This window comes from Sus scrofa, chromosome 3 (genome assembly GCF_054392235.1).
Source record: "Sus scrofa isolate SSC_HxYL_T2T_F1_AM1 chromosome 3, Sscrofa_HxYL_maternal_Yorkshire_Landrace_v2.0, whole genome shotgun sequence".
Classification (NCBI taxonomy): domain Eukaryota; kingdom Metazoa; phylum Chordata; class Mammalia; order Artiodactyla; family Suidae; genus Sus; species Sus scrofa.
This window is the reverse complement of record NC_139385.1, coordinates 6257642-6394439: the sequence shown is the minus strand read 5'-3', so window position 1 is coordinate 6394439 and position 136798 is coordinate 6257642. Positions and strand designations below refer to the sequence as shown.

General features: G+C 52.2%; 8 protein-coding genes, 2 non-coding genes and 1 pseudogene across 76 annotated transcripts in view; 5 read left to right on the top strand and 6 right to left on the bottom strand.

Annotated features, from left to right (window-relative positions):
• The window catches only part of ZKSCAN5 (zinc finger with KRAB and SCAN domains 5), a 22326-nt gene extending 609 nt beyond the window's left edge, over window positions 1–21717 (bottom strand). Inside the window, exons 1-8 of one of the 50 annotated variants that reach the window (XM_085016472.1) lie at window positions 21651–21717; window positions 19240–19759; window positions 18952–19113; window positions 15388–15526; window positions 9005–9087; window positions 8623–8758; window positions 3988–4590; window positions 1–1825 (exon numbers count right to left, since the gene is read on the bottom strand). The exon at window positions 1–1825 is cut by the window's left edge and continues 609 nt beyond it. In XM_085016472.1, the coding sequence (XP_084872598.1) occupies window positions 711–1825; window positions 3988–4590; window positions 8623–8626 (1722 nt within the window). In that variant the 5' untranslated portion in view covers window positions 8627–8758; window positions 9005–9087; window positions 15388–15526; ... (1 more) ...; window positions 19240–19759; window positions 21651–21717 and the 3' untranslated portion in view covers window positions 1–710. Of the gene's footprint in view, window positions 1826–3983; window positions 4591–8622; window positions 8759–9004; window positions 9088–15387; window positions 15527–18951; window positions 19114–19239; window positions 19760–20662; window positions 21075–21650 lie in introns of those variants that run through there. The other 49 variants (XM_085016471.1, XM_085016475.1, XM_021086125.2 and 46 more) reach the window with 49 other exon arrangements.
• A 4744-nt stretch (window positions 21718–26461) lies between these two features.
• ZNF394 (zinc finger protein 394) lies at window positions 26462–35968 on the top strand. The gene is made up of 3 exons (XM_085016536.1): window positions 26462–27035; window positions 29770–29896; window positions 34091–35968. The coding sequence occupies exons 1-3, from the start codon at window positions 26625–26627 to the stop codon at window positions 35473–35475; spliced, it is 1923 nt and encodes a 640-aa protein (XP_084872662.1). The 5' UTR covers window positions 26462–26624; the 3' UTR covers window positions 35476–35968.
• MIR9796 (microRNA mir-9796) lies at window positions 26772–26863 on the top strand. The gene has a single exon (NR_128478.1). It is a non-coding gene; the product is annotated as a microRNA mir-9796 (primary transcript).
• A 6884-nt stretch (window positions 35969–42852) lies between the features above and the next one.
• On the bottom strand, window positions 42853–51115 carry LOC110255274 (uncharacterized; annotated as a pseudogene). The gene is made up of 4 exons (XR_014840092.1): window positions 50881–51115; window positions 49064–49154; window positions 44906–46254; window positions 42853–42878 (listed from the first exon to the last, which is right to left on the bottom strand). The product of XR_014840092.1 is annotated as an uncharacterized LOC110255274 (transcript).
• Window positions 51116–57241: 6126 nt separating this feature from the next.
• Window positions 57242–57313, bottom strand: TRNAW-CCA (transfer RNA tryptophan (anticodon CCA)). The gene has a single exon. It is a non-coding gene; the product is annotated as a tRNA-Trp (tRNA).
• Window positions 57314–68789: 11476 nt separating this feature from the next.
• ATP5MF (ATP synthase membrane subunit f) lies at window positions 68790–80948 on the top strand. Of its 2 annotated transcripts, XR_014839306.1 has the most exons (5): window positions 68790–68839; window positions 74808–74915; window positions 75471–75587; window positions 76212–76337; window positions 79333–80948. XR_014839306.1 is itself a non-coding variant. In NM_001097464.1 (4 exon segments), coding segments are annotated over 4 exon segments (267 nt in total). In that variant the 5' UTR covers window positions 68818–68826; the 3' UTR covers window positions 76241–76349.
• Window positions 77031–91330, bottom strand: CPSF4 (cleavage and polyadenylation specific factor 4). Of its 7 annotated transcripts, none has more exons than XR_014840090.1 (8): window positions 91078–91330; window positions 88307–88357; window positions 86040–86192; window positions 83690–83785; window positions 83245–83458; window positions 82137–82209; window positions 80549–80641; window positions 77031–77955 (listed from the first exon to the last, which is right to left on the bottom strand). XR_014840090.1 is itself a non-coding variant. In XM_003124302.6 (8 exons), the coding sequence occupies exons 1-8, from the start codon at window positions 91178–91180 to the stop codon at window positions 77887–77889; spliced, it is 810 nt and encodes a 269-aa protein (XP_003124350.2). In that variant the 5' UTR covers window positions 91181–91330; the 3' UTR covers window positions 77031–77886. The 7 variants fall into 7 exon arrangements, 6 of the variants coding, with proteins under 6 accessions (XP_003124350.2, XP_003354505.2, XP_005661931.2 ...); XM_003124302.6 differs by having other exon boundaries at window positions 80549–80719; window positions 83245–83338; XM_003354457.5 differs by having other exon boundaries at window positions 80549–80644; window positions 83245–83338.
• A 181-nt stretch (window positions 91331–91511) lies between these two features.
• PTCD1 (pentatricopeptide repeat domain 1) lies at window positions 91512–105333 on the top strand. 7 transcript variants are annotated; one of them, XM_085016513.1, is made up of 10 exons: window positions 91512–91592; window positions 92335–92419; window positions 94604–95090; window positions 96656–96796; window positions 97575–97793; window positions 98466–98567; window positions 100203–100910; window positions 101843–101959; window positions 102619–102801; window positions 104278–105333. In XM_085016513.1, exons 3-10 carry the CDS (start codon window positions 94626–94628, stop codon window positions 104458–104460), a joined length of 2118 nt encoding a protein of 705 aa, XP_084872639.1. In that variant the 5' UTR covers window positions 91512–91592; window positions 92335–92419; window positions 94604–94625; the 3' UTR covers window positions 104461–105333. The 7 variants fall into 7 exon arrangements, with proteins under 7 accessions (XP_084872639.1, XP_084872640.1, XP_084872643.1 ...); XM_085016514.1 differs by having other exon boundaries at window positions 91512–91638; XM_085016512.1 differs by lacking the exon at window positions 91512–91592 and adding an exon at window positions 92113–92186 and having other exon boundaries at window positions 92234–92419.
• Window positions 104906–110616, bottom strand: BUD31 (BUD31 homolog). Of its 2 annotated transcripts, none has more exons than XM_003124312.5 (6): window positions 110395–110616; window positions 109402–109510; window positions 108446–108568; window positions 106884–107006; window positions 106514–106680; window positions 104906–105148 (listed from the first exon to the last, which is right to left on the bottom strand). In XM_003124312.5, exons 3-6 carry the CDS (start codon window positions 108537–108539, stop codon window positions 105098–105100), a joined length of 435 nt encoding a protein of 144 aa, XP_003124360.1. In that variant the 5' UTR covers window positions 108540–108568; window positions 109402–109510; window positions 110395–110616; the 3' UTR covers window positions 104906–105097. The 2 variants fall into 2 exon arrangements, with proteins under 2 accessions (XP_003124360.1, XP_003124359.1); XM_003124311.5 differs by having other exon boundaries at window positions 110528–110616.
• Window positions 110617–110948: 332 nt separating this feature from the next.
• PDAP1 (PDGFA associated protein 1) lies at window positions 110949–122311 on the top strand. Its single transcript, XM_005661875.4, has 6 exons — window positions 110949–111001; window positions 115347–115438; window positions 116779–116889; window positions 119521–119642; window positions 120691–120842; window positions 121581–122311. The coding sequence occupies exons 1-6, from the start codon at window positions 110989–110991 to the stop codon at window positions 121637–121639; spliced, it is 549 nt and encodes a 182-aa protein (XP_005661932.1). The 5' UTR covers window positions 110949–110988; the 3' UTR covers window positions 121640–122311.
• A 1185-nt stretch (window positions 122312–123496) lies between these two features.
• On the bottom strand, window positions 123497–136302 carry ARPC1B (actin related protein 2/3 complex subunit 1B). 3 transcript variants are annotated; one of them, XM_021085573.2, is made up of 10 exons: window positions 136250–136302; window positions 129581–129657; window positions 128803–128907; window positions 128164–128386; window positions 127279–127386; window positions 126077–126283; window positions 125913–125988; window positions 124829–125034; window positions 124116–124206; window positions 123497–123824 (listed from the first exon to the last, which is right to left on the bottom strand). In XM_021085573.2, exons 2-10 carry the CDS (start codon window positions 129642–129644, stop codon window positions 123786–123788), a joined length of 1119 nt encoding a protein of 372 aa, XP_020941232.1. In that variant the 5' UTR covers window positions 129645–129657; window positions 136250–136302; the 3' UTR covers window positions 123497–123785.
• Window positions 136303–136798: the final 496 nt, after the last annotated feature.

Sequence of the window (136798 nt, the reverse complement as noted above, 5' to 3'; positions counted from 1 at the left end):
CCTGGGCCCGGTACTTCTGCCTGCCTCAGAGGCGGCTAAAATAAAAAAAAAAAACAACGTAGAATGTATTTCATGGAGAAGTTGGAGATTGAATAAGGCAGCAAGAATACGCACCATCCAGCCTCTGAACCTCAATTTTGCCCAAATTTTATAAATAACTTAAGTCAACTCTTTTCCAGGGGTTTAGTACTCAAGATGGGAACAACACCTGGCGCATTCCAGTGGCTGGAACTGCTGTTTCCAGAAAAGGTTCATTGCCCGGGTGTCAAGCCAAGATGCTGCTGAAGAGTTCTCGTTCTTTCACTGTGCTCCTCCCTGAATAGATAAGCTGACAACCAAGGCGGAAACGACAGATGAAGCTTATTTCTCCTGCATTCATGACTTTCTGCAGTGTCAGGGTTCTGAGACTCACAGGAAAAACGTGCCAGGCTTTTCTTCATCCACTGTATCCCTAGGTTCTCTTGTCTACATATTCTCACAGATGGAGATGCCAATGAAAGCATTTCTCAATGGGAAGAGCAGATTTTCTTTGCTGGGGCTTCTCCATTCTTCCTAAGTTCTGGCGGAAGGATTTCAACATCTCCCTAGGCTTGACGGTTAAGTGGGAGAAAATGCTTGGAGTTGTTATTGCATTTGTTACAGGAGTGGGGTGTCTCTTCAGGAAGGCTTTGCTAAAATTCTGTAAGAGCTGCGTCCTACGCCAGAATCCTCTATCCACTGAAGGCATTTATGGGGTCTGTCCTCTCGTGACTTCTCAGATGTTTAAAGAGGCTGCAGCTCCAGCTGAAACTCATGCCACATTCCTTACACTGAAAGGGTTTCTCGCCAGTGTGGATTCTCTGATGCTGATTCAGATGTGACTTCAGGGTGAAGCCTCTGCCGCATTCGGTACACTGGTGGGCCTTGAGGGTGGAGCAGCTTTTTGGGTGTGGTTTCACGTGGGAACACGGGCCCCCGCTTTCTCGGCACGTGTCACACTTGGCGGCTTTCTCTGCGGTATGAGTCCTGTAGTGCTGGATGAGGTCCGAGCTGTAACGAAAGGCTTTGCCACACACATCGCATTTGTAAGGCTGCTCTTGTAACTCGAGCTTCTTATCTTCAATCACCGTTAGGTTCCAACTGTACGCTTCCTCGCGAATGCCGTTCTGTTCATTTTTGGGGCCCATGTGGAGCACCTGGTGTTCGATGAGGCTGACGTACTGGAAGAAGATTTCTCCACATTCGTGACACTGGTGGGATTTCTCCCGAGAGTGGAGTCTCAGATGGCCCGCGAGGTGCGAACGCCTCCCAAAGCCTTTCCCGCATTCACTGCACTTAAAGGGTCTCTCCCCGCTGTGCACACTCTGATGCTGAACCAGGTGGGACCGCACTCGAAATGCTTTCCCGCACAAGGGACACGTGTAGGGCTTTTCCCCAGTGTGGACCCGCTGGTGCTGAGTTAGGTGCACCCGTTGATTGTAGCTTTTCCCACACTCGTCACACCGAAACGGTTTCTCCCCAGTGTGTATCCGCTGATGCTGAATAAGATGTGCACTCTGAATAAAGCTTTTCCCACATTCGTTACATTTGTGTGGTCTCTCTCCGGTGGAGGACTTTTTGTGGACGTAGGCGACATCACTGAAATTCATCCTCTTTGAAGAGGGCTGTCCTAGCAGCTCCTTCCTGGGGATGCCCTGCTTTCGCTCCAACGTGCCCTGGTGTTCACGGCCGTCTCCGAAATCTTGACCTTGAGAAATGCTCCTTTGGATTCTACCTTCTGCTTCCGAAAACTCCGAAATTCTCTTCTTGACATTCAATTTTGTAGTCTTACTTCTTTTATCGCTGCCTGCAAGAATAACGAGGAAACGCAAATGCCATCGGTTCTTTGACAGAAGAGAAACAAACGACCGTGAGAAAGAGGATCATCAAATGGAACTTCGATGCAGTAGGAGTAACAAGGCGGGGGTTTGTGTGTGTGCCTGATGCCGACAGATAGGAAAAGAACCTTTTGGTATCTGTCCAGTGAAAACAGGACAAGAGAGGCTTAACTTGGGGGAGGGTGGTGAGGCTGACGGAGGTCGGGCCGTCATGGGGAAAAGCCAAATGCTTCTATTACATAGGAAGCAGAGAAAGGAACTCGAAAATGGGAGCGGAAGTAGGAAACGTGGAAGGGATCATTACCCCAGCCTAAGACGGACAGAGGGGAGGAGAAAGAACAAAGACGCATGGCAGGCTGGTAAGAACTGACGAAAACGAGAAGAATGGGGAGTTCCCGTTGTGGCTCAGTGAGTTAAGAACCTGACTAGCATCCATGAGGATGCAGGTTCAATCCCTGGCCCTGCTCAGTGGGTTAAGGATCTGGTGGTGCCACGAGCTGTGGGTAGGTCATGGATCTGGCATTGCTGTGGCTGTGGCGCAGGATGGCAGCTATAGCAACAATTTGCTCCCTAGCCTGGGAACATCCATATTCGCAGGTGTGGCCCTAAAGGGGGGGGGGACAAAAAACTGGATGAATGGGAAGCAAAGGAGTAAGGAGGGGATATGGATTTGGAAGAATACCTGAATAGGAGCCAGGAAAAAAAGAAAAATGGGCCAGCAAAAAGTACTGTCTTTCCTCTGAACTTCCTGTACAGCTGACCCTTGAACACAGGTTTGAGGGTCCACTCATATGCAAATTTTTTTCAATAAACCTCTACAACAGTCCGACAGGAGCCACAGTTGGGTAAATCCAAAGATGTGGATCCCATGATACGGACGGGTGAGTATAAAGTTACTCATGGGAGTTCCCATTGTGGCTCAGCGGAAATGAATCTGACTAGTATCCATGAGGATGCAGGTTTGATCCCTGGCCTCGCTCAGTGGGTTAAGGATCTGGTGTTGCCGTGAGCAGTGGTGTAGGTCGCAGGTGAGGCTCGGATCTGGTGTTGCTGCGGCTGTGGTGTAGGCCGGCAGCTGCAGCTCTGATTGATTAGAGCCCCAGCCTGGGAACCTCCAAAGGCGGTGGGTGCGGCCCTAAAAAGACCAAAAAAAAAAAAAAAAAAAAAAAAAGGTACTCATGGATTTTGGACTGGGGGGGAGATGTCAGTGCGCCAACCCCTTTGTTCTTCAAGGGTCAGCTGTACTATTATTATTACATCAGTTTAAAGCGAAATAACTAAATTGGGGAAAGGGGAAGAAGCACGTTAAGAGGGCCAAAGCAGAAAGAGAAAGTCAATAGGTAATGTCTGCAACTGATGAGTTAAGCAACAGCTGTATTATTTTAAAACGTGGAATTATGGAGTTCCCTGGTGGCTCAGGTGGTTAAGGATCCAGTGTTGTCACTACTGTGGCCTGGGTTTTGTCCCCGGCCTGCGACCGTCTACATGCTGCAGGTACAGCCAAAAAAACAAATAAATAAAAATTTAAAATAATGAATCCATAAAATAAATTAAAAAATAACATAAGGAATTAGAAGAAATAGAGATGCCTGCTGAGAGCAGTACCCCTGAGGAAAGCGAAGTTGTGGGGTTGGTGGAGAAGGGCACAGAGTTTTTGCCAACAAATGGGACAATTACTTGAAGTCCCAGTGATGATAAAAAGACTAGAGGAGTTCCTGCTATGACTCAGCTGCAGCTTGGATTCGACCCCTAGCCGGGGAACTTCCACATGCTGCAGGTGAGACCCTGAAAAGAATTAAAAAAAAAAAAAAATCCAACTGCAGCGGTTCTGGTTATTGCAGAGGCGCAGGTGTGACCCCCAGCCCCGCAGAGTGTTAACCCAGGGCGGCCACAGCTGAGGCACAGGTCACAGATGGGGCCTGGATTCAGTCCCTGTCCCAGGAGCTTCCAGATGCCACAGGTGCAGCCATAAAAAAAAACCCAGACCATTAAAAACAACCAACCAAATAAACCAGACTGTACACTGCGGCCCCTTCCTGCTGCTGCTGCCAGAACCAGCACCGTCTGCCCCACGGAGCTGAGCGACTAGGGCCATTTGTGCCTCCACTGAAGCCCAAGGGCTCACACCTACATCTTTGGGGCTTCTCGCGGAAGTGGCGCTTGAGGTGCTCGATCAGGTGGGAGTGGCGCCCGAAGCTCTTGCCGCACTCGGGGCAGCCGTAGGGCCTCTCCCTGCTGTGCACGCTGTGATGCTGGACCAGGTGCGAGCTGACGCGGAAGGCCTTCCCGCACACCTGGCACTTGTAGGGCTTCTCGCCCGTGTGGACGCGCTGGTGCTGGGTGAGGTGCACGCGCTGGTTGTAGCTCTTCCCGCACTCCCCACACTTAAAGGGCTTCTCCCCCGTGTGGATGCGCCGGTGCTGGATGAAGTTCGAGGCTTGAAGGAAAAACTTGCCGCAGTCGTTACACCGGTGACCTCTCTCGCCACTGGTATTGGGCTTCCGGTTCCCGTCGGGGACGGGCTCTCTCTTCTGGGAAGGGTTCTGCCTTGATTTCCCCCCGGCGGGGCTCACCTGCCACCTTTCTACCACGCCCTGAAGCTCGCTCACTTCTGCAAACCCCTGACTCGGGGCAGCAGTGCTGCCAGGGCTTCCTGAGGTCATCCAGGGCGCTTCGGCTTCATCAGAAACCTGCTTGACTCTGAGTTCCACGTTGTCATTCCGGGATTCGTAATCTGAGACGACAGAAGGAAAACGGAAAAATTAGCCCATTCCCTGCCCTGAGAAAAGGAGTGAGGGATAGCGGGTAAAGGCATGAAACCCACATGCGCTAGCAAGGCCTGACTTTGTAAGGTCATCTGCAAAAGGACTTCACGCTGCAGGGCGGGGATGAAAAACGCTGAAGCAGGAAAGTGAGGCAGGTTAGGGAAGAAAGGGCCGCCAAGAATGGTCCAGGGGATGAGTGAGACTGGGAGGGCAGGCATTCTATTTAATGAGGATGACATCCTCTTGGTAAGTTTCCAGACAGTATCAGATTGTCAGTAGCTGTGCCATGGTAACTTTTTTTTTTTTTGCAGCGGCTTGATATGGGATCTCAGTTCCCAGACTAGGACTTGAACCTGGGCTGTAGCAGTGAAAGCACCGAATCATAACCACAATACCAATTCTTTTTTTTTTGCTTTTGGTCACCCTGCAGCATATGGATACATGGAGTTCCCGGGCCATCAGATCACACAAGGTCCCACTGTGCTGGGCTGGGGAACAAACCTCTGTTCTTGACTCCTTAGCACCGCAGCAACACAGGATCTGAGCCGCATCTTCGACCTACACCACAGCTCACAGCAATGCAGGATCCTTAACCCACTGAGCGAAGCCAGGGATCGAACCCGCATCCTCATGGATCTTAGTCGGGTTCGTGAACCGCTGAGCCACAAAGGGAACTCCCATGTTAACTATTCTTAATAAAATTTTATTTTAGGTGATACAACTAACCCAGTCTTCACCCACCTCTTCCTGCTTATTTACAGCCTGGAGAACAAAGAGGATCTTCTAGCTTTTTCAGTCCCCAAAGAATCTCAGTTTGGTATGAATCAGTCTAAAGGAAAAAAGGTGTTTTTTCTATACCCAGAGAAGCCTACAACTATGTAAAGCTTGCTCATCACTAACTGCTATCAATGAATAGAGATATTTAAGAGACTGCAATCAGTTCCCCATATAACTGGACCAGCAACATGTACTACACTCAAAATGCTGCCATTTAATATAACTTGCAAAGACAAAGCTTCAGTAGTTAGCAAAACACAGGGAACACTAGGAGTTCCCGTTGAGGCTCAGTGGTAACAAACCCAACTAGTAAGTATCCATGAAGATGCTGGTTTGATCCCTGGCCTCGATCAGTGGGTTAAGGATCTGGTGTTGCTGTAAGCTGTGGTGTAAGTCACAGACTCGGTGCAGATCCTGCATTGCTGTGATGGCTGTGGCCTAGGCTCGCAGCTGCAGCTATGACTTGACCCCTAGCCTGAGAACTTCCATGTGCAGCACCTGCAGCCCTAAGAAAAAAAAAGAAAGAAAGAAAGAAAGAAAGAAAGAAAGAAAGAAAGAAAGAAAGAAAGAAAGAAAGAGAGAGAGAAAGAAAAGGAATACTTTTTAAATGCTGGAGAGATAGATCATGGGCTATTGAGAACTTTCTATACAATTTTTTTGTAATGAAAGTTTGTTTTTTTCTTTTTTGGCATGTAGAAGCTCTGGGGCCAGGGACTGAACCTGCACCATAACAGTGATCCAAGCCACAACAGTGACAATGCCAGATCCTTAACCCACTAAGCCACCAGTTGTTTTCAAATGTTACATAAAAATGGTACTAAGTGGGAGGAAGGGATAAATCAGGAGTTAGGGGTTAACATATACACAATAGCATATATAAACTAGATCGTCAACAAGGACCTACTGCATAGCACAGGGAACTCTACTCAATCTTCTATAATACCTACATGGGAAAAGAATATGAAAGAGAATGGATATATGTATATGTATAATTGAGTCACTGTGCTGTACAGCTGAACCCAATACGACACTGTAAACCCACTATATTCCCATATAAAATAAAAATAAAGTAATACTAAGCACCAACCTTTACTGAGTGTATAGTGGGTACTATGGACCAGGCACTGTGCCGTCAAGTGCTTCTCAGTTTTACGGCGTTTAATCCTTACAAGGACCCTTTGAAGCAGACAGTTTCTTTTTTTAAATTCTGGCTGGGCCCACAGCATGCAGAAGGTCTCAGGCCAGGGACCAAACCCAAACCACAGCTGTGGCCCCAACCCTCTGCAGTGACAACACTGGATCCTCAACCCACTGTACCACAAGAGAACGCCTATCCTTTTTTTGACATAGTCAGAGGTTGTAACTCTTGTGCCATGGAGGCAACTTCAAATTTATTTTATAACTATTTTTACATAATTCGCTTCCTAAAAAGATAATTTAACAGTGGAAACAAACAAGCATATAAACCAAACCAGACTTTTTAAAGGTTCCTTCCTCCTCCATTCAACGAGGCAGATAATCTCAGCTATCGTAGTGTTTCTTTTTCTCTTTTATTCACATCTACTTACATCCACATTCTCTCCCATTTAGCAAGTCAAACAAGCTCAGGGCCTTTTTTTTTTTTTTTTTTCCTTGAAAAGAAAAAAATCATTCGCACTCAATGCACTTCTTTGGGGTTAATAACAAGCACCCTTTTCCAAAGAAGGTGATCAGACAGGTTGTTACACCAGTTGGCTTAGAAATTTGCTTTTTTCCTCTTTCCCCGCCTTTTCTCGGAGGAGCTTTCTGTTGATCCCTCTGATTTATCTGTATATTTGAAAGAGAACTACACTCCTTGCTCAGCTGCTGAGTAGCATTTATTCAGGGTGGGGGAAGATGGGGGAAGGGGGGAGGTTGAGAAAAAAACATCCCGAATTTGGCATTTTAGTGTATGTATTCCACCTAAAAGCTACCAGTGTATTGATATAGAATGGTGCAACCAAAAGAATTCATCCAGACGAAGCTAAAAGCCATAAGCTCCAAAACATGGGTCGCAGTGCTGAGATTTTTTTTTTTATAATTAACTCCAGGCAGCACAATCAAATGAGTTTCCAGGACCATAACTTAGAAACAGGTTCAAAATCTCATCTGAGGATGCAAAGTTCAGGAAGGGATGAGACACATAAAATGCAGATGCAAAGGCAGACATCATAAAATAGGTACCAGCGATCCAAGAAGAGCAATGGGGTGAACAACTAGCCGTCCTTGCCTGACAAGAAGGAAAAGAGTGAATGCTCCTGGGATATTGCAACAATTACCATGATAAATGGTTATTCAGCAAAGTCTGAGATGTTTCCACAAATAAGAATTATTAAGTTACTTAACTTGTCAAGGAATAGAGTTCAGTAACTGCTACAAATCTGTTAAAATCCAATCCTGTTAGGCGATTCGTTTGCTTGTTTGGGGCAGCATGTGAAAGTTCCCAGGGCCAGGGACCGAACCTGAGCCACAGCAGAGACAATGCTGGATCTTTAGCCCACTGTGCCACTAGGGAATTCTGAATCCTATTACTTTTATTTTATTTTAATAATGATTTTTATTTTTTTCATTATAGCTGGTTTACAGTCTTCTGTCAATTTCCTACATACATGTGTATACCTTATTTCTCATATTATCATGCTCCATCATATATGACTAGTGGTTGTTTTCTTTTTTAAATTTTTTGTCTTTTTAGGGCCACACCCGCGACATATGGAGGTTCCCAGGCTAAGGGTCAAATTGGAGCTACAGCTGCCGGCCTCCACCACAGCCACAGCAACATGGGATCCGAGCCACATCTGCAACCTACACTACAGCTCACCGCAACGCAAGATCCTTAACCCACTAAGCGAGGCCAGGGATCGAACCTGCGTCCTCATGGATGCTAGTTGGATTCGTTTCCGCTGTGCCCCAATAGGAATTCCCGAATCCCATTAGTTTTAAGGTAAACGTAACATTTCCTGGATTGCAAATACTATCCCCGAAGCGTTATCAGTTCTCATATTACTAGTACGATGGAAATTACCATACTAATCATTCAGAAAAAACTGAGCAAGAAAAAAAGAGGCGGATTTACTCTTTCACAGAAAAAAAAAAAAAAACAAGCAGTCGTAGCAATTAAAACACACATGCTTTTACAGGACAAAAACATTCTCTATGAAATAATAACATTAAGATGTCCATCCATGCAGACGCATCATTCTTACCCATGGAAGGAATACTCCCATAATTCTCCTTCCTGTCATCCCTACAGAGGGACTTCTGGGACGGGTCCAAATGTCCCCACTCCTCCAAGATGAAGGATACAGCCACATCAGCCACATCTTCAATTTTCACCAACTTCTGAAACACGAGATTGCCACTGAATTCCCATCCCCCTGGGACCACATGTGGAGTGAGGGGGAGGGGCTGGGAGCAATGAGAAAAGAAACGGGGTGAGGGAGCAGAAGGAAAGACATGAACGCACAGCCCGAGGTGGGCTGGTCTCTGGTTAAAGAGACAAAACCCTGTAAAGATTCAGGCTTCGGGCAGCTGCTTGTCCAAGAGCAGATGTGGGTCCTCCATGTGGGCACAGGGACTCCGGCTCACCTGGGACCCAGCTGAGAGAAGGGAGGCTGTCAGCTCCTGGCTGTCCTTCAAGGGGAGGGAGGGAACTTGGAGAGCAGGAAGGGCTGGGGGGGGAGAAAAAGAGGCGTCAGTGTTCTCTGCCCCTTTCCAACTGCCACCAAATTTCACTTTTGCTTCAGAATCCACAAGGCGCCTTGCGACACCAAGGCCAAATTCTCCTGCTTGGCCAAGACCCCCGACACTCTGGGCCCCCAACACATACCCTATACTCATCCTTCCCCCAGAAAACCAGACTCCCTGCTTTGGTCAGGCTCATCCGGATGCTGAGTTCAAATGATGCCATTCTCCCATAAAGGACGCAGTGTGTGCTGCCAAGGTCAAGTCTGGTCACCTCAAAGACTCTTCAAAGGCCTACATCTTCCTTGAAACTGAAGCACTGCCTAGAGCCCAGGACTTCTCAAGCTTCAACGTGTAAACACAGCACCTGGGGGTCTTGGTAGAGGGAAGATTCTGCCTCATTAGCTCCAGGGTGGCCCCCAAATGTGGCATTTCTAACACACTCAAAGGTGATGTTGGTACTGCTGCCCTGTGGACCACACTTTGATCAGCAAGGCCTGAGTCCACATGCCCGCCCTTCAAAGAAGGACTATGGTTGGTTTATAGTCAGCCAACTAGTTTGCAGTAAGTGTACTCTGTGTGTCACAAGAACAGGCAGATAAAGCAATTCTTGCCTTACAAAAACCTCACCTTCTCCCAAACTTCACCACCTACTGGGGAGGGCAGACATGGAAGCCTTACTTCTAGCACAGGGCAAAGACTATTATTTCCTGAAGTTCACCCAAGGTTCCGTAGGAACACAGAAGCTGGGCTAGCTACAGAGTTGAGAGCCGGAAGTGGGAGCATCCGGAAGTCTTTCCACAGGAAGTGGCTCTGGTGGCAGGGGTGCGGCGGGGCCAGAGGAGGGCGCGTTCCACAGTAGAGTGAATTGCCTGCGTGATGCCTAGAGGGTCTCATCTCTAGATACTGGTTACCATGTGACCCTCTGCTGTCAACCTCTGTTCCTACTTTGTCTAAGATTCATGATGCAGCAGGCTCTGCCTTCGTGCCCCTGACTTGGACACATCCACCTGCCGTTAACCTTTAACCTGATGATTTAGACCTTCCTATGGTGTCCTCAGTCTAGAGAAGTATGTGCAATGGAGCTTGCTTGTGTCCAAGGACTAGGAAGAGGAGAGGAGACGATGGTTAGAGATGAAAGCTGAACCCAGGAGCGTGGCTGGAGTGAAACAGGACATGAAGAAAGGGATGAACGGGAGTTCCCACTGTGGTGCAGTGGAAACGAATCCGACTAGAATCCCTGAGTTTGGAGGTTCAGTCCCTGGCCTCGCTTGGTGGGTCAGGATCTGGCGTTGGCGTGAGCTGTGGTGTAGGTCACACGTGCAGCTCAGATCCCATGTTGCTGTGGCTGTGGCTGCGTAGGCCAGCAGCTGCAGCTCTGATCCGACCCCTGGCCTGGAAAATTCTATATGCTGCAGGTGCAGCCCTAAAAAGAAACAGAAAAAAATAGAGATGAATGCAGTCTACATGTATACAGTACTTCTGAGTAAAGATTATGCTATACTTGTAAGTGGAGTAATTAGAATAATTACATTCTAAATAATTCCACTTACTTTTTTTGAAGATTTTATGAAACCTGTTCTTTAGCTTTTATTTGTTTAATTTTTGGCCATGCCCATGACATGTGGAAGTTCCCAGACCAGGGACCGAAGCTGAGTCACAGGAGAGACCCAAGCTGCTGCAGTGAAAAAGCCAGATCCTCAACCCGCTGCGTCATGAGAGAACTCCTCTAGCTTTTAAATAAATGGCTTTGCCCGTCTCGAGCTCAAATTAGTCCCAGGGACAGAAAGCCAGCCCTTGGTGCCATCAAAGGCATGAGGATGCAGCCTCTCCCGGGGGTAAAACCAACCAACCAACCCAGTCTTTTAGCTGGAATAGAGAAGCTGGCCAGGGTCTGGCTAACAGGGCAGAGAAGAGAAGCAGCGTGGATCTGATGAGACTCTGTGCACAGAGGGGAGATGACAGTGATCACAGGAGGGCAGGTTCCGAGCTGGGACAGTGTGGGGGTAAAGCAGACAGCACAGCTCAGAACAGAGCAAACGTGCAGAGTTCCAGTCGGACTGCTTGGGGTAACATCCCAGCTCCGTCATGTGCTAGCTTTGTGACCCTGAACAAATTATTTAACCTCTGGAGGCCTCAGCCTCTTACTCTTTTTTTTTTTTTTTTTTTTTTTTTTGTCTTTTTGCCTCTTCTTGAGCCTCTCCTGCGGCACATGGAGGTTCCCAGGCTAGGGGTCGAATCAGAGCTGCTGCCACTGGCCTACACCAGAGCCACAGCAACGCAGGATCTGAGCCGTGTCCACGACCTACACCACAGCTCACGGCAACGCCGGATCCTTAACCCACTGAGTGAGGCCAGGGATCGAACCCACAACCTCATGGTTCCTAGTTGGATTCATTTCCACTATGGCACGACAGGAACTCCAAGAAAAAAAAAAAAATTTTTTTTTAAGAAATGGTAGACTGGTATTCAAATCAAATTTTATTTATTTATTTATTTATTTATTTATTTATTTATTTTTGCCATTTCTTGGGCCGCTCCTGTGGCATATGGAGGTTCCCGGGCTAGGGGTCTCATCGGAGCTGTAGCTGCCAGCCTACACCAGAGCCACAGCAAAGCGGGATCCGAGCCGCGTCTGCGACCTACACCACAGTTCACGGCAACGCCAGATCCTTAACCCACTGAGCAAGCCCAGGGATGGAACCCGCAACCTCATGGTTCCTGGTCGGATTTGTTAACCACTGCGCCACGACGGGAACTCCATCAGCCTCTTACTTTCTAACATGAGAATAACAACCATACCTATTCCTCAGGGTTAGTGCGAGCATTAACCCTTGATTTGCCAGGGAGGTCTATTAGACACGATTTGGGCTGGGGGTTTCCCCTTTGGACAGTTTTAACTATTTTTTAAAGACTAAAATGATATGACTTTCAATCTTTTAGAGATCTTCTGAAGAACAAAAAGAAAATTTTTGTTTTGTTTTGTTTGTTTTTGTTTTTGTTTTTTGTCTTTTGTCTTTTTAGAGCTGCACCCACTGAATGTGGAGGTTCCCAGGCTAGGGGTCAAATCAGAGCTATGGCTGCCAGTCTACAGCACAGCCACAGCAAGGCCAGATCCAAGCCGCATCCACAACCTATACTGCAGCTCACGGCAACACCGGATCTTTAACCCATTGAGTGAGGCCAGGGATCAAACCCACAACCTCATGGTTCCTAGTCGGATTCATTTCCATTGTGCCACGACAGGAACTCCAAGAAAAGTTTAATATTAAAAAACAAAATACAACTCATTCTATCTATTTCTACATGGATCCACCGGACCTTTTTACAAATCAAAGATACATTTTGGGATCTGGGCAATCTTATGTTTCCTGTACCATGAAGCACTCCTCTAGTTCATCATCCTAGGAGTTATTTCATTTTTATTAATTATGCATTAATTATCCCCAGTGTTAGCATGAAAGACTAAAATGACAATGGGAGATACAAGTAACATTCAGAATCATGCGACAGTGAAATAAATCATCATTCTTCACTGTTCTCAAAGTGTTAAACACACTCCCCAGAGTTGTGCATCATCTTCAAAAAGGTTTAGGACTGCTGATACTTTTTGGCTTTCTTTGAGCATAGCTGAGAACTCAGAAGTTTTTATTTTCCACCACCCATACTGGCCCAGAGACGATATGCCGGGAGTTCCTGTGTGGCTCAGTGGGTTAGGGATCCAGCACTGTCACTGCAGTTTGATCCCTGGTCCAGGAACTTCTGCATTCCACAGTTGTGGCCAAAAAAAGGGGAAGGTGTGCAGTGGAAGTCGCTGGACTACGACTGGTGAATGAGAAGATGACTTAGAGACACAGAGGGGAGTATGCTACTGGTAATGACGAAACTGAAGGCATAAATCTTTTGTTCTGCTGTTTTTTTAATTTTTTTGGATGCCACACAGCAAATGGAGTTCCCAGACCAGGGATCGAACCCGAGTCCCCACCACTGCAGAGACACAGTCAATTTCACTGTGCCACAGCAAGAACTCCTAAAGGCATAAACCTTACAGATAGTCTGCAAATGACATCATCCTAGATAAATTTTCTCAAACTCAAGAATCAGGGAGTTCCCGTCATGGCTCAGTGGTTAACGAATCCGACTAGGAACCATGATGTTGCCAGTTTGATCCCTGGCCTCGCTCAATCCCTGGCCAGTGGGTTAAGGATCTGGCGTTGCCATGGGCTGTGGTGTAGGTCGCAGACTTGGCTCAGATCCCTCGTTGCTGTGGCTCCGGCATAGGCCGATGGCTACAGCTCCAATTAGACCCCTAGCCTGGGAACCTCCATATATCGGGGTAGGGCCCTAAAAAGACAAATAAATAAATAAATAAATAAAATAAAAGGACAATATTCCCCCCTTAAGGAGGCAGCACTGGGTGACGGTATTCTTTCATTTTTTAATGATTTTTATATTATCAAAATGTACTTGCAGCTCTCTTGTGGCACAGCGGGTGAAGGACCCAGTGTTGTCACTGTGGCGCGAGTTAGATCTCTGGCCCAGGAACGGCCACATGACGAGGGCGTGGACAAAAGAAAAAAAATGTACCTGATACAAAGAGGTTTAATGCTTACTACAATTTATTGAAAATTTGTTTTCACTATCCTTGATTCATCTGTAATTATCCCTAAAGCGACTGAAAAATATTTTTGGAGAAAAAGAAAGGCTCCATTGGCCCCAAATGTTAATAACAGTGAAGAGTGTGTTTTCCCAGTACAACAAAGGTCAGGTGGGTTCATACAGGGCAGCCCCCTTGGCGCTCAGAGGGTGAAGAACCAGCCTAGCATCCATGAGGATGCTCGTTCTATCCCGGGCCTCACTCAGTGGGCTGAGGATCCAGCAATGCACAAGCTGTGGTGCAGGTCGCAGATGCAGCTGATTTGACCCCTAGCCGGGGAACTTCCATGTGCCACAGGCGCGGCCCTTCAAAGAGAGAGAGAAACAAAGAGTTCATACAGGTAAAGCGGATTAGAGCAGCTCCTGACACCTCGTAAAGACCACCTAAGTCCCGGCTATTGTTGCCAGAGCGAAAGGAACGCTTACAGCCATGGGACGTGAAGTGAAAGGCCCGCCACTAAGAAGAGCTTGGCAGAAAGCCTGGGGCCAGGCAGGAAATACAGGCTCGCAATTCTTTCTCCACATTCTGAACTCCCAAAGCTCTAAACATCTAAAGTTTTTTTTTAACTTGGTCATTGGACTAATGTGACAACAAAACCTGAATGGAACTGATACGAAGCTAGATGAAATTTGTACTTACTCCACTTCCGGAAGTAAGCATACCTTTCACTGCTGAAATATTACGTTAATGTGTGTGATGGGGGGGGTCCTACCTCCATCCTGCTGGTAGTGTAATGAGAGGTGTGTCAATTATACCCTCTTACTACATCTGAAAAAGTCTAAAATACATCTGAGAGCAAGAGTTTCTGATTAGGAGTTCCCACTGTGGCGCAAAGGGATGGGCAGCTTGGGAGCGCTGGGACACAGGGTTCGACCCCTGGCTGAGCACAGTGAGTTAAGGATCTGGCATTGCCACAGCTGTGGCTTAGGTTGCAACTATGGCACAGATCTGATTCCTGGCGCAGGAACTCCATATGCCTCGGGGCAACCAAAAAAAAGAGTTTCTGATTAGAGGTGATGGCCTGGTGGACATATAGCATCGTAAGTAAGATACTCAGCTGTTTGCTTTTTGGTTTTGGCTGTGGTGTGCAGCGGCTGGATGTGGGACCTCAGTTCCCAGAGCAGGGGTTGAACCTGTGTCGCAGGGGTGCAAGCGTTGAATCCTAACCACCAGATCCCCAGGGAACTCCCTGAGCTTGCTTTACTTCCTTGATGTATTTAATACAGGATGCTGAAAGTGAGGACAGGAGGGAGGGAAGGAGAAATAAAAGAAAAAGATGCTCTAAAGGTCCTTGGGAAACACAGCTTAAAATCAGGTTTTGAGATGGATGGCTGAACGGCCAGAAGGGCAGTTCGGAAGTGGAGAGGTCTGTCCACATGGGCATTAGGACAACAAAACCTATGAGGGAGAGGTGGGAAACTACTGCAAAACGATTCGAATCCTTTTGTTAAAGACTTCTGCACGTCTCTTACAGAAGCTGTCCGTAGCTGCCTTCCAGCTCCTGGCCAGCCCGGGAGCTGACCGGGCCTCCATTCCAGCCCCCGGCCCCCCCACCCAGAGAAGCTTCTCTGTACAGACACTGCGTATGTCAGGGCGCCCGCATCCGTCCCGCGAAATCCCAGATTCTCACCTTGTTCCTCCAGAAGATGAGGCTTCTGCGGCTCCTGTTCAGGCTGCGGCTCCACAGACAGGAGCTGGTGACTGAAGGACTCGGGCTCGGCCCCGGGCAGCACTCTCTTCTGCGGAAGCCCTTCCGGACACGCCACGATCTGACAACCACAACCACAGCCATCAGCGCCTTCCAGGAAAGGCCACACGAGAATCCAGAAAATTCACGTTGCTCTTTCACTCATTCCTTGCCCAAGTATTTAACGTGCATCTATGATGAACGAGGCACTAACTACACGGTGGGTGAATGAACACAGGTCTGGTTGAAGACGAGTTCCATGAAACGTGCTAACACACAAATCGATACACGATTCCAAACTGTGTTGTATGTTAGAAAGGAGAAGAAACTGGTGCCATGAAGCAGGACAGATGAGGCCCACTTTAGACTAAGTGGCCAAGGAAGTCCGCCCTGAGGAAGAGTCACTGAACTAAACGCCTAAAGGATGCAAAAAGGCAGCCAGGGGAGAAGTTAGGGGTATCCCAGTTGGACAGAAAGACATAAGCAAACACCCTCAGGCAGAGAGTGGGACAGTCAAGGAACCGGAAGAAGGCTGGTGTGGGCCACGTTTAGTGAAGTGGGGAGAGAGTGAGAAATGAGCTTGGAAGTGTCAACACGGGACTCGGCAGGTCACACCTGCAGCCCTAGCCGACCAGGAGGTTCAAGTAGGACAGACCGACACCAAGACCAGAGCTGGCTCACGTCCCGAGAGCTACAGTCCTCTACCTTTCTGCTCTTTGGCCCTGCACAACTCGAGGCCACACAACCCGTCTCTAAAATCTGCCTCTTCTGGAAGGTGTCAGCTCAGGGGCATCCTAGCAGGTAATAAGATTCTACTTTGAGATAAAATGGCCAACCCCGCCTCCCCCCACTTACGTTTCAAAGCGCTCTAATTGTTAACTCCCCCCCCACCAAGTGCTGGCAAGATGTGGTACAAGAGTTACATCGGGAGGCGGCTGCAACAGAGTTGTGGCAAATATGACTCTGCGTGGAAGTTTGTGCAGAGTTAAGATGATGCCAAGTAGGCCGAAGAACCCCTGGGCACCGAAGAAACAAAGCAGCCCTTGAGGTGCTCGGAGACTAGGACAGAGAAACCAGCGCGGAGGGGTAGTAGGGGATAAAGCCTGGGGACAGGCTTGCCAGAGTTAAGAACTACCTGGAGAGCAAGCTGAGGACCAAGAGCAGGGGTACAGAAGGCAGGCAGGGAGAGAGGCAGACACGGCGAGCTATGGAGGCCCAGGGAAACCCCTCCCATGGCCTCGAATCCCTGACAACCACCAAGAAACCATCTTTCTCTGTGCTCCTTCCACAGAGGGGGCACCTACCAGTGACAGAGGTAAATGTGTAATATCAGCTATAAACCTGCTTTTTAAAAAATGCTTTTTGTCGGAGTTTTCTGGTGGCTCAGCGGGTTAAGGATACGGCTTTGGGAGTTCCCGTCGTGGCTCAATGGCTAACAAATCCGACTAGGAACCATGAGGTTGCGGGTTCGATCCCTGCCCTTGCTCAGTGGGTTAAGGATCCAGCGTTGCCATGAGCTGTGGTGTGGGTCGCAGACGCGGCTCAGATCCAGCATTGCTGTGGCTCTGGTGTAGGCAGGTGGCTACAGCTCCAATTAGACCCCTAGCCTGGGAAGGTCCATATGCTGCGGGAGCAGCTCAAGAAAAGGCAAAAAGACAAAAAAAAAAAAAAAAAAAAAAAGGGATACGGCTTTGCCACTTCTGCAGTGCAAGTTCGATCCTCGGCCTCCAGGCCGAGGGCGCAGACAAAAAAATTTTTTCTTAATGCTTTTTGTTTTAAACTATGCTATTGAATATGTGCTACTATTTTTGGGTTTTTTTTGTTTTTTTTGTCTTTTTGCTATTTCTTGGGCTGCTCCCGCGGCATATGGAGGTTCCCAGGCTAGGGGTCGAATCAGAGCTGTAGCCGCTGGCCTACGCCAGAGCCACAGCAACGCGGGATCCGAGCCGCGTCTGTAACCTACACCACAGCTCACGGCAATGCCGGATCCTTAACCCACTGAGCAAGGGCAGGGACCAAACCCGCAACCTCATGGTTCCTAGTTGGATTCGTTGACTATTGAGCCACGACGGGAACTCTTTTTTTTTTTTTTTTTTAATTAATTAATTAATTAATTTTTTGTTTGTTTGTTTTAAAAGTCAGGAGTTCCTGTGGTAGCTCAGCGGAAATGAATCTGACTAATATCCATGAGGATGGAGGTTCGATCCCTGGCCTTGCTCAGTGGGTTAAGGATCCAGCGTTGCCACAAGCTGTGGCACAGTTGTAGATACGGATCAGAGCTGGCATTGCTGTGGCTGTGGCATGGGCCTGCAGCTGCAGCTCCAACTAGACCCCAAATACATGGTAAAATCTGGAATGTAATAGATGGCATTTTAATCAGAGAAGAAGAAAGTGATTACAAGTTTCGGGGGCAACTGGATAGACATCTAGAAAAAAAAAACTCAAGCTACAACCACACCATATACCCTACACCAAAAGGAATTCCAGATGGATCAATCATTTCAAAGGATAAAACAAACAACAACAACAATAATGAGAAAAAAACAATGGAGAAGAAATAATGAGAAAAGTTTCTTATACTACTGTGGTGGAGAGGGCCTTTCTAAATATGGCACAGAACCCAGAAACCATGAATTAAGATTTAAACTGACTGTATAAAAATTAAAAAAAAAAAAACCTGCAAAGCAGCTGTCCAAATTATAAATGCACACGGCCTCTGAGCCAACAATTTGACTTTTAAGCTTTTTTTTGGCCATGCCCTCGGCCATGCAAAAGTTCCCAGGCCAGGGACTGAACCAAGCCACAGGAGTGACCCAAGCCACAGCAGTGACAATGCTGGATCTTTAACCCATTGGGCCACCAGATAACTCATGACTTCTAAGCTTTGAGTCTGCAATTAATGATGCATGTAAAGGATACTCACTGCAGCAAAGTTTGTTACAGTAAAGACTCAGAAATGATCTAAAGGAATAACTTCAACAGCCTTTAATACGACGTCAATTATGGTCCCTCCATACACTGGAATACGACGCACTTGCAATGAGTGAAGCAACTCTATTGGGACCAACATGGTACAAGCCGGGATATAAGACATAAAAGCAAAAGGCAGAAGTGCACAGTGATGTAAAAACATTTGTGTTTTTTTAAAACACGTCACAGGAGTTCCCACGGTGGCTCAGCGGTAACGAACCCAACTAGTATCCAGGAGGATGCGGGCTCGATCCCTGGCTTCGCTCAGTGGCTTAATGATCCCACGTTGCTGTGGCTGTGGCACAGGCCGGCTCTGATTCAACCCCTTAGCCTGAGAACTTCCATGTGCCTCAGGTGTGGCCCTTAAAAAAAAAAAAAAAAAAAAAAAAAAGCAAAAGAAAACACACCGTACACACATCCCATAACATATACAGAAGACAGTGCATCCCTGTAAGGCTGTACAAATACCACGTGACCGTGGCTGCCTCTGATGAGAACTCAGGCAGCTGGGGAATTAGGGGTGGGAGGGACACTTACTTTTCATTACAATCTTATGGGCCTTTTGAATTTTCTACCATGTCATTCAAAAAATAAACCAGTAATTTAAAACATAAATAAAATCGCAGCTTGTCTTCTCCAGGTTAACACACTGGATACTGCTTCTCTTTGCTGGAGTGGCAGGAAATCTCCACAGTGGACCTAATCCCAGGAGAACAAAAGAATATGAATGAAGCGGCAGGGCGCCCAGGGTCTCACCCCTGCTCAGCAGCTCCTAACACTCCTCCTCTCCTTCCTCATCGCTCCGAGGTCCCCTCTCTCACTTACCTGTTGTCTTCGTTCCTCTAGTTCTCTCTGTATACTTTCCACCACGGCCACAGCCTCTTCTCCACTTTCTGGGTGATGCTCTCTCACCCAGGTCTGGAACTCTTCCGGCAGGATGGTCAGGAACTGCTCCAGCACCAGCAGCTCCAGGATCTGCTCCTTGGTGTGCAGCTCAGGCCTCAGCCATTCACAGCAGAGCACCCGGAGCTGGCTGAGGGCCTCGCGGGGGCCTGAGGCCTCGTGGTACTGGAAGTGCTTGAAGCGCTGGTAAAAAGTCTCAAACGCTGGTGGGTTGTACTCCTGCATCCAGGTGCAGTCTTCTTCCTCCACCTTCACTATGAGAAGGTCCTCCTGCTCCTGTGACGTCTCAGCTGGAGGGTCTAAGTCTATAACTTCCCCAGATTCTGTCATTATCATTCCAACTCAGAGGCAGAGCTCTCCAGGTAAGCAGGGGGGCACGGATCAACTTTGTTCTCTGCTCCTTGAGATCTTCTGAAGGACACGTTCATTAGCTTGCAACCTACTGGTACATTGGGAACCATTATTAGCAAAGAGAGGACACAAATGACCACTCAGCAACTCAACAACTAATGATATACGGAAACGACACTTAAAAATGTGGACTACAGGAGTTCCCGTCATGGCTCAGCAGTTAATGAACCTGACTAGCATCCGTGAGGATGCGCTCGCTCAACGGGTTAAGGATCTGGCATTGCCATGAGCTGTGGTGTAGGTGGCAGAGGAGGCTTGGAGCCCACATTGCTGTGGTTGTGGTGTAGGCCGACAGCTGCAGCTCTGATTTGACCCATAGCCTGGGAACCTGCATATGCTGAGGGTGTGACCCTAAAAAGACAAAAAAAAAAAAAAAAAATGTGGGCTATAGGGAGTTCCCCTTGTGATTCAACAGGAACAAACCCAACTAGTATCCATAAGGATGCAGGTTCAATCCCTGGCCTTGGCCGGGGGTTAAGGATCTGGTGTTGCCCTGAGCTGACGTGTAGGTCCAAGATGTTCAGATTCTGCGTGGTTGTGGTGTAGGCCGACAGCTGCAGCCCCAATTGGACCCATAGCCTGGGAACCTCCATATGCTGAGGGTGTGACCCTAAAAAAAAAAAAAAAAGTGTACTACAAAACAGCCATCCCTCCACCCACAAAATAATGACCAACACTGAAAAAGTGTAAAGGAGGGAGTTCTCTTCTGGCTCAGAGGATTAAGGACCTGGTGTCACTACAGAGGCTGGGGCAGCTGTGGTGGCTGGAGTTCTATCCCCGGCTCATTAATTTCCACATGGCCCAGGTGCGGACAAAATAAATTAAGAAAAAGGGTAAAGGACAGCAATAAAAATTTGACATCGAGCCTAATCAAATACAATTTTAGTGCTTAAGAGCATTAAATCTCATATAAAAAAAACAGGACAAAACTTACTAACTAGTCCAGACGCAGCCGCTCCTTCTCTACCACAAGCCAACTTAAGTCAGAACAGAGGTCAAAAACAGTACAACGGTCAAAACTGGCCCTGTCCTTCTCAAGCCACAAGAGCTTGACAGGCCAACGGGAGACTTCATGGGTCCCGAAGAGAACCAGGGTTTTAAGTACCGATTTTGCACCTGGATTCCTCACAATCGCCCCTGACCCCGAGCCACGGAAACCGGCCCGGTCAAGGTTAGGGACAGGACCATGGTCTGGACACAGAGGCCTGTCCTCAAGGCCCCAGTCCCGGGGAGCTCTGCTGGAAGACCAGGCTCCTGCGGCCAAGGCTGGGAAGACGGGTTTCTTCTCACAAACGAAGAGAAAGCCGAACCCGACACTTCCCAACACTTCCTCGCCGGAAGTAAGCAAGTCCAAGCTGTCCCTGACCAACGGTGTAGAGCCATAAACCCCACCCCCGAGAGTACTTCCGAGTCCTCTCTAGGAATCCCGGAGGCCCTCTCCTCGCAGCGGGCGGGAAGTGCTCGCCCCAGGCTCCGCCCTAACCCCCGCCCCCGAGGGGCTGTGGGCCAATCAGCGGGGAGATAGGGCGCCGGCCCAGGATGCCCGTCCAACCTCCAGAAACACAGCCGTTCCCCGCCCACCGATCCGCAGGTCCAGCGTTGCTAGGGCCGGAGAGAAAACCGACCCGCCTTCGTCCTCACTCAACCCCAAAACCATTTAAACGGCCCGAGCCCGCCCCTTTATCTGGATTGGGGGCAGAGGACGGGGCCTTAGATGTCCCGAGGGCTTGCTAAGGCAACAGTTGCTACTGTCTGGTTGGCCGTGGGACTTGCGCTCCCTCAGCCCCACCGCTCTGAGCCCCAGTTCCAAGTAGGTCCGTAGCTCTCGGCGAGCCCGCACCCTTACTTCTCTTTAATGGACCGTTTGGTTTCTTCATCTGAAACCTCGCCACTCCCCGCACCCTGCCTCCAGACACACCCACCTCTTTACCACAGCCGTCAGCTCAGGTGCTGAAACCTCCGACGTCAGACCCGCGAGCCCCTGGAGCCAGCGGCCCCAGGGACTACACCTCCCAGAAAGCGCCGCGCGGGCCACGTCCTTCAGCCAATAGGGCCACGGCTCTCTTCGCAGCCTCGGTCTCGCGAGCCTATCAAAATGTGAGATTGGGAGGCGTTTCTTCCGCGCCTGCATTGGAAGGCTGAGTGCGTCGGCATAGGGTCTACTACGGGCTGCGGAGGGTGGGGGCGGAAGTACCGCATCCTTTCAAAGAAGAGCCGTCTATTCAGGGCTTCTCTGGGATCCAAGGGGGTCCCATCTTTAATAAGCCCTCGTTTTGTTATCCGTTTACAAAGCTGTTCGACAGGCAGAACGAGAGTCACCGTATTACGAGTCTCGAAGATGAATGAGGCCAACCGACACTGAATCAGAAGGCATACATCCTTGGATACTCCAGGACAGTTTTGTTTGTTTTAATGTCTATTGTGAATTTTCACTCAAATCAGGAATGGGGTTTTGAGAACGCCTTGCTAGCGCCATGGTCCAGCTTATGGGAATGAAGAACTGCAGAAAGTCACCTATCTCCGCTGGAGACGCTTAAATTGACACTGCGGTATGTTTGGTCAATGTAGTATTTGTATGCTTTCACTTTTGACATTTAAAATTGTTAAAAGTTCAGACAAAACAAACACCAGAAGTAAAAGCAATACATCAATGAAGTAATAATTAGTAAAAGTTTATTGTGCACACGTCAAAAAGCTTACAAACCGGTAGCATTCAAAACATGGAAAGAAACTTTATGTTATAAAGCATCTTCTATCGTGTGGAGACGGTGACTGTTTATTCTTCACAGTGATTGGTTACAGTATTAAGAATTTTTTTTAGAGGGAATTGGTTAGTAGTTACTTCATATCGAGTTGGGGGAACAATGTAAGTCTTGCTGAGGATTTTCAGAGGCATAAGCAAGAAATACCCAGGTCAGTTAGCCTGGCTTGTCTTGCAAAATGAGCTAAATGAAACTTTGCTCTTATGACTAAACTGGTTTTGTCTGCTCAAGAAATTTTCAAGTCTGGTCTACCTTTGTTTTTTATTTTAACAGAACATTGCATAGTGTCACTTTTAAACAGTGGATCTTTGATCCATTAATAAGTATCTTGGTGTACGAGAGGAAGTATAAATCTAACTTTCTCTTTTCCTGAATCATTAGTCGGTTGTCTCAACATTTACAAGAAATTCTATCTTTATTCCTCATTGATTTGTGATGCTGCCTTTATCACAAGTTAATTTTGCATGTGTTTTGAGATTTGTTTCTAAATTTTCTATACTGTTCCATTCGTCTGTTTGTCTACACGTGGGATAATATCATGTTGTGTTCATTTACTGAGGTTAATCATTGGTTTTAATATCTCTAAGAGTGAGTGCCCCCCAATTTTGTTTCCTTTTCAGAGTATCCTAGTTCCTTTGATATTCTCCAAGTTAAGATTCAGTTTTTCTGGTTCGGGAAGAATTCTGTATTAAAATCATTCGTGATTTATACTGACTTAGAGAGAACTGACATCTGTACAAAGGTGATTTTCCTATCCGGGAAAATGGTATGTCTTTCCCTTGTGGAAAAAGCCCTACTTTTGGATCCTTAAAGTTTTCTTCATATAGGAATTGATAAAAGAAGATGCGATGTGTGTAAATATGAATGAATGATAATGGAATATTACTCAGCTATAAAAAGAATGATATCTTGCCATTTGTGACAACATGGATGGATCTAGAGGGCATTATGCTAAGTGAAATGTCAGACAGAGGAAGACAAATACCATACAATTTCACTTATATGTGGAATCTAAAAGCAGGAAGGTTCCCTGGTGGCACAGTGGGTTAAGGACCCCGGCATTGCCATAATCATGGCACAGGTCGCAACTGCAATGCAGGTTCGATCCTGGCCCAGGAACTTCTACATGCTGCAGGCGCAGCCAACCCACATACCTCCCCCCAAAACAAATAAACATAACAAAACAGAAACAGACTCATACATACAGAGAACAAATAAGTGGTTGCCAGAGGGGAGGGGAGTGAGGGAATGAAAAGTTTAAAAAATTGTAACCCATGTGAGGCAATGAATCCTATTTAACTTGATTGTGATCTTATCACAGTGTAGATTTATATGAAATGCATTGTACACCTTAAATATATACATATTTGTCAAGTATACCTCCAAGATGAAAAAAAATTTTAATAAAGTTTTCTTCCTATAGGTGTGTTACCTATCGTGTGTTTATTCCCAAGTATTCTGTTATATTGCAAATCGAGTTGGTCTGGGTTTTTTTTGTTTTTGTTTTTGTTTTGTCTTTTTGCTATTTCTTTGGGCTGCTCCCGCAGCATATGGAGGTTCCCAGGCTAGGGGTCCAATCGGAGCTGTAGCCACCGGCCTACGCCAGAGCCACAGCAACGCGGGATCCGAGCCGCGTCTGCAACCTACACCACAGCTCACGGCAACGCCGGATCGTTAACCCACTGAGCAAGGGCAGGGATCGAACCCGCAACCTCATGGTTCCTAGTCAGATTCGTTAACCACTGTGCCACGACGGGAACTCCCTTTCTTTTTTTTTTTTTTTTGGTCTGGTTTTTAAAGAGTATTATCTGGTAGCTTGTGTTGTATAACAAATGATCCCCAATCTTTAGTGACCTAAAAAAGAAACCATTTATTTATCGAGGGGCTCTGTGGGCTGGCAGTTTGGCCTGGGCTCATGCGGATGGCTCTTTGCCTCTTCTGCCTCTGGTCCCTGCCAGTGAGGTAGGCAGTTGGTCATCAGCAGCTCCAGGGACTACATCTCCCAAGAAGCCTCGCGCCAATCATGCTCTCTAGCCAACGGGGACTTTGTGGCCATTTTTGCATTATACCACAATGAAACATACCATCTGAAAAGGAGAGAAAAGGGTGATGGTCAAGGCAGTGCTGGGAATGGACTTTTCACATAACCATCAGCCCACATGCACAGTAAAAGGGTCGGCAAAGTGCTGCTCTAGGCACTTTGTATTTTCTCCTTATCTTAAACCCGACCCTAAGAGAGCTGAATACTTGAACTGCATTCTTTTCTTCCTTAGCCGAATCAGGCTGTTTGAATTTTGATAGTTGTGAACTCTGTTTTCCAGTATGCAAGAGTTTACAGTAGGCAGTTTTTTTGTAATCCCATCTTTTCCCTGATTCCATCTTGTTTATCCCTGCCCTATTTTTGTTTTCTCACTTAATTTTTTTTTTAAGGATGAAGCAGCTAGCATTCTTCAATGCATTTCTGTGAACAAAGCACCATAAAAAGCATTGGGAACACAGAAATGTATCATTCAGTGATATCAGTGGGAGCAGATAAAAGCACTTAATATTCTGCAGATGAAGGCAAAAGTTACAGGAGAAAGGGAAATAAGAGCTAAGCGAATCACTATATCATGATCAGAGTCCATAGTCATACAACCCAGAAACAGGAATTGATGGAGCCGGACTGCTAATCAGATGGTAAGTTGAGAGAACATGCATCTCCTCTCACCGGGAGGAGATAAAAAAATGCTTGTGCTACCCTCATAGTACTTAATAGTCTCTTCTGTATTCTGTAATTACTTATATAGGTGGATATTTACTGGAGCTAGATTTGCCTGTACTGTAAACGGTTCTCTTAATTGTGAATTTGCATTCTGCCCTAATTCCCTTGCCATCCTTGGCCACCTGATCCTAGTCAAAGTGCAGTGCCAGGAAAAGAACTTTCAACTCCCTGCCAGATTGTGATAGTGTTCCCACAAAGATGAATAAGTACACTTTGTGCAAAGCTTCTGACCTCCAAGGACTTTCCAACCACATGGGGAGATCAGATGTAAATATGGGTCAAGTTATGTCGTCACATTGTTACATCTTGCTCCAAAATTTGTAGAATGACATATATGGGCTTTGAGAGTTGTGAATTTTTTTTCTTGGTAAGATGATTTGATGTAAAAACCAATCCACAAATATCTGCTTTTGCCTGTTTCATGTCCTGTTAATGTCTAGACAAAACAGATTACAACAGGCTAGTACAACCACTTAGCTGCTAGATCCTAAAGTAGGGATTGACTACCTGTGCTTTTGCACAAAGTTTGGATAAATCATGAGTTTACAATTTAAACTTTAGGCTATAGATATGTCCTATGGAATATCGACCCTGCTTGGAAATTTGCATTCATAAATCGGGACATTTGTATATTCACTTAAATAAAGTACAAACCTTTATTCCCAGATAATGTGTTAAAGAATGACATTCACTTTTTTTTTGTTTTTTTTTTGCTTTTTAGGGCCCCACCTACAGCATATGGAAGTTTCCAGGCTGGGGTCTAACTGGAGCCACAGAAACGCCAAATCCAAGCTTCATCTGCGACCTACACCACAGCTCAGGGCAACGCGGGATCCTTAACCCACTGAGCAAGGCCAGGGATTGAACGCGCAACCTCATGGTTCCTGGTTGGATTCGTTTCCCCTGCGCCACGAGGGGAACCCCCGAATGGCATTCACTTTTAAAGGAAGACTATCCTTTAGTTCTGTAACCTGAAGGACTATATAAGCTCCACACTGCTAGGTAAGCCTGTAGAGTACCTGGGCAAGGGGTGAGATCAGCAAACTACCGAGATGTGCCTCACTCCTCCCGGAGGCCTAGAGAGGCCCCGGAAATGCCCGGGAGGGTGGGCCCCCGGAGGGAATCTGGTGACGCATTTCCGGTACAAGCCGGTAGTTTTTTTGTTACCGGATGTAGTGGCTTTTGGGTGGGGTAGCTGTGGGTAGGAGGAGTCTCAGAGGGGGTTGGGCAAGGTGGGCACCTGTTTGGGATCCGTCAGTCAGTAGGCTCTGCTTTGGGAAGGTCCGATGAGTCCCTTGGCTTTTTGCTGGGTTTTCTGTCTTCTCACCTGAAGGCAGAAGCCCGGGAAGGTCCGCACGTGGGGGAGAAAGATGAGCAAGAACTTGACCGCTAGTCAAGGCAGCGTCTCAGCCCCGCCCATGCGTGATGGACCTTGGATAGTGAAAGTGGAGGGAGACTCAGCCGGAGGTCGGGAGTCCAACCCAACCGGGGACTGTCAGGATCCCGAAATTTCTCGAGGGCATTTTAGGCGGTTCCGTTATGAGGAAGTGGCCGGACCCGAAGAGGCGCTGAGCCGGCTCAGGGAACTTTGTCGTCGGTGGCTGAGGCCCGAAATGCACTCGAAAGAGCAGATCCTGGAGCTGCTGGTGCTGGAGCAGTTCCTGACCATCCTGCCCCAGGAACTCCAGGCCTGGGTGCGGAAGCACTGCCCAAAGAGCGGGGAGGAGGCTGCCGCCGTGGTGCGCGCTCTTCAGAGAGCGCCTGGTGGGACCTCACTCCAGGTGAGGAGTGAGAAGTATTCTGGGAGTGGGGGAGTGAGGGATGCTATGGCTTTCTCAAGTTCTTTACTTCTTTATTACACTCTGTGTGAATTTTAAGGTGTGCATGAAACATCCCTTTCCGCAGGCAGGTGACACATCTATCCGGGGAATGGTCCTTGAGTTGTAGACCCGGCAGCAGAAAACCAGCACGGGAGTATTGTTTACACATTGTAAGACACCCTCTTGTCTACCTTGGGTATTTGGGAAAGAAGGACGTCAGGATGGAAAGTGTCGTTAATGCTGTAACAGCAGTTCTCTACCTCTTAGAACGTGAGCTTCCCTTTTTACTTTTTAGCGGTTTGGTGAAACCTCTCCTCTTGCAATTGCTAATGGTCCTCCAGAAGGGGAAGAGAGCAGGAAATCGAGTTAATAATTGATCATGCCTACGTGCTGAAGCCTCCATAAATCACAGTAGCTTGGGGTTCAGAGACCTTTGGGCTGGTAAACACAGTCACTTCACAGGAGGGTGACACAGCCCAGCCCCAGGGAGACAGAAGCTTCTGAGCTCAGGACCCTCCTGGATCTTGCCCTATGCCTCTCTCCCATCTGGCTGTTCCTGACATACCCTTTTATAAGAAACTGGTAATCTAGGAGCTCCTGTTGTGGCTCAGTGGTAACAAACCCAACTAGTATCCATGAGGATGTGGGTTCAATCCCCCGCCGTGCTCAGTGGGTTAAGGATCCAGCATTGCTGTGAGCTGTGGTACAGGTCGCAGACGTGGCTCAGATCCTGCATTGCTGTGGCTGTGGTGTAGGCCGACAGCTGCAGCTCTGATTTGACCCCTAGCCTGGGAACTTCCATATGCTGCACATGGGGCCCTAAAAAAATAAGCAAAAAAAGAGAAAAGAAACTGGTAATCTAGTATGTAAACTGTTCTCCTGAGTTCTGCTGAGTTCTGGAGCCACTCTAGCAAATTAATTCAACTCAAAGAATGGTCATGGAAATCTCTGATCTATAGCCAGCTGGTTGGAAGCAGGTCCGCAGGTGACAGCATGGGCTCAGAATTGATATATGAAGTCAGGGAGGGGTGGTCTTGTAAGACTGAGCCCTTAACCTGTGGGCTCTGACACCATCTCCAGGTAGGTAGGGTCAGAGTTGGGAAACTGCAGGACACCCAGCTGGTGCCACAGAATTGCTTGACCTGTGGAAACGCTCACGTCTGGTGCCCAAAGTGAAGTGTTGTAGTGAAGTGCTAGGAATATTGAGAGTAGAGGAGACACACAGAAGTGTGGTTTTCCTTTATGAGGAGAGGTGAGGTTCAGGAAATAAAATTTTATCACACTCAGGTCCTAGAAACCGAAGGCCCCGCATGCCACACACACAGAGCCTCGTGGGAGAGACGCCTGGGTGATCAGGACCAGATGGCGGAAGCAAAGGAAAGGTTAGGGCAGAGCTTATACTGGGATTTCAGAAGGAAAGGCAAGACAGGGCAGGAGTAAAAGTTTAGGATGGGCTGGTTTGAGTAATTCAGTGGGCTCTAAAGTGTAGGGGTAGTCCCCAGTTGCCTGGTACCTGGCCTTGGGGTGTTTAAAGCCGAGGAGTGTTGCCTCCTGGAGTGCATGGGCCAGAGAGAGGAGATGTGGCTCTGGATTAACTAGTCTTGGCTGAGCACTTTACTCTTAAGAATTGGCTGTCTCGGGAGTTCCTGTCGTGGCTCAGCAGTTAGCAAATCTGACTAGCATCCATGAGGATGCAGGTTCGATCCCTGGCTTTGCTCAGTGGGTCAAGGATCCGGCGTTGCCGTGAGCTGTGGTGTAGGTCACAGGCAAGGCTGGGATCCTGGCATTGCTGTGGCTGAGGTGTAGGCCAGCAGCTATGGTTCCAATTAGACCCCTAGCCTGGGAACCTCCATATGCTGTGAGTGTGGCCCTAAAAAGCAAAGAAAAAAAAAAAGGCAGTCTCCCCAGCCAGAAAGGGTTTTTGTTTTTGTTTTCATGACAGCAAGACAAAACAAAATATAAAATTATATTCCACTTAAATTGGTCAGCCACTATGGAAAACAGTATGGAGATTCCTTAAAAACTTAAAATAGTTCCCATTGTGGCTCATTGGGTTAAGAATCTGACTAGTATCCATGAGGATTCGGATTTGATCCCTGGCCTCACTCAGTGGGCTAAGGGTTAAGGATCCAGTGTTGCTACAAGCTGCAGTGTAGGTGGCACACATCACTCGGATTGTACATCAATGTGGCTGCGGCTGCAGCTGTGGTGTAGGCTGCACCTGCAGTTCTGATTCGACCCCTAGTCTAGGAACTTCCATATGCCAAAGATGCAGCCCTGAAAAACATAGAGGTGTGTGTGTGTGTGTTTTCCTCTTCCTTGTCATTGAGTGAGAGGTCTGTGGCGTCAGTCTGTGACCCATAACTGGAAGCTGGACAACACCTCCCTGCTGTTTCAGAACTTTCCCTTTTTAAGAACTTTGCTTTACCTTCTGTGATGGTCAACCTGCATTTCAATGACCATCTCAAAAGATCATCTCATTGGATAATTACCTTGTGGAACAGTCAAGGGACGGGAAGGCACTTATTACTGGCGAGGTACCGTACAAGGCTCACCCACAAAGACTCCATGGCGCAGCTGTGACTCGCTTCTCAGAGTTTGCAGGCTTCTCTTTGGAGTCCAGCCTCGCCCTGACACTCCTGCTAACATCATGCAGGGACAGCAGGCGCTGAGGGGAGGTCTCGTGTTGTTTCAGGGGTTGGAGACAGTCCAGGAGGTGGCTGCATCTCTCACCTGGGAGGAGTGGGAGCGTCTGGACGCAGCACAGAGGACCGGCTGCAGGAAGAGTGCGCCCAAGGGTTATGGCCACACGGGCTTGCCAGGTAAGGGCTGTGCCGCTGCTGGTTCCCAGCTGGGTGGCACTCACAAAGGGCTTGCTTCAGTGAGTCCCAGGGCCAGGCCTCCAGTCACAGACATGGGTTAGCAGCCTTCGGCTCTCTTTTGTGGCCCAAGCAAGACCATTCTGTTCTGTATTGTCAGGTGATAGATTCTGCTTTTCATTTTGGTTCATTTCTAATAAAACCCCTGTAGAAAGTATAAAAAGGTATAATGAGCACCTGTGTATCTACCATTCAGAATTATCAAATTTTAATTCTGGCCGAACTGGATTTTTTTTCAAAGAAATAATATATCAGGAGTTCCCATCGTGGCGCAGTGGTTAACGAATCCGACTAGGAACCATGAGGTTGCGGGTTCGGTCCCTGTCCTTGCTCAGTGGGTTAACGATCCGGCGTTGCCGTGAGCTGTGGTGTATGTTGCAGACGCGGCTCGGATCCTGCGTTGCTGTGCCTCTGGCGTAGGCCGGTGGCTACAGCTCCGATTCAACCCCTAGCCTGGGAACCTCCATATGCCGCCCTCCATATGCCGCGGGAGCGGCCCAAGAAATAGCAACAACAACAACAAAAGACAAAAAAAAAAAAAAAAAAAGAAATAATATATCACATGATGATTTTACAACTATAAATATAATAAAATTCATTGAAGAAAAAAAAAAAAAAAAAAAAAAAGAGGAGTAGCTCACTGGTTAATGAACCTGACTAGGAACCATGAGGTTGTGGGTTCGATCCCTGGCCTCATTCAGTGGGTTAAGGATCAGGCATTGCCATGAGCTGGGGTGTAGGTCGCAGATGAGGCTTGGATCCCACGTTGCTGTGGCTGTGGTGTAGGCCGGCAGCTGTAGCTCCAATTGGACCCCTAGACTGGGAACCTCCATATGCTGTGGGTGCGGCCCTGAAAAAAAAATAATCTTTTAACTCCTCCCAGTGGTATTTATTTACAGTTTTCAAAATAAGATGCATAGTCTGCTATTTTGTCTCAATTTCAGTTTTTATCTCTTGCTGCCTACTGAGGAAGACAAAGGTTCTATCTCTCCAACACACATTTAGCAGTCTAATCCTCACATTATCCTTAAATCAGTCCTTTAGGTTACTGAAAGGTTTTAATATCATGCCTATATAAATATTATCTGTATTTGCCCACATAATACATATGATTGTATGTCTTTTCCCTGGAATTAATGATGCCCTATTTCTCATGTGCCTCCTTGTCGAACCACTGAGCACTCGTTCACCCACAAGTTTTCTGTGAAAAGTGCCAACCCTTCTGCTTCATGTTCCCCTTGGAATATTCCTCCTGAAGCTTCCTCTGCTCCGGGGGGACAGGCTTATTCTCCAGGCTGGTTACACAGCTGCCATCCTGGAATGAAAGTGCGTGTTCCTTCAGTCTCACCCTGGGGATTCCTTCTCCTTTTCCTGGATCCCACACCATTTTCTTCCTTGGTGGACCCCCTTGGTTTGGGGTAGGACATCTTCCAGTATGTTCCAGGGACATATACGTGGAAGCTCAGTTTTTGTAACGTTGCATGTCCAAAAACATCCTTATTTCTCTCTCACATTCAGATCGTGGTCTGGCTGGATATAGCATATTCTATATCAGAAATGATTTTTACCTTTGGATTTTTTTTGGCTCGCCTCTGCAGCATGCCGAAGTCCCTGGGCCAGGGATCAAACCTGCGCTACCGCTGTCCCCAGAGCCATCGCAGTGACACCACCAGATCCTTAACCCACTGAGCCACCAGGAACTCCTACTTTTGAATTTTGAAGGCAGTGGATATTGTAGCTGTACTGTCATGTTGCAACGGAGAAAGCAGATGCCACTGTGACGCTTTATCCTCGGTGTGTGATCTGTGCTGTGTAGAAGCCTTAGAGGCTTTTCTTCATTCCTGCTGGTGGGAAATTTCCCCGTGGATATGGCTGGGGGCGAGGTCTCTTTCTTCATTCGTTGTCCCGAGGAGTCCGTGGGCTGTGATAATATAGATAGCCACGTCTTTGAGTTGTGAGAATTTCTTGGGGTGCGCTTCTATTTATCTGTTCATTTTTCTCTCATTTTTCTTCTGTTTTCTGGGGTGTCTTCCAGTTGGGGTTCCCCACCTCCTTCCCATTTCCTTATCTTCTATTTCCTTTTCTAGGAGATCTCTTGGCTTTATTTTCCAACTCATTTGCTGAAATGTTTCTGTTCTCATTAATATTTTCAAGGGCTTTTTCTTGCTCTTTATTCCTTTTCTTATAGGCTCCTCGTTTCCTGGGTGCAATAGCATGTCTTACTTATCTGCGACTAGGAGTTCCCACCATGGTACAGTGTGTTAAGAATGTGACGACAGGAGTTCCCGTCATGCTGCAGCAGAAACGAATCTGACTAGGAACTATGAGGTTGCGGGTTCGATCCCTGGCCTCGCTCGGTGGGTTAAGGATCAGGCGTTGCCATGAGCTGCGGCGTAGGTCCCAGACGTGGCTCAGACCAGGCATTGCTGTGGCTGTGGTGTAGGCCAACAGCTGTAGCTCTGATTGGACCCCTAGCCTGGGAACTTCCACATGCTGCAAATGCAGCCCTAAAAAGCAAAAAAAAAAAAAAAAAAAAAAAAAAAAAAGAATCTGACTACAGTGGCTTGGGTCCAGCAGAGGTGCACGTTTGACCCCTGGCCGGTGCAGTGGGTTAAAGGATCCAGCTTTGCCACCACTGTGAATGCAGCCATAAAAAAAAAAAAACAAAAAAAAACAAAAAACCAAGAAAAGAATATTAAGTATAGGTTATTCATTTTTTTCTCGTTTCATGCATTGCATGTTTCATTGGCATTTATTTTTTCTTCCTTTCTTTTTTTTCTTTTTCTTTTTTGGCCACCCTTGGGCACATTGAGTTCCCCAGCCAGGGATCAGATCCAAGCCACCGTTGCCACATACGCCTCAGCCGTGGCGAGACCAGATCCTTTAACCCACTGTGCAAGGCTGAGGATCAAACCTGCATCCTGGCACTACAGAGATGCTGCTGATTCTGTTGTGCCACAGCAGGAACTCCTCATTGGCCTTTCTATGAGTGGTTATCCTGAAATGCTGGTAACCTTCACTTTCTGTTTATATGTGATAGTTCAACGTAGGAACTGAGCCGGGACACTGCTGGGAAGGTTTAGCCAGCTGGTGATCTGCAGCGGAGGGCCAGTCATCAGGTGCTGTCCTGGTGGGGGATTCCCGTCTGTCCGTGTCTCTGGGCCACTAAGTTTTAACCAGGGAGAGATTCGTCAACAGTTATTTTATTGAGTGTCTTCCAGTAAGTCAGATGCAGTTCTGGGTGGGGAGAGGGGAGGACCCAAAACCTCAGAAATCCCTGCCCTTTCTGCCTGGAGGACGTGAGCCTGGGCACCAACAGTTTAAGCCTGAACGGAGCACAGTGCATTGAAGGTCTGCCCACCAGATCAGCAGGTTTGACTTGATTCTCCTGATGGAAAAGGGCCCCCTGTCCCCTGTGCTCAGCGGGTCCTCAGGCCCCCAGTCCAGGATTTATCTGGTTCAGGCTTCCTGGAGAGTAACCTGCCAGGATTCTGGCCAGGGGGGCGGCATCATGTACAGACTTACACCCAGTTTAGATGTGTCACCTCCCCAGGAGGCACCTGGTGGGTCTGGGACTGAAACTCTCCACGTGAATAGGGTTCTTCTTGCTAAAGCATCCTGCGTGCGTGGGCTCACGCTCTACCGTCTCTCCTGACACCCCTTCCAGGTTCGCCCTCGGTGCTGGAGTGGCTCATACGCCAGTGGAGTGGGGCGGGGGGAGAGACGGGCTGGGGGGTCGAGGCACAAGTGTAGAAGGGAAAGAAACAAGGTTTGCACAGGCAAGTGTGAGCACCTCTGACAGGTTAATGAAAATAACTTATCTTCAGGGTTCCCGCTGTGGTACATCTCTGCAGCATCAGGATGCAGGTTCAATCCCCAGCCCAGCTCAACAGGTTAAAGATCCAGCATTGCCACAGATCACAGCTGCGGCCTGGATCTGATCCCTGGCCTGGCAACTCCATATGCCATGGGGCAGCCAAAAATTTTTTTGAATTTAAAAAATTAAAATAATTACACAAATGACTTCATGGAGAAACTTAAAAGGGTTTGGGGGCAGGGCATGCTTTTCTGCCAGCAGTTTCTTTTTCACTGAAGCACAGGGATGACATACCAGTAGTTTGTATTTTAATGTTTCAGGTTCAGAGACTGGACCCGAGAACAAAGAGTTGATTCCAAAGCAAGAAATTCTAGGAGCGGAGCCCCGTGGGTGGCTGCACGGGTCCCAGGAGAAGGCTCCCCTGTCTTCCGAGTGGGGTGACGCCCACAGGGACAGGGTAGAAAAGCCCTCAGGAAACCTCTCCTCCCTGAAACTTGAAGATTCTCCCGAGGAGCAGGGAGTCTCCAGCATCTGCGATCTTAAGACAAGTCCCGGAGAAGAAGAGGACCCCAAAAATAACGAATCAGGGACCAGTGCCAGAAGCTCGCACTTTGCTCTCTGTCAGCACGTCCAGAGGCCTGTGACTGGTGATGACCACGGGAACAGGTGTAGACACACTTTAGAGACGGTGAAACCCCACAAATCCCGGGACAGCGAGGGACGCTGCCAGCGGTCAGGCCTTGTCGAGATGCAGAGGCGGCTCCAGGAAGAAAGGCCTTACGAATGCGGTAACTGTCGGAAGAGTTTCAAACAGCGCTCCGACCTGTCCAAGCACCAGAGGACCCACACCGGGGAGAAGCCCTACGAGTGCCCGGCGTGCGGGAAGGCCTTCAGCCAGAGCGCCACCCTCGTCAAACACCAGAGGACACACACCGGCGAGAAGCCGTACGCCTGTGCCAAGTGCGGGGACCGCTTCAGGCAGAGCTCCAACCTCATCCGGCATCAGAGGATCCACCAGGGAGAGACACACTTCACGTGTGACGAATGTGGGGAAACCTGCCGTGTCTCCCACCGGGCGAGACATGAGCGGACACACAAGGGGGAGAGGCCCTTCGTGTGCGACGCGTGTGCCAAGAGCTTCAAACGCTGCTCCGACCTCTCCAAGCACCAGAGGACCCACACCGGGGAGAAGCCCTACGGGTGCCCGGCGTGCGGGAAGGCCTTCAGCCAGAGTGCCACCCTGGTCAAACACCAGAGGACACACACCGGCGAGAAGCCGTACACCTGTCCCAAGTGCGGGGACCGCTTCAGGCAGAGCTCACACCTCAGTCGGCATCAGAGGATCCACCAGGGAGAGAGCAACTACACGTGTGACGAATGTGGGGAAACCTGCCGTGTCGCCAGTCGGCTTAGACACCAGAGGACACACAAGGGCGAGAGGCCCTACGTGTGTGACGCGTGTGCGAAGAGCTTCAAACGGTGCTCCGACCTGTCCAAGCACCAGAGGACCCACACCGGGGAGAAGCCCTACGGGTGCTTCGTCTGTGGGAGGCGCTTCAGCCAGAGCGCCACCCTCGTCAAACACCAGAGGACTCACACTGGCGAGAAACCTTACAGATGCCTTGAGTGTGGGGACAGCTTTAGGCAGAGCTCACACCTTCTCCGACACCAAAGGACCCACAGAAATAAAGTCCCATCATTCTGACATGCTTCTGCCTGAGCCGTTTTGTTTCCCTCCCTCCCTCTCTTTCCAGGAACCGCATCCTTTGGCTTTTGCGCCATTTCCGTGATCATGGATCGTGTCACCTTGGGCCTCACGCCCAGGACAGACGGAGTCCAGCTGGTGTCTCAGGATGGGCTTTGATCACGTATTGCCCCAAAGGAGGACTGCGTGAGGTGGGATCCCTGCCTGAAGAGACTTCTGGAAGAGTGAGGGCTGACGTGTGACAGTTCTGTCCTTGTCTCCACTCCTCTGGAACTTCTGCTTTGGGGCCCCCTCTTGCCCACTCCAGTTACTTCCCCGAGCATGTATCCACTCGCTTAGATGGTAAATATTTCATAACCCAAAGTTAAGTACCTAGAAGAGACATTCTATATTCTTGACCTTTTAAACAATTAAATTTGCAGGGTCCCTCTTTCTTTCCTGTTTTTTTCCTTATCGGCTTAAATACAACTAAGAATTTGTATTAGGGCCTAAATCTGTCTTACTGTCTTTCTAATGCTACACACTGATAACATGTATCACACCCAAATTCTTTTTGAACTTATTTCTTTTGGGGGGGGCTGCACCCACAGCATGTGGAAGTTTCCGGGCCAGGGATCAAACTCGCACCACAGCAGCAACCCAAGCCCCCCACAGTGACAACACTGGATCTTTAACCTACTGCGCCACAAGAGAACTCCCCGAACCTTTTTTTTTTAAATGGAATGCAAGTATGTTATTGGATGTTTGGGAAAACAATAGGAGAAAAAATTACCCATAATCCCAATACCATGATCTATGAGCTACTGGCACTTTGGTGTATTTCATTTTGATTTTTATCTGCATATTTTTATATAACAAAAATCACAATGTTTATATCTTTAGCATTATGTCTTAAGGTTTATACACTGTTTTCCTAACCTTTATGCTTAATAGCTGCTCATTTTCCATCAAGTGGATGTAACAATTCCTTTTGCTGGACATTTCAGCTATGTCTCATTTTTTATTGTTGCCAGCAATGCTGTAGTGAATAGCAAAGTAAGTTTAGGATTTGGATTATTCTTTAGAATCTAAGGCTACATTCCCAGAAGTATAATTCCTTGATCATTGTGTGAGCTATTATATGGCTTTTAATACACCCAATTTCTTCCCCCAAAACAAGTGCCAAATTACACTCTATTATGAGAGTGTGCCCAGAAAGAAGAAAAACAAATTTGGTTGTTTGCTACCAGAAAAAGAAACTGGTAGCAATCTCCAGCAAGGCTCAAAAAGCCCTAAAACAACAATACCTTTAACTTAGGAAAAGAAGGTAATGGGAATTACAGCCCATGAAAATGCTTCTTAGGGACCCAAGAGGCATGTTGACATGTTGTTTTGAAAAAGCCCCAAAATGGAGTTCCCACTGTGAGGCAGTGGATTAAGAATCCAACTGCAGTGGCTTGGGTCGCCGCAGAGGCACAGGTTCAAGCTCCAGACTGGCACAGTGGGTTAAAGGATCCAGCGTTGCTGCAGCTGCGGCTCAGATTCAACCCCTGGCCCAGGAACTTCCATATGCACAGGTGCGGGTATAAAGAAAGAAAAAAAGCCCCCAAATGAACACATCCTGAAAACCCATCAACAAAAGAAGAGATTCATAAATTGTGCTGTATTCCTGCAACGGGACACTCGGTGTCAGTGTAGGTGACTGAACCACAGCTACAGAGAAATATGTGTGAGTCTCAAAATACACCTGCAGGGCAAGAACCAGAGGATGATCCCATGTGTGTAAAGTTCCAGAAAAGCAAAACTAGGTCCAGACATAAATAAATAGGTGCTACATCTACATAATACAGGGGAATGATTAAGCTTTGGTGAAGAGGGAGATGAGATTGGAGAGAATATAAGGGGCTTTCATGACTCCGAAGATACTCTACTCCTTACCAGGGTGAGGGTGCATGGGTATTATTACTTAGTCCTGTTTAATCCATACGTCTTCAAGGATATAAACAAAGGATAACGATATAAGTAAAACAAAATATACTGTGAAGGGAGTTCTCGTCGTGGCTCAGTGGTTAACAAACCCGACTAGTATCCGTGAGGATGCGGGTTCGACCCCTGGCCTCGATCAGTGGATGAAGGATCCGGCGTTGCCGTGAGCTGTGGTGTAGCGCACAGACTCGGTTTGAATCCCGCTTTGCTGTGGCTGTGAGTAGGCTGGCAGCTGTAGCTCCAATTCGACCCCTAGCCCAGGAAGCTCCATATGCCAGGGGTACGGCCCTAAAAAGACGAAAGACATATATATATATATATATATATATATATATATATATATTATATACACGAATCCCATCCCCCATCTTCAAGCGGACTCGTTACCCAAGGAGACCATGTTTCTGTAATTGGCCAGCATCACTTCTCTGTAGACGCCCTTCTGAGCCCAGCCCAGCGTGTCCCACTCCTCCCTGGTGAAGTACAGGGCCACATCCTCGAAGGTCAGCATCTCCTGAAAACACAGGGACTGATTAGAGCTGCCGTTCTCAGCGCACCTCTGGGAGCTCTCGTCATTATTCTACAGGGGAGGCTGGAGGAGCCGCCGTGGCCGGGGAAGCTCATTGAGTCATGAGCAGATTCAGCGCTCAAGTCCTCAGACCCTCGGGCCCCACGTTCCTTCTTCTACATTTAGCGTCCACAAGCGTTTTCTCTAGAGGGACAGACGGCAAATAGCTCAGGCTGCTCTGGCCACTCAGTCTCTGCTGCAACCAGTCAACCCGGCACCTGGGGCACAGGTGCAGCCACAGACCTCGGGAGAGCGATGGGCGTGGCTGTGACCCAGAAAACTGCCCCCAGGTCCAGGCCAGCTTGCCAGCCCTGCTCCGGACAGTCCTACCTTCACACGGAACACACTTCTTCTGCCCAGTTCTCTCAGGAAAGAGAAGGTGCAGGCAGATGAGGTCCCTGAGGACAGGTTGGCGTGTGGACTCTTCACAAAGGAAAGGACAGGCTAACCGGGCCAGCGAGGCAGCCCTCACTCACTAGGTCTGAAGGGGATTAAAACGGAGGGGCTTGGGGGACCCAGGAAGTTCTTGGAGGAGCCAGACTGGAGCCAGGGCCTCAGAGGAGGCAGCGCTTCACCCAGCAGCCCGGCAGGGAGGGACTGGGGGGTGAACACCTGCAGCGATGCCCTCCAGGGCTCTGGTCCCGACCCTCCATCCCGCTGCCAGAAGCCCACCTGAAGCAAGAGCCAGGGAGCCGCTGACACAGCAAGGTCAGCGCCCAGGGCCCAGCCGGAGCCGGAGGGTGGGGAGGAGCTCAAGGGGCCAGGCAGAGGCTGCTCAGCACAAGGCAAGGGCGGCCGCTTCCAGGGGCAACTGGGCGCTCACCTCCTGTGGGCCGAGAAGGGAGGGTGCCCCACACCCACCCTTGCGCCCCGGAGAGGCCCGCCTCTGCCCCCCACGGCCCCTTCTCCCCCAGGCCCGTGTGGGATCTGGCTTCAAAGCCCTCGACGCCACCCCATCGTCCCCCGTCGCCCAGAGCTGCCCGCAGGTCTCCTCAGCCGACGCCCGGCCGGCCGCCTTCTCCGCACCCGCGCCGGGGTCCCCAGGGCCGGGGTGACGGGGTTCAGACGCGCCCGGAGCCGTCTGGCTGCTCCGCAGTTCTCGCCTCGCGTTCCCTGCGCCTCAGCACCTCCAGCCCCCAGGAGACCCTGCGTCCGGAGAAGTCGCCGCCTCCAGTAAGTGCCCGAAATAGAAAAGCAGAGAGGGAGCAGCTCCGCAGGCTGTGAATGCGCCACCCTCGGGGACACGGTCACGTCGCAGCGGGGAGAACGGGGCCCAGAGCGGCTCCGTGTGCAACCTGTGCCACCCTCAGAGCCGGACCCTGCTTCAGGGAGGGAGGGGGCCAGTGGGGACACGGGAGAAGCTCACGGGACGCTCCGGGGTCCACACGCCATGGGGGTGGGGGCTGTGAGGACATGGGACTCCGCCCGCGCACCCCCCTCAAGAAGGCGCTGCCAGTCACACTCCCTAGTAGCCCAGAGGCTGGTGGCCCCCAGCTCCTCCCCCGCCCCCTCCTCCCCCCCCCCCCCGCCTCCCCACCTGCTCCTTCCACTCCCCACCCCCTGCCTCCCATTCCCACTCCCTCCTTCCCCTACTCCCCCACTTCCTTCCCTAACCCCCCACTTCCTTTCCTAACCCCCCTCCTTCCCCTACCCCCCTCCTTCCCCAACCCCCCCACCTCCTCCTCCCACCCCAGTGCCTCCCTAGACTTTCCCATGCGGGTTCTCCCCACCTCCCCTTTCCTCCCTCAGAGGAAGGGGCTGTTCCTAGTAACCCCTCTCCCTCTGCCCCAGCCCATCTCCTGTCTCCCCCAGGCTCTTACTCCAATGACCATGACTCTTCCTTTTCCATCTTTGCCCTCTTCCGCCTGTGAGCTTGCCATTTAAATAGGAAACATACATTTGGTCGTCCTGCCTGTTCCTGGCACAGAATTCCTAAAACACTTGGAATTTCCTAAGAGATAAGGACAAAGGAGCATCCTTTAATATCTGAGCTTTTGTCATCGGTTTCTGAAGCAGCTCCACAGCCATCAAGGTGAGAGGAATGTCTGGTCACACCTGAGCTGATGTAAATGAGACTTCAGGAAACTCCTACTGGTGGGTTGCCCTGGAACCCCCACCACCTGAGGCGGTGAGGAGAGGACTGGGGGGGGTGTCCTTCAGTCACCAAAGGCCAGTGATTCGACCATCACACCTATGTAAGGAACCCCCATAAACATGCAGCGATGGGCTGTGAACTGGTGGAGGTGCTGGGGACACGGAGCCTGGAGAGGGCTGGAAGCGCTGCACCTGCTCACACTCATCCGGCCCCACCTCCTTCCATCTGGCTGGTCCAGAGTTGGAGCCTTTTACAAGGAACCGGTGGTCTGGTAAGTAAACTGCTTTCTGAGTTCTCTGAGCGGCTCTGGCAGATCAATGGGACCCTTGGAGTGGGTCATGGGAACTCCGATTTGTAGCACAGATGACAACCCGGACTTGCGACTGGGGTATGAAGTCGGGGAGGGGATCTTGCGGGACTGAGGCCTTAATCTGTAGGGTCCGATGCCAACACCAGGAGGACAGCTTCAGAGCTGAGTTAAATTATAGGCTGCCCAGGAGCTCCCATCATGGCTCAGCAGGTTAAGAATCTGACTAGCTTCCATGAGCACGTGGGCTCGATCCTTGGCCTCACTCAGTGGGTTAAGGATCCGGCGTTGCCGTGAGCTGTGGTGTAGGTTGCAGACGCGGCTCGGATCTGGCATTGCTGTGGCTGTGGCGTAGGCCGGCAGCTGTAGCTCCAATTCGACCCCTAGCCTGGGATCTTCCATATGCCATGGGTGTGGCCCTAAAAAGCAGGAAAAAAAAAAAAAATATATATATATATAGGGCACCTGGCTGGGTGTCACAGATGTGTAGAGACATCCCGAGTATCTGATGTCAGGGGTGAAGTGCAGGAGAAAGAAGGGAGCAGCGGGGTTCTTTCCCAGGCACTCCCTCCTCCCAGGCTCCTTCCCTCCTGCCAGCACCAGTGCTGAAATCTCTCCTGCCTTTAAGATGCTCCTTGTGCCTTCTTTCCTCTGGTTTCCAAGCTCTCTCCTCTCTTCCTGGACCAGTCACCCCACAACCCATCCTCTGGCTTAAGCCTTCCCAGCTCCCCTAGACTTGTTCCCCTAAGTCCCACCACCCGGCCACCCACATGGGAACACAGGGAAGAGGAATGCCGTAAATTAACTAGGACGTCAGAGAGATGTCACAGAGAAGGTGATTTCTGAGCTGAGTCTTAACGTACAAAGAGGTGAGTTTGTCTGTGGATAGAGAGAACAGGATGCACATAGGGATGGGGGGACAGAAGGATGCTCACATCCCTGTGGGGGGGCTCTCTGGCTGCCCAGGAAGGCTGGAGATGACCAGAAAGGCAGGCAGAGTTTTAGGGTCCCTCAGCAAATCCGGAACCTCTGTTTTTTTTTTTGGCCGCCCCCAGGCATATGGAGTTCCCGGGCCAGGGATCAGACTGGAGCCGCAGTTGCAACCTAAACTGCAGCTGCAGCAACGCCAGATGCTTAACCAACTGTGCCAGGCTGGGGATCGAACCTGCATCCTAGCAACCCCAAGATGCAGCCCACCCCAGTTGCAGGCTGCATCACAGTGGGAACTCCAAGGTTTGGAATTTTAATGCCATCTAGGTTCACACGCTTTCAGATGACTCAGTTCAGAGTTGGAGTTTTCATGCCATCCATGTCTTTCTGTGATTCTGTGGGACAAGTTGGAAAGGTTTCTCTGGCTAGTTTTCCTTTCCTCTGACCTTTTTTTTTTTAAGGGGTGCATCCACGACATATGGAGGTTCCCCGGGCAGGGGTCTAATCGGAGCTACAGCTGCCGGCCTACACCACAGCCACAGCAACGCAGGATCCGAGCCCTGTCTTCAACCTACACCACAGCTCACGGCCACGCCAGATCCTTAACCCACTGAGCGAGACCAGGAATGGAACCCACAACCTCATGGTTCCTAGTCGGATTCGTTTCCACAGCGCCACAACGGGAACTCCCCCCTGATCCTCTTATCTACAACTGTGATTGGCAAGAACCATCCCCAGTCCCACCCACTTCACATTGGCAAAAAAAATCTTATATTCTTAGTAACTTTAGAAGGGAATGGTGGTGGAAAAGTGCAAGATCAGGAGTTCTTGTCATGGTGCAACGGAAACGAATCCGACTAGGAACCATGAGGTTGCAGGTTCGATCCCTGGCCTCACTCAGTGGGTTAAAGATCCAGCATAGCCTTGAGCTGTGGTGTAGGTCACAGGCGGGGCTCGGATCCTGCGTGGCTGTGGCTGTGGTGTAGGCCGGCAGCTGTAGCTCCGATTAGACCCCTGGCCTGGGAACCTCCATATGCCGTGGGTGCGGCCCTAAAAAGGCAAAAAAAAAAAAAAAGAAAGAAAAAAAAGAAAAGTGCAAGATCAATGCCAGTTGGATATTTAACAATCATTAGCACAATAAGTGTGTTTGTTAAATCAGAATGAATGCCTGAGGGGCTGCTTTCTCTAAGAAGAGAAAGAACTCTTTCAGTTGAAGCTGCAAAGACTTGGGTTGGGAGGTAAGGGGTGACAAGAAATGGGAATGGGCTTCCGAGTCACTCACCTGGGGATATTTACAGTCCAGAGCAACCTGGCCATGTGGCTAGACAGCGCTGAGTCCTACAAGGAGAAGAGGGTGAGCCTGGCAGCTGGAACTGGGTACTGGGTTCTTGGACCTCATCAGAAGGTTCATGGTTCCCCGAGGATGAAGCTTCTAGCGTCGAGAATGGAAAAATCCTAGAGGGACACTGGGTAACAAAACAGATGGCTCTGTTGAGAAGATGAAGACCCAAATGGCCCAGTAACTCTAGGGTGTAATTCTGAGTAAAAACAGAGTACAGATGAAGTATTAGAATTTCTTTAAATATACCAATAACATTCTTAAAATCTTTTTTTTGTTCTTCCAGTTTTGAGATATAATTGACATACAGCACGGTATCAGTTTAAGGTGTAGGACACAATGATTTGACTTACATCATGAAATGATTATCAAAATTTTAGTGAACATCCATCATCCCATATAGATACGCAATTTTAAAAATAGGAGTTCCCGCTGCGACACAGAAGGTTAAGGATCTGGTGTTGTCGCTGCAGTGGCATGGGTTTGATCTCTGGCCCAGCGCAGTGGGGTAAGGATCCATTGTTGCCACAGCTGTGGTGTAGGTCACAGCTGTGGCTTGGATTTGATCCCTGGCTGGGGCACTTCCATAGGCCATGAGCACTGCCAAAAAAAAAAAAAAGAGAGAGAAAGAAATAGGAAAATAAAAAGTATTTTTCCTTGTGATGGGAACTATTTAGGATTTACCTTCCTAACAGCTTTCATATATAATGTACAGCAGTGTTAATTATATTTATTAAGTTGTACATTACTACCTATAGTACTTATTTATCTTATTAATGGAAGTTTGTACCTTTTGACTACCTGTATCCAGTCGCCCCTCCCACCTCTTACCTCTGGTAACCACAAATCTTCTCTTTTTCCATGAGTTTGCTCATTTGTTTGCTTTTAGGCTATAACTGACCTACAACACTGTATTAGTTCCTGGTACACAGGAGTGACTTGATATTTCCATATATTTCAAAAAAATCACCATGATAAATCCAGTTTCCATCTGTCACCATACAAAGCTACCCATTCTAGGAGTTCCCGTCGTGGCACAGTGGTTAACAAATTTGACTAGGAACCATGAGGTTGTGGGTTCGATCCCTGGGCTTGCTCAGTGGGTTAAGGATCTGGCGTTGCCGTGAGCTGTGGTGTAGGGCACAGACGCGGCTGGGATCCCATGTTGCTATGGCTCTGGTGTAGGCCAGTGGCTACAGGTCTGATTAGACCCCTAGCCTGGGAACCTCCACATGCCCTAGAAAAAGCAAAAAGACAAAACAAAACAAAAAACAAAACAAAACAAACAAACAAAAAAAAACCCTACCCATTCTACGTAATAATAAAGTTAGGTGTGGTTCATCCACTGTCATTTCACCATTATTCTATCTAATAAGTGATATGCAACAGTGAACAACAGCAGTGAACAACATGGACTATTCTTTGCCTTTACAGAACCCATATCATTAGAATGACTTTCAACAAGTAATTATAATTAAGTATTCACTTATATCAAGCAAAAAAATATCAAACAAGTAATAATAATAAGGTGTGATGATGTCAGGAGAACTAAAGGGGTTATAAGAACACAAAATTAGGAGCTCCCATTGTGGTGCAGCAGGTTAACAACCCAGCATAGTGCCCATGAGGATATGCGTTCGATCCCTGGCCTTGCTCAGTGAGTTAAAGATCCGGCGTTGCAAAGGAAATTCCCATATCCTTTTAAGGTCTACAGAACCCACACTGATTTTACACCCATCTTCTCTTCTAACATAAGCCTTTAAAGCTATACATTTCCCCCTAATCACACCCTTAGCTGCATCCTGCAATGATGCATCTCCCCGTCAGAACATGTTTTGAACCAAATGTAAATTCCCTATCAGTCAATTTAAAATACTGGTTTAAATGTTGGTAAATGTACAAGGGAACAGGTGGAGTACAGGGAAAAGGATTTTCTGGGATAAGATTTTCTTCTTTTTAATTCCCTAGAGAAACTTCCTGGTAATTTTCCTTAGGGATCCTGATCCTCCTCCACTTTGCCTTCAGGTTGAAACTACTATTTAGAGAGCCATCAGCTCAAACAATGTGTAGTCTGATCCTGTTTTTCAACTGATATTAGATGCTCTGCTTCTTACTCTGTTTCTCTGACTAGACTTTCTCATTCTCTGCATCCCTATAAATTCTCTATGCTGCTTCAGCCATTTGGTTTTGTAACAGATATTCACATATACCTCTTGCCTTCCATACCTAATAGCATTTCAAGGAACAGAGCCAATTTTTGTGTGACACAGCCTCACATTTTTATAATATGCCCCATAATACTTAGAGCAGGTCTATACAATCAGGAGAGCATATATAATTATTTCATGAGTTTGCTGCATTCTATTCATCATGAATTTCTTTATGTTGATGCAAGAAGGCTGAATGCACACTGAAGGTTTTTTTCATATTTCTTATATTTGTAAGGTTTTTCTCCTGTGTGAGTTATTTTTGGTGCTGAATAAGAGATGAACTCTGCCTGAAGGCTTTGTCACAATCAGTGCATTTATATGGTTTCTCTCCAGTATGAGTTCTCAGAAGCTTTGTCAGGGATGAGCTTTGGCTGAAGGCTTTCTCACATTCTTTACATTTGTAAGGTTTCTCTCCAGTATGAATTCTCTGATGTCATACAAGAGCTGAGCAGCCACTGAAGGCTTTCCCACAGTCATTACATTTGTAAGATTTCTCCCCGCTGTGTGTTCCTTGATGTTGAATAAGAGCTGAACAGTAACTGAGAGCTTACCCACATTCACTACATTCATACGGCCTTTCCCCTGTGTGAATTCTCTGATGCTGAGTAAGGCCTGACCTGTCGCTAAAGGCTTTCCCACACTCTTTACATCTATAAGGTTTTTCTCCAGTATGAACTCTTTGATGTTTAATTAGGGATGTGGTGTCACTGAAGTCTTTCCCACACTCCTTGCATTGATAGGGTTTCTCTCCAGTGTGTATTCTGTGATGCTGGATAAGGTACGTGCTTTGGTTGAAGGCCTTCCCACATTCATTACACTCACAGGGCTTTTCTCCAGTATGAATGATATGATGTTGAATAAGGGATGAACGATGACTGAAAGCTTTCCCACATTCATTACACTCATAGGTTTTTCTCAGGTGTGAATTCTCTGATGCTGAATAAGTGATGAGCTCCAGCTGAAGGCCCTTCCACATTCATTACATACAAGGGCTTTTGCCATTCATACAAATGAATCCTCTGATGGAGGATAAAGTCTGAGTAGCAACTGAAAACTTGCCACACTCACTGCATTTCCAAGGCTTTTTCACTGAATAAACTTGTTGATGTTTTGAACTTTCTCCGATTTCATTACAATTCTCCATAAGGTTTTTCTTATGTTTAATTATGGTTTGCCTCAAATCTTTCTTCTGATTTCCTTGCTGCCTTTCTACTGTGCTTTCACATTCCCAGGCTTTTATCAATCCAGAGTCCCAGAAGTCATCCTTCTTAAGTCTTTCTATTATCAGCTCCCTTTCAGATGATATTTCTTCACAAACTTCCTGCTTTGGAAGCAACATTATAGTTTCAGGTATAGATTCAGAATCTGAAATAAAAAGCACAAATGTTTGTATGCTCCATGCTGAAAGAAATAAAACTGCCAAACTGGCAAGAAGTTAAAGAAAGTTAAAATAATGCCTATTTAAAATGTTTATCAGAAGTTCCCCTGTGGCGTAGTGGGTTAAGTATCCAGCGTTGTTGCTGCAGCAGTGTGGGTTGCTGTTGTGGCATGGGTTTGGCCCCTGGTCCGGGAACTTCTGCATAACTTGGGCATGGCCAAAAAAATTGTGTATTTGAATGTTCTCAGAAGCAGCCTCATAGCAATGGCAAATGACAAGGCTCCAATGAATAACAGAGATGGGAGAATAACTAATATGAGGCACAATAAAAGGTCAGACAATGAAGATGCTCCACCTGAGAAAGTGGAAAACTGAACAAACTAGCCAAGAAAGAGGGTAAGTCAGATGGGATGAGAATAAACGTTAAAATAAAATAACTGAGCAAGAGTTCCCAGTAACAAACCCGAATAGTATCCATGAGGTTGAGTGTTCAATCCCTGGCCGAACTTGGTAGGCTAAGGATCCAGTGCTGCCATGAGCTGTGGTATAGGTTGCAGATGAGGCTCAGTGAAGCACTGCTGTGGCTGTGGCATAAGCCAACAGCTGTAGCTCTGATTCAACTCCTAACCCGGGAAACTTCCATATGCTGGGGGTGTGCCCTAAAAAATTAATTCATTAACTGAGGAAGTGGGTGGGGGATGAAAACAAGGGTTGAGATTGGGCAGTTCTGAAAAAATATTGGACAAAAAATCACTTTCACATGAAGACTCTCTAATAACCTATATGGGAGAAGAATATGAAAAAGAATGGATATACATATATGCAAACTGATTCGCTTTGCTGTACACGTGAAATTAACACAACATTGTAAGTCAACTATATGCCAATAAAATCTAAAACTAATAATAATGAAAAATAAAATCTTGGGGAATTCCTGTTGTGGCACAGTGGAAATGGATCCGACTAGTAACCATGAAGTTGTGGGTTTGAGCCCTGGCCTCACTCAGTGGGTTAAGAATCTGGTGTTGCCATGAGCTGTGGTGTAGGTCACAGATGTGGCTTGGATCCTGCATTGCCGTGGCAGTGGTATAGTCTGGCAGCTACATCTCCAATTCAACACCTAGCCTGGGAGCCTCCATATGCCAAGGGTGCAGCCATAAAAAAATAAAATAAAAATAAAATCTTGGAGTTCCTGTCCCGGCTCAGTGGTAACGAACCCAACTAGTATCCATGAGGATGAGGGTTTGATCCCTGGCCTTACTCAGTGGGTTAAAAATTTGGCATTGGAGTTCATGTCATGGCGAAGTGGTTAACGAATCCGACTAGGAACCATGAGGTTGCGGGTTCGGTCCCTGCCCTTGCTCAGTGGGTTAAGGATCCGGCGTTGCTGTGAGCTGTGGTGTAGGTTGCAGACGCGGCTCAGATCCCGCGTTGCTGTGGCTCTGGCGTAGGCCAGTGGCTACAGCTCCGATTCAACCCCTAGCCTGGGAACCTCCATATGCCACGGGAGCGGCCCAAGAAATAGCAACAACAACAACAACAACAACAACAACAACAACAAAAAGACAAAAGACCAAAAAAAAAAAAAAATTGGCATTGCCATGAGCTGTGGTGTAGGTTGCAGAGGTGGCTCAGATTTGGTGTTGCTGTGGCTGTGGGGTAGGCCAACAGCTACAGCTCCAATTCAACCCCTGACCTGGGAACTTCCATATGCTGTGGGTGCAGCCCTAAAAAGACCATAAAATAAATAAATAAAAATAAATTAAATCTTAGAGATCCCATTCTGACTCAGGAGGTTAAGAACCCGACTAGTGGAGGACACAGGTTCAATCCCTGGCTTCACTCAGTGGGTTAAGGATCCACAGTTGCCATAAGCTACAATGTAGGTAACAGATGCAGCTTGAATCCTGAGTTGCTGTGGCTGTGGCACAGGCCCTGCAGCTGCAGGTCCAATTCGACCCCTAGCCTGGGAACTTCTATATTCCACAAGTGTGGCCCTAAAACACAAAATAGGAAGAAAGAATATCATCCATTCCATGGCTTTAACTGCCTTTTTCTTAATTTTATTTTTGTCTTTTTGCCATTTCTTGGGCTGCTCCAGCGGCACATGGAGGTTCCCAGGCTAGGGGTCTAATCAGAGCTGTAGCCACCGGCCTACGCCAGAGCCACAGCAACGCTGGATCTGAGCCGCGTCTGCAACCTACACCACAGCTCACGGCAATGCTGGATCCTTAACCCACTGAGCAAGGCCAGGAATCAAACCTGCAACCTCATGGTTCCTAGTCAGATTCGCTAACCACTAAGCCACGACAGTAACTCCCTAACTGCCTTTTTAAATTGAAATATATTTGACATATTACATTTTGTAAGTTTAAGGTATAGGACACAGTGGACTTGACAGATTTATTTATTGTAATGTGATTGCCATTGTAGCAATAGTTAGCATTCTGTTGTGTCACAATTATCATTTCTTTTTTTGTGTTAAAGTTCTTCCAGGCAAAATATAGCATTTTAGGAGTTCCCACTATGGTGCAGCAGGTTAAGGACCTGGAGTTGTCACTGTGGCAGCACAGGTTTGAACTCTGGCCCAGCGAGGTGGGTCAAGGATCTGGTGTTGCCACAGCTGTGGCGTGGGTCGCAGCTAGGGCTTGGATACCATCCCTGGCCTAGGAGTTTCCATATGCCGCAGGTGCAAGTGAAAAAGAAAAAACACCGAAAAAATTACAGCATTTTAGATGCCATTAATTACAGAAGATGTCTCAGCAAGTAGTATGCACTGAAAAATAACTTCCTTACCCCAAAACACCAGGCTCCCATAATTCTCCACCTTCCACTCCATGCTTCCTCCTCGACATGGGTGAAGTCCATTTCCTCAGCCTTGACTGTCCTCAGAATAAGCTTTTTTTTTTTTTTTTTTTTTTGTCTTTTGTCTTTTTGCCTTTTCTAGGGCTGCACCCACGACATGCGGAGGTTCCCAGGCTTGGAGTCTAATTGGAGCTGTAACCACCAGCCTACACCACAGACACAGCAACGCAGGATCCAAGCCACATCTACGATCTACACCACAGCTCACGGCAATGCCAGATCCTTAACCCACTGAGCAAGGCCAGGGATCGAACCGGCAACCTCATGGTTACTAGGCAGATTCATTAACCACTGAGCCACGATGGGAACTCCAAGAATAAGCATTCTTATAGGACTTGGTGATCCTTGAGGGAAGAAAACAACCTAGAATAGGAAGTAGTTGGGTTTGGGTTTTTTTTGTTTTTGTTTTTGTTTTTTGCTTTTTAGGGCTGCACTCAGGGCATATGGCAGTTCCCAGGCTAGGGGTCAAATTGGAGCTATAGCTGCAGGCCTTCTCCATAGTCACAGCAATGAGGGATCTAAGCCACATCTGCAACCTATACCACAGCTCACGGCAGCGCCAGATCCCCAAACCACTGAGCAAGGCCACGGATCAAACCCACATCCTCATGGATATGAGTCGGCTTTGTTTCCGCTCTGCCACAATGGGAACTCCAGGAAGTAGTTTTTAATATGAAGGTTAAACTTTTACTTAAACCATTGGAATGGAATAGTCTCAATTTTCTGAGTACTAGTGTGTTAGGGGAAATAATAATAGCTAACATTTATAATGTATTTGATGTATACTAAGTCGTTTGAACTACTTTTTGTGGTGATAACTATATTGGGTAAGCACTATCATTAACGCTATTTACAGATGTAAGGATCAGATCAAAGATTTTGCCCAGACAATCGGACTCCAAAGCTATACTTTTTTAATTCATTTTTTATTGTTTATATAATTTTTAAAGGTTACTTTCCATTTACAGTTATCACAAAATACTGGCTATATTCCCTGTGTTGGACATGACAATCATCCTTGAGCCTATCTTAGCCAGCAGGTCACTCCTCCACTCCCCCACCCCGACCCCCACCCCATATCACCCCCTCAACTGCTAACCACTAGTTTATTCTCTCTATCTGTTAGTCTGCAAAGCTATACTCTTTCTTTTTTTCTTCTCCATCTTTTTAGGGCCACACCTGCATCCTACAGACGTTCCCAGGCTAGGGGCTGAATCAGAGCTGCAGTTGCCGGCTACAGCAATGCAGGATCCAAGCCCCATCTATGACTTACACCACAGCTCACGGCAACGCCGGATCCTTAACCCACTGAGCTAGGCCGGGGATCAAACCTGCATCCTTATGGTTACGAGGTGGGTTTGTAACCCCCTGAGCCACAGGGGAAATGCCCGTTCTCCACTCTTTGAAACTCCTTCTTCAGTTGGTTATGAAGATGCCACACTTTTAGCCTCCCCCTGCCTCACAGGCTACATCTTCTCAGTCTCCTTGGCTGGTTCCTCTTCATCTCCCTGACTTGGAAGTGTTTGAAGCTATAGGATTCAGTAATAAGATCTCAGCTCTCTTCTGTCTACGCTTATTTCCTCGGTGATCAGTTTCCTAGAAGTACCATGCACAAAGATTACACCCAAATTTAAAGCTCCAGCCTGAGCTCTCCCCCAAAGCTTCGAGTCTTCAAGGAAAAATTACTTGGGCTCGGTTCTCTAGAAGGGATTTCCGTGGACCTCCAAACAAGACAAAACACTGTGCACACCAAGCTGAGACTTCACGGGAGCAAAATTAAACTTGCCTGGAACTCAGGAAGAAGCGCTACAGTAGACTCCATTTCCACGGTGCTCTGTCTTGGGGGCAGGAAAGCATCCTCAGGGGTCACAGCTGGAAAGAGTAGAAAAAAAGCCATGAAGAAGGTAAACTCTACCCTCCCACTTCCAAATTCAATAGGACAAAGCTATCACAGGCAAGGCGAAAGATATACATAAGGCCTATTCTACTTAACTCGAAAAGCTCAGGGGATTCCTTTGTGGCACAGCCGGTTGAGGGTCCAGTGTTGTCACTGCAGCTGCTCAGGTTGCTGCTGTGGCGAGGGTTTGATCCCTGGCCTGGGAACTTCCACATGCTGCAGGCAAGACCAAAAAAAAAAGTTAAAACCAAAACAAAAAACTCAGAGAGGACAGAGTAAGACAAAAACGTGAAAGTGCTTTGACCAAAAAGTTAAACTCACAGACCCATCATATGTCAAGGGTGACTTTTTCTTTTGTCTTTTTAGGGCCACACCTGCGGCACATGGAGGTTCCCAGGCTTGGGGTCCATTCAGAGCTGTAGCTGCCAGCCTACACCCACAGCCACAGTCACTCGAGATCCGAGCCGCCTCTTCGACCTACACCCCAGCTCACGGCAACACCGGATCTTTAACCCGCTGAGCAAGGCCAGGGATCAAACCCGAGTCCTCATGGATACTAGTCAGGTTTGTTAACCACTGAGCCACGATGGGGACTCCTGTAAAGCTTTTGGAACACTCTAACATGGGTGGAAATGTGTGAGCTGCCCTTTATCACAAAGGTAAGCACCACGGAAGCTTCTCCTTCCATGGCCAGAAGGAAGGGGATGCGGATTAGCACAGAACTGCTGAAAGAGGAAGATGGGACCCGGAAATGTATTACAAGGAGCCTAGTTAGTGATTTCCAAACAGGGGAGCTCACTGAGTTTCTCTACTCGGGGCCTCTTCCTGACACGAGTTTCCTTCCTTTTCTGTCATGTGGGGGCACCTAAGCTTACTTTCACATCAAGGGTATTTCCTCCACTTGTTCCCACTTTCTTTTTCTTTTCTTTTGCTTTTTAGGGCCACCTGCAGCATATAGAAGTTCCCAGACTAGGGAATGAATCAGAGCTGCAGCTGCCGGCCTAAGCAATAGCCACAGCCATGGCAATGCCAGAACCCAGCTGCATCGGCGACCTACACCACAGCTCATGGCAATGCCGGATCCTTAACCCACTGATCGAGGCCAGGGATCAAATCCACATCTTCATAGATACCAATCGGGTTCGTTACCACTGCGCCATGACGGTGACCCGGCACTTGTCCCCACTTTCAACTCCACATATATTTCTGTAATTCTTACCTTTTCCCTCAACTTCAATGGTCAGATAATCCATGACCAGCTTCTCTTCGTTGTCGTGTTACTGCTATGACCTCCTCCTTATTCACTGTTTCAGATAACATGGACTTTTCAGCCATGTATAATCTGCTTCTTTGTGTATCTTTCAATGCTAGCCCTTCTCTGGAATTGACTGCCTTCTCCGGGGCATCTCTCCCACTGTTCCTAGGAAGCTTATTCCTATGCATTTAAGTCCTAATGGCCGCAGTTATTCTACTTTGGTTGGAACCTTTATTATTTAGCTTCAAGTAAGGTCATCCTCTTACATTCCACACCAGGGCAAAAACAGGAGAGAACCGGGGCAGCGAACTCTGAGCCTCAGTCACACACCTGGTTCCAGACGGTGCACAAACCCTCCTTAGACCTAAAGCGCAGAAGTGGCCGGTGATTAACGTAGCAGTAACAAAAGCAGGGCTCTCATAGCAGCTTACTCCTTACCATTCATAAGCACAAGCAGCTGACAGCTGGGGCCCGTATACGTCGTACCCGTTACTCTCTAAGACCCTGAAAATACACAGCGCATGATTCCCTTGCCCTTTCAGAGCTGAACCCCCAACACTGACCTCAAATATAGCCAGGCTCCAAAACTCTGATAGAGCAAAGCAGAGAAGGGGAAGGAGTAGGGCACAGACCCCAATATTTGGTTTATGTCCCCAAGGTTCAGAGACTTAAAGCTCTTGATAGAGAAACAAAAATCTAATGCCGCCAACAGCACGAGCCGCTCCCGCCCACCACACTCCCCTTCCCAGAATCCCCCGCTCTGCCACGCCCTCCTCATGCCCCCACCAAGGACTCCATTTCCCGAAATGCTCAGCGCAACCTCGCTTCCGGGACGCTCCTTCGCTTAGAACAAAGCTGGGTACCCGGCCGGAAATAGCCGGGAGAAGCGCCGGGGAGGGGGGTCGAGGTGCAGGTAGGGTCCCGCCCTTCCTCCACCGAGGCCGGAACCTGAGAGCCCCGCCCGCGCTGCTGTGGGAGGCGTTAGAGTCGCACGGCCGACGGATGGGTTGTGGAGCCCCACGCCTCAAACCGGCTTTCTCTTACCCCCGGGGCGCTCTATGGACCCGGCTCCCGCCCCGAGGCTGGATCCCTGCGGGACTGCGCTCCGGAGGGGCGGACACAGTCGCCTTCCGGACCCACGGAATTGCGAGGAGACAAAAGGCTCGAGCCCGAGGCTCGGTCTGGAGTCGCATCTGCGCACTCGGAGGCGACAGCGCCAGGTCGGGGGGTCCGGGCGGAAGGACTCCACTTCCCAGAGGGCTCGGGGACACCGCTGCCTGTCCTGGGGGCGTCTGCAGAGCGAGGAGAGAGACTTGTGCCTTCAGTGTCGGTCTTAAAATGGAACTAATTACCCACCGATAGGTCTCTTTTCTGAATAACCTGAGCAGCTGTCGTTTAAAAGTTCGGAGTGATATTAGCGTCTGGCTGTTAGTTGGCGGTGGGTGATGGGGACACGTGACACAAAATAATTTTCTTAGTATTTCTCAGTCGTTCTTACCATAAAGGCTCAAGTCTGGAAACGGAGTGCTAGAGCGGATTTTGTTGAAAGCATCCTGGCTCGTTTGAAAAGCATTGGCGGGGGTGAGAAGTCACTCTCCCTATGGAGAAATATAAAAGCAGCAGCATGATTAGGAGTAAGATCACAAGGAAGCGTTAGCCGTAAGAAAGAAGCCAGGAAGGGAGGATGGCGCGGACTTGGATGGGCCCTTCCCTGGAGCCAAAGATCAGTCGAAGCAAAAGGTACTTTCTTCAAAGTCAGAAACGCTTGCGGCTGCAGCTCTGTTCGTGGAAATCCGGAGAAACCCATTGTATCTCAATTGCCATTCTAGTCCACATTACCGTACTCACCTGAACCGTCTCCACATCTAATCTTCCTCAGTTCATTCCCTCAGTCCGTGGTGTTTGAAGCAGCAGAGAGGAACGTTTAAAAGTTAAATCTGTTTATGTCACTCTTCTCAGAACACTTCAGTGGTTTCTTCTGCCCTGGAGTAGTATGTAAAGTGAACACAGTTTATAAAGCCCTGCTTAATCTGGCTCTGCCTATCCTGAATTGGGGAGTCATCTTCCTATCTTTCCATATACTCAGATCACATGGGCTTTTTATAGCATCTCACACACCCCAAACCCTTTGCCTCTCTTAGTCTGCATGTTCTGCTTAGAACATGTCCCTCTAGCCAGTCTCCAGATTTCAGTTCAAATGTCACCTCTTCAGAGAAGCCTTCCCTTCCCCTTCCTTCCCTTTAACTGAAATAATTCTCTTGCAGAACCCTGTTCTTTCTCTCCATAGATTTACACAATTTAGACTTTTTTCCCCTGTTAATGTATAACAGGCATGCCAGAATGGGTGTTAACAGCTTGGAAGAAAATCCCACCCCCCAGAAAAAAAGAAAAAGAAAATCCCAAAGACAATAGTGGAACCTACTTAAGAATTGGTTTATTCCAGGAGTTCCCATTGTGGCTCAGAGGAAACAAATAGGACTAGTATCCATGAGGATGCGGTTCGATCCCTGGCCTCACTCAGTGGGTTAAGGATCTGGCTTTGTCATGAGCTGTGGTATAGGTCGAAGACGTGGCTTGGATCTTCTGTTGCTGCACCTGTGGCGTAGGCTGACAGCTGTAGCTTGGATTCTACCCCTCGCCTGGGAACGTCCTGCCCTCCATATGCTGCAGGTGCAGCCCTAAAAAGAAAACAAACAAAAACACCTAGTAGTTTCCTGCTATATAACCTAGTAGTTATATTATTCAAAATAAACACTTTTCCTCAGAGGTGTGACTCGAGAAGTCTTGGGTGAAGGGCTGGAGGAAGAGGGTCCATCTGCCCACGTTTCTTCTTCCTAGCTTGGTCTATTCTGTTCTGTGGTCCATCCCCAGCTCAGCACATCATGTTATCCTATTATGATTATGCAACTGTTGGGGAAATAAATTAGGAGAACTGCCCTCAGAGTTGCCGCGTTTTACTTGTTTATCTCCTAGTTGAGACACACATCTGGCTTGAGGAATCTAAGTTCCCAGACCAGAGATCAAACCTGGGTCACAGTTGTGAAAGCGTGAAATCTTAACTACTGGTCCATCAGGGAACTCCTCAAAGTCATTCTACAGAGGAGGGAAGCTTCAGAAGCGAGGCCTGCGATACTGACAGTGGAGGCCCCCCCCACCCCTATTCCTCTTTGTAGAAGACCTGGCTCAGCCAGCGCTGCAGGGCAGTTTCAGGCATTTGAAGGGACAGAAGGGAGGCAGATGACATGGGCAGTCAGTCCACGGCAGTCCATGGGCAAGTCCCTTCCAGGAATATGAACATAGGGAGGTAGAAGACAGGTCTGGTCCCCAAGCCACCTTTGTGTCCTCACAGTAGGACCCACTCTAGCTAAGGACCCAGGATGCTCCATCGTCCCAAATGAAGACAACTGACGTCAGCGTTTCCTTCCACGTTCCTCCCTCTCATTTTCCCCGGGTGGGTCGAATTTTCCCCTGGCATCTGCTGATCCTTAGCATGCTCCTGAGTCAAGAGCATCTCTGGCCCCACCTCATATTCCTCTGGCTTTGTGGCTTCTGGAAACCCGGTCCCAGAGAAGGGGCGGGGCCAGCAGTGCTGTTTCCAAGGATGGCGGGAACCTCAAAAGCCCCAGGGACCACGGGCTGGTTTTTGGAGGCGACGTCGAGCTCCTTCCCCTAACCCTGTCTGCCTCTACTTTTTCCACATTTTCATCAAAGAACAGGAAACCCAGGGCAGGAATCCCAAACCATCTGGACGGAGGATAGCAAACACCGAATTCTGCAACTGAGAAGCAAGGAAGTTGGCATGCGATAAAACATATAGAACAGATGAGCATCCATGGCCTCGTGGCGAAACAGTAGCACACCTGATTCTAGATCAGAAGATGGAGAGGTCAAACTACTCTGGCTTCAAAACAGGCTTTGGATTCTGAGAGTTTGCTCATCATCAGCCTTTAAAAAACCACACTTGGGAAATTTCTCTTGTGGTCTAGTGGTTGAGGCTGGGCACTCTAACTGCTGCAGCTCCGGTTCAATTCCCCACGTCAGCTAACTGAGTACCTCTGCATTTAAACATCAATAAATAACCTTTAGGAGGCCCATTGATGTGCTTATTTGTTAAACTCGGCAAAAGTCTATCACTTTTGAACTGAAGGGGGATTGAGGCTGGTTTAACAAATTAACTGAAAGCTTAATCCTGATTAAGTCATGAGTTTATTTGTCACTCAAGTCAAGAGAACTGGCTTGTGCCTGGAACTTGATCGTTTTGTACCCTTGTGCTGGTGGTGGAGATACATTTGAATGAATCTTAAGTAAAAGAGTGCTAAATTCCAGAGTCACTTTCTGTTCCCAGAAATCTCAAAGTTTATGGTCAACATCATAAACTTTGAATCCACATCACAGCATTTTCTCTTGAACCGCAACGTTCAGGGATTTTGACAGAGGGAGCTCAAACCATCCAATGTATGTGGTGGTGGCTGGGGTGGGAGTGGGGACAGGGAAACTGACTGCATCAAGAGGACACAAATATCAACCTCCAGAGACTGTGCCAGACGGTCTGGGAAAGCATCAAACCTACATTCACACCGGAGTGAGTTCATTAACCGAGTCTCCTCACGCCCTGTTTTAATGTCCTCTCTGAAGTCATGTGGTGTCTCTCTGCAGCTTAATCCTGATAAGGAAAAAAATGGAAGGACTTAAATCTCGGCTCACCTGGATTTTCCTTTCCCTCCAGCTCATCCTCACCCTTCAGCTTATCTATGTGCCTGTCTCTGGGTTGTGCCCAAAAAAGTCTCTCTCTGGGTTGTGCCCAAAAAAGTCTCTCTGGACTAAAGATAAGGTAGGAGAAAGTCCACAGCTGGGAGCCCTCAGAGCCTCGTTTCGTTTTGCTTACGACCGACCGAACTAACTGATCCTGGTGGGCAAGAGAAAAAAAAAAAAAAAAAAAAAAAAGCACAGGCTTGATTGACCCCGACGTGATTTGAACACGCAACCTTCTGATCTGGAGTCAGACGCGCTACCGTTGCGCCACGAGGTCCTCGGGGTGAGCTGCTTTTTTCATACCCTAGAGAGACAGTTTCAGCGGTTGTCAGGGGCAGCGTCCACCAGTTTTTTTCTGCTGTTGTTCTTGTTACGGCTGGGGCTTGACTGCGAGGTCTTTGTTCCGTTTATAAGGAGGCTGTTCAAAGCGCGAGGTGAGTGTAAACCAAGCAGCTGGAAACAGAGAGCTCGGGGGACACCTGCCCTCAACCCCACCTCCCCCACAGAGGCTTTTAGGGAGCGACGTTTGGGGAGAGACCGTGGCAAATGAGAAACACAGCTCCCAGGGAAGGTGGAGTGGGGCGATTGGCGCCCCGGGTTCTCTTTTCCCAGCCCCTCTGCACGGGGAGCCGTACAAGGATTTGCACGCGAGTCCCACCTTCGGAGGAACAGTATTTCCCTTTACCAAAAAGAGCACTTGTGCAAAGTAGAACCACCAAGCCTACTCTGCAGCACAGGGAACTATACTCCATATTTTGTATTCACCTATAAGGGAAGAGAATTTGAAATAGTATATCTATTACTAGAATATAGATAGACTATTATACAAGTATATATATATGTATACTTTTTCAGAATATATATACTTTTTTAGTATACACGGATACATATTTATACTGAATCGCTGTGGGATACACCTAAAACAAACACAAATTTTAAAAAATAACAAAAGGGTGGATAAGCAGGGAGATCCTGCTGTGTAGCACTGGGAACTATGGCTAGACACTTATGATGGAGCATGACAATGTGAGAAAAAAGAGTGTATACAGGTATGTGTAATTGGGTCACCTTGCTGTGCAGTAGAAAATTGACAGAACACTGTAAACCAGCTATAATTGGAAAAAATAAAAATCATTATAAATTGTTTCTAAAAAAATAACAAAAGGGCACTTAAGAGTTTCTTTTCTTTCCTTTTTTCTTTCTTTCTTTCTTTTTTCTTTTTGGCTGTGGGGGGCAGCAGATTGATGTGAGATCTCAGTTCCCAAAGCAGGGCTCTAACCGCTCCCTTTGCAGGGGTGAAACCACCCCCACATCCTAACCACTAGACCACCAGGGAATTCCCTAGGAGTTTCTCTTGTTTTCTCTTTTTTCTTTAAAAAATAACACATTGGAGTTCTCTTGTGGTGAAGCGGGTTAAGGATCCAGCGTTGTCACCGCAGCGGCTGGGGTTTGATCCCTGGCCTGGGAATTTCCACAACCAAGGGGGGCAGCAAAAAACAAAAAGAAAAACAAACAAACAAAAATTGGCCGTAGAGATCTCATTGGATACAAAGCAAAACAAAACCCTCTACAATAAGGATCACTGAACACCTGCAGACACCCAGGTCTGTACATCCTGCTTGATGCGGTCCTTCACGTTAGAGGAAGGGGGAGGAGAAGGGAGTGGGATGAATGGGGAGTTTGGGATTAGTAGATGCAATTATTACATTTAGAATGAATAAGCAATGATGTCCTACTGTACACACAGGGAACTATATCCAATCTCTAGAGGTAGACCATGATGGAAGATAATATGAGAAAAGGAATGTATGTATATGCACGACTGGGTCACTTTGCTGTATAGCAGAAATTGGCACAACATTGTAAATCAATGATACTTTCATTTTAAAATGTAAAAAAAATTCTAAACTTTGGTTAATGTCAATAAAATACACACCTGCATTTAAAAAAAAAAAAGAAGAGAAAATAAGAACAAAAACAAATAGGACCTAATCAAACTCACAAGCTTTTGCACAGCAAAGGAAACCACATAAAAGAAAAAGACATCCTACAGGATGGGAAAAAATAGTTGCAAATGAAGCAACCATCAAAGGCTTAATCTCCAAAATATACAAACAACTGATACAACTCAAGAGCAAAAAAAGAAACAACCCAGTTGAAAAGTGGGCAGAAGACCTGAATAGGCATTTCTCCAAGGAAGACATACAGATGGCCAACAGGCACATGAAAAAAATGCTCAGTGTCACTAATTATTAGAGAAATGCAAATTGAAACTACAACGAGGTACCACTTCACACCAGGCAGAATGGCCATCATTAATAATTCTACAAATAAATGCTGGAGAGAGCGTGGAGAAAAGGGAACCCTCCTACACTGTTGGTGGGAATGTAAATTGGTGCAACCACTAGGGAAAACAGTATGGGAGTTCCCATTGTGGCTCAGCGGTAACGTATCTGACTAATAGCCATGAGGATGTGGGTTTGAGCCCTGGCCTCATGGTGTAGGCTGGCAGCTGCATGCTTCAGGTGTGGCCCTAAAAAAAAAGAAAGAAAGGAAAGAAAACACTATCAAGCTAACTCAGAAAACTATATGTAGTTTTGATCCATATGATCAAAGCAATTCCACCATATGATCCAGCAATTCCACTCCTAGGCATATATCTGGACAAAACTTTCATTCAAAAAGATCCATGCAACCCTATGTTCATTGCAGCTCTATCCACAATAGCCAAGACATGGAAACAACCTAAATATCCATTGACAGATGAATGGATTAAGAAAATTTTTACATATACACAATGGGATATTACTCAGCCATAAAAAAAGAACAAAATAGGAGTTCCTGTGATGGCTCAGGGTAACAAATGGAACTAGTATCCATGAGCCCCACTCAGTGGGTTAAGGATCCGGTGTTGCTGTGAGCTGTGGTGTAGGTCACAGATGCAGCTCAGATTCCACATTGCTGTGACTGTGGCATAAGCTGGCAGCTGCAGCTCTGATTTGACCCCTAGCCTGGGAACTTTCATACGCTGTGGGTGTGGCCCTAAAAAAAAAAAAGGAACAAAATAATGCCATTTGCAGCAACATGGATGCAACTAGAGATTCTCATACTAAGTGAAGTAAGTCAGAAAGAGAAAGACAAATACCATATGATTTCACATATCTGGAATCTAATATATAGGCACAAACAAACCTATCTACAGAAAAGAAACAAATTCATGGACGTGGAGAACAGACTTGTGGTTGCCGAGGGGGAGGGAGGGAGATGGACTGGGTGTTTGGGGTTGGTAGATGCAATCCACAGCATTTGGAGTGGATAAGCAATGAGATCCTGCTATATAGCACAGGGAACTGTATCCAATCATTTGTGATAGAACATGATGGAGGATAATGTGAGAAAAAGAACGTATATATATGTGTAATCCATCATTCTGCTGTACAGCAGAAATTGACAGAACATTGCAAATCAACTATAATAAAATTTTTTTAAAAAAGAGAGAGAGAGAGGAGTTCCCATTGTGGTGCAGCGGAAACAAATCTGACTAGGACCCCTGAAGTTGTGGGTTTGATCTTTGGCCCTGCTCAGCGGGTCAAGGATCTGGCATTGCCGTGAGCTGTGGTGTAGGTCACAGATACAGCTCGGATCTGGCGTTGCTGTGCCTGTGGCCGGCAGCCATAGCTCCGATTGGACCCCTAGCCTGGGAACTTCCATATGCCATGGGTGCTCCCTAAAAAGGGGGGAAAAAAAGAGAGAGAGAGAGAGGTTGGGGAGGGGAAATCAATGTTTTGTGGTTGGGGTGCTGAGCTTGCCCACAAATGAAATACCAGTAGCACTTGTTCACTGCTCAGAGATTCTGGACACCGGAGTCGTGTCACAGCCAGGTGTCTCCAAAACAGAATGATGGTTTTTGAGTTGGGTGCAAGGAATAGTTTAGATGTTCCTCATTTTTGCGTCACAGCCTCACACAGTCAGACTAGTCTGGTAAGGGCTGCTTTAGGCTGGGGAATGAGGGCCTCTGGTTCTATGCTGGGTACCATGGGGGGCATCACTATTTTTTTCCCCCACATCCAGGGCTCTTGAAACACTTTTAGTAGGGCCAGTCATTTACTTTAAAAACACCCCTAGCAAGGCTTCCCCTGTACATCTGTCCTACAGTGAATTTGGCACAGTGGCTAAAGAAGATTTCATGTATACATCTAAGGATAACCTGACCCCCTTGCTGTACAGTGGGGAAAAAAAAAAAAAAAACAAGAAGCAGATTTCACAGTGCCCTGCATTTCTCAGAGCTTGGACCCAACCAGTTAAAATTACAACAGGGAGTTCCCTGGTGGCCTAGTGTTGTCATGGCTGTGGCGAGGGTTCAATCCCTGAATTTCCACATACCACAGGCATGGCCAAAAAAACCCAAAAAACCAAAACTTTACAACATGAAGACAAGTACTTTTTTGTTATTACGACTCTGTATTTTATTTTCAAATTATAGCAAGTGATACTAGTTACCCCTTATATGGGAAATATAGATTCCTGGATATAAAGAATCTCTAGATGGATCTTCTACTAAGACATTATAATCTCAAGATGGGGAGTTCCCATCGTGGCGCAGTGGTTAACGAATCCGACGAGGAACCATGAGGTTGCAGGTTCGGTCCCTGCCCTTGCTTAGTGGGTTAACGATCTGGCGTTGCCGTGAGCTTGCAGAGCTGTGGCTCTGGCGTAGGCCAGTGGCTACAGCTCTGATTTGACCCCTAGCCTGGGAACCTGCATATGCCGAGGGAGCAGCCCAAGAAATAGCAAAAAGACAAAAAAAAAAAATATATATATATATATATAATCTCAAGATGGATCTTCTACTGAGAGATCATTCTTTTTAATGAAATAGATTAAAATAACAGAACAGAAAAGTAAGCACCTCCAGGACACAGAACAGACTTGGAGATCGTTTCCCCTAAGAATGCTCCCCAAACTCCAGCCGAGGTGTGTGGAGAGGCCTGAAGAACTGTCAGATTTCTATTTCCCCAGGAAGAGCCCTAGCCCAGATGCGCTCGCAGGTGGGATCAGCTGAGAGAGGTTTGGGGGTCAAGGGCTGCGCACCCACCTTGACCGCTCTTGGAGGCCGCAGAAGGTTTGAGGTTCTGGGTGGTGGAGAGGGGCCTTTTTTTTTTTTTTTTTCTCCCTCAAGCAGCCCGACTTTAAAAGGAAAAAGAAAATACACATGTTGAAACAAGAAACTTTCATCACCAATCACACTGTCACAATGGAAAACTGCCATACTTGATGTCTCAAAAACTGCATTTTTATTTAAACAAGACTACAAGGGTTTCCTAGGTGCGTCCCGGTTGGAGAGGCTGGACTGGCTTTTCTCCAAGCAGCTCCGCGCCTGCAACATGGGGAAGTTTTCAGTGAATTATTAGGCAAGATTATCAGGTGAAAGAAGGGAGACTAGTGGCTCGAAGAACACAGACAAGACTGGTTATAGATTTCGGGGTTTCAGGGAAAATAATTTTATTAGAGAAATATTAATTGATTTCCAGTGAGCAAGTGACACCTCGTGCTCCCATCCCAGCCTCCGGCGCGGGAAGGCAGGAGCTGGGGGGATCCTGGGACCTGGCAGAGCAAAGATTGTCACCTTTGGGCCCAAGTGGCAGTTGCTGGGAGTAGGGCGTAGTTGGGCGGGGGTATCTCCTCCGCATCTGGTTGGTCTTGAAAAGCCGAAAGGTGCGCGAATGCCGCGGAGGAGCAGCCAAGGTAAAGGCGGAATCCCGGGGCCCTTCCCGGCCGCGGGGGGCGCACCGCTGCCCGCATAGCCCGCAGCGTCCGGGAGGTGGTGCAGAAGCGCCCGGGGTTAGGACTGCAGAGGGGATCGGCTCCGTGGAGGTCACAAGCGCCCCTGAAGTGCAAACTGGCCGTCACGCATTGCTGCGGGGGCTAAGGAGGAACTGAACCGTCTAAGAGCCTTCGCGCCAGCAGGAGATCTACACCGTTGTCTCCGATAAAGCTAATGATTTCGAGATCTCGGGGCCCAAAGGATCTCAAGTTACCCGGAGACTTTAGATGGGCTAAGAAGCAGCCCGGTGGATGCGAGTGAGGAGGGGGACGGCTTTGGCTAAACCAGAAGGCCGAGCGAAGGCGTGGGATGCTGACGCCCGGCGAGGTCCAGAAACCGTGTTCTTCCCACCCAGCACAGTAACAATAGAAGTGAGATCGCTAAGAGGGCGGCTAAGTAAGGGGATTTGCAAATGCGCTTAGACTCTAGGTCTAACCCGCCATGGGTGGCTGGTAGTTGCCAGAGAGATAAGGCAGCAGGCAGCGGACACTAGCGGGCCCAAGTGGCTGCCCTTCTGCCCGCGGGGGAAGTCAGGTGGTCCCAAATCACAACCAATGGATAGGGTGGAATCAAGAAAGGTGAGTTGAACTTGACTGAGGTCTGGCCAGGTGAAGAGATACCAGTGAGGTGTTCCCTGTTGCTGTCTTTTATTTGCTGACTCAAGAGCAGGCGAGGCTGGGAGTTCCCGCTCAGTGGAAAAGAACTCAACTAGGAACCATGACAACTCGGTTCGAACCCTGGCCCACCTCAGTGGGTAAGAATCTGGAGTTTCGGTGAGCTGTGGTGTAGGTCGCATATGCGCTTGTATCCCCAGTTGCTGTGGCTGTGGTGTAGGCCAGCAGCTGCAGCTCCAATTGGACCGCTAGCCTAGCCTGGGAACTTCCATATGCTGCAAGTGGCCCGAAAAAGAAAAAGAAAAAAAAAGAAAAAAAAAAAAAAAAAAAAAGAGAGAGAGCCAGAGGGACATTCCCTTCTTCCCCATCTCTGGGCAGCAGTGTCCCAGCTCCACCCACTGGCGACAGAGTGCCAAGAGGGGAGTTGGGCTGGGGAGGGACACGTGTGGAGGGGCAACGCAGGTGTCCCAAGACCTCTCAGGGCGGATGGAAACTTCCCCTGAAGCAGAAAAGGACAAGGTTGCTTGGTCTCAGCATCTGAATAAAGACGGTGAAACCCCGAGCCTCGCGGTCTTTCCGACTTGGGGATTTTGGAAAAGGAAACGCATTAAAGGATGCTACGTGTTCAGCATGGCTTTCCTTATCGCCTCTTGCAGACCCCAGAACCCCTCGATGGTGCTCCCCAGGGCCCTCATTTGTCCCAAGGCTCTACCTACATTTTCCTCTGCCTGGTGCCCCCGGCGATGAGCACCTGTTATGACTCAGCCTCTTCAAGGTTCACCCAGCACCCGCCCACCTGACCTCTCCCATCTCCTCTGAGATGGGCTGAGGTCTCCAGCTTTTTCAACCTTGAGAAATACCTGGCCTCTGTCCCTCCTGGGGCTCTCTTTTTCACTGTGGTGCCCTGCAAACAGGTTTTACTGCCCACCGCCACTTTCACACCCTTGTTTGTCTTTCCCTTGCCAGCCAGAGTTCCTGAAGCTTTCGAAGATTTTCCTGCAGGGGAGGGTCACTGAGCGCCAGGTGCTGGTCATTCTCGTGGTGCCCTTCCTGGTGTCACCACCCCACCAGTATCGGAATGTCGGTATTTCCTTCTGAACCCAACGGGGCTCAGCTCTGTGTTTCTCTGCTTTTTTCTTTAGCTTCCTCAAGGGGATTGGAGGTAGACATGGGTCAGAAGTGAGAGACCATGGAGTTCCCGTCGTGGCGCAGTGGTTAACAAATCTGACTAGGAACCATGAGGTTGCAGGTTTGATCCCTGGCCACACTTAGCGGGATAAGAATCTGGCATTGCCGTGAGCTGTGGTGTAGGCCAGCAGCTATAGCTCTGATTAGACCCCCCTAGCCTGGGAACCTCCATATGCTGTAGGTGTGTCCCTAGGAAAGACCAAAAAAAAAAAAGTGAGAGAACGTAGTCTATGCCTGAGACTCAGAAGACGAGTCTGAGTGGTCAACTAGGTAGAGACATCTTTAAAGTGCCCCTGGGGGAGTTCCCATCGTGGCTCAGTGGTTAACAAATCCAACTAGGAACCATGAGGTTGCGGGTTCGGTCCCTGCCCTTGCTCAGCGGGTTAAGGATCCGGCATTGCCGTGGGCTGTGGTGTAGTTCGCAGACACAGCTCACATCTGGCCTTGCTGTGGCTGTGGCGAAGGCTGGGAACATCCACACGCTGCAGGTGAGGCCCTAAAAAGATAAAATAAAATGAAATAAAAGAGCTCCTGGAAGGAAGGAGCCAGGAAAGGGAGCAGGAGCTAGGGCCTCCTCTGGGCCCCAAGACTCTATCCAGTACTGGCCCCGCTGCCCAGGCTTTTATACTGACCCGGCCAATCCCCACTGAGGCTCAAGGTGTGTCACCTATCCATCCCCCCATCCATCAGCACATCTTATTTGTATCTACTTCAAAGAAAATCCTTAAATAATTCAGAATGCATATTAACTAGGATCCAGCACTGTTAGGTATTCATTTTATTTAAAAATTGCTTACCATAAAGTACACATCTTTTTTCCCCTGCATTTCTTTTTATTTGACAGAAAAAGTTGCTTGATGTACAGATCAATAAAGTACACATCTTTTTTATGAATGATTTAATACATACATAGTACTTTATTTAATTTTATGGCCCCACCCACAGCAAATGGAAGTTCCCAAGCCAGGAACTGAATCCAAGCTATAGCTGCAGCAACACTGGATCCTTTTACCCACTTCGGTGGGCCAGGGATTGAACCAGCCACAATGACCAGAGCTGCTGCAGTTGGATTCCTAACCCACTTCTCCATGGCAGGAACTCCAAGTACACTTATCTTAGGTGATGTTTTAACAAATGCAACACCTTTGTAACACAAGCCCATCTGGGGTTAGAGAATATTAACCCTTACCACACAAAATTCTCTCATGGTCCTTTCTTATCAGTTCCTGCTTCTAGGCCCACAAAAACAAACCCCCCCTTGCTTTTTTTCCAATGCAGATATGTTTGGCCTTGTGAATATCACATTCGGTTTAATCGTCAATGGCCAATGATTTCGTCAATCACGCCTATGTAACGAAGCTTCTGTGAAAATCCAAAAGGATGGGTTTGGAGAGATGCTGGGTTGGTGACTCCCTTTCCCCATACCTTGTGCTGTGCATCTCTTCTGACTGGCTGCTCCTGAGTTACATTCTTTGATAATAAACCAATAATCTGGTAAGTACGATATTTCTCTGAGTTCTGTGAGCCACTCTAGCAAAGTAATTGAGCCTGAGGACGGGGTTGTTGGAACCTCTATAGCCACTGGCCAGACCCCTGGGTGGTAACATTTGATAGCACCTGAAATTGTCTGGAGGGAGGGGCAGTCTTGCAGGAAAGAGTCCTTAACCTCTCGAGTCCAACACTACCTCCTGGTAGATAATGTCAGAATTGAACTGAGCTGAACTGTATGACACAGCAGGAGCACACACGTCACGCTTTTTTTTTTTTTTTTTTTGCTTTTTAGGGCCGCACCTGCTGCATATGGAAATTCCCAGGCTAGGGGTCGAAATAGAGCTGCAGCTGCCGGCCTAAACCACAGCTCAGGGCAAAGCTGGATTCTTAACCCACTGAGCAAGGCCAGGGATCAAACCCAAGTCCTCATGGATACTAGTCAGGTTCATTAGTGCTGAGCCACAATGGGAACTCATACTTTAAATGATGTGAAAGTATAATTTGACTTCAAAGTAAACATTCAACAGTGAAACAGCCCTTTCTGATGACCCCCCCCAAGGCCTCAGACCCCGTGACCCTGTTCATTGCAAGAATTTTCAGGCCGCTGCCCTTCCTGGGCAGCCCCCTACTCCTTTCTAGGAATATGGAGATCCTGCTCAGCACTAGGCCCTGGCACCTTCCCAGCTCTGTTGTGTGGTGCCACATGTACATCTGGGCTCCATCTGCACTTCTGGCTTGAGTCCAACTCCTGGTTCTCCCAGGAGCTGTTGCCCATTTCTGGTGTCTGTAGTCCCACCCAAAAGAGGCCCAGGCCTTGGTGCCCTGAACCCCAGGCTGCCCATCTAAGAGCCTCACACCCCTTGGGCTCCCTTTCTCAAGGATCTATATTTTATTGTAAAATTTACCTCTCCCTCACTAAGGAGTTCATACTCATCTGTCTACTCAGCTGTCTGGAATGCAGAGACCATGTTTGAATGATTTCTATGCCTGTAGTGCCCAGTACATAGCAATGTGCATTTGGTGAATGAATAAGTGACTGACAAAAAGAAATGAGTTTGGGGAGTTCCCTTGTGGTGCAGCAGGTTAAGGTTCAGGCCTGGTCACTGCAGCGGATTGGGTCACTGCCGTGGGGTGGGTTCTTCCCAAGAACTTCCATATGCTGTAGGTACAGCCGACAAAAATGAATTTGAGGAGTTCCCGTCGTGGCGCAGTGGTTAACGAATCCGACTAGGAACCATGAGGTTGCGGGTTCCATCCCTGGCCTTGCTCAGTGGGTTAACGATCCGGCGTTGCCGTGAGCTGTGGTGGAGGTTGCAGACGCGGCTCGGATCCTGCGTTGCTGTGGCTCTGGCGTAGGCCGGTGGCTACAGCTCCGATTCAACCCCTAGCCTGGGAACCTCCATATGCCGCGGGAGCGGCCCAAGAAATAGCAACAACAACAACAACAAAAAAGACAAAAAAAAAAAATGAATTTGATAATTAAGTCCCCCAAGTCACTTTCGTGAGGAAGGCATCAGTTCACTGGTCCAATTCCTACTATCCACTCAGCTCTTAATCCTTTATTTTGACACACCTTGTTTCATTTGTTTCCTACAACAAGGATGCCAGGCAAGTGTTACATGCCTATTTTACAGAGAAGAAAACTGAGATTCAAGAGATCAAAGCATCTCACCCAAGTCAGAATTGCTTAACCAGGAGTAGTTATTGTGGCCTTTGCATCACTGTGCTGGAAAAGAAGTGGCAGAAAGGACTGGAGCTGTGGACACCTTCTGTCCTTAGCATTCCCAGAGCCTGGACATGGACAGGTACTCTTTACCCCAGAGCTTTTAACCCACTGCACCAATCAAACAGTGGGGATCAAACTTGAACTAGAACCTCCATAGCGACCCCAGCCACTGCCGAAGGATTTCCTTTCTCTCTTCTCCACCTCCCCCCTCCCCCTTTTTAGGGCTGCACATTGCGGCATGTGGAAGTTCTCAGGCTAGGGGTTGAATTGGAGCTGCAGCTGCCAGCTTATGCCCCAGCCACAGGAATGCCAGATCTGAGCCACATCTGCGACCTACACTACAGCTTGCAGTAGCCATGGATTCCCAACCCACCGAGCAAGGCCAGGGGTCAAACGCGAATCCTTGTGGATAGGATGAGGGTTCTTAACCAGCTGAGCCACAGTGGGAACTCCCTGCAGTGGGATTCTTAAACCACTAAACCACAGAGGGAACGCCTGCAGGTACTCTTGAATCAAACCCATTTAGAGCCTAACTCTGGACACCGGCTTTTCCTGGTGACTGGGGATCCCCTGAGAGTCAGAGTTTAAGTCCCATCAAACACAGCTGAGAGGAAGGGTCCTAATGCGCCCTCGTCATGTTTCACAACAAATTTAAGGTGATAGAGAGTTAGGATGCTCTTTCCTCACTTTCCTCTCTGGGGGTCCTACCAGCCTCCTTCCTCCTAACTACCATCCCCACCTCCTCACCCCGCCGGTCCCTAAAAGCTGGACCCAGGTCTTTGCCCTTAAGGGACTTAAGCCCTTTTTCCCAGGGTGGACTTGCAGCCCCAGCTTCGTCCCAGTCGCGACCTGCCTCCCGTGAGCCTCTGCTCCGGGGTCCCAGGGCGCATGCTCCCTACCCGGCAGCCCTAGCGCGACACGGCCAAGCGGACAGCCAGGACTCCAAGATGGCGTCAGTTGGTGAGTCTCCGGTTCTGGCTCTGGTTAGGGCCCTCAGGTTGAAGGCAGGAGTCGGGGTCTAGGGTTCAGTGCTCAGAGCCGCACCGGGAGGGGAAGGACCGAGTGCCGGAGCGGCCTGCCTTTCCCTCAGAGCCTTCTCCGCGCCCTCACTGGAGGCGCACGAGAGCTTTGCCCAGGTCCTGCGCCGCCCGACCCTTCGCTGCTCGCCCCGCCGCGCCTCCGGCCTGCCCAGGGACCGCGCCACTCGGCTGCGGCAGGGAAAGTGACGGCAGCCCAGAGACGCGCTTTGGGGCTTGGGAATAAGCGGCTTAGAGCCACCCTCCCTCACCCCGCTGAGGAATAGCGGCGCTCATCTCCGCTTTGCACCTGAGCTCAACCCCTGGCGCTTTGTAGCTGAGCTCTCGGCGCAAAGCTGAAGTTCAGCTTCTAGGAGGAGCTGTTACCTAGGGCGGTGGGCACCTGGCACCACGTAAGGCTCAACGCGTGTATTTGTTGAGTAGGCTTAGCGAGGTGAGGTGACCTATTCAAGGTCACAACTAGTGAGTGAGTGGGCTGAGCTGGGATTCCAACCTAGGCTTCTGCGTCTCCGTGGTAAACTGAGCTTTAATCACAAGAATGACTTTATGGCCAGCAGGCTTTTCGGTGATCTGCGTGTGTAAATCTACACTCGTCAGACTGTCCACATTGATTTTTAAAAAAATATGGAAACCACCATGTTTTAGCCCCGGATCCTGATGGTAGCCTTGTCAGGAAGTCGTTGCCAGGAACGTTGATCCCATTTTAAGGATGGGGGAAATAACAGTCAGAAATGTGTGGCTTGCCTGCGGTCACACCGCATGATAGTGAGAGTTTTGTCTAATCCTGTATCTTATCCCCAGGTTTCTATATCTTAATCAGCCTGGAGAAATGAAAAGGGGATCAAAAAGGAAGAGGGGAGTTCCCATCGTGGCTCAGCGGTAGCAAACCCGACTAGTATCCATGAGGACTCGGGTTCAGTCCCTGGCCTTGCTCTGGATTAATGATCCACGGTCACCTTGAGCTGTGGTGTAGGTTGCAGACAGTGGCTTGGATCTGTCGTTGCTGTGGCTGTGGTATGGACTGGCAGCTACAGCTCTGATTAGACCCCTAGTCTGGGAACTTACATATGCCACGGGTGTGGCCTTAAGAAGACAAAAAAAAAAAAAAAAAAAAAAAGAAGATGCTACTTATTTCCCATTTGTAAAAATGGGCATTAGAACATTTATCCAGGGTAGCCGTGTTGTTTAAACAGGACATGTGAAAAGGAAGCCTCGAGGCCTGGCATCTGATTTAAGCAGAGGATCGCAGTGGAGAGCACTGTGAACCAAAGGTTAAACAGTGTGTGTGAGGTGCTTGCAGCACTGCTTGGTCCACAGTTGGGTGCTAGTCATCTAGCTGTCCCTCTGTGACTTTTGGGCATCACCCAGGTGAAGGAATTGGTGTCCAGATACTGATGGTGTTTATTTTATTTATTTTCCTTTTTTGGGCTGCACTTGTGGCATATGGAAGTTCCCTGGCTAGGGCTCAAATTAGAGGTATAGCTGCAGGCCTTTGCCACAGCCTCAGCGGCAACAACAGATCGAGCCGAATCAGCATGTCAGTGCTGGATCCTTAGCCCACCAAGGGAGGCCAGGGATCAAACGTGCGTCCTCACGGAGGCTATGTCAGGTTCTTAACCTGCTGAGCCACAATGGGAACTCCTGGTGATCTTTTAGATGGAGTCTTTTGTCAGAATATAAAGCCAGTAGTTCATTAGCAAATAAATAACAGTAACAGAGGAGGTTGAGATCAGCAAAGTATTGCCAATGGGCTGGATTTACTGTGCCCTGTTTTTGTATGGCCTGTGAACTAAAGAATTTTATTTTATTTTTTTGTTTTTCTAGGGCTGAATCTATGGCATATGGAGGTTCCCAGGCTAGGATCGAATTGGAGCTCTAGCCGCTGGCCTTTGCCACAGCCACAGCAACACCATATCAGGGCCTTGAGCTCATCTGGGACCTACACCACAGCTCACAGCAATGCCAGATCATTAACCCACCTGAGCAAGGCAAGGGATTGGATTTGCACCCTCATGGATAGTAGTTAGATTTGTTTCTGCTGAGGCACGACGGGAACTCCTCTTATATTTTTTAAAAAATTTGTTTAAGGAGTTCCCATTGTGGTTTAGTAGGTGAAGGACTCGACCTTGTTTCTGGGAGAATGCAGTTCTGATCCCTGGCCTTGCTCATTGGGTTAAGGATCTGGCGTTGTGCTCACTGTGGCATAGGTTGTAGTTGCAGCTTGGATTTGATATTGCTGTAGCTGTGGTGTAGGCTGGCAGCTGCAGCTCCCATTCAACCCCTGGCCCAGAAACTTATATATGCTGCAGGTACGGCCCTAAAAAGAAAAAAGAAATTTGTTTAAGGAGTTCTCTTGTGGTGCAGCAGGTTGAGAATCTGGCATTGTCACTGCAGCAGTCCTGGTTGCTGCTGTGGCATGGGTTCAGTGCCTTATCTGGGAAGTTTTGCATGCTGTGGGTACAGCCAAAAAAAATTGTTTAAAAAGAAAAAAAAAGACTATGTTACAGAGACTTTGTGTGGCCTGTAAAACCTAAAACTCTTTATTCTCTGGCCAGCCCCAGGGTTGGATTTAGCACCCAGAAGACACTTGGCATTTCCATGCCTCTCCATATAGGTGCAGAGTTTGCTTCTTGAAGTCATAAAAATCAAGCCAAGTAGTCACCTGTCTTCCCAAGAACCTGTGGTCCTTTCTCAGCCTTCGTTGAAATTCTGTCATGACCAGGAACTGTATATGGCTAACTCTTGCCTTCACATAGCGAGCTCACGTAGTACCCAGAGATAAGTACCCTGGTGGGTACTATTCTTACCTTATTTTACAAGGGAGGAAACTGAGGCACAGAGAGGGCAGTTATTGCCCAAGGGCACACAACCTCACAGTGGCACTAAGCCCAGAATACTTGCTGCTAGAGTCCGTTCTGTTCGCCGTGCTCTGCTGGTATGAACCAGCCACTGCAGAGGAGTGTTGGGGAGGTTTCCAGTGCAGCTGCCAAGGACCAAGGGTTTTTTTTTTTTTTTTTTTTGTCTTTTCTAAGGCCGCACCTACAGCATGTGGAGGTTCCCAGGCTAGGGGTCTAATTGGAGCTGTAGCTGCTGGCCTACACCTCAGCCACACCAACACCAGATCTGAGCCATGTCTGCGACCTACACCACAACTTAGGGCAATGCCTGATCCTTAACTCACTGAGCAAGGTCAGGGATTGAACCAGCATCCTCATGGATACTAGCGGGGTTCACTACCACTGAGCCACGATGGGCACTCACAGCCAGTTGGTTTTATTTTATTTTATTTATTTATTTATTTTTTTGTCTTTTTTTTGTCTTTTTTTTTTTTGCTATTTCTTTGGGCCGCTCCCGCGGCATATGGAGGTTCCCAGGCTAGGGGTTGAATCAGAGCTGTAGCCACTGGCCTACGCCAGAGCCACAGCAACGCAGGATCCGAGCCGCGTCTGCAACCTACACCACAGCTCACGACAACGCCGGATCGTTAACCCACTGAGCAAGGGCAGGGACCGAACCCACAACCTCATGGTTCCTAGTCGGATTCGTTAACCACTGCGCCACGACAGGAACTCCAGCCAGTTGGTTTTAGAATGACGTTTGTACTGCTCACTGTATGCAGGAAGTCTTGGAGAGTGTAGCAGAGTTATTGACTGTGTTCTTCCTCAAGAAGCAACGTGGTATAGTTGGAGTTCCCTAGTGGCCCAGAAGGTTAAGGATCTGGCACTGTCACTGCTGTGGCGTGAGTTTAATCCTTGGCCAGGGAACTTCTACATGCTGCCAGTTTGGGTATAGGGTGTCATTCTCAGATGACATTGTTACTTGGTGTCGAGCTCAATATCACTGGTGCTAAGGTCCAACAGAGATTTGGAACATATCCTGAGATTCATTTGAGACTATCTCACGTTTCAAAACTACCACCAAACTAATCACAGTTTTCCGTTTGTAAAGAACTAAAGGGTGCGAGTAATCCTGGAAGCCCTGCATGCTTAAAATGTCCTGCAGTTCGCTTATATGCCCTTTTTTTCTCTACCCTTCCTCCTGCTTTTTTCCTGGATGTTTCTTATAGGCCTTAATGAGATTTCAACAGTAATAATTACTGTTTACAGTTCTGAGCACTCTTCCAAATGCTTTTATATAGATTCTCATTCAGTCTTTGGCATAAGCCATTTCACAGACAGGAAACTGGAGCTCAGAGGTCCTATAGGAAGGACGCGCTGGCGCTAGGGATGAGGCAGGCGGGGAAGGCGGCCTTTTAGGAGATGACATTTAAGTTGAGATAGCCCTGTAAGGATCCAGGGGCACCGCAAGTACAAAGGCACAAAAGAAGATAATCCTGTCGTGTGAGAGGCTCAGAAACAGGAGGGGCTGAGGTGTGGGCCGAGCGTGGGAGCCCCGGGCGTGAGTGCGCGGGGGATGGTTGTTCCTCGGTAGAACATCCCCCTGAGAACAAGCCTCTCTGCAGTCACTGCTGTGTCCACAGTGCTAGCACGCTGCCTGGCATACAGTAGGTGCTCCATATGTGTTGGATAAGTCTAATTTTTATTATTTATTTATTTATTTTTGCTTTTTAGGGCCACACCTGCGGCACATGTAGGTTCCCAGGGGTCCAATCAGATCCACAGCTGCCGACCTACAGCACAGCCACAGCTAAAGGGATCCGAGCCGCATCTGCGACCTGCACCACAGCTCATGGCAATGTCAGATCCTTAACCCACTAAGCAAGGCCAGGAATCGAATCCAAAACCTCCTGGTTCCTAGTCGGGTTGTTTCTGCTGTGCCATGACAGGAACCCCAGCTGGATAAGTCTAGATGGAGGGCTGGGGCCAGTTTCTTTGGGACGGGCAGTCGGAATCATGACCCTAAAGCAAGTATGCCTCTACCTGTCACTTGTGGCCTTTTGACAAGCAGTCAGTCTGGTTCGTCAAGGCCAAATGTCTGGTTCTTCAGACAGCCCGTGGCAGGTTAGAAGCTGCTGTTAAGGCGGCCAGCCCTTGGCCTTGTGAAGGGCTGGGAATGTCCGGAGAGCTGTGGGAGTCCCCTCAGTGGACTCTCAAGGCTGGTCCTTCAGGAGCCTGAGCCCTTAGGTCCTTAAAATGGAAAGAAACCTTGGAGTGGTTTAGTCTGGTTCCTCCTGTGGTTGGTTGTCTTTACGAAGGGGCAGTAGATCTTGACCCCTCGTTCTGAAGAAGACATCTGCCAAGCAGCGCTTTCAAGCTGGTCTCCGAGGAGAGGACGGGGAAGGAAGGTCATTCCTCCTCAAGGAGCATCAGGATGTTCCCGGGTCCAACCCCTCCCTGGCCCCCTTCCTGTTTTACTCTCCATCTCAGAGATGAATACACTGTGGACTCAGCCAGGAGTCCTTCCCGTCCCCAGATTCTCATTGGAAAAATGGTCTGGGGCCCGTTGGGTCTTCGGAGTGGTTTTTATTTGACATCCGTAGGCTGAGGAAGGTGCTTGAGATAGAAACCAGACTGGCTGCAGGAGCAGGGGGGCCAGACCTGAGGTTGAATCCTGCCCCCACCACCCATGTGCTCAGTGCCTTTGCTCAGGCTTTGCCTCCTCTCTCTGAGGCAGTCTCCCCGACCCCTACTTATAAAATAAAGGCTCTGTCCTCCGCTTGCTTTCTTCCTCATGACTCTTCCTTCTCTTTTTACAGTTATGCCCAGCAGGCTGTTCGTTAGTAAAACCGAACGCTGCAGCCCTTCTGCCATTATACACACTGGCTTAAAACAGTGTATTTGGTGTGACATCTTAATCCCTAAGAATACTTACTGCAGCTTCTATTTGGTGATGTTATTGAGTAATCGCCTTTATTGAGTGGTTGAAATAAGTGATGATGTTTGTGTCACTGGGAGCTCGTTCAGTGTGTGCTTTTTGCTCTTCCTCCTCAGTACCGCTGAAGGACAGGAGGCTGCTGGAGGTCAAATTAGGGGAGCTGCCAAGCTGGATACTGATGCGGGATTTCACCCCTTCGGGCATTGCCGGAGCATTTCAAAGAGGTCAGCGCCTTCTGGGCGTGGGTGAATACAAGCGAGTGTCTGGTCTTCACGTCTCTTTTTGCCCTGAATGAATTTGGCTAGTAGAAGCCTTGTCTCAGGCCAGTAAGTTACACGGTAGAGAAGAGGACGGCGGGGGGCGGGGGGGGGGTGTTAGCCCTTGAATGTCCGTGTTTGCTGGGTCCCAGCAATGCTGGCCCTGAGATTTTTCAGACAAGGAAATGTTTTCTGTTGCTTGGAATCTGTCACAAGACTTGAGGGAAAAGAGTTTGAAGCTTATCCGTCTGAGTCTAGTGCTCATCTCCCTGCCTGGCAGCACTTGAACTGGTCTGTCCTCAGGCCTGTTCATTTTCAAGTGCAGGACGAGTCAGAGCAGTCCTCTGCCCTGGGGGTGCCGGCCTCCTCAGCGCCCCCGCCCCGCCTTCTGCGCGGTGATGGGTTTGGCCTCCCGAGGCTGTCTTGCGTGTTCCCTCCTGGCCTGAGGCCTTTCCTCGGGGTGGCCCTCAGAGCGGACCGTGCGGACGGCGCCCTCAGCAGCGGCCTCCTCTCCGCTTGCAGGTTACTACCGCTATTACAACAAGTACGTCAACGTGAAGAAAGGCAGCGTCGCCGGGCTGTCTATGGTGCTGGCAGCTTACGTGGTTTTCAACTACTGCCGTTCTTACAAGGAGCTCAGTGAGTCTCTTCTGGGTCACTTTGCCTTCGGTGAGGTTGCCCAGACAGGATGGTATTGGTTCTCGAATTTAGAAGTCTTATCATCTACCGACAGCTGAAGAATTGGAGGAACGTTTCAGAATATAGCATGTTTTAAGTGAGAGAATTGGGGCAAAGAGAAAGACAGGAAAAAGAAGCTGAAGCTGGGGCAAAGGTCATACTTAGGCAGCAGTCTGTAAGCTACTGCAGGGCTTTTCCAAAGGTGGGGGAAATATTTGGCTTTATCTTCCAAGCAGCCGGTGTGAAGAGGGCTTTCGTGTCAGCATAGCGCTCTGGGGAAGCGTGGCCTCTCCTTGGAGCAGTTTGTCTGGTGGGAGATGCTGGGAGCTGTTTCGGTGGTGGCCACTGACTGGGTTTTGTGAGCCATTTCTGGTGGCATCCAGAGCAAGGTTGGCCTTAAAGCCTGGGCTCTTTGGGACTGGTTTTCAGAGAGGGTCTTCCTTCTGGCCAGGCGGCAGATTAGCTCCTAACTGCTTGAGCTGAAAGGCAGTCTCGGGATGGCTTCACATAGCCTTAGCCTGCGGTCACCCTGTGCTGTCACTGTAGCTTTGAAGAAACTCACTGTTTTTGTCTTTGTAACTTCAGAACATGAGCGGCTGCGCAAATACCACTGAAGATGGCGCCCTCTGCATTCCTGACCGGGACCTTTGCCTGGCACCCTGAATCCTTTCTTATCCTAACGGAGCGTTAACACCCAATAAAAGATGATTGGTACGTGGACTGCCTTACTGGCTCAGCCATTCCCCTGCACACCCTCGGGTGGGGTGGTTCCATAGCTCCCAGAGGGGACTGTCAGATGGCCCAGAGCTTTGAACCATAGAGCCTCCACAATTTGTCCCAGCCCACTGGGGGGCTTTCCTGTCAGTGCCCGGGTGGTTTCCTACTGGGCCTCACTTTCGGCCGTTTGTCAGCTGACACTTACATAGTATAAAGCAGAAGCCCTGTATTCCCAAGAAAAAAATCCCCTTCCCCATCTTTCTGCACCTTCCTGGGAATTACTGGGAAGTGTGGGCCCTCCTGGTCCTCTACAGGAAGCTCAGTGGGGTGAGGGAGGTGGGTAAGGGGGAGCATAAGAGCCCCCAACTGCCCATGTATCCCGCACCCTCTTTCTCAGCTTCTCTCAGAGGCCTTCAGAGAAGTGAGTCAGAATCAGATCCTTAAGGGGTATGGGGCAAGCTTACGTACAGCAGAATGTGAGGGGTGAGATGCTGTGGCCAGTTATCTCCTGGGAGGTGTGATTTGAACGAACAAGTATCCAGCATCTGAAGTGATGTCTGCCAGCATCAAAGCCCTGGCAGCATCGCTTCCTGTCCTGAGATTCACATTTACTGAAAGGGGAGAAGTGAGTACCAGTACCACGGCTTGGTGCCAGGCAGCGAATGCAGCCCAGTAACAAGACACAGCTTAAAAAACAAGCTTTAATCAACTTCATAAAAATTGTTCTTGTAATTGAACTTGGATAGGCCCACTTGCCCAGCAGGTTGCAGGTGCCAACTTCACATTTCTAGGCTCAGAGGCAGGGGCCTCTCCTCCAGGCCAGTACAGATGCTCGATGGGGCAGGAGGTAGGTGCACAGAGGGACCACATCATCTGTGTCAATGGGGCCTGCAGCTCCAGCTTAAGGTAGACCTTATGTGCTGCCAAGAGGATACCCCAGAAAATAAGCCCAGAGGACAAAGACCTTCACACTTGAGAGCCCTGCACCCTTCTCAACCGCTGCCACGTGGAGCAGGACCTGCTGAGGCAACAAGCGCACTTGAGTTTGCCCTGAAGGGCTGCCTCATCCAAATCACAGGGACAGGCACAGCCTGACTCGGCAGGAGTGGGAAGGAGCGGGCATGACCTGGCTGCAGCTTTAAATGACCCACCAGCCCCTTGTGTTTAATGAGGCCCGAGGAGAAGGGCCAAATTCCATACTGACCTGCTGAGCACAAGCCCTTCCCGACAACCTCCTCCCTCCCCAGAGCCTGGTGTACAGGGAGTCCCAGGGGGCGCTGATACCTAGACAAACGTCATGCCAACCTGAGGGACCGAACCGGAGCATGTGTCCCCCTTAAGAAACAAAAGATTACAGCAAAGTTATAGGGAAACTGACAGACAAAGCCCCTCAGAGAAAAGCCCAGCATGCCTGCCTGCTAGCTCCAGCTAGAGCTGTGCTAACACTGGCATGAAACAGTTAAATGCACACTCCCAAAGGTGGCCCAGAGTGGTCCCCAACAGTGGGGCCCTTCCGGCGGCTCTGAGCTGGCTCCAGCTGCTGTCACTGTCCACTGAGAAAGGCCAAGTGCCCTTTGGTGCATCTGTTGGCATAGTGTCCTTTTTCACCACACTGGGAACAGCAGGAGGGGAAGGAAGAAATAAAAGAAAAACACTGTTTCAAAGGCAATTTACAATGAAGACAGCACCCACCAAATACCAGGTTGGGGACAGGGACTCTGAAATTCTCAGTGGTGGTGATTTTCATTCAAACGCAAGGGAGAGGAAGCTCCAGAAGGTACAGCAGCGCAGAACCGCAGCCAGTGATTCGGCAGACGGCGCCTGCAGGGCCAGATGATCAGAGAGCACACGGCCCTTGCGGACACAGGAGGGGCTCGTGGTGGGGCAGGGCTCTCGCACCTGCCCAGTCACTTACCTGAGACACAATTCTGGGACTTCCTGCAGACAGGAGAAGCCTCCAGGCTCCTCCCTCAACTTAGGGATCCACTGCACAGACAGAGGGTGGGCTGCACCCACAGGGTTTTCCCTCCTGGCTCCTGTGTACTTTGCCTAAGCTACCCTTGGGGACAGGTTTTGGTCGCGGGATCGGACACGGGATGATCAGACTTGGGTAGACTCACCTCTCCGAAATCTAGCCTTGACCCTGACTTGTCCCAGCTGTTCATCCAGGCCCTGCCTTTGCCTCTCTACCCTCAAACCTGCTATCCCTCAAAACGGAGAAGGGAACCGCAAGAAAGGCAACGGCCGCCTCGAGCACTGAGCAAGCAGTGAGGGGACAGGTGGGGGCACCCAACCCATACTAACCCTGTCCTCCCGACCCTACAGTCCCCAGGTTTTCAAGTTTCATCTGTCGGGGTGACTTGTGTGGACAAGCAGCCTGTGTAGCTGCCACTTAGTCCTCTGGCAGATGTGATCACCAGAGGAGGGACGTGGCAGCCCCACTTCGTAGCGCTTGGTGTCCACGGCTGATCCAGGGAATCCAGGATCCCCACGAGGTGTCTTTAGTACCACCTGTGCCCGTGGGAGGAAGAGGCTGTTAGGTCCCCCTCGCCACCCCCGCCCCACCTTTCTAAGGTTCCAGGAGAGCTTGCATCACAGAGGCCCTGCTGACCAGTCTGCGACAAGATACGTCTCCTCACTATACTCGAGACCTGCCTGCCCCCAACTCGCCTGCCCACCTTCCAACGCCCCCTGCCCATACCCTCCTTACCTGGGAGGGCTGGGCCTCAGAAGCCTCTGCGGGGCCTTCCCTAGATGCATGTGCACTTTTAACTCTGGTGTCTGTCTGGGCACCTGCCTCCCCGCCTCAGAACACGGACCCCTCCCGGGAAGGAGCAACTACAGTGGGCTCGCTCTGCAGAGCCAGTCCTGAGAAGGTGCTCCTGGGTGTCTGATGGCCATGGAAGTGGCCAGTGGCTCAGCTTTGCCAAAGGGAAGTTCTAGGAACAATGCAAGCTTATGCTTTCTGACCCCAGCCTTCTGCTTGCAGGCCTGGATGCTGCAGACACCACAAGAGCTCAAAGGCGTCTGTCAGATTCAGCACTGCTTTCAGCAGCAGAGACCGAATCCTTGTTTACCAACAGAGAACTGGTGCAGTTATGCAGCCACTGAAGTACATGAGAGATACACATACTGACACGGAGAGACCCTGACTGTTCTAAGAAAAAAGATTATATAGGGCATTGTACATAGTAGGGCCCTAAGATACATAGGGTCTTGTGCTTATGTGAATAAAAGTTTGGAAGAGTGGAGTCCCCTTAGGAGTTTTGGTGTAAAGGGAGCTAAAAACAGAACATGCGAGAACAAAGCAACTGAGTACAGGGGCTGTTTCAGGAAAGGGGGCACTCAAAAGCACAGCGCTCACTCAGTGCCCTGAACGCTCTGTATCACCTCAGAGTTCTTACAGGAAGCATGTACGAACTTGGTATCTCGTCCAAGAGTCCCCACGTCTGAAACCTTTGTGAGTCTGGTTCTACTACTGGTTGTGTCTGCGGACTCAATCAGTGTTGCTCATTTCCTTCTGCATTTCGTTATTTTAACTACGAGCTCACTCTTCAGAGCCCTAGTCGTGGGGATGCTGTGTGGCCTGGGTGGAGAATAAATTTCTCCAAGCCAGGCGCCTACCCCTCTGGGCCGTTTTAGGTTCAAAAACTCAGTCTGGCTTTTCAGCCCATGCCAAGGACGTGAACCCAGGCCCAAACTCCAGGAAGGGCTGGCCAGTGACGACAAACCCTGAAGGGACTTTTCTCCTCCCCTTTCGTCCAGAGCTAGGAGTGAGGTGGACAGGTTCTTAGTAGGCTTTTTTAAGTTTACCCTTCCCCTGAATGTCCTGCCGTGTGGGTGGGGGTTCGAATCCTATTTCTTCCCACGTAGGCTCAGAGCGCTGTCCCTTTCCCTGGTGTGTGCCCACGTGGGACGCTTCAGGGCTCGCTCTGTTCTGTTCGTGCGCCCGTTTGTCCTGGCCTCTGGAAGAGCCCCGTCCCTCTTGCCAGCCCAGTTCTTTCATTCACCCATGTGTTGAACTGTCGCCTGGCCTTGCTGTGCTGGGAGGGAAGTCGGAGGGTCTCGAGCTCACCCGTGGCTCAGTGCTCATTAACGATGCAAAGACGCTCTCACTGTCCAAGATTAGCTAGCTCTCTGCTCGGAGGGAAGGCCACTGACTGTGAGGAGCCTGCCCGAAGCCTCCCCCTCCCCGGGGGACTCACCTTGTAACAGGTGACCTGCTCCAGCGGCCGGGGTCCTCGGTTGCCTGCGCTGCTGTTTTGACTCTGCATGACCCCAATGACCTGCGGGGCTCTCTGCTGATTGGGAGAAGAGTTCTGAGTCGTTAACTGGATCAAGGAGGACGACCTTTGTAATGGCGGATTGTTACTTTGCTGGAAAGAGTTACACAACACGGTTTTACTGCGGAAAACACGTGCACGCGGACTACCAATGGGGACAGGAAAAAAGAGGGCGGGACTGGTCCCGCGTGTGACCGGCAGGAAGAAGGGCTTCCGCGGTGGCCCTGCTCGGCGGAGCAGGCGAAAAAGAAAGATCTGGTGATGATGGCAGGAGCCGCTGCCCGAAAAACACCATGCAGACACACAAAAACGAAAAATAAAAGTGGAAAACAAAACACCAAAGAGACGAGGCGGCCTCTGGGGCGGCAGGGCGAGGGCATGAGCAGGCCTTACTTTTGTTTGTGAGGTTCTAGCTTCAGGTCAGGATGAACGCTTGGTTCAGCCAGGTGTTTAGCAGCCTACACGGCGAGCAACAGTCACGGAAAAACAGTTGGAGGCTGACACGCTGACCTGCGGTCTAGGGGCTGAGAGGGCCCTCCGCTAGGGAGTCGTGTGAGCAGGGGGTCAGGGCTCCTGGGGTGGGGCTGCTGGGCAGCAAGGCTACCTCCCAACCGAGTGGCTTCCTGGCTCTGGCCCCGAAAGTACAGGAGCCCTGGGCTACAAAGCCCAGGCTGTCACGGCCGCCCCCACAGGCAGGAGTGCCGGCTCTGCCGGAGAACAGTTGTTGGGTTCACCCCACACCCCCCAAGGGTGGGCTCAGGGCGGCCACATTCCCGGCGGCTCGGCCTCTAGCGTGAGCGGGGCCAGGCCGGGCTTCGGCAACAGGCGGAGTCCAGCCAGGTAAGAGTGAGGCCTCAGGATCGGTGGGCTGTTGACGCAACCTGCTGAGACCCCGCCTAGGACACCTGGCCCGCCTCGGTCTGGGCCCCCACCCACCCATCCCGTAACCAAACTCACGGTGCCCTTGGTCTGGGGGCACTGCTGCAGATTCTCTGTCTACGGCACTTCCCTCCCTCATGCTCGGGGGGACCAGCCCACTGCTGGGTCGTGGGACCCTCGCTTGGGAGACTGGAGCCAAATGGTCCCTCGCCCCGTTCCCAGCATCCTCCCTGCAGTTGGGAGGCTCCACGCGGAGCAGTTAACCGCTCAACCTCGGCCTCAGGCCCGCTCCGGGTCTGCTCCCACCCAGCAGGGCCCCTCAGGTGAGTCCCGCTGGCAGAGGGAAGGGTCGGAACCGGAGGCCCCACGCCGCCCTGCACTCCACTCCCGGGCGCTGGCAGGCGGGAAGGGAGACGCACGTGGGACCTGGCTCAGGCAGACGGCCCTCTACCCCCAGAGGAGGGTGCCAGCTGCTCTGCTGCCTGGATTTTCTGCTGGGTCTAGGGGGACCCCTGCCCCGCACACGGTCTCCAGCCAGGTCCAGAGCAGCCCCGCACTGAGGCGGGCACTGAGTTTTCTGCTGCAAGGGCACTGCCAGGGCCGGCAGCACCACGGGGCGAGGGCACGGTACCTTTGCCGGAGGCTGCGTCTGCTGCGGCAGTGGGGGCTGCTCCGTGGTTCCCATTGGCAGTTCAAATCGAGGGCTGGTCACCCGGCAGCAGGAGGGGACGGGAACGAGAGGAGGAGGAGAGGATGAGAGAGGAGGTCGGCCAGGTGGGGGTCTCAAGCTCTGGCCTCGGGAAGACCACAGCCAGTCTCGAGCCAAGCACAGGGCCACCCAAAGCACCTGGGCACGGGGTGGGTGCTGGCGCTCAGTTCCACCCAAGGCCTCGGGATGGTGGGGAAGACAGATTTGCTGTGCCTGGCCTTGGACCCAGCTCTGTCTACACTAGGTGTGAGCCCAGCAAGCGCTGCTCAGAGAAGGGAAACAAATAGCTGGCGTACACGAAGGCCCTCCCGACACACACCCTGCCTTTCCCGCAGGGCAACTGAGTGTCAGAACTGATAGCAGGCTCCCCGGCCACCTACCCAGGGAGAGGAGCCCTGTCAGCAGCACCCGCCACCTGCCCACCATGTGGCAGCAGCCAGGATATGCTGCTTCCGTGCCGGTGTCAGCAGCAAGGACAGATGCGGTGCTGCCCCATGACCACCCAAAGTGACAGCCGGGCACAGAGGCCCAGGAGACGAGCAATGCGCCCTCCTGAGCAAGGAGGACCGGGCTTTAGAGGCCACACAGCTGCCTTTGACCAGGTGCTACCACCTGTGCCACATGACCCTGGCCTCAGGTGTGAGATGGGGACCCTCTTGCACACATGAGGGTTCTAGGAACCAGTGTACACGGAACACCAAGCTCAGCGTCTCCACAGGGAGGCCCTGAAACCGAAATCCTCTCCCTGAGGGCACAGGCTCTTCACCTGAGGCCCCTAAGTGATGAGCAAGATTACACGTGCACAAGGGTTTTGGGAGCCTGGGGCCCACAGCTTCCACCTGAGTCCTGGATGACCTATGACCCCACAAAGGCTAGAGGCTGGTTCAGGCAGAGCCACCTCTGGACTCAGGAGGCAGCAGGGGTCTCTCCCCACCTCCCACCCCTGCCCAGACCCTGTGCTGACACCACCCAGTGACCACAGCCCAGACGGCCCAGGAAAGACACAGGGCAGCAGGGCCCAGCTACTCACTGCATGAATTTGCACGAGGGCCCCTCCGGGCAGAATCCCACGAGGTAATTCACACAGATGACTCTCCGCGTGTGCCGGTGCCTGCACAGGGGGCCTGTGGAGCCAAGTGTCAGGGGCACTGGGGGGGCGCCCTTGTGCCCCTCCTCTGCCGGTCAGAGCCCTGCCACACTGCTGCCTGGGGTGCGGAGAGCGAGGCCAGGGCTGGCTCTGCCTCCTGTTGAGAAGGGACAGTGGGCAGGCACACATCCTCTCAAACACTAGTTTCTTCATCAAAAGGACAGGTGAGCACGTGGCCTGCAGGGGAGCCTAGGGAGACTCAGGTGACCTGAGGGTGTGGCAAAGCCTCACTAGCCCCTGGTGACTAACACCAGGTTCTGCAGGAAGAGGCGGGACAGGCAGAGGGTCATGTGGGCAGAGGGCGAGAGGACTGGCCTCCGACACCTACCGTGCTTGCAGAAGCCGCGGTCGTACCATGGACAGTCTTTGATCTTGGACTCGGGGTCGATGTGCAGGAAGGGGCACTCCTTGTTGCTGCACTCCCCTGCAGGGACACCGGACACGCGGCCCCTGCGACAGCTGGCCCCCACCCGCCTCCGCCCCCGCCCCCCCAAGGCTGGGCCGCCGTCCAGCAGAGGGGCCCAGGGGGGGGGCTGTGGTGTCCGGCCCCGGCCCGAGACCCAGGGCTCAGGGTCTCAAGAGCCTCAGTTTCCTGACCTGTACGTGGGCTGGGATGGCCCTCCCCTCAGAGGTGACACTGACAGAGGCGGGCACAGGGTCCACACACATCAAATAACTCACGGCTCCACCTCTGGCCCAAGGAGGTGTCCTGGGCAGCGTGGGGCCCAGACAGACAGACACACCAGTGGAGACCAGCAGGAGTTCCCGTTTCCGAGGAGAGCCCCCGCGAGCTCTCTTTGTCTATGCTGCGGCAGGGAAAGGCCTGAGGAGGCTCGTTTTTAGGACAGCCTGGGAACTCACGGCTGGGTCCCTGTGGTAGACGGTGCTGAAGCCTTTGTGACAGCTCCTCTCGGGAGCAACGGGCCCAGCTGGCCACCAGCCTCTCTCGGCCGAGTACAGGCACTGCCACCCCGGGCGGCCACACCCCCTTCAAGCTTGCCCGCTCCAGTCCTTGTCCACATGAAAGGCCCTGTGGGGTCTCACCCACCCCCTCTCCAGCCTCACTGGCCTCCCAGCCGGTCCAAGAAGAGTCCTCTGCCCTGAGTGGTCCCGTCTTAGCCTTCGGATCCCAACCCAGGCCCCCCTCCTCCGAGGCCCTCTGACCACGCTGTCTCGAGGGCACTTCTTTAAGTGGTCCCACAGCACGCCCTAGGTTCCCAGGCCAGGGATCAACCATGCACCACAGTGGTGAGCCAAGCCGCAGCACTGACAATGCTGGTCCTTAACCTGCTGAGCCACCAGGGAATTCCAACAATTCTCTTCTTTGTCTCACAGGGGGACTGGCCACCTCTTTCCCTGGGGCACTGGAGCAAAAGCGCCACAGGGCCATGACGGGCCTGTCCTCTTTGCTGCTGCCCCTTCAGTGCCTGGCGCAGGTGACAGGAGCTACAGACGGTGTGTCTGCACTGGGACGGGACAGGCTCTCGTCGCAGGTCTGGGAGACAGAGGGCCCAGGCCCATCTGCAGGGAAGCTGGGAACCCAAGCCAGTGGCAGAGGCGCCCTCAGGAGTCTGCCCAGGGGAGTGGCTCCTGCCTTTGGGGACGATGTCTCCAGATGGGAGAGGCTCCCATGGAGAAGCTGCTGTTGCGCTCTTCCAGGGCTGCTTCCCACGCTGCTGTGGGTGGGAGGGAGGGAGTGGGGGGCTGGGAAGCCCGGGTCCTGTTTTCTACCTGTGCTCTAACCTCTCAACTTATGTTGCCTCTAAAGAAAAAGCCACAAGTGTCATTAAGAGGCCAGCAGGCCAAGCCTGTTGCACTGCTGAAATAATTAATGTCTCTGACAACGGGGCTTTGAGGGCACGCAGCACCCCCGGCGTTCCTCAGCCCACCTCAAAGCGTAGAGCAGGCTCCCAGCCTGCTGCCAGCCCCTGCGTGGGGCTGAGGCTGGCAGTCCTGGGGCCAGAGCCCACCCTCATCGTGACCAGCAGGGCTGCTTCCTGGGCAACGTGGCCCAGGGCAGAGGCAGGGGATTCTGGTTCCTTCAGGGAGCACATGGGCTCCACTGGGCCCTGGGCCAGCCCCACCACCCCAGCCCGTCCCTGCTTCTCCACAGCTCACTCAGGTCTGCTGAGGCCACGTGCCCCCAGAGCAGAGACAAAGGAAGTCTTTGGGTTTCAAGGCGAAGAGCAGCCCCGTAGACCTGCCATCCCTGAGGACTGTTTAGGACAGACAAGCTACCACCCCGGATCACGCTCGCAGACAGAAGGAACCAAATCAGGCCCAGGGGGCAGGGGCCACACCGCAAGCAGCAGCTGATTAAGGGAGAAGGTCCGCGGGAGCAGAGGCGAGGCCTCCAGCCTGCACTGCCCACGCACCCACTGAGAAAGCTGGCTTAGTCTCGGCTCCCCAAAGTACCTGCGAGTGCTCAAAACACCAAAGCACTACAGGGATGTACCGGTTATTAGAGAATGACCCTAACTACCCATAGCTCAAGGGCCAGCTGAGGTCAGCAGGCACCTATGGTTCTCATCTGAAGCTGGAAAGGTGGGAGCTGGCAGGGAGCGTGGGCGCAGCTGCTTAACCCCTCTGGGTCTGGGTGCCTGATGGAGCCTCTGGGGGCTCCTGGCCCGGGGGTTCTGGGTGGAGTGGGGCTTGGGGGTTCCTGCCACGGGCCTCACCGAACTTGGAGTAGAAGTAGCACTCGGGCATCTTGGTCATGTCGTACTCGTGCAGGAACTCGCACTGGTCGCCCTTCTTGCACAGCCCCCGCAGCCAGTGTTTGCACACGACTGTCTTCTCGCCGCTGATGTGGCGGAACGGGCACATGCCCCCTGCCCAGGAAGACGCTGTGAGGAGGCCGGCCTACGCCCAAGGCACCTTCAGCCACACCTCCCCAAAGCCCCCCAAACAGCATGTCCTGGAAGGTGGGGGTGCCCCCGCAGAAGGCAGTGTGACTTTAGGCAGCACGGGAGCGTCTGAAGTTTTAATAGCTGTGGATTTTCTTTTACTGGGTCTTGGAAAAAGCTAACTAAAACATCAGATCACAACATCACAGGCATTTCTGTAAGATGGAGACTTCACAAGCCGAAGGGTGGTAGAGGGAAGGGGGCAGTGATTTTCCTAATTTAATTAAAGAATAGCTCCAGAGATGGGCAAAACTTGCAGGAGGTAGTAAAAGACTGGGGCCTAGGAAACACAGCCCTAAAAACGTAAAGAGGACCACCAGCAGAGGCCTGGACTGCAGGGGGGCTCCATCTCTTCAACGTGCCACTTAGCCTCCAAGAATTAAGAAAGAAATCAACGTCGGAACTGAAGAAATGTGTTGTCTATCAACTGAGGGACGTCTGCCTTCTGTAGAAATCATTGCCCAAATAGGACGGAACCATACCTGGCAAAGTCGCCTTTTATTTTTTTTGTCTTTTTGCCTTTTCTTGAGCCGCTCTCATGGCATATGGAGGTTCCCAGGCTAGGGGTCGAATCGGAGCTGTAGCCACCAGCCTACGCCAGAGCCACAGCAACACGGGATCCGAGCCGTGTCTGCAACCTACACCACAGCTCATGGCAACACTGGATCCTTAACCCACTGAGCGAGGCCAGGGATCGAACCCGCAACCTCATGGTTCCTAGTCAGATTCGTTAACCACTGCGCCACGACGGGAACTCCAAAGTCGCCTTTCTAACTAGGGCCCTGGCGGGACTACTGAAAGGCCGACTGGAATGAGGTGGTCAGTGGAAAAGATAGCCAGGGAGACCAGCCCTGCCCATGGGAACTTTCTGCCGAGGGGGGACAGTGCTCTATGCTGTCTAGCATGGTGGCCACACGTGGCTACTACATGACCGAAATATGATGAGTGTGACTGAAGAATGTTTTTATTTTACTTAATCTTAATTAAATCTGAATAGCCAGCGTGCTGCCCGTGCTAAGGATGGCTGTGCTAACAGGAGGTGGGTCAGAAAGGCAGGATTACAGAGCAAAGGCAGGGATGAGGCCCAGCAGGGGAATGACATTCTGACCCTGGAGAGTCTGAGGTCAACCCGGCTGACCTACCTGGCAGGGTAAGTGGCTTGAATCTTAGAACCACAACTTGCCCACATCATCCACTAAAACCATCCCCTTGCTCTAATTCTGTGCTCCCTATTCAAGCTTCTGATTAAAATTTAGTTGCCAAAGACATGTGGGTCCGGAAAAATGCCCAGCCCTATACAGGACCTGTGAGGGCCCCCCCGGTGATCCGCCTTCTGAACCAGCAGACGGGCTGGCTTGTGTCACCTCTGCTGGGACCAGGTTAGTATGAACGAAGCCACAAGACACTAAAGCAGAGTTTTTGAGGAAAGGACACAGAGCCCATGAGCTCATGAAGACTGCAGAATGGGAGTTCCTGTCGTGGCGTAGTGGTTAATGAATCCGACTAGGAACCATGAGGTTGCGGGTTCGGTCCCTGCCCTCGCTCAGTGGGTTAAGGATCCAGTGTTGCCGTGAGCTGTGGTGTAGGCCGCAGATGCGGCTCAGATCCCGAGTTGCTGTGGTTCTGGTTTAGGCCGGTGGCTACAGCTCCGATTGGACCCCTAGCCTGGGAACCTCCACATGCCGCGAGAGCGGCCCAAGAAATAGCAAAAAGACAAAAAGACAAAAAGACAAAAAAAAAAAAAAAAAAAGACTGCAGAACAGAGCGGCCTGGGCTCAGCTACGCATTAACCCTATGACTTTGAGAAAAAGCTCCCGGACACCTCGGTGCTCGTGACCGCAGGGAAAACGAGGCAGGAAGGCAAACTCGGGCAGAACATCCCACCGTGTCCTTGGCCTGTCCAGACCACAGTGGCATCTGGGGACACCCGGAGTCGGCAGAAAGCCGGGCGAGCAGAGACCCGAGAGCCTGCGTGTCTGCTGGGCATGGGGAGGTGGAGGGCTGCCCAGGGGGAATGTCGGGAGCCAGGGGTCTCTTACCTTTGCCACAGGCAGCTTTCAGAAAGAATTCACAGACAGCAGCCCCCGACTCTGCAGAGAGAAGGAGAGGTGTCAAACAAAGCAAGCTATCACCGCTATTGGTGACGTCTGAAGATGCGGAGGGAACCCTTCTGGCCTTTAACCCCCAGAGGATTCAAGGTACAGGAAATAGAGTGGGAAGAAAATGCAAAGCTCGAGCAAGGAAAATGCTCTTTCTTTCAGCCATTCCTGGCAGAATGAGGCATATATACTGAGACCAGTCATTACTCAGGGCTTTCGGAGAACCTCCTACAAGCCAGATGCTTTCAAGGAGTTAGGAGTGGTTGGGGGCAGGAAGGATGGAGCCCAAGTGACAGAAATTAATTTCTCCCTGCTCAGACTGTGCAGAGGGTGAATTCAGGGGCACTTGAACCTGAGGCAGGGGGAGGGAATGATCCCACAGGAAGCACAAACAAGCAAACGGGGACCCCGAGGAGGAAGAGGTGGGCGCTCAGAGACCCTCCTGGAGGGAAGAGCATAACTGATGACGCAGGAGCGTGACTGCTCTTAATAAGCGGCAGCAACACACAATTCAATGTTCCACAGATGCAGCTGGTTCACGGGAGGGGAGCAGGAGAAGGAAGGCCAAGCACAGAGAAGTCAGTGGGGTGCAGGGCTGTAATAAGGAGCCCAGGAATTCACCCGCCATGGCCACCAGGAGAAAGCATCTGTGGCTTCAGTTTTCTCTATCAGTGGGCATTTTAGAAATGCTCAAAACCCACCACGAGCATCTCTTACGTGTCTTCCCCTGCAAACTTTCAAGAGCTCTACTGGCTTCTTAGAAGCAGGTCTATTTTGCTAGGACAGATTTAAGGTTACAGAAGTGGGCGTCAGAGGTGTGCATTTCAGAAAAGTCCGAGAAGTCTTACATTAAAAAATCTTTTAAGGAGTTCCCCTCGTGGCTCAGCGGAAATGAATCTGACTAGGAACCATGAGGCTGCTGGTTCAATCCCTGGCCTCCCCCAGTGGGTCAAGGATCTGGCATTGCCGTGGCTGTGGCACAGGACAGCAGCTATAGCTATGATTCAAACCCTAGCCTGGGAATCTCCATATGCCTCGGGTGCAGCCCTAAAAAGAAAAAAGAAAAGAAAAAAAAAAAAAAGTTATCATTTAAGAGTACTTTGAGCCTTCGTTCTTTTCAGAGGTTTAAGGTTGTTTTATTCCTTAAATGCCAAAGTCCACAGTGCTGGGGACGGGGTCTGAGGCGGACATGATAAAGAAATGTGCCTTCAGGACAGAACCCATAGATCCTTCTTGTATTAAGACAGAAATCAAGTGCAAGGACGAGGGGGAGGAAGGGCTGTGGCCTCCCTGGGCTCTGACACACTGACCGTGATCTCGGGCAGGCGGTGAGTGCTGAGGCCCTGGGCTGGGGCAGTACCTGTGGCTAGGCAGGTCCTGGACCCTCTCTAAGCACATATCTGAGAGCCCCTCACCGCTGCGCCTGCCCTCCCGGGCTCAGGTATCTGTGGTTCCAGGCTGGAGGGCGGAGGGAGAAAGAGCTGCCCAGTATGGATGGTTCCTTGGTCTCGAGCTAGTGCCATCAGCAGAGGAAGAGGCCACGGGTGTGAGGGTAGATGTCTGTGTATAAGCATGAAGTGATCACCTGCACTGACCGGTTTAAGGGTCTGGGCAGCGGCTTGTAAGCCGTATGCAGTGGAGACAGCGTTTGTATGTGTATAGAAAGTAACTGCTGCTAAAGGTACGTCTCTTGTGTACATGCATTATCTTATACAGAAACGTCAGCGTAAGAGGGACAACTCAGAGGTCACACGTGCATGAGAAGTGTGGCCACTTGAGGGGAATGAGGCCGCAGGGAGGCTCCGCTAGTCCAGGGACAGGTAGGAGAATGTGGCACTGTGGTCCATGTCCTCTGGCAGTTAGGGGGACGGCACAGGGAGCCACAGATAGAAGGGTCAAGAAGCCTGGCGAGCTCATCTGGCTCCATCAGGCGCTGAGCAGTCTTTGGCCAGTCCCTTCCCCAGCCCAGGGCTCAGGTGCTTCATCTGTGGCTTGAACTCAATGACTGACCCCTAAGAGCCCTCTGAGCTTTAACTTACAGCATTAAATTTCAAGTATCTCTGAGAAAGAAAGAGGAAAAGATAACTGCCGCCACGTGAAGAGGGAGAGTGAAGGACACTTGGGCGGCTGCCTGGGTGTGAGGAATGACCCAGAGGTGGGGTCCAGAGAAACAGTGAGGAATGGGCTCCCAGGAGCGCGAGTCCTAGGAGAAAAACGGAGCTTGAGCGCCTCATTGGGGGTCTCCTACAGAGTAAGGGAGTGGGTCCTTCCCTCTGCAAGACTCTCCCAACGGCCCGGTTTTGATGAAAGCAAGAAGAGACCGCCCAAAGTGGGGGGCTGGAAATGGGGAAAGGGGATATCTTGGTACTTTTCTGTAGTTGGGGAGCGTGTTCGAGTGGGGGCAGTATTTCCAATACACGATACCCGCTTTCATTCAAGAATTATTTGATGGGCGGGACGTGGTCCTACCCTAGCCTTAGGCTAGCTCTCAGGGGTCGAAGATCGGGGAAGAGGGGCTCCTTAGTCCAAATGACGGGAGAAGGTGGGGTGGGGGTCCCAGGATTTGGGGAAAGCAGTCCCAGGACCGAGGGGGAGGAGCTCCCGAACTGAGGGGCAGGGCGTCCTGGAACTACAGCGGGCGGGGGTGGTGTGGGGGGGTCCCGGAGCCAAGTCCATCGCGCCCTCGCCCTCCTCCCGGACCCTGCGCTCACTGTCCATGCCGGGGAAGGGCAGCGGCTGCGCTCCGAGCTGCTGCTCCACTGCGATCTCCAAGTCGAACTTGATATGGTCCACGCTGGCGATGATTTCCTGCATGGCGGCGGCGGCGGCCACACCGGCCCGGCTCCCGCTCAGGTTCCTCGTCTCCCTCACACCTCTACCCGCCGCAGACCCGCCGCACACTGTCCTCCGCCGCCTCGCCGCTGCCGCCAACACCGGCGCCACCGCCGCCGCCGCCCAAGGGATGCCGGGAGCACCCAGAGCCCGCGCCAGCCCTTTCGCTCCAGACCGGGCCAATCAAGCGCAGAGTACAGGCGGCTCTGCTAGGCCCGGCTAGCCGCTCGCCGAACTCTCACCTCTCCTCGCCGCTGCCGGCGACCAAGAAACCTAGCGCGCCAGGAGTTCGCGACGGAGACTGCGCCTGCGCGAGGTCGGCCGAGGCGCTCCTCTGGGAAGGCGGTGGGGACGGTGAGCCGGGGTTCGAGGCGCGGCTGGGATGGCGCTAGGGGTGACGCGGGACGGGCGCGGGGCAGGGGGCGCGGGCGGAGACCGAGGTGGGCCGCGTTCACTGGGCCGCAGTCCTGGGGCGAGTGCCTGTTTGACTCTCACAGGAGCCCGGGCCCCGGGTCGGGACGGGCCAGAGGGTCAGCGAGGGTCGCAGCCAGGGTCGGAGCCGTTGGGTCGGCTGAGGAAACAGAGGATCGAGGGGAGCCTCTGGAGGGGAGCCTGGGAGAGGGGTCAGCTTGAGGGTCTCCGGGCGTCTGGGGAGCGGCGGGGCCCCGTGTCTGCGATACGGTTTGTTAATCTGGGCAGGTGGGGAGAACGAAATTGCCCCTTTCACGACTGACCGAGGGGCGTTCGCTGTGCCCAAGAGGATGTCGTGGTTTCAAGTAGGGATGAGTGTAATGATGGTTGGAGACAGGGTCTTTGCAGCTACTACAGACTTTTTTTATTTTATTTTAATTAAAAAAATTTTTTTTAATTACTTTTTTTTTTTTTTTTTTTTTTTTTGTCCTTTGCTCTTTTAGGGCCGCACCTGCGGCCTATGGAGGATCCCAGGTGAGGGGTCTAATCGGAGCTGTTGCTGCCGGCCTACACCACAGCCACAGCAACGCCAGATCCGAACCACATCTTGGACCTACACCACAGCTCACGGCAACGCGGGGTCCCCAACCCATTGAGCGAGGCCAGGGATCGAACCCGCAACCTTATGGTTCCCAGTCTGATTCGTTTCCTCTGTGCCACAACAGAAACTCCTGCTACAAACTTTTATACTGTTTTAAGATGACGATCCGACGTTGTTATTTAATGGTTGAAAAAGAAGCATCTATTCGAGTAAGGCATGTTTAAAAAACATGGGGGCAGGAGTTCCCGTCGTGGCGCAGTGGTTAACGAATCCGACTAGGAACCATGAGGTTGCGGGTTCGATCCCTGGCCTCGCTCAGTGGGTTAAGGATCCGGCGTTGCCGTGAGCTGTGGTGGAGGTTGCAGACGTGGCTCGGATCCCGCGTTGCTGTGGCTCTGGCGTAGGCCGGTGGCTACAGCTCCGATTCGACCCCTAGCCTGTGAACCTTCATATGCCGCGGGAGCGGCCCAAGAAATAGCAACAACAACAACAAAAGACAAAACAAACAAACAAAACAAAACAAAAAAACATGGGGGCACCTATTTCAATATCGGTAATTAAAATTCTGTGTTTTAATTCATGTATGTAAACACTTTCTTTACTGTGGGTACTTGAAAATTTTAAGTTACGTACGTGCTCACATTACATTTCTGGTGGAGCCTCACCAGGTGCAGAATGTAAAGGGCTTTTGCACTAGTGTCACTAGGGTGCTGGTCAAGAGAGGCTGTCTGATACCATCCATGGACCTGGGTTCAAAGCCAGCCCCTTCCAGAGCTAGCCAGTCTCACCCACTGCACGTTTTCAGGGCGAATGTCATTCCCCTCCTTGGTTCTCAGTTATTGACCTGTCGAATTTACTGTCACCTCTGAGGTCTTCTCATTGGTAACTTTAATATAACCCGACCTTAAAACGTGTTCATGCTTTTTATTTTAATATATATATATATATTTTTGTCTTTTTGCCATTTCTTGGGCCGCTCCTGCGGCGTATGGAGGTTCCCAGGCTAGGGGTCTAATCGGAGCCGTAGCCACCAGCCTACACCACAGCTCACGGCAACGCCGGATCCTCAACCCATTGATCAAGGCCAGGGATCGAACCCGCAACCTCATGGTTCCTAGTCGGATTCGTTAGCCACTGCGCCACGACGGGAACTCCTATTCTAATATTTTTTATTAAAGGGTTTTGAGTATGCAGACCAGGATCTCTGGCCTAGCACTGTGTGGTAGAAATATAATGTGAGCACATAATGCAATTTAAAATTTTTAAGTAGTCACGTTAAAGTTTAAAGATTGTGAAATTAGGGGATCCCATTGTGGCTCAATGGTGACAAACCCAACCAGGATACATGAGGATGCAGTTTCGATCCCTGGCTTCACTCAGTGGGTTAAGGATCCAGCATTGCTGTGAGCTGTGGTGTAGCTCACAGATGTGGCTCGGATCACACATTGCTGTGGCGGTGGTGCAGGCCAGCGGCTATAGCTCCTTTTTGACCCCTAGCCTGGGAACTTCCATATGCCTCAGGTGTGGCCCTAAACAACAAAAACAGAGAAATGCTTAAGTTATTGCTTTCTTGTGTAGAGGCCCAGAATGCCAATTTCTTTTCCTAAAAAATGATAATAGTACACTTTTAAAAATACCTGTTAAACCCCTATGCTAAAAACATCTCCTTTAATCCTTATGGCATCGCAGTTAAATGAGTAGGATTCTCCTCATCTTACAGCTGAAGAAGTTGAGGCACAGGAAGGTCAGGTACAGGCCCAGTTGCACAGCTCTGGCCAGGGCTTGGTCAGCTGTGACTTCAGCACCCAGTCACTTAGATCGAGACTTGATGGTACAGATCAATAGTTGAGGTCTGTCGGGTGTTCACTGCGCTGCACCTGCACACTGACACCTGAGGTTCAGCCATTGCTTCAGTGCTGTGTGTGTGATGTTAGCATTAACCCCAGTTTACAGGGAAGGAGGCTGAGGCCAGAGCAGCTAGTGCCCAGGGACACAGGGATAGTTTTTGAGCAGAGCTGAAATCTGAGCCTAGGCTTTCTGACCTCAGAGCTCCTTTTTTTTTTTTTTTTTTTTTTTCCCGGTCTTTTTAGAGCTGCCCTCGAGCTGTATGGAGGTTTCCAGGCTAGAGGTCAAATTGGAGCTATAGCTGCCGGCTATGCCACAGCCATAGCAGTGCACCTATACCACGGCTCACGGCAACACTGGATCCTTAATCCACTGAGCAAGACCAGGGGTCAAACCTGCGTCCTCATGGGTGTTAGTCAGATTCGTTTCTGGTGAACCATGACGGGAACTCCTGACCTCAGAGCTCTTACTTGTATTTGCTTCTCAGTCTTTTTTCTGCCTTCTGTGACTTTGAACTCGAATTGACTTTCATTATCTTGCTATGCCAGGCCCTGGAGGAAAACGCCAGTGATGGACCTTGTGAGAGTTGCCCGGCTCTTCTCCAGCCCCCGCCCAGTGGGACTGTCCATCCTGCACCGCCTTGACCCTCTCGGAGCCAGGTGGGCAGGAGGCAGGAAGGGGCCTGCATGGCTGATTCGGCCAGCGCCAGCAGCCTCCAGCAGCTCCCTCTCTCAGCGGCCCCTCGGCCAAGGGAGCCAGAAGAACACAGGCAGCCTCAGCCCTGACCTGAGCCAGCCCAGCCCAGCAGCCGCCCAGGGGGAAGAGGAGGAGGAGAGCTTTGGGACTCTGTCTGACAAGTACTCCTCCCGGAGAATGTTCCACAAATCCACGGCCCAGCTGTATAACCTGCGGCTCAAGGAACAGAGTATCGGAGAAGATGAGGAGGGGGAACTGGAGGCAAAATCATGGCAGGGACCGAGAAACACCGCTTACTGGTACTTCTTTCAGTGCAAACGGCTCATCAAGGAAGGAAAGGTAGGGAACCTTTGGCTCCTGTGCCTCAGTGGTTTGTGAGGGGCCACCCCGATAATCGCTGAATGGCGGGATGCCCAGGGCTCCTGTCTCCTCTCTGTCTTGGCTCATCCCTGGTGACCCGCCAGCTTGCTCGATGCAGTTCTCACCTTCCCGATCGATCACAGCCCGGCCACCCCGTGGACTCCCGATCTGTACATCCAGCTGCCTCCTCACCATCGCCCTTCCCCTTCCCCACGGTGGCCTGAAGTTTTGTTCCCCACCTTGAATTCCCTACACTCTCTCTGTCTCACTAAACGGTGACCTCATTATTCCATCTGTCCGATCCAGATGCCTTCAGGTCACCCCTGAGTCTTCTCTCACCAGCTCTAGCTCCAACATGTTGCCAGTCCCAACTTCGCACAACCCTGCCCCTGACTGCCCAGGCCCAGCCTTCTCATTGCCCCTCTCAGCGCTTATGACACTTGTCACTGTGCTCCCCACGGTGCCCGCCACCCTCGCCCGTCCTGTTAAACAGAGAGCAGGTGGCGTCACTCCTCTGTCCAGCACGCCCAGTGTATTCCAGTCATTGATGGCAATCGCTTCCTTAAATCCTGACCATGACAGCCCGTGTATGATTAAAAATCTCTTGGAGGTGTGTGTGGAAGGTTTTGTGAATGAAATGATAAAATGTTTTGAGGAGTTCCCGTCCTGGTGCAGTGGATCCAACTAGGAACCGTGAGGTTGCGGGTTCGATCCCTGGCCCCGCTCAGTGGGTTAAGGATCTGGAGTTGCCACGCGCCGTGGTGTAGGTCACAGACGCAGCTCACATCCCTAGTCGCTGTGCTGTAGGCTGGCAGCTGCCGCTCTGATTGGACCCCTAGCCTGGAAACCTCCATATGCTGTGGGTATGGTCCTGAAAAGCCAAAAAAAAAGAAAAAAAGTTTTGAATTTGCCTTAAAAATTCAGTTTGGAGGAGAGGTGCAGAGTATACACGAAACAAGATTAGCCAAATATTAGTGGTCATTGTAGTAGCGCTGTTTTCTCTACTTTTGTGTGTATTTGAAATTTCCCATAATGAAAGTTTGAGGAATAAACAAAGTCCTCACAGTGGAGCCTGCCAGACCTGCCACCACCTCCCCACTCCCGCCTAACCTCCCTGCCCGCATCTCCCCCTCCACTTCTGCTGCAGCCTCAGCCTCCCCTCTGCTCCCCCAGCTCCCAGGCACACTCCTGCTTCAGGGCCTCTGCACTGGCTGTTCCCTCAGGCAGCCATGTGGCGCCTTCCTCTCCTCCTTCAGATCTGCTTTCCCCTGGGCATTGGCCGTGTCCTCAGGGAGTTCCCCCGTGGCAGTGGGGCCGAGAGCTCTCATAGGTGGTAGGAGTCTGGTGGGCTTTCCTTCCCAGCCACCATGAAGTCCCTTTGCTACGGAGGCTGGTGGCCGGGGCCCTGGGTGGGTGTTGGGCTCCTGGGCGGGCCTGGGCTGGGGCTCGGGGAGGGTCCCTCAGCCTCGTCTCTGCTGCTCTGCTGAGGGCCTCTGAGGCCATCCTGACCCCTCGTGTCCTCCCTCCCCCCGCCTCTTCCCCAGCTGGTCGAGGCCCTGGACCTGTTTGAGAGGCAAATGCTGAAGGAGGAGCGACTCCAGCCCCTCGAGTGCAACTACACGGTGCTGATCGGGGGCTGCGGGCGGACCGGCTACCTGAAGAAGGCCTTCAGGCTGTACAACGACGTGAGCACGGGGCAGGGGGCAGGCTCCAAGAACGTGGGCTTCGGGCCCCTGAAAGAGCTGGGTATAGATCCTGCCCTTGTCACCTGCTAGTGCGTTACCCTGGGCGGGCAATTTAACCTCTGCCCGACCTTGAGGTTGGCATCACCCTCTTCGATTTTCAAATGAGAACACTGTGGCCTGGAGGGATGAGGGCCGTGTCTAAGGTTACCCCTATCGAGAGTGCTAGAGTTGGGGTCTGAGCCCCAGCGGCCTGAACGCAGGGTTCTGTGTACTCTGCAGCAGGTGGCGGCCTGCCCTGGTCAGGTGGTGCATCTGGGGAATGACGAGTGTTTGGCTTTCCCAGGAGCTTCTCATACTCAGTCTCCTGGAGGGCTTGATAGCACAGGGTCGGCTTGCGGCCCCATGGGGTTTGTGACTCAGCACAGGTTGGGGGTGCTCCCCCTCCACACTCTCTCTTGCAACAGCCTTTCAGGGTGAGCGTATCACCCCCGTTTTTCCAGTGGCAGCTAACTTGCCCACGACCCCTCAGTAAGCACTGGAGCTGGGTTTGACTGCCCCCTCCCGCCCTTTCCCAGACCAGATCCACCCCGTGGCTCTTAACAGTCAGGGCAGCCTGGTTGGCCAGAGCGGGAGCGGCGGGAAGAGCCTGCTGCGAGAGCATCTCAGCCCGGGCCCCCCCAGGCCTGCTCGGTGCGGTAGCAGAGTCCTCTAGCTTCCTCTCAGGGTGGCTGTCGCCTGTGCGTCCAGCGCATCCTGGGGTTTCTCCCCATCTCTGCAGATGAAGAAGCGGGACTTGGAGCCCTCAGACGCCACCTACACAGCCCTGTTCAACGTCTGCGCCGAGTCCCCCTGGAAGGACTCTGCTCTGCAGAGCGCCCTGAAGCTACGGCAGCAGCTTCAGGCCAGAAACTTCCAGCTCAACTTGAAAACGTACCACGCCCTGCTGAAGATGGCTGCCAGGTGCGCAGACCTCAGGATGTGCCTGGATGTGTTTAAGGTGGGACGTCCCTTCCCTCCTGCTCCCCGCTCGGAGGGAGTCCGGCCTGGCAGGAGTGAGGCTGTGCCCTCTGTGTTCCTCATGCGGGAAAGTTCAGGGGCGGTGAGACAGGCCCCGTGCTGGGCTCAAGGGATCACTGATGGATCCCATGGGACCCTGCTCTTGGAGGCCTGGATCTGGCCGATGGGCCCCCAGCCCTGTGAGGGTGCCAGGGGGAGGGTGGGCTTCACAGTGCTGAAGATGAGTCAGTGCCCACAGGAGGTGGTTCCAAAGGTTCCAGAATGCAGGTTCTGTAACCCCACTCCACAGATGAGGAAACTCAGACTAGGGAGCCTAGCGCCTGCCTGTGCTCCCACAGCTGGCCACCGGTGCAGCTTGGACCCGAAGCCTGTTCTCTGCAATTCCAGAGCCTCGTGTACAGGCACTAAAAGTGGCTGCTAGGGCAGTCTTCGCAGAGGGGCTGCACAGAGGTGACAGGAGCAGAGCCAGGGAGAGGCCTGGGAAGGAGAAGAGGAGGAAGTGCAGGCCGCCGTCAGGCAGCCCAGAGCCGGATTCACGCCCCACCCTTTCAAGAATCACAGTCCCGGGCCTGCCCTGGGGGGTGCCCTGCCTGAGCCAGACCTGTCGGGCCTGGGCCTTGACTCAACGCGGCCCTTCTCGTTCCCTCCCCAGGAGATCATCCAGAAGGGACACGCGGTCACGGAGGAGACCTTCAGTTACCTGCTCATGGGCTGCATCCAGGACAAGAAGACGGGTTTCCGACACGCCCTGCAGGTCTGTCCCTTCTGGCTCTGCTTTCTGCCCCTCTTGCTGGCCCTTTGTGCCTGAATTGGGTGCGAATGATGATCCTGTGTTTCTTGAGCACCTGCTACTGCCCTGTGCTGGGTGTGTTTATATCGGCCCTCCCAGAGCACACTGCTCCCCGCATTTTATAGATGGCCAGGGGAGGGTCGCGGCTGCCCTCGACTGAGGACGCTGGCAGCCCAGACACCCTGAGCTTACGGTCCCTGCAGGCCTGTTCGCCCATCCCCCACTCGGCATCTCTGCCTTTCGTCCTGAGAGACACAAATGGAAGTTGAGACAGGCTGCTCTAATTAACCCCTTGGGGTAGCCCCCTCTTCAAGGGGGGAGGCAGGCCTAGCAGTGGCACCACAGCTGCTTTCCTAGCTGCTCGGCAGTGGGAGGCACCTGGAGCCCTCCGAAAGCTCTGACTTAAGGTGGGTCCACAGACCCACAGCAGCAGCCTCCCCGGGGCCTGGTGCGTCCAGATCGGCATTTCAGCAAGATCCCCAGGCAGTGGGTCCCCACAGTTTTACAGCCCCAGTTATCTGGGACAGCTCTGGACCACGTGCCTCCCCTCTGCAGACCCCCTGGATACAGTGGCTTCTGGCCATCCTCTGGGTGCTTTCGAATGAAAACCAGACAAGATCTTGTTCCTCCCTATCCTTGAGCTGGATCTGTCCTAGTTAGAGATTGTCTTTAATGCCCACAGTCGGTTTGTGTCACGTACTTGTTAAGATGCTCAGCTGGGCACCGTTAGCTCCGTTGTACAGACAGGAGGCTGAGGCTCACAGCCCCTAAGAGCAGAGCTGGGATTTGAACCAAGAATCCCTGTTGCCACAGGATAGCATCTCTGTCCCTGATAAACCTCAGTTCTGTCCACGTTCCACATGGGAGTGGCTGCCAAGATCCGTGCCCTCCTCAGGACCCTGCCTAGTGGGCAGCGGTCCTCTTGCACGCTGCGCCCACCTGGGCCTGGCCAGCCCCCACCTGCACACTCACATGTGTGCTCGCCTTGCATCAAGCCCGCAGACAGAGGAGCCAATGAGGCCCCTGAGCCTTGGGTGGCCTCCTGGTGCTGGAGTGACCCACATGCTATCACAGTGCCCCCCAAGGAGAACACGCAAATGTACCAGACACCGTGCTGTGGGATGGATCCAGGGATGCCCAGGATGGACCCACAGCTGCCTGGCCCACAGCTTGGGAGATGCTCTTCCTGGCTGAGGCCCCCCTCGGCCCGCCCCGCCCTGTCTTCCCAAGGAAGCTGAGGAGGCTGAGCAGGGCGGCGCCCAGTAGGTGCTCAGGAGGTGCGGCTGAATCCAGTCCTTAGGTCGGCCTGGGCTCTTCCCTCCCCAGGGCAGCACAGGGAAGGCAGCAGAGACCCAGGGCGAAGCCTGTCCCCGGTCCAGGCCCTACGCAGGCAGGGGGTGCAGCCGCGACACTAGTTTTGGGTGAGCCAGAGTGAGGGGACACGCAGTGCCCCACACAGGCTCCCAGAGCGCCCAGGTGCTGGGGGTCTTAGTTGCCCAGAGCCTTGCGTCTTTCCCATGCCCTCTGTTTGCTGACTGCTTGTGGCCTTGAGGCCCATCAGGGAGGGAACTCGGGGCTGAGACTTGTCTCTCTTGGCAGGTGTGGAGGCAGATGCTGAGTCTGGGGCTCCAGCCGAGCCGGCATGGCTACAACCTGCTGTTGGGGGCAGCTCGGGACTGCGGCCTGGGGGACCCAGAGGTGGCTTCGGCAGTGCTCCTGAGACCCAGGGAGGAACTGGTCCTGCTCCAGCCCCCAGCAGGTGGGCGGCGGGCAAGGCAGAGAGCTGGAGCCGAGGTGGACCACAGCATGTCAGCTAGGCTGCACGTGGAGGCCCTGGAGAGACAGCTATTTCTGGAACCTTCTCAGGCCTTTGAGGGGCCGCCGGAGCCTCAGGAGGCCAGATCCGCCAGCAAGGCCCAGCCTGGGGTGGAAACCAAGGCAGAGCCTGAGCACACAGTGGCCCTCAGCTCTGTGGCCCCGCAGCCACCTCTCCAGGGGCTGGAGGCCAACCTCCTGGCTCCAGGGGCCGTCTCCTCAGCTGTGGTCTCCTTTGGGACTGTGACTACCCCAGCAGACAGGCTGGCCCTGATGGGGGGCTTGGAGGGTTTCCTGGGCAAGATGGCAGAGCACGGGCTTCAGCCTGACATCAAAACCCTCACGCTGCTGGCTGAGCTGGTGGAGCCCGGCAGCCCCGCCGAGTCCTCGCTGCTGACCCTCCTGGACACGCACCAGGTGGAGGCCGACCTGACCTTCTTCCACACGCTGATGAGGAAGAAGAGCAAGCTGGGCGACCTGGAGGGGGCGAAGGTGAGGGGCTCGGGGGCGGCACAGGGCTCCCTGGGGCCCCTCCTCCGGCCCTCCCCGCCCGGTGAGCCGTCCACTCCTGCAGTGGGTGCCCAGAGTGTCCCAGCGCCTGTGTGGGCCTGGGCCTGGGTGAGAAAGTCAGAATCGAGTAGTGCACAGCCACCCTCCCCAGGCGCTCCCAGTGGTGAGACGCAGACACAGATGTGTCCTCGTGTCCTCGTACTGATGAGGCATACGGTGGGGCGGGGTCGGGGGACACGTAGCCTGAGAGGCTGGTGGCTCCTGAGCACCCCCTCCTCGGACCTCACATGTTCATTCACTCTTTACTTGACCACAGGAGGCGCTGCTGGTCTGTGGCTTTCCCCGTTTCACAGGTGGGGACCCCAGGGCCTGCACGGGATCTTGTCCATTCATGCGTGTTTCTGAGGCCCTTTCTGCCAGAGGCGCTGACCTGGGTTCTTCTGAGCATCAACAACGACAGGGACAGCGTCTGCCCTCGGGCCCGCAGTGCAGAGCTCGCCTTTCTCTAGAGCCCTTGCCTGGGACCCGGCCTGATCTCTTCTTCCCTCCCTCAGCCCATGCTTCCCACATTGTCCTTGGCTCTGTCTCCCCGCCACATGTCAGGACGCCACCATGCAGGGATGGCTGTTGGCCAGAGAGGAGCCGAGGGGCGCAGGGCTGTGAAGGGCATCCAGAGAAGGGATGGGCTGTTGGAGACAGGTTGGAAGCAGGGCACACTTGCAGAGCAGAATTCTGGGGAGCAGGGCCCTGGGAGCTGGCTGGGCAGGACACCAGGCCAGGCCCAGTGTGGTCAGCAGAGGGGCCACGAGGCCTGGGAGCAGAGCCGCGCCCTGGGATCTCTAGTGTCCAGCCAGAAGGCTCTTGCCACGGCTGGTCAGTTACAGCTTACTGTGATGCCACGTCTGTCCCCACAGGCACTGCTGCCAGTCCTGGCAAAGAGGGGACTCGTCCCCAACATGCAGACATTCTGCAACCTGGCCATCGGGTGCCGCAGGCCAGGGGATGGTCTGCAGCTGCTTGCAGACATGAAGGTGAGCAGGCGCAGCTTGGGCGGGCCCCGTGGTGCTGAGGAAGAAAGCTGGGTGGGGGGACGTGAGGGCCTCCCTGAAACCCCAAGGCCTGGGCACTCGGGGTGGACTAGGGGGAGGGCTGGGAGAGTGGGGTGCTCTAGCCTCAAGTGGAGAGTGGTCACGGGCCCCACTGGGAGAAGGGAGACCTTGGCGAGGCGCTGTGAGGATGGGTGTGGAGAGCCAGGGTGTTGCTGTCTTCACGGTGGTGGCACTGGGGTGAGATCGAGGGCGGGGGGACAGGTCCGGCCGCAGCCCTCTAGAGTGATGGAGCGTGTGGTGGGAGCTGAGTGTACCAGAATTCTTGGGGGCCAGGGTGCAGTAAACCCACGCCCACAGGTTACCGGGTGGGTCCCCGATCTACTTCCTCGCCAAGGTTCTCAGGGCTGGGCTGGGGTCCGAGGCCGGCTGGGATGGACCCCCGGAGCAGGGCACACGTGCTTTCCTTTTGGAGGGGGGAGTAGAGCCCGTTGTCGCTCTGAGGTTCTGCCCTTCCTGTCCCCGGAGGCTGGTCTGCAGAGCAGGCCTGACGGGCAGGGCAGCTCCCCAAGCCCAGCGTGCCACAGCTGGCTGCTTTCTCCCACCTGCCGCTGTCCTCTGACCGATCGTGCGTGACCTTCCAGAAAGCCGGGACGACCCCCAACACCCACATCTACAGCGCCCTCATCAGCGCGGCCGTCAAGAGGCTGGACTACTCCTATCTCATCGACGTCCTCAGGGACATGAGGCGGAGCGGCGTCCCGGCGAACGAGGTGGTCATCCGCCAGCTGGAGTTCGCGGCCCAGTACCCTCCCGCCTTTGACCGGGTATGCGCCCCCTGCTCCGACCAGGCCCTCGCCTCCCTGCCCAGCGCGCCCCTCCCCTCCCCTCCCGTTGCTTTCAGTGGTCAGCGGCTTCCCTCGGGGCAAACCCCAGGCTCCTCAGACCGCAGCCTGTGCGTCCCTGTCCTCCTGGCTCATTCCATCTCGGCCGCCCCCTGGGTTCACTGTCAGTCCCACAGCCTTTGGCCATTTCTGGGTAACCGCAGCCACTTCCCTCCACCTTGAACAGACTCCCTTGCTGGTTCCTCCTCGTTCTGTAGGTCTCGGCTTAGATGGCTCTTTTCTCAGAGGGGCCCTGCTGGCTGCCTCCATACACCTTTCCTTTTCACCACGTTTCGCAGCCCCTACCTCCACCTGCACCTGTGTGACACTCACTCTGGGGAACTTGGAACCCTTAGAGGTGGAGGCTGTCCGCCTATTGTCTGGTCTGCCAGGCAGAGGGCATAGCTGGGCATTTGAATTGCTGATGGTCTTTTCGATTCCTCAGAGTTCTCTATGTATTCTGCACACTAGTCTTTTGTTGGTTCCTTGTTGCAAGTATCTTGTAGTTAATGGGTTGTCTCTTGACTGTGTAGGGCCCACTAGGTTTAATCAGTCACCCGACCACCAGAGCCTGAAGCAAACTGTGTGCATCACACGTTCATCCTCCCGCAAGTGGACTGACTTGTGTTTATGACTGGCACTTTTTTGCTTCATGTACTTTTAGCTGTGTCAGGTACAAGTTTAGAATTGTTAATTTTTTTTTTTTTTCTTTTATAGGGCCTCACCCACAGCATATGGAGATTCCCAGGCTAGGGATCGAATTGGAGCTGTAGACGCCAGCCTACACCACAGCCACAGCAACGCAGGATCCAAGCCACACCTGTGACCTACACCACAGCTCACGGCAACGCCGGATCCTTAACCCATCCTTACCCACTGAGCGAGGCCAGGGATCGAACCTGCGTCCTCATGGATGCTAGTCAGATTCGTTTCTACTGAGCTGCAACAGGAACTTGTAGATGCTTGAAATTTTTTGAATCAACCCTTTTATCAGGTGGTAAAGTCTGAGTCTTTATCTCATACTCTTTTGTCCCTTTTCTGTGTTCCGCTACCAGCTTTCTCCTGGTATCTGCCTGGCACATCTTGTTTCCTTCTTTTCTTGCCACCTCTCCAGAGGCCCTACAGCAGTGCTGAGAAGATACTCAGCAGACGCTGGAGGCAGAGTTGGTGGCTTTGGAGGGCTGGGGCGCCATCCCTGGGTGTAGGGCACAGAGCACAGGTTTAGGAAGGATTGTTAGCAGGTGGGCACCTGGGTCTGCCGTCTGCTGTCCACTCCTCGGCATTGAACAGCTTTCTGCCCCCCACCTCAACCACCTGAAGCCTGAGCCAGCTGCCGTAGTATGGGGTTTGCTGGAGGCACATGCAATGCGTTACCATGGCCCCTCTGAACCCTGGAACCCCACGCTTTCCCAATTGCAGTACAAAGGGAAAAACACCTACTTGGAGAAGATCGATGGCTTCCGAGCTTATTACAAGCAGTGGCTGAAAGTGATGCCAGCCGAGGAAACCCCCCACCCGTGGCAGAAGTTTCGGACCAAACCAAAGGGAGACCAAGACACCGTCACTATGGCTGATGTGCACAGAGGCCTTGGGGACAGGTGATGGGGAGACCCTGGGGGACCTCCAGCAGAGTCGGAACAAGTGCGCGGCCTTCACGGTGCTCTGTGGGAGCCCCAGGAGTCCCCTTTGCTTTAAAGACATGTGAAGGTACTGGTATAGCTGCAAGCATGAGGGGAAGGTCTGGGCCAGAGTAAGAGCTGCAGCATTTGGGAGGCACTGTTCTGAGGACAGACCCTGGGCCCAGGGTGCCCAGGTTCATGGCAAGTCCAAGAACAGCCTGGGCCACCTTGGCACATTATCTCAGGCCATCCACGCCTGAGAGGTGGTCACCCCCATCACTGACAAGGACAGTGAATTTGCTCAGGATCCCTCAGCACCTGTGAAGTGGAGTCAGGATTGAGTCCTAAGGCATCTGGTCTCCAGGGCCTGGCCCTCTCCCCCTGGGCTCCGCACACTGCTGGCTCTGAAAGAAGCAATGCAGGGCCCAAAAGGTTTAAAAGTTTTTATTTCTATAAATCACCGCAGATGCACAGCAAAGCTGTCACACAGAGACTGTGCTCCTCCTCGGGCCTGGGTAGCGCTCTGCAGGAGGAGTTGCTCCCAGGCAACGGGTGGCGTGACAGGCAGAAACCTGCACAGTCCGCGGTCCAGCGCAGAGAAGGGTCAGGGTCCGAGGGCTTCAGCCAGAGCAGCCCCGGCAGCCGCAGTGTGTGCACTCAATGATCCGGCCCTGCGGAGAGAGGACGGCTGAGACACCAGGCCTGCCACATGCCACATGCAGGAACCCTCCTGGCAAGGGTGGCCCTGGGACCTTCACTCCCCGCAGGACACCTCTCAGAATCCCTCTGTGACAGTTCTGGATGGAGAAAATCCAGTTCCCTCACGAAGATGGAAATAGCTGCTGTTGACACTAAAGTTATATCTCTGTGTGTTTCATTTATGCAAATTCAATATATATACATGCTCCCCAAAAAGGGAGGAAAAAATCTGCATGAGTGATTCTTGTTATTCTGGGAAGCAAACAAGATACACCCCACATTGAGCTGGAGGCGGGTCTGCTGCTGCTCAGGGGGCTCAGTGGGGGCCTCAAGGCCTCCTCTGAGCTGGGGAACTTTCCAGTGGGAGTGTGGGGAGAAGGGTGTGTACCCGAATGTGTATGGCAGCAGAATGGTCTTGTCCCCAAGACCAGGTGTGTCCAGGGACCTGCCCGCAGACGGAAGGCCCCAGTGCAATGGTGCTTATTTTCCTTTTTCCTCTTTTTTGGAGAAGCAAGACCTTCTAAGCAACTAAATCTGAAGGAGGTTCTGTGCTGGCCATGGGTCGGGGGGGTAGCTGGATGTCCCCGTGCCCTGCCCCCTGACCGGCTCGCCACTGCTCAGCACGCCCATCCATGAGCTTCCAGATGATTCAGGGAGACAGAGCTCCCTGCTGAGCTAAAGCCCCTAGCCCAGAGCCAAAGCTCTACAAACTCCAACTAGCACTGCAGCACGAAGGACCCTGCAAAAGACGGCATCTGGCCTGTACTCCCAGCAGGGCCACTGCGGGCAGCCAAGGGGCCGCACCCAAGGGCCACAGCGCAGAAACCCTTCTCTGCCTCCTGCGGCTCCACTGGGCGGAGCTCAGTGGCACATTCCGAGCCAGCCAGCTGGTTTTGGAACAGAAAGTTCTGAGGAGAAATGCAGCGATGGTAACAGTTAAGTGTCACTGGGAGGAAAAAGAGGCCTGGAAAAAGGGCAGCTAAAAGGAAGCACTGAAGGGAAAGGGCCATCTCCCCTGACCGGCCCGCCCTCCCAGGCCCTTGGGAGGCTACCCATCACCCCCATTCCGCAAGTGGGGAAAGGGATCCGATAACTTGCCCAAAGGGAGGAGTTGAGACGGCTGAGGAGCTGACCCCAGACCTGAGATAATTACTGCAAACTGGCTGGCAAATTCCTCAACAGAGGCACTCGCTCCCAGGGGATGGTCAGCAAGACACCTGGCCGCAGAACTAATCCGGCCCAGCAAAGTATAACCCCCCGGGGTCAAGCAGGGCAGAATCCTGAACTGAAAGGACCCTCAACTCGCTTGTCACACGTGATGGGGGTGGAGACATTACCACTTCCAGCTTGCTTTTGGGGACCCGGCAAATGCAGTTCGTCCCAAAATTGGTGTCCCGTGTCTGGATGCACCGCAGGCAGCAGAGGTTCTCATATCCCTGCTTTTTCCATTTTGCGATCAGGTTTTTGTCTGCGTAGCCTTCTTTAATACAGTACTCATACAGTTCTGTCAGAGGGACGGGGAAAGGGCGTCAGACGGTGGCGTGACAGCTCTCCCGCCCTAGCCGTCACTAGGCTTCCTGAAAAAGAGCACTTAACCAATACTGGCCCCTTCCCTTTTAGGGGTGGCGAGACAAAGTTTCAAGAATTACTTAAATAAATCTGAAAGCCACTAAGTTGGGCAGGCGGAGAGAGAATTTGGCCAACTACCTCTGCTTATGGCTTTCCGCTTATAGAAGAGGTCAAAGATATAGCGGGTTTTCTGGTGGTGGATCCTGAAGATGGGCCACAGAGATTCCACTTTCCTCTTTCCCTCGTGAGGTTCTGTTTCAGCTGGAGAGAAAACACGTATGTTCATTGTTGGGGGTAGGGTTAGTCTGCATAGGATATAGTTTTGGTTTTTTTTTAATAAGTAGGGGTAAAGAATAAATCCTTAGGAGTTCCTGCTGTGGTGCAATGGGATCGGTGGTATCTCTGCAGTGCTGGGATGCAGGGTGTGGCCAAAAACAAACAAAAAAACAAGAGAAAGAACATCACGTTTGTCTACATGTTCTCACTCCAAAAAGTCATCTCTTGAAAAAGGAAGTAAATTTATTTTCAAGGACTCATATAATCTCCTTTATTATAGCAATTTCCAAGTTATTCTATTTTGAAAAAAGATCTTTTGGGGGGAAGAAATTTCTCCGTCCAAGGTGACCTTGCAAGTTCTGGATAGTTAACAGGACTTACCTGATACAGTCAACTTTGAAAAAAGGAAGCAAAGTAATTTTTTTCACTCTTTTTTTATGGCCACACTGGCATATGAAGTTCCCAGCCGGGGACTGAATATGAGTCGCATCTGAGACCTACACTGCAGCTGTAGCAATCCTGGATCCTTTTAACCCACTGCACCGACTAAGGATTGAACCTGCACCTCTGCAGCACCCTGAGCTGCTGCACTCAGATTCTTAACCCACTGTGCCACAGTGGGAACTCCAGAAGCAAAGTAATTTAACACCCACTTAGTAACCACTGCTGGAGGTAAGACTTCATAACAAGGGTTAGATTAGTTACCAAAAACCTGAAATAAAAAAATCGCTTTAAAAGTAATTCACTAAGTGATGATACTGTGATAGGGCCAACAGATGTGGCTTCAGATCACATTTCCCAAAAGTGCACACTGCAGTGATTCACCAGGTGCAGGATCACGCAACATTCAGATGAAAGTGAAGGTGATACGTTCTGGAAAACTGGCAGAGGATGCAAAAACAAAGTGACGATGAAAACAGACCCATGAGAAAAATCCAAATAAAAATGTTTTCCCAAACAGATATATTTTGTACAATTTTAGATAAACACCCAACTAATATAGTAAGTAATTATAGGTAGATTATTTGATCTATATTTCCTAGAGCTGTTTTTTTTTGGGGGGGGGGCACCCACAGCATATGGAAGTTCCCAGGCCATGGATCAAATCTGAGTCACAGCTACGGCAACACCAGATCCTTAACCCACTGCACCACAGAGGGGACACCCTATATCTCCTATATATATAAAGCTTTTATATTCAAGTTGGCCCCCAAATTTTTTGAGGCCCTTTTCTCTAGTATTATCTTACTTTCTGGCATTGATAGCATTCCTGTGAATTAATAAGCAAACAAAATAGCATCAAGAGGCCACAGTGGTGCAGCCTGTCTCTTCCCATTTATACCTGGGTTTATGCCTGGCCCCACAGGCATCAAAGCCTGTGGCCCTTGGACAGAGCCCATCCAGACAGGAACTCCCCCACTTACCTTCTCTCATCTTTTGATCTAATTCATCCAGTGTTGGCTCAATCAACTCCCAGCCATCTGGGGGAGCTTTCCGGCTTCTTTTGACTTTAGGCATTTTTTCTCCAGAAGATAATTTGCAAAGATCTATGGGGGGAAAATATTAAATGTATTGGTTTCTGAGCCTCAGATCCCCAAGGGACTTCACAAGCCACAACTTTGGTGCACATTCATGTTCCTAAATCTGTTTCCTCGTGTGCAAATAGGGGATAACAGAATCTACTTTATAGGGCCTTTGTGAAGACATAATTATAGGTACCATGCCTGGCATTTAACGTGTGCTTCAGACGTTTTGACTGTTAGCATTAACTGATATCAACTATGAACAGCTCTCTGTACTGGGAAACACGGAACAAAGAATAAGATGCACACACTGTCCCTGAGAAGGTGATAGTCTAGCAAGGACATAAAAAGTGAAAAAGGAGCAGTTCCCTGGTGGTGTCACTGCTGTGGCACAGGTCGCTGCTGTGCTGTGGGTTCAATCCCTAGCCTGGGAACTTACACAGGAAATGTCTATCCCTGGCCAAAAAAAGAGTTAAAAGGGGAATTACAACACAGTGTGAGGAAGACTATGATTGAGAGAGTAAGGAACGTAAGTGTTTAAAAAGGAAAAAGTGAGGAGTTCCTGTCGAGGTGCAGTGGTTAACGAATCCGACTAGGAACCATGAGGTTTCGAGTTCGATCCCTGCCCTTGCTCAGTGGGTTAACGATCTGGCGTTGCCGTGAGCTGTGGTGTAGGTTGCAGATGCGGCTCAGATCCCACGTTGCTGTGGCTCTGGCATAGGCTGGCAGCTACAGCTCCGATTCGACCCCTAGCCTGGGAATCTCCAAATGCTGCGGGAGTGGCCCAAGAAACGGCAAAAAGACAAAAAATTAAAAAAAATAAAAAATAAAAGGAAAAAGTGTAAAACCAAAGTTACCTTAGGGTCTCTTTCCCAAGATCTCTGGCCTCTTCAGTTACAGGCTTAGGTTCTTGACCAGCTGTGACTTTGGGGTAGGTTACATTCCCTTTCTGGCACTTCCTCTTGTCTGTAAAACGAGGGAGGTGTATCATCGGGATTGCCAAGGTCTCTTTTGAACCCAACAAGCATACTACAGAAAGGCAAGTCATGTAAAGCCCATACAATGGACCACTCCAAATCTTACATAGGAAATCATTATCAAACCACATAGCATCTCTTGGCTGGCAAAGAAAACTCAGGTTAGTTATCTTTTATTTTTAAGCATACCAGACTCCCCTCTCCCAAATTCGTTCAGTTACTTGTAGGCCTGACAAGTTCACAAAGCCCCGCCCCCCGTCCTTTCAAGAATTCTCAGAAACAACCTTACAGATGAGGACCGATTAACAAGAGGAAAACTCAGGATCGCACAGGCCTGAGAACTAGCAGAGTCTGACTCTGTCAGGGGCTCCTGACTCTCAGATCAGAGGTCTCTGTACTGGTCTCCCCCGCTCGGAAGCTAGAGATGGATGGAATCTGGTCCGTGTCCCAACGCGCACCGGCTGGGAGGACAAACACAGAGGAATGACCGCTTTGCTGTGACCCAGGAGATTTGAGGGCCTGGTCCAGCCTGGGAGTCAGAGGAGGCCTCCCAGGGGAGGCAACAAATAAGAGGTAACTAGAGCAAGAAGCAGCAGGTGTGGGGCGGTAAAGAGGTGGTAGCGCTCGGGAGAGGCGACGAGCGGAAAGGCGTTCAGAGGAAGGGAGGAAGACCTTACAGCCCGGGTAGTTAAGAAAGGCTCAGAAAGACGACAGCTTCTGAATCGGGCTTACAAAAATAAGCAATATTTAAAAAAAAAACGTTCTCGGCGGAAAGCATGGGGAAAAAAAGGGAAAAAAGCCTAAAAGAGAACCCCCAAACCTCCCATCCTTCCGGCCAAACCAGCAAGGAGCCGCCTCTTCTCGGGAACTCACGTCGACCGCTTGGTCCAGAGGCCCGAACCCATCCCAGTTCAGCTGTTTAGATCGCTCTCTGGGCCAACGCAGACCTCCGATCCCCGGCCCCAGCCGCTACCAAGACACCCGAGAACAGAGTAAAAACACACACCAAAACCTCCGTCGCCGTCGGCTACCCCTTCTTTAACCAACGCCTCGGCTTCCCAGGCGATCACTTCAGGATGAGGTCCTCGCAGAGCCCCGCCCCAACAGGCGTGGAGATTGCGCTGTTTTCTTAGGTGTCCGCATCTCTGCCTGTATAGAATTCCAGAGCCGCTCTTTCCTTTTGCCCTCGCTTCCCGGGGGGTGACTGGCAGGCTCACGCGCCTCCCCTGGCCGGGGGTAGAGGGACTACGAGCTCTGTTGCCCGGCAGCGGGCGGGCGAGCCCCGGCTCAGGCGGCGCGTGGGACAGTCTGGCCTCCCTGAGGTCCCCGGTCCTCGCGGCGGCGGCGGGGCGTGAAGGGAGGGCGGGGTGGGGAGGGAAAACTGGCCGGGCGGAAGAAGTCGAGCCCGAGGCATTTCCGGTTCCGGTGTCAGTTCGAGGCGCCGCCGCCGCAGCCGCCGGAGCCGAGATGCCTAAAGGAGGTGAGGGGCGGGCGCGCGTGGCCGGAGGGCCTAGTGGAGCTGCCCGAGTCAGGCTCCCGCTGTCCACTCAGCCCGCGGGCCTCTCGGCCAGCGGCGCAGAGAGAGGACGTCCGCGCCGACTGAGGGCCAGGCCTGGGCCTCGACGCCCAATTGTCCCACTGGGGAAACTGAGGACTGTGGGGGCCTCGAGCCACTCCCTCGGGGGTCCGAGGGAACTTGGAGGCTCTGGGTCCTCGCCGACGCGGAAGGCCGATCTAGAGCGCTCTTCTGGCCTGGGGGGTCTGGAGGTCCTCCCGCTTTCAGGCTCGCCGGAGACTGAGTCACCGCGTCCCGCGCCGGTGCCGGGCCCGCCTGCCTCGCGCATAAAACGTGGGCTCCGGGCTAGCCAGGCCTGCCTACTGCGACCTAACTTGATGTTCTTAAGCCTGCGAGACCTAGTTTTGACTGCTCTGTTCGGCAGCGGCTCGATGTGTGCCTTAGAGCCAGTTGGTTAACCTAACCGTGTCTTAGTATTGTCCCTTGGAGGTAGTGGTTAGGAGTGTACCTACCTCATAATACTGATGGGAGACTTAAACTAGGTTAGGTAACCCACGTGGAGGGTGCAGTACGGTGCAGGACAGTCTTTAAGTGCCCCGTTAGCATTAACTATTGTTATTTGTAAGACTTTGCCAGTTCTTCGGCCAAGAAGGTAAAGCATCCCTGGCTTCCCAGTCCATTGTAGACGGTCCTCCATCCTCTTCCCCGTAAGAGTCAACAGCTCTTGACTTGAAGCCCAGCTGTGTTACTATCTAATCTTGTGGCCTTGAACAAGTTATTTAACTTTTTCCAGCCTGTTTTCCCCATCTGGAACACCTGTCTAATAATTCTTAGCTTGGAGAATTGGGGCCGGGGTCATAAAACTATAGAGCACGCATGGTGCCTGGCCACCTTCTGCATGGAACAGATGTTCAGTTAATATTGGTCGCTTGTGTGTCATGTTGATTAAGATGCATCAGCCCACAGGAAGATCTGCTTGGAGTCTTTTCAAACCTAAATGATTTCCTGATTCTCTACTCCCAGAGATAATTGGGGTTTACAGTGCTGAATCCCTTTAAACCTAGCTCTCTACTGGTTTATTCCATGGTAGGAAAAAGCCATGTCTCTTGTGTTCCTCAGTCTCCTGCAAAAGGAGGGTACTCCATGAGCTCTTCCAGCTCCAGAGTTCTGGTTTTAAGAGTCTTACTAGATAGATAATTTGCGTTAAGGTGGGGCGGTCACAGTTAGGAAACCCTAAATATGGGAGTTCCCAACCTGGCTCAGTGGTTAACGAATCTGACTGGGAACCATGAGGTTGCGGGTTCGACCCTTGGCTTTGCTCAGTGGGTTAAGGATCCGGCGTTGCCATGAGCTGTGGTGTAGGTTGCAGACTCGGCTCGGATCCCACCTTGCTGTGGCTGTGGTGTAGGCCGGCAGGTACAGCTCTGATTAGACCCCTAGCCTGGGAACCTCCATATGCCGAGGGAAGCGGCCCTAGAAAAGACAAAAAAAAAAAAAAGTAAATCCTAAATACGGATTCTTGTTTAAATAACTTGGCCTTTGGGCTTGTGAAAGCTTTATGGGCGAAGTTTACATTTCTTGCTTGTGGTAATTTGCTTGAAAACCAAAAGAAAGCTCGAAGATGTTCAAAAAAAAAAAAAAAAAGTATAAAATTCTCCCAGGGCAAAGAACCAGTTCTTGTTGCTGATAAGTAACTGTGAAGCATTCTTAAAGGCACGGAGAGCTTCTGATTAACAGGTGCCGTAGACCAAGCTAAGAGCATTCCATAGCTAAGCAGGTGGGATGAGAGCCTGTAGTAAATTTCTAGTTGTTTATATTACTTAGAATATTAAGAGGGCAAGACAAGATGGGCTTTTTGATGGCAAGCTTGATTTCTCACAATAGGACTTTTATTTTTTATTTTATTTTATTTTTTCACTGCCCTGGGGCATATGGAGTTCCCAGGCCAGGGATCAGATGAACTAAGCCCCAGTTTCAGCAATGCCAGATCCCCAACCCACTGTGCGGGACCGGGGATTGAATCTGCATCCCAGCACTCCCAAGATAACCGCCAATCCCGTTGCAGCACAGCAGGAACTGCTCACAATGGGACTTTTTTTTTTTTTTTTTTTTTTAATTTTACCGGAGGAATTCCTGTCATGGCTCAGCGGAAATGAATCTGACTAGCATCCCTGAAGACGCACGTTCGATCCCTGTCCTCACTCAGTGGGTTAAGGATCTGGTGTTGCTATGAGCTATGGTGTAGGTCCCAGGTGCGGCTCATCCTGCGTTGCTGTGGCTGTGGTGTAGGCCAGCGGCTACAGCTCTGATTTGACCCCTTGACTGGGAACCTCCATGTGTCGTGGGTACAGCTCTAAAAAGACAAACAAAAAATTTTACTGGGGTATAGCCGATTTATAGTCTTGTATTAATTTCAGCAAAGTGCAGTTATACTAGACCCATTTTTCCCTATATAGGTTATTATAGAACAAGTCGACTTCCCTGTGCTGTACACTAGGTCCTTGTTATCTATTTTATATCTAGTACTGTGTATGTGTAATTCCATCCTCCCAGCTTATCCCTCTCCCATCACAATAGGACTTTGATGAGCATAGCCTGAGACACCCCTGGGAACCCAGGGTAGTCATTAAAAATGGGTGGTGTGGTCTGTAGCAGCCCAATTATAACTCTGCAGCTGCTGTCCAGGAAATCAGGGGAGGCCAGTATCTCTGCTACTGTCTGTGGAGGCTGGCACAGCTCTGGCTGTCTAATTACAGCTTCTCTGCTCTCAGTGAGAGACCCAGCAGAAGTCAGGTGGGCTGCAGCTCCCAGAAGAGGTGGAAATGGCTGCTAGGCACAGCCACCCTAGCTAGCATCCTCCAGAACCAGCTGAGGGGGTGTCACCCTCCTATAAAACTGGCTGATGGCTTTAGCAGGGGTCAGTCTAATATCTTGACTCAAGAGAGTCAGACATAAAACTGATTCTCTGTGATAAACTTTTTTTTTTTTTTTTTTTGGCCATTTCTAGGGCCGCTCCCGCGGCGTATGGAGGTTCCCAGGCTAGGGGTCAAATTGGAGCTACAGCTGCCGGCCTACGCCAGAGCCACAGCAACATCAGATCCTTAACCCACTGAGCAAGGCCAGGGATCGAACCCGCAACCTCATGGTTCCTAGTCAGATTCGTTAACCACTGAGCCATGAGGGGAACTCCTCTCTGTGATAAACTTTAATTGCTAGTCACATTTTTAACTTTTAGATGGTAGTCTCTTTTCAACTTTAACTTTGCCAGTTGTATTTCTAAGCCCAAGAAAGTTTTCTCTTGTAGGTTCTAAGTTTTCTCTAGCATACCACTTAGGAGAACGTGAAGTAACTTAATTCTGTTCCCTGACACCTGTAGTAAATTGCTGATGTGGATCAGTGGCTTTGTGGTTTTTCCCCACTATTTTGGAAGAGTAACAATCATAGCAAACATTTTTGTAGAGCTTGTCCAGTGCCAGGCGCTGTCCCAGCATCTGTACACGTGTTAAATCCAGCTTCATGACAACCCTGTGTGGTAGGGACACAGGTGAAGAAACTGACTCTGAGAGCTTAAATACCTGCCCAGAGTCACAAAGCTAGTGAGTGGTAGAGCTGAGATTTGAACTCAGCATTTGTGCTCATTCCTCCTTTGCTTTAGTCTCACGTTTTCTTGTCTGTAAAATCGGACCAGCTGTGATGAGGCACCACAGGTTTAATCTAGGGATCAAATGAGCCCATGGCTGTGAAAGAACGTTGCAAGTAAAAAGCACTGCAGTGGAGTTCAGCGGTAAGGAACCCAGCTAGTATCCAGGGGGTTTGAGCCCTGACCTCGCTCAGTGGATTAAGGGTCTGGCATTGTTGTGGCTGTGGCGTAGGCCGGCAGCTGCAGCTCCTTTTCGACCCCCTAGCCTGGGAATTTCCATATACCGCAGGTGCAGCCCTAAAAAGACCAAAAAAAAAAAAAAAAAAAAGCATAGGTGTCACACATTCTCAGGAGTGCATCTGGGTCACTGCATTCAATTCTAAGGGACCAGGGGCTTAGCTGGTCACTCCATGCCATGTGCCCTCCCCCCAAACCTCCTCTTGGGTCTCACAGTTTGGTGCTGCATCAGGTGGTCAAGTGTTGCCTCTTTCGTCCTTTTGAACACATGATGGTGGGGAAAGTATAGGTTTTGGGTGGTGCTTGGTGAGGGGCAGGTGAGGTCTCTGCAGCCTCTGATAAGAGCACCTCAAACAGGACACAGCCTGGGGCTCAGGGCAATCACAGAATCTGTCTCCCTCCCACTTTCCTAAGCTGCCAATCCTTGTGCAGGGAGAAAGGGAGGCCACAAAGGCCGGGCGAGGCAGTACACGAGCCCCGAGGAGATCGACGCACAGCTCCAGGCTGAAAAGCAGAAGGCCCGGGTGAGTACGTGCCTGTCCAGGCCACGCCAGTGGCCCAGGGTGTCGCCCTGCCTTTGGCACCCAGGGAGGCCGGGCAAGGACCACCCATCCTTAGGAAGAAGCCAACATCTAGGCCTTGGTTGGGGGGTGGCCGGGCAGCAGGAAGCAGCATGTGGGAGTCCTAGAACAACCAGTGGCAGTCAAGGGGAGCCACCCTGCCTGGATCCGGTAGAACGTGGTTCCCTCAGCAGCGGTTGCCTTGACGGGTCTCCGTTCTTGGTCCTCTTCCTGCTTTGTGGGGCTCTCCCTTCGCCAGCCTCTGCCCATCCGCACCTCGGGCCCTCAGCACCCCTGCTTGTGTGCTCCAGTCACGCAGGACTGCTGTCAACCCCAGTGTGGCAGGATGCCCTGTTCCCGCATCCCAGTGCGGCAGAGCGAGTCGTCCCTGCAGACCTTGCTCTGCGTCCCTCCCCTGTGACTCTCACGGCTGCCACTCACCCTTCCTCCTCCGCCTCAGCTCAGGCGGTCCCGCTGCTCTGCTCCCGCGGTGCTTTGCCAGCCCGATGTCAGGAAACAGCGTGTTCCCGTCGTTGGTGTCCGAGTCCCTCCCGCAGTTAGATCCTCACTGGTTGAGGGCACAGAGAGCTCGGTCAGGTTGGACACGTGGCGGGGCTGCGAAGCGCTGGGGAGAAGGAAAAGGCCACATGTAACGAGGGGAGGGGGAGGAGGGCCTGGTCGGGGAGCTGGCGGCTGCACAGGACCTTGGAGAGAGGGTGTGGGCAGCCGCTACGGGGGGGAGTATGAGCAGCTTCTGTAAGGGCTGTTCTGGTGGGAGGAAGCGGCCTGCCAGGGTGGTATGTGGGAAGCCACACAGCAGGGCCTCTGTGTGGGCAGCAGGCTGGAGGGACTGGCCCGCCAGTGACGGTGGGCGTGGAAAGCAGAGGAGGACTTGCCCAGGAAAACAAGTGCAGTCTGGCAGCTGCACATGGCAGCGGGGAGAGCAGGAGGGAAGCTGGGCAGGACGAGGGCTTCCAGTCCCATAGCCAAGTCCTTTGGACCCCGGGAGACAGCTGCTCACCCAGGCTGTCCGAGGTGCCTGGGCCGAGAGGAGCCAGGCCTGTTCGGGCTGTAGGGGGGTGCTGGACTGAGAAGGGCTGCTGGACTGTGGAGCTGGTGGATGGGCCGCCTCTGGCCCAGGTCACCCACCGGCAGCCCGCGTCATAGACGTGGGCTCTTGTTATGTTTGGGCCCAGCTGTCTGGGGGTTTCTTGTCTCGAAGTCCACAGGGTGGGTGTTGGGGATCGTAGTCTTGGGGTCTGTTTCGTACTTTTGATTCCTCAGGTTGCCCGTTTCTGAAACAGGAAGAAGAGGAGCAAGGAGAAGAAGGTGGAGATGGGGCTGCAGGTGACCCCAAAAAGGAGAAGAAATCCTTAGATTCAGATGAGAGTGAGGATGAAGAAGATGATTACCAGGTACTGGGTCTGATGAGGGCCTGGGACCTCGATGCACCTAGTTAACCAGCGCTCATCAGCTGATGACCAGTCCCGGTGACACATGCAGACAGAGCACCTGCTTTTTGTTTAATTTCCTTCCTTCCTCTCTTTCTTTCTCTTTTTCGGGCCACACCTGCGGCAAATGGAAATTCCCAGGCTAGGGGTCAAATCGCAGCTGCAGCTGCCAGTCTGCACCACAACCACAGCAATGCTGGATCCAAGCCATGTCTGCAACCTACACCCATAGCTCATGGCAACGCCAGATCCTTAACCCACGGAGGCCAGGGATCGAACCTTCATCCTCATGGATCCTAGTCACATTGGTTGCTGCTGAGCCACGACGGGAACTCCAGAGTCCTTGCTCTGGTTTTACGTTGTAATAGGGAGATACAGACAATAGGGACATAAATGACAGTAAGGTTTCAGGTAGTGAGAAGTGTTATGAGTAGAATGGACTGTGGCCGAGGACACTTGGAGTAGTGTGTGGTGAGGAGATGACTCTTCAACTGGAATCTGAAAAACAAGGTGGAGCCAGCCTGGCGAAGATTGTGCAGAGCAGTGGAGGCAGTCAGGTTAGTAAGTGCAAAGGCCCTGGGGTGGCAACGACCTGGGCACATTCAAGGAACGGAGAGGCTAGTGGGCTGTGACTTGGTGGGTAAGAAGTGGAGTGGTTAGGAATGAGGAGGGGGAGTTCCCGTCGTGGCACAACAGAAACAAATCTGACTAGGAACCATGAGGTTGCAGGTTCAACCCCTGGCCTTGCTCAGTGGGTTAAGGATCCAGTGTTGCTGTGAGCTGTGGCGTAGGTCACAGATGCAGCTCAGATCTGGTGTTGCTGTAGCTGTGGTGTAGGCCAGCAGCTGTAGCTCTGCTTAGACCCCTAGCCTGGGAACCTCCATATGCCACGGGGTGTGGCCCTAAAATGACAAAAGACCAAAAAAAAAAAAAAAATGAGAGGTTGGCAAGGGCTGCCCTTGTACGCTTGTTGAAGGGCTTTTGGTTTTGCTGGGGTAGGTAGTAGGCAGCTGTTAGAAACCTTGAAGTAGGAGAGAGATGACCAGAACTGCTCATAGAAGATGGTTTTGGCTCCTGTGCAAAGAGGGTATTGAGGGAGGTGGCAGGGAGGTGTCAGCAGGAATCCAGACGAGTTGCATTAGGGTAGTGGTCCTGGCAGTGGAGAAGGGGGTCAGGTGCAAGCCATATTTTAGATACACTCACTGGGGTTTGCTGAGGGCTGGGAGAGAGGGCTGAGTGAAGGAAACAGGCTGTGTTTAGGATTGTGGGGAGGCATGGGGTGCATAAGGGGTGAGTCTTGGGTTCTGTTTCAGACAAGTTACATTTCCGACGTCAGGTATTCAAGTGGAGGCGTGTACATGTAGTGTCTGGAGCTCTGTCCAGTGGTCAGATTACCTGTCGCTTGGAAGCGGTCTCCCTGGCCTCTTAGAGAGGCTAGGGAGCTCCCGTTGTGGTGGAGCAGAAACGAATCCGACTAGTTCCATGAGGATGCAGGTTCGATCCCTGGCCTCGCTCAGTGGGTTGGGGATCTGGCATTGCCTTGAGCTGTGGTGTAGGCCAGCAGCCACAGCTTGGATTTGACCCCTCGCCTGGCAACTTCCGTATGCCAGGGGTGTGGCCCTAAAAAGACAAAAATGAATGAATGAGTAAATAGAAAAGCTGGATTGGCAGTCAAACCTCTGACCTCGAAAACGTGCTCTCATTTCTTTCTGAACCTCCCCAGGGCAGGTGGCAGGTGCAAGCTCCAGGTTCTTGTGCCAGCTCCCCAAACCTGTAGACTATGTGGCTCATTCCCAAGTCACATTTCCCTCCGTTCACCTGGATGGCCAGGATCTGGAATGAGTCCTGAGAGCATCCTTGGCCCATCCTGCTCTGGGGACCCAGCATTGCTTGTTGCAGTCAGGTGTGAAATTCCCTGGAAAACTGCTGTCAAGGGCTGAGCTGGAAGTGAGGGAGTCACTGCGCCGAGTCGGGCTTGGTCACATCTTTTTTTTTTTTGTTTTGTTTTGTTTTGTTTTGTTTTCTACGGCCGCTTCCTACTGCATGTGGCAGTTCCCAGGCTAGGGGTCTAATCGGAGCTGTAGACGCTGGCCTACACCACAGCCACAGCAACGCAGGATCCGAGCCACGTCTGCAACCTACATCACAGCTCAAGGCAACACCGGGTCTTTAACCCACTGAGCAAGGCCAGGTATCGAACCCGCAACCTCATGGTTCCTAGTTGGATTCATTAACCACTGCGCCACGACAGGAACTCCAGGCTTGGTCGCATCTTATCTGTCTGCTTCCCAGTCCCTTAGGCAACCTATTTTACCCTTGTGATCCCCCCGCCCCCTCCCCACCACTTCTGAAAGTGGGATAGCGCTCCCTGGTGGCCAGGCGGGGCATAGGTTGGGATGTGGACACAAGCACTGGCTCTCCTCATGCCTCCCAGGCTGTGAAGACGCTCCTAGTGCTGTTCTGCCATGAGGCACAGGCTGAGCTGCACACAAACTGGGGGGCGGGGGGAGCAGCAGTTTGTCCTTGTGCGGGTGGAGTGGCCCTCGGGCTCTGGGACCAGACTTCTCCAACGGCCAGCTTCTTGTCCTGTCTTAGCAAAAGCGCAAGGGCGTGGAAGGGCTCATCGACATTGAGAACCCCAACCGGGTGGCACAGACAACCAAAAAGGTCACACAGCTGGACCTGGACGGGCCCAAGGAACTTTCCCGGAGAGAAAGGTAACCTCTGCTGCTGGGCCTCATGACATGGGCTGGGGGCTGAGGCACCAGCTCCTCTGCCCTCGCTTCCTGGACTCTGAGGTCCCCAGTGGCTGGGAGGCAGCTGCAGCCCAAAGGCCCTATAGAAGCTTCTCCAAAAAATAAACAAAATAATTTTTTTCACCAGTGGGAACACAGCAGGGTAGAACAGCAGGTGTTCCCTTGGGGTGCAGCACGTTAGGGATCCAACCTTGTCACTGCAGTGGCTCGGGTTCGATCCCTGGCCTGGGAACGTCTGCATGCTGGGGGCTTGGCTGAAGAAGCAGGAAAGACAATAGAACAGCAGATGAAGACCTGAGCACTGCACTTAAATAATCCTCAGGGATATGGGCATTTAGGCTCCAGTCCCTTCCTCCAGGATGTCCCGTTCCAGGGACACTTCCCTCGTCCTGCTCTGACCTGCATCCAGCCCTAAGGTCACAGCCGTGGGGACAGGGAGGAGATTTGGGGCCTCTGCTGTCCAGCGCAGTGCAGAGAGGCCCACCAGCCGCCCCACGTGGAAATGGACCTGCAGAGAGCTCCCTCATAGGCTGAGAGAGGATGGCAACCAGCTACTAAAGTGCCCTGCACACTGGGGTCTTGAACAAGTCATTCCCTGCGTTTTCGTGGCCAGCAGGTGACGTCAGGGCCCTTGCAGGAGGTGAGGGTCACGGGGGAGAGCTGCGCTGGTTTCTCTCCTGCCTGGGCTGCTGGATTACAGTCCATGCTGTGCTGACCCCATGACAGCTCGGGTCTCTGAAAGCCCCGTGGGGAAGGCCCGCAAGCTTGGGGTGTGACTGGAGGCTGCTAAAGACTCTCCCCCTCCAGCGGCTTCCCTCTCACCAGTGAAACCCCTCTGGGGTGCAGGGCGACAGTCTGTTTGCTGGCTCGGTGAGTGCCCATCAGGGAAGAGGCCCCCCCCCCACTTGGGCCCTAGGCCTGAGTGCTTGGTCTTTATTCTGGTTCTGAGTCCAGCTCAGCTGATAATGGTGGGGCCGATGTCCCCTGTGACACTGTTTTATCCAATCAGAGAAGAAATCGAGAAGCAGAAAGCAAAAGAGCGTTACATGAAAATGCATTTAGCGGGGAAGACAGAGCAAGCCAAGGCCGACCTCGCGCGGCTGGCGATCATCCGGAAACAGCGGGAGGAGGCTGCCAGGAAGAAGGAAGAAGAGAGGAAAGGTAAGCCTGGCCGGTGTGGTGGCCCGACTCCGGTTCCAGAGAGAGTGTGTGTGTGTGTGTGTGTGTGTGTCTGTGCACAAGCCTGCCTGTCAGATGGAGGTGGGATGCCGGGGCTGAGGGAGGCCTCAGGATGCACCTACCTCCGAGGCTAGAAGGTTCTCTGGTGCCTGGTGTAGCAGGACCGCTGCCTGGGGTCACTGCCGTATGTCTGAGGGGCCTGGTGGGGGGGGCGGGCTGGATTTCAGTGTGTGTTGCCATCTTGCTGTCTTGCCGCTGGCCTGGAGGTGGGAATCAGTTTATCCCCGAGCATTGTCACCGAGTTTTCTCAGCCCCCACTGTAGCTCTTGTCTCACACACCCCAAGCAGCAAAGGCCTTCGTGTGTCAGCGTTTGCGTGTCGCTGCTGATGCCGGAGTGCAGAACCCCAGGGGGGGCTTGGAATTACATGGGTCTGCCTGGGGGGTAGAACAAGAGGAGTTTCCCAGTCTGCCCAGTAGAGCCTGTGTGGAAGGGGCAGCCTCCCTGACTGGAGACTGGCCGGGCCCTGGGGCCGGTGGCTCCCGTGGGAGGGCGTCCGCCGGGCCTTTCTCCCGGGTCTCCTCCTCATCTCCCGCCGAGCCCGGCGCACGGGATGTTTCCCGGGGCCTCTGGGGCCACACTTGTAGGGTTCTGGGCGTGCAGGGCTGTGTGTGGGGAGCTGTCTCGTTTGGTCTAAGTTCCTTCCCTTCCTGCTCCTCAGCAAAAGATGATGCAACCTTGTCAGGAAAACGAATGCAGTCGCTCTCCCTGAATAAGTAGCCGCCTGTGGGAGGAGATACCAGGGAACCGGGCTGCGCTGCCAGGACCTCTGCCGTGTCTCGCCCACCCTGTGCCCCGGCGCCACTGCAGCAGCCCCTCATGGCGAGGAGCCCCCCCACCGCCTGGGACCTCCTCTTCATCTTGGCACAGAAATCGTTTGGGGGGATGGTGGGTGGGGGGGCTGGGGGGGGCAGCTGCTATCTTTGAGACAGAAAGATGCAGGACAGCATTTCATATGTACCCATTCGAATGTTTTGGCTGTTTTTAGATTTCCGAACCCTTGTGGGGGTGGGGGTGCCTGGGTTGTGGGGTAAGAGCTTCCATCTGTCCGGTAGATAGTGAGGCAGGGGCAGTGGGGCACAGTCGTTGCTGACAAGTGTGCAAGAGCCAGCCCCCTGTCTGTTCCTGGGTGCTGACTCAGAGGGGCTGTCGTCTGGGAGCCTGTGCCCCTGGGTCCCCGAGGGTCATGGCTCCTCCCCCACCAGTCCCTTCTGGCTGAGGCCTCCCCCTCTGCCCTCACCCCCTTCCCCCACCCTGGCCAGGCCCCGGGCCCCCTCTTAACCCTGCCCGCGGATCATTTCAGGAAACCTGTTTACTGTGTAGCACCCAGGCAAAACATGCTCCACAAACCCAACTTGTATATTTGGCAAATTAAACTTGACATTATCGTAATCCTGCTTCTGGGATCCGTCGCTGGGCCCCCTTCCCTGGCTTCACCCTGCAGGACATGGTGTCACTCGCAGGCAGGCCCACCCCACAGGGTTCAGTCCCGGGCCTGGACCCCTGGCTTCTGAGCTGGGAGACACCTCAGGGGCCAGGGACCTGTACGCCACACGAAGTGTCTTGTCCTCCAGCTGCCCCCTGGTGGTGACAGCCTTGGTTTGGGTGCATGACTACTAGGTGTCCCCTCGTTCATGGCAGGATGGAAGTTGGGCACCATCATGTGGGTGCCTGCAGACTCGGCCACAGCGCTTGTCCTGCTTATGCACCCTTCCGAGAGGGCCACCACCTCCTAAACAGAGGTGTCATTTCCACGCAGTCCTGAGAGGTGACTGGGTGCCAAGCAGGGACTTGGTAAAAATAAGGGGAACCGTGTGGCCTGAACTGTCTCCTGGGCACTGAGGGTTTTTATCTCCTGATTTAAAATCAGTGGGTTTCCTCCAAGGAGAGTATCCTGAGAGAAGGCCCTAGCACAGTGGGGGAGGAGGCAGCTTTAGGTACCGTTTGTCCTGCAGATGTGACAATTAAAGAGAGTGATAAAATTCATTCCCTAGTGAGACTAAGAGAAAAACGTCATTACCTCAATAGGTAACTGAAAAGCATGTGGCTAAACAAAAACACCTTCTGAGTATAACAGGGATGGGGAAAAAATCATCCTGAGAAATGAGCAATTGGGAGTTCCCACTGTGGTGCAACGGAATCCGTGGTGTCTTGGGAGCACTGAGACACAGGACCGATCCCCAGTGGTTAAGGGTCCAGCACTGCCACGGCTGCGGCTTAGGTCGCAACGGCTGTTCAGATCCGATCCCTGTCCTGGGAACTCCATATGCCGTGGGTGGCCGAAAAAGAAGAAAAAAGAGCCATTATTAGAAATCAACTGCAAACATCGAGGGAGAAGTTTCCATTAAAGCCCAGAACCGGCCTAGAATGTGCAACCGCCTGTCTAGGAGTCCAGCAGCAGAATGAGTGGCGGGAAAAGACATCCGGTCCTGGCAGCTCCCAGGCTGGACTCCACGCAGGGAGGAACCACACTGGGGAGGTTTAACCATCTTGGGTGTAACGAGCAGTTTTGCTGGCAAGCAAAAGTAAGCTACCAAAGTTCTGCCCAAACTAACTCTCCTTCTAGACACAGGAACGTTGTCTCTACAGCTGCATTTTTATTACCACCTTGTTTGAAGCAGTTCGTGACCAGCAGAGTGCTTGGGGGACTTTTTTTTTTTTTTTTACAATAAATGAAAGCATTTCCTTAAGAAAAAGGCAACTGTTCCTTCAATAGGTAAGAAAAGCCTCTCCCACCCCCCACCCCCAGGGAGCAGCATCTGTGGGGACCCGGACTGGTACCCTAGAAACATTCAGCACAGCGATCCTTAGCCTTCCCGACCCTCTTCCCCCAGCAGCTGGGATGAGGGCGCAGACGCCTCACGGGTCATTTGATCTTGAGGTCCTTCAAGGCTGACTCCAGGCTCTGGAAGGAGACAGAACAGACAGGCTGGTTCTCAGCTGTGCTGCAGACACCCTACCGAGGGACCTGAGCAGGGACAGGGCACCTGGTCTTCGGATTCAGGCAGACCTGGGTTTGGATCCTAACCCTAAAGAAAGGTGCCAAGGCCCAGGTGGCAAGGGGCTACCGCTCCACCCCCACCCCCAGGCCCCCCTCCCATCACGTGCCCTTCTGCAGGAATGAGGGACTGGGGCATCCCGGCCTGCTGCCAGGGAGAACGGGTGGGGGAGGGGAGAGGGCCCGGGGTGGCCTCACCTTCACGTCCCAGATGCTCATGCCACCGTCCATGCCCGTCGTGCAGAACTGCGAGCACTTGGCCTTCCCTCCACTGAGCACAGAGATCTGGCTGCAGAGGGGAGGAGAGCTTTACAGATCCCCGCCTGTGCCCATGCGAGACTCCCACCCACCCTGCCCTCCAGGAGCTCCCGGACTTCTGGGGGAGCCTGCTCCAATGAGGGACGTGTGCCCAGCAGGGACAGCCCAGCAGGCGGGCTGTGAAGGATCCCAGGACCCGGCTCCTGCGCCCGCTTCAGGGATGCGCAGTAGTGGGCAAGGAGCGTGCCAAGAGCTCAGGACACGCGTGGCTGGGGCTTAGAGTGACAGAGGCGTGCTACCAAGTGGAAACGAAGCCACACTTCTCCCTGTAACCTGCCGTGGGGTGGACCCCTGTGGCTGGCTTGGAAGGACCTGGCGGGGGGGTGGGGGGGGCGCTCCGGCCCCGTTTCACTCCAGTTCCTCAAGGAGGTGCCGCCGGGCCCTCAGTCCCGCCCCGCTCCGCCCCTCCAGGTTCTAGAATGAGACCCGCTTCCCCTGGGGCCCGCTGGTTACCGCCTGGAGACCCCCGCCCTCCGAGGCCCCACAGCGAGGCTGCCTGCTCCGCGCTCCGCTGAGGCTCTTTTTGCGCAGCCTCGAGAGTGTGAGCCGCTTCCGAGGCGGCGGGTGGGAGCGGAGCCGCCCGGCGCGCTCACCTGACGCTGTTCTTATGCAGCGAGTCCAGGCCCGCGCCCGCCGCCGCGCTGCCCTCCGAGCTCGCCTTCTTGTCCAGGTTCTGGAAGCGCTCGCGGGCCGTCAGGCCGCGCTGCGAGCTTTGCTTGGGCACGTCCAGCCGCCCCCCGAAGCTCAGCGTCCCCGCGGCGCCGTCGTAGGTAAACAGCACCGGGAAGCAGTCGTGGCCCTGTGGCGGGGCGGGGTGCCCATGGAGCGCCGGCCGAGGGCAGGCGCGGCGCCCCGTTTTCCACCAAGGGAGATGGGCCCAAGGGGAGGCACAGTGGGGGGACGGGGGGTAGGGGGCAATCCAGCCATGAATCTGGGGGTCCCAGAGGCCAGATTCAGAACCTGGATGCAGCACCAGGAAGCGGACGACAACTCAGAAACAAAGCCACCCACCCTAGGTAGAGTAAGAGGGACCAGATGTTGGGGCTGAGCATCTAGGAGCAGCCCCTCCACCAGTAAGGCCAGCTTCTAGCTGAGAGCGCTTGTCTGGGACTCCCCTGGGACGTCCTGCTGGGACGGTTACATTTGCTCTGGGAGAGACCCCACAGCTGGACGTGTCTCTAGGCAAAGCAGGCCTGATCTCCCTCTGGGAGGGTAGGTTTGCTGAGGCCTGAAAAGAGGCTTGCTAGATGGGGGGCCGAGTAGAATATCCAGTAGAACTGTCCTCCCGCTACAGGTACCCATTCCTGAGTGAGGTGTGGCCTTGTCACTTGCATGGGCCAAGAGGATGTACACAGACAGGTTAGGACCCAGGGCCCAGGTCTCCACTTCCCCCGCCTCACCCCGGAGACAAAGCCTCCATCTACGGTGAGCAGAGGCCCCACCCAGCACCCACGCTGGACATTCAAACTGAGCGAGAAATACACATTTACCGTGTGGAGCCACTGCAACCGGAGATTTTTTTAACCTATTCTGACCAATAAAGATGGATGGATGGATGGATGGGAGGGAGACAAGAAGGACGGAAAGCAGAAGCGGGGACAAGCAGAGAGCTGCCTGGGCATCTCCAGGCTCTCTGGGAGACCTGCGGTCACCGGTGACTGCCCCGTCCCCCCTTACCGCTGCCACCAGACTGTTTTCCGTGATGAAGGTCAGAGCCAGCAGTGGTAGCGTTTCAGAGGCCAGAGTCGCCACGCTGAGTGAGAGAGAAATGTGAGTCCCCCCGGCCCCTCGTGTCCAGCACCTTGGTTGCCGCCCCACCTGCTCAGGTGACCTGTACTCACGCCATCTTCTTGTCGGCATCAGCCAGGCACACGGTGCTGTCATGACTGACCCAGGCCACGCGGCTACCACTGGCTGAAAAGCAGACGCCGTGCACCCAGCCGCAGCTACTGCTGGACTCAAACATCAGCTCCCCGAAGGGCATCTTGGAGCCCCAGGGGGTGGGTGCTGGCCGCTCCTCCACCTCCTTGATGTAGGCTGAGAAGATCCTGCCAGGACAGGCAAATTAGAGGGTGACTGGGCGTCTGGGAGGGGCCCCACCAGGGACTCCCTCTCTCAAACCGGCCCGGCCAAGTGTGTGGGTGCCCGAGCCAGCTTTTCATGACCTGCACCTTCACGATCACCGGGACACGTCTGGGTCCAGGGACTCCCAGGGCCCTCGAGCCCACACCTGTGGACTGACCAGCCACGGCTGACGCAGCCCAGGACATGTGCTGGTGCCCCTCATGCTGGCCCCATGCTCCACAGCCAGTCCTTAGCTTGCCTCCTCCCTCCTGCCCTGCACCTTGGACCAATCCCGCGTCCACTCCTGCCCAGCCCTCTCCCAGCGTAACCCTCATCTCCATCCCGGGGCTGCCCGGCTCACCTGACAGATCAGGGTGCCAGCATACCAGCGCCCTACCCAGCCACCCACGGGCCGCATCAGGACACCACCCTCCTCACGCCTGGGCCTTGGGTGCCTGCTGTGGCCTCCTTTCCCAGGGGGAGATTCAGAACCCCCAGGCTGTCTGCCTGGAACTGAGAGCCAGAGGCCTCGGGAGACCCAGAGGTGCTGAGCCCAGAAGTGACAAGCAGCCAAGGGCGATTGGAGGTGCTACGTTCCAGGAGTCAGAAGAGCGAGGCAGGGTTTGTCCCAGTCTATCAGTCATTCACCCCTCAGTGTGAAAAAGTACGCCCCACTCATTCTCCTTCAGCTGGAAGGAAGGGGAGGGAGGTTCTAATGGACCCAAGACGAGGGCCTTGGAAAGAAATCTTGCTGCCATTCAGAGGTGGCAAGGGGGCAGGTCCCGCGAAGACTCCCCAGAGGCTGGAGAGAGGACCCAGGGACGACCTTCACAGAGCAACACCTCACAGAAGCTCCACTGAGGCCCCGGGACACCCTGCCAGCAGGAGAGCTGGTCTGGAAGGTGGGGCGCGGGACTCTCAGGATGGGGCTCCCCTGCACCCTCCGATCCCCATCCCCAAGTTGGTGGGAGGGCCTCACCGGCACTTGAAGTCGCAGGAGCCGGCGGCCAGGAGCACGTTGTTGGGGTGCCAGTCCAGGCTGAGGACGGTGGAGCGAATGGGCTTCTTGATGTGCTTGCACACCCACCTGGACAGGGCAGCCGAACAGGGAGCAGGGGGAGAGGCTCAGACGGGGCACCTGCCCACCTCGCTGCCCCAGAGGCTCGGGCTCCCACGGGGCCCTGCAGGCTGCATAGGAGTCCCAGGAGGGCAGGGCCAGGCTCTGGCAGCTCAGGCGGGTGATGGGCAGGCTCTCACCCAGGGTGGGAACTTCAGCCCTGGTCTCCTTTAAGCCCTGCAACAACTCTGGGGCAGGCTCAGTAAGGAGAAGTCACGTGGCTGCTAACTGGCCAGGGTGGGATTTGAACTTGGGTCTCCAGGGCTCCAGCCTGACCTCCTGCCTGGCCTCTGCTCTCAGGGACCCAGGGGAGAAGATCATGGCGTGACTGGGAGCCTGTGAGTGGGCCCTGGAGCGGGACAGGCTGGGCGTCTTGGGCAAGTGATTTGCCCCAGAGCCTTTGCTCACCTGTAAGGTGGGGACGGCAACAGACGCCGGTCCAGGGGGCTGCTGGGGGCGGGGCGTCAATGCCAAAATGTGTGCAGAGTTAGTGCCACCCTGCAGAGGCAGCCCTGGTGTGGCCTGTGCCCTTATGACTGAGACGGGGCAGTGGGAGGGCCAGTGGCTGTGCGGGGAGCCCCTCGCCTCACCTACGAGGTCTGGAGGGGACACCCTTCCCCAGGGACATATGAACAGGGGTCTGGATACCCCGGCCAGTGCTTTTTGGGACCCTCCTGTCGCACCACCTCTTGATCTGCAGCCCCAGGTACCCCCCTCAGCCCACTCTGGCCCTGCCCGGGCACCCACCAGTCATTTTCCTGCTCAAAATAGCAGATGGAGATGACACGGGAGCCACTGCCCACAGCGAACTTGTTCTCCTGGGGGGCCCAGCGCACACAGCGAGCAGCGCGGTTGATGCGCAGGATGACAAGGGTGGGCTTCCACGTGCGGCCCTTCAGCGTCCACACGTAGGCGTTGCGGTCTGTGCCGCAAGTCACGATGCGGTTACTCTCAGGGGCCCAGTCAATGCCTACAGGGTGGAGAGGAGGCACTAGACTGAAGCCATCCAAGCAGATGTGGTTCTAACAGTGTCCACCCAGGAGGGGCTTAGAGGCCATAATAAGGATGGACATTGCTCTGGGGGTGCTACAGCTCTCCCAACTATCACAAAACATGCAGGAAGACCAAGCCAAGAGACAGAAATGGGTCCTTAGTAATGCTGAGCTGCTGGATCAAGCGTTTCCTGAAGCCTGGATAACATCTGAGTTTTTCAGTAACATAAACCAATGCAATCCCTTTATAACTTCAGCCAGTTTGAATCAGGGTTTGTGCTACTTTTGACCCAAACTATCCAACCTAATACAGTGGGCAGGCCCTGTCCGGTCCAGCCCTGCCCCATCCCTCCTGCCTCCTTTCAAGAGAGTGACCCTAGCCAGCGCAACCTACCTGTCACCTGCCCATTGTGCTCCTTGAGCTCGTGCACCTGGACCCACTTGTTCCCACTCTTCTCGTAGATGTGCACCTCGTGGTTGTTGGGGCAGATGGCAATCTCTGCGGGAGAGACGGGCGGGTGCAGGGAGTGAGACGAAGCGTGCATGCCTGGCTCTCACCCCCCATGAGGAACACCCTGGACAGGCCACCAGATCAGTTACCTTGTCCTTTGCAACTCTCTGCCTGGGAGGAGCCCCCTGAAGCCCCTCAGGTCCTGCTGGGCCCCCCCTTGTGACACCTCCGCAGGGGCTGACAACCGCTTACCCACACCCGCCACCCCCGATGCCCCAGGCAGTCTTGCCACTTCCGGGAGCTTGCACCTGCTTCCCAGCTCCAGCCACAGCCCTGCTGGCTCTGCCGCTTCGGGGCCTCTCACCTGCTGTGGCCTCAGCAGGCTGGCCCCTTCACCTCCTGTAAGCCTCTGTGCAAATGTCACCTTCCCCTGAAAGGCCCTCCCTGGTCATTTTTCCTAAACCAGCACCTCTGCTCCACCACTTGGCCCTCACCCTGCAGGTCTCTTTAGAGCTGACCTCACTGCAGGTCACATTTCTCTCCCCAGCCTGAGAGCAGAGGGCCTGGTCCCTGGAGGGGCGCCCAGCACAGGTGAGGCTGGGCTCTCGCCTCCACCTTCCATGGCCACTAGTCTTGCTGCCCTGCTTGGGTCTCCCCTCCCAAAAGCTCAGGGTCGGAGGTGAAGCCTCTCCCATCATCTCGGGGAGGGCGGGGCACTCACGGGTGCGGTCCTTGTTCCAGGCGTGGCAGCTGATGGGCTCCACCAGGAAGCTGTGATAGGCCATGGCTGCTCGGCTCCTGTGCCCAAGGCAGGGAAGAAAGCCAAGTCAGCCAGGCCCTGCCCCGGCCCCTGCCTTGCACCCTCCTTCCCTCCTGGGGCCTCAGTGTCCCTCCGCAGCTCTCACAGGCTGTCTCTGAGGCGCCAGGGGACAAAGACAAAGGATGGATGAGGACTGGAGGGCACGGGGCAGTGGGTGAAGCCACGACCGTGAGTGGGGCGTGCTGGGACGCTCCCCCACATCATCACTCATCTGTGCCTCAGATTCCTCATGGGTGGACCCCCCCTCTGCCCCCCCCAGGATGAAATTCAACAATCCCAGAAACGGAGAGTGGTGCCCCGCCCCCAGCTCAGCACCCCACCCCCGCCTCCCCCCACCCCCGGGCGGGTCCTGGTTAGCCTCCCTTCACCCTCACCCCCAGCCAGCTCTGCCCACCTATGCCCCCATGCCAAGATGGGCCACCTCTCCCAGCAACTGTCCTTTCAGGCCCCCCCGCCTCCCGAGAGGGTGTGACTCCTCCCTGACTCAGCCTGTCCTGCTGAGGGGAAGCCACATGGCGCCCAGGTGAGTGTCCCCAGGACCCTGGCTGCCTCTGCCATCAGATGCCCTGCCCCCCCCCCAGGGCTGCTGGGGGCCCCCTGCTATTGGATCTTCGTGCTGAACCCACACCCTGAGGCCAGTCTCTGTGTCTGGAGCGCACCAGGCCTCCTGGCCTTTGCACACGCTGTTCCCTCTGCAAGAAAGGCCACAGCCTATGTGCCTTCGAGGCCAGCTCTCCCCACATTTCACTCCAGCGGGCTAGTCCCTCTGGGCTGCCAGGTGCCTGCCTGTTCTATTTGGCCAAGTCCTGCTCATCCATAAAGAGCCAAAGTCAGCATCACTTCCTCAGCCCCCCAGAGTTGCAGGGACCAGGGGTGGGGGGTGGGAGCCCAGCAGCACTGCTTGCCTGCTGTGTGACCCTGGGCACATCACACACCCTCTCTGAATCTCGATTTCCACATCTACAAGACGGGAATGGGAACCTTAGCCCCCAGAGGTGTGAGGCTGAAGTAAGATGACACACCATGCCTGGCACACAGTAGGTGTTCATGACACGGCAGCTCTTAGTCCATAACGGACGCGACGGCACCCATCTTGCTTCACCTGTTTAGGGGTGGGCCTCCCAGCCAGACCAGAGCCTCAGGCCTTCTCACTGGCTGTTCCCTCAGCCTTCAAAGCTCTTCCCCGCGCTGCCCGCAGGCGAATGGCTGCTGCCATTCAAGTCTTGCCCAAGGCCACCGCCTGCCCCACCCCCACACACCCAATTTAGTTTTCTGCACAGATAATGAATTCTCGAACATACGTTACCCTGTCCTCATTTATTCGGCCCGTTGCTTCCCCCACTGCTGGACTCTAACAAGCTTGATGGAGACACATTTTTCTCTAACTTGTTCACATTTCTGTCCCCAGTGCCTAAATGCCTAGTGCATAGTAGGTATGCCATAAATATTTGATGAATGCAATTGTTTATTGCCATTCATATCCAGCAGAGTATGTTAATTTTTTCAGGGTTTAAAAAAAAAAAAAAAAAAAATCCACACACCACTTCCTGAATGCGCCTTGTTGTCGACCTGAGCCCCGGCGAGCGGATGCGGAGGCTGAGGTTCAGCGAGGGGAAGCCACCCGGTGCCCAGGTGGGTGTCCCCAGGACCCTGGCTGCCTCTGCCATTAGATGCCCTGCCCCCCCCAGGGCTGCTGGGGGCACCCTGCTAGAACCATGGGGTCCCTCTCCTCTGCCAGCAGGGTCACTACCCAGGCCCTCTGGTAGGAAGAGCATCGAGTGAGGGCCCAGGCATGAGGGTGAAGATGCAGTTTCACCCAACGTGCTGCTGAGAACTCTCGGGCTTTAATTCATAGTGGAAAGTCCTGGAAAGTTCCTAAAGCAGCACAGGGCACACGCACATGAGTACGCGCAGGGCCGGGGGGGGGGGGCCTCACATCTAGAGCAGTGCACATGTGCGGGTGCAACACACACACACACACACACACGCACGCACACCCCACCCTGGCCTCTCTCCTTATAAGGCCTCTTTGTGTAAAGCAAAGGCCCCGGAAGTGGCGCTGGAGCCGCTGGCCGGGTCAGCAGGACCGACAGTGTCTCCCCGAGGCTTCGGCTGCATCTGGGGACCAGCCTGGCCGGGCAGGGGGTCAGCCATGTCCACAGCGCAGATGACAAGACTCACGAGCGGGAACGCCACGCCTGCCCACCAAGCTGTCTTCATCTGCCCACCCCCGTCTCCCAAGGTCACCAATGTGGGAGGGGGTGCTAAGGCCGAAGCCCACTTCCCAACGCCAGCCCGGAAGGCAGAAACCCTGTGTGGCTCCAGCCCAGGGGTCCCGGAACAGAACCCAACTGCCCAGCTCCAACTGTCATAGCCTCGTCGTGGGGCCGGGCAGCTCTGCCCCTTGTGGGGACTTGGGGAGGGATGTGAGGGCTAGGCTGTGACAGCCCCTCTAGTGATGTTTCCGAGCTCCAGGCTATAAGGATGGAGAGGCCGGGTCTGCGGAGGGCAGCAGCCCCCACGCTAGCAAACAAGGCAGCTGAGGGCTTGGGGCCCCTGGGCATCATTTTCTGGGACCCAAAGGTTCTCAAGTGGGAGAGGAAGGGGCTGGTGAAATGCCACAGTGCAGGGGGACAGGCTGGGGAGGGGGGTGGCGTTCAGACCAGACCTATCAGCCAATCACACTGTAGCATGAATTCAGACAGAAATACTCCCTAGCCCACCGACCCACACCATAAAGGAGGGAGGGGGTACAGGTGAAGGGAGTGGGAGAGAGGAAGCTGGGTTTCCCCTTTTTCATAACTTTTGCAAAGCAGCTGAAACCAGCAGGGCCTCCGCGATGACTCCCAACCCCCACAAGCTACAAATGAGGAAGTGGGAACCCAGGGAGGGGCGTGGCTTCCCCAGCCACTGCAGCCTCCGGGTCTCAGGGATCATGGGACCAGTCTGCGTGGTCAGACCCAGGAAGGCAGCCTTCGTACCAGGCCACCCCGCCACAGGAACTGAGACTTCATCATTCCCAGGAAAATCCCTACCTGCCAAGGGGGGGTGGTGCCACCAGCCAGCCACCCCGCTGAGGCAGGTGCCCTGGGGGCTGATCTCTGCCCAAGTGTGCAGACAAGGCAGGCTGAGGCCAGAGCCTCCGGGACAACCACCCACTCATCACTGTGACCCTGGGAGCTAGCCCTGCGCACCCCTTTGTTGAAGACAGAGAGAGGAGGGGCTCTGGCGGTGGCCTGGGACTGGGAGCCACATCACCCTGGAAACAGAGTGAGGCTGGTAGCGGGGGAGGGCACAGGCCAAACCCCAACAGACTCCCCAGGCTGGCTCCTAGCTGCCCCCACCAGCCCGGAGCCAGGCTCCCTCTATGCTCCCTGAAGCACTTCTCCCACTTCTGGCACACAGTGGGTGCTCAGAACGGATAGATGGGGAATGACCCAGGGCTGGGGTGCAAGGGTGCTGAGAAGAGCAGCACGACGGCCTGGAGGGGCACGGGTTTCCCTGCAGAGGATGCCAAGGACGTGGATATAAGACATGGAAATAAGATCCACTGGCCAGGGACATTTGTTTTGTTCACTGACGCATCCCCAGTACCAACGAGAGTGCCCAGCACATAGTAGGTGCTCAATAAATATTTCTTGAATGTGGCTGCATGAATGAATTATATCCTTTCTTTCACATCTATCTTGGGGTATATTCCTTATCAACCATGCTCTATTATTTCAGTGGTACACCGAAAGTGATTTGTAAATATTTACTGGGGAGTATGGGCTCAAGTTTTTTTTTCCTGATAGGGTCAGTGATCAGAAAAGCTTGGAAATCTCCCATCGAAAGGGTTCTCTCTGAGGATGTGGGGAGAATACAACTCGCTTCCAATGCAAAGCAAGCCAGGCGAAACCCACAGCTGCCCCACCACGGGTCTCAGGCCTCAGGTCCCTTCGTTACACGCTGGGTTCCAATTCTGACTCCCTCCATGTTGGCTGGGTGCCTTCTGCCAATGCTTCCCCCACATCTCTATCCAGAAAAGGCTGGGGCTGGACAAGGCACTGGCTGGAGGTTCTTTCTGGCTTTCAGAAAGCCTAGCCTTTTGGCAGCCCCCCCTTCTCTGAATCCAGAGGTTTGGCTGCATTTGAGACGAAACCAGGCAGGAGCTGCCTGGAGCCAGGATCTCTGCTCTACAAGCACTCAGGGAAGTCCCCACCCAGCTCAGATGCTCGCTTGAGGGAGCTGCCAGCAAGCCATTTTGCACAAGGGCTAAGCTGTTACTTAACTTCCTGATGTGTGGGGGACAGCCTCTTGCCCCCCAAAAGACCAGCCAACCCCTTCTCCCCAACTCTGCTCTTGAGGTCTGAGGAACCAGGCAAAGTCAAGAAACAAAAGAAAATAATCATAAGGCACCATAAAGAACCAGCTAGCACAGTCCAAACAAAACACAGTTGAAAAACACACAAAACTCAGTGCTGGCAAGACTGCGGAGAAATTCTCATTTGTTGCTAATTTGTTCCACCTTCCTGAAGAGCAATGTGATAACACTCAATCCAACCAACTGGGTGGGAACAGACAGAACCAACAACACAAACAGGAAGTTAAAAATCGTTAACACTCTTTGGTGGCATCAATTCATTTTGATGCTAAAAAAAGAGCCACTGGCCTTTTTTTGTTTTGCTTTTTTAAACAAACATGTTCATAACAACCCTCTTTATAATGGTGACAGGACAGAAAAATCCAGATGACTACAAATATGGAAAGAGAGATAATGATATTAACATGCTGGGATAAGACCTATGCAAACACATATGTAGTTTAACTTACTTGGCATTTTTAAATGGTCAGAATTTATCCAGGACTTTATTTTTATTTTATTTTTTTTTGGTTTTAGGGCCGCACCCACAGCATACGGAGGTTCCCAAGCTAGGGGTTAAATTGGAGCTACAGCTGCGGCCACAGATATAGGCACCACAATGTGGGATCCCAGCCTAGTCTGCGACCTACACCACAGTTCACAGCAGTGCCAGATCCCTAAACCACTGGGCAAGGCCAGGGATCGAACCTGCATCCTCATGGATCCTAGTCGGATTCGCTTCTACGGTGCCAAGACGGGAACTCCACCTCCAGGACTTTTGACACGCATTCTCTCTTTACCCACCAAAACTAGCCTAAGAAGTTGCTCTCGTGTTGGTTTTAACCTTCATTTTGTACTGGAGGAAACAGATTCAGGCAAAAACGAGGTTTTGCTCAAAGTCACCCAGCTCCTAAATGGTACAGCTGGGGATTCTGACCCCAAAGCTCAGAGATCAGGTTCACCTGGACCCTTGATAAATGCAGCCAGACTTGCAACAGCACCAAGGGCAGTAATAGCAAGTGCACACACACACATTCCCCCCCCCCCCGCCCCCGTGTGTACCTGGCATGTTGCCAAGTGTCTTACACACATGATCACGTTTAAGCCTTACAACTTGAAAGCCTCCCATTTTCTCCCCCCCCCTTTTTTTTGGCCTCACCCGCAGCACACGGAAGTTCCTGAGCCATGGCTCGAACCCATGTCACAGCAGCGACCCAGGCCGCTGCAGTACAACTCGGGGTCCTTAACTTGCAGTGCCGCAAGGGAACTCCCAAAACTTCCCATTTCCCAGATAAGAAAGATTGAAGCCCAGAAAGGCGGCTATCTTGCTAAGATCAGTGGCCAGTGATGGAAGGAGAAGCTGGGGCCCTTACCAGCTTCTGGTCCCCGTGGGCTCGCCGGCCAGGGGTGCTCTTAACCAGCCCTGCCCGCCAGACAGGAGGAACCCGGGGACAGCCTGGAATAACTGGACAGCCTCCGGCGAGGCGTCCGCACTAGGCTTGCTCCCGCTGCTCCATGCCAGTTATTACTGTATCGCTGTCACCGCCCGAGGTCCCGGCCCAGCCCTCGCCCTGGTCACGGTTCCGCGCCGCGGGCGAGGGAGGGGCCGCTCGGAACGCTCCGGTCCGGCGCCCGGTCGCTCGGGAGGGGGTGTCCCGGCGATCCCGGCCCTGACCCGACCCCTCAGACCAGGCCCGAGGGGCTGGGGGTGCGGGGAGGGCGGGCGGAGGGGGCGGCGGCCGGGAGGGAGGGGCGAGGCGGGCGGGGGCGCCAGCTCATTTCCCGGCTGGAGCAACCCGGAAGGCTGGAGGATGGAGGGGAAGTGACTGGGTGTGGGGCCCGCGCGGCCCCAAATAACGGGGGACACCGACTGCAGGGCAGGGGTGGCGGGGCGAGCGGGAGCGGGGAAGTCGGGAGACCGGGGAGGGGAGAGGCCAAGAGATCCGGGGAGGGAGGAAGGGGGAGGCGGACTTGCGGACCCGGCGCCCCACGGGCGCGGAGGGCCAGGCAGGAGCAGTGCGTTTCCCTCGCCCGCAGAAAGTCGCCCACCCGCACCCCGTGCCCCGCGCGTCCCCGCACCTCCAGGGGGGCCCCGCCCCACTTTTTCCCGAGCTCCCCGCGCCCCCACATCTCCTGACGGCCCCCCCCAGTGTCCTCCCCACCTGCAGGTGCCCCTTCCCGCGACCCCTTCCGCCCCCTCCCTCCGGGCCGCCCCCGTGCCCCCTCACCTCGGGGCACCACGGCCGCGGACTCTGGGCAGTCGACGCGCCGAACCGGCTCTGGGCCCCGCGCAGCGCAGCCACTTCCTCGTGGGCGGGGGGCGGAGCCTCCCAGCTCAGCCCCGCGGGGACGGGGCGGGACCCGGTCAGCCGAGGTCCCGCCCACCCTCCCGGGCCGGGGCTGCGTGGACCCCCGCCGCCCCGAGGGCGTCCGCCTCCCCAGCCCGTCCAGACACTTCGCGGACGGGGAAACGGAGGCTCGCGGAGGGGCGCACCGCCGGGCGAGGACCGGAGCCTGGGCGGCGCGCACGAGCCCCACCACCGCCAGTGGCGGGAGGGAGGGAGCGCTGGTGACCCAGCAACTTAGCTGCCGCTGCCGGCCTCCGGCCCGGCCTCGCGGGGACCATCTCTTCCTTCGCGAGCTGATGCCCCCTGGGCGCCGGGTTCGGGGTGTGGGTAGTCACGGCAGCCGAGGCGGCCCGCCCGCCGCCGGTGTCCTCACTGCTAAACGGGGGCTGCGCCCCCAGCTGGTCCAGCCCCTTCTCAGGGCCGACTTCC

Bases quoted from the DNA above. Each gene is read 5' to 3' on its own strand.
- ZNF394 (XM_085016536.1), top strand. From the start codon at position 26,625: ATGAGCAAGAACTTGACCGCTAGTCAAGGCAGCGTCTCAGCCCCGCCC. The intron at 27,036-29,769 runs GTGAGGAGTGAG...GTGTTGTTTCAG, and splicing joins CTGGTGGGACCTCACTCCAG to GGGTTGGAGACAGTCCAGGA. The intron at 29,897-34,090 runs GTAAGGGCTGTG...TTAATGTTTCAG, and splicing joins TGGCCACACGGGCTTGCCAG to GTTCAGAGACTGGACCCGAG.
- CPSF4 (XM_021086119.2), bottom strand. From the start codon at position 91,180: ATGCAGGAAATCATCGCCAGCGTGGACCATATCAAGTTCGACTTGGAG. The intron at 88,358-91,077 runs GTGAGCGCAGGG...TTCTCTCTGCAG, and splicing joins GCCCTTCCCCGGCATGGACA to AGTCGGGGGCTGCTGTCTGT. The intron at 86,193-88,306 runs GTAAGAGACCCC...CTTCCTGGGCAG, and splicing joins GAAAGCTGCCTGTGGCAAAG to GGGGCATGTGCCCGTTCCGC.
- PTCD1 (XM_085016510.1), top strand. From the start codon at position 94,626: ATGGACCTTGTGAGAGTTGCCCGGCTCTTCTCCAGCCCCCGCCCAGTG. The intron at 95,091-96,655 runs GTAGGGAACCTT...CCTCTTCCCCAG, and splicing joins GGCTCATCAAGGAAGGAAAG to CTGGTCGAGGCCCTGGACCT. The intron at 100,911-101,842 runs GTGAGGGGCTCG...CTGTCCCCACAG, and splicing joins GCGACCTGGAGGGGGCGAAG to GCACTGCTGCCAGTCCTGGC.
- BUD31 (XM_003124312.5), bottom strand. From the start codon at position 108,539: ATGCCTAAAGTCAAAAGAAGCCGGAAAGCTCCCCCAGATGGCTGGGAG. The intron at 106,681-106,883 runs GTAGTTGGCCAA...TCCCTCTGACAG, and splicing joins GCGGAAAGCCATAAGCAGAG to AACTGTATGAGTACTGTATT. The intron at 105,149-106,513 runs GTAATGTCTCCA...CTCTCTCCGCAG, and splicing joins CCAAAAGCAAGCTGGAAGTG to GGCCGGATCATTGAGTGCAC.
- PDAP1 (XM_005661875.4), top strand. The intron at 116,890-119,520 runs GTACTGGGTCTG...GTCCTGTCTTAG, and splicing joins ATGAAGAAGATGATTACCAG to CAAAAGCGCAAGGGCGTGGA. The intron at 120,843-121,580 runs GTAAGCCTGGCC...CCTGCTCCTCAG, and splicing joins GAAGGAAGAAGAGAGGAAAG to CAAAAGATGATGCAACCTTG.
- ARPC1B (XM_021085573.2), bottom strand. From the start codon at position 129,644: ATGGCCTATCACAGCTTCCTGGTGGAGCCCATCAGCTGCCACGCCTGG. The intron at 125,989-126,076 runs GTGAGTACAGGT...TCTCTCACTCAG, and splicing joins GATGCCGACAAGAAGATGGC to CGTGGCGACTCTGGCCTCTG. The intron at 125,035-125,912 runs GTAAGGGGGGAC...GCCCCGCCACAG, and splicing joins AAAACAGTCTGGTGGCAGCG to GGCCACGACTGCTTCCCGGT.